The 144,179-nt window shown below is 39.9% G+C and overlaps 1 long non-coding RNA gene across 2 annotated transcripts; it reads left to right on the forward strand.

Annotated features, from left to right (window-relative positions):
• The first annotated feature begins 45,105 nt into the window (after nt 1-45,105).
• Nucleotides 45,106-95,971, forward strand: LOC119852118. 2 transcript variants are annotated; one of them, XR_005291527.2, is made up of 4 exons: nt 45,106-45,228; nt 67,846-67,960; nt 83,434-83,546; nt 95,262-95,971. It is a non-coding gene; the product is annotated as an uncharacterized LOC119852118 (long non-coding RNA). The 2 variants fall into 2 exon arrangements; XR_006279078.1 differs by lacking the exon at nt 45,106-45,228 and adding an exon at nt 60,188-60,288.
• The last annotated feature ends 48,208 nt before the right edge of the window (nt 95,972-144,179 follow it).

The raw sequence follows: 144,179 nt of genomic DNA on the forward strand, positions 1-144,179 counted from the left end.
CATGTTCTCATGTCTCTCACACACCCTTTGCCTGGAATGCCCCCTTGGCACAGGAGCGGCCTCCACCATGTTTACACAAGCAATGAGTTCTCTTATGCATGAGCAACTCTCCACTAACCATTTACAGCTGGCAGTGGGCTATTTTGTGCTGTCTGAGTGGCATGAAGTAGTCAGACCATACCAGAAAATCTGGTTGAAAGAGATCAGAATTTTTAATGACCAAGAACTCTGGCATTAGGCCCATAGTCTGAAAATTTCTTTCCTACACTTTAGGTCCCCTTCTCTTGCAGAGCTATCAGTTCAAACATTAGTGGTGAAACCATCATCCAACTGAAGTGAATGTGAGCTCTACCATAGACTTCAATGGAGTCTGGATTTCACCTTAGGTTTCTAGCATTAGGTGGACCAGCTTTTTCTTTCTGTTGCTGCTGAAATTTCATTGATTCCCAAGCTTGAGTACCTCAGGAAGCATCTGGCAACAAGCATGAATTCTTCTCTCTGAAGTTCTTGACTCTTCATTCTAATTATCTGTTCATGCTCATTTCATTGACTATTTGGAAATAAGGCTGATGTTCCTAAGTCAGAAACACTTTACTGTATGGTTTCAGAGTAGCAGACGTGTTAGTCTGTATTCGCAAAAAGAAAAGGAGTACTTGTGGCACCTTAGAGACTAACAAATTTATTAGAGCATAAGCTTTCGTGAGCTATAGCTCACTTCATCGGATGCTTTACTGTATGGTAAGTTAATACTAAAATATAATATAATTCTTGGTATTACAAATGCATATGACTGGTACTTTCTTCCATGTTAAGTTAAATTACTATAAACTTTAAATAAATCAATAATGGATACTTCACACAGTATGCTTTTTACAATTTTCTGGTGAGCTCTACATGAGTGAATTCTCTCTTGATGCATAAGGATTTATGCACACTTTGTAAAAACACTTGCTTTGATTAAAATAAAATGTTTTAAACAGAAAAGTTCCAGTCATTTAAATGGCTAAGTTGAATGTCACACATAGGCTATGCTGCTTCCTTGGAAAACTCCCAAATGTGGGTTTAGCCGAGAAAGGAACCAGAATATTTGCAGTCCTAGTTGTATCTTGTTTAGCATAGCTATTTAAGTGACTAACTCTTTCCTAAAACAGCTATTTTATTCTTCTTTGGGGTTTGGGTTTGCCATTCCCTTTTGAATACCAAGTGTCAGCCAGAGCAAATTTTTATATTTGACTTTAAAAACTCAGCATTAAATGCAGAAATTCTGTTCTCTACTGCATACATACATGTATCTCCTATTAATGTCAATGAGAGTTGTGCACATATGTGGAGAAGAGAAAAGGCTTTTTAGACTTGAACTGCACAAACATTATTAAATATAGCTGCTTGAACACTCTACAGGAGTAATTAAATTTTAGTACTGCTCTGTTCTCCCTTCAGTGAACCTGCCACTCCCAGCAACATCATGAGAAATGCATCTGGGGGGGATAGTCCCCCTCGGTACCCCCCCTTTCAAGCATTTATGTTGCTATCAATGACGGGGTGAAGTATGCTTCCCTCTTTGATCTCTGAATAAATCAGGCTTTACGCAAGACATGTAAGGGTGGACTGGGGAGGTGGAATCTACCACGTGAAGTGGGATCAGGGTCTGGGTCTACAGTACTCCTCACATTGTTTTGCTTCTCCAGACAATTCATGGACATACAGACATGTATCAGCTATTAAGGACACTACAGTGCTTTCAATGACTGTATGATTCAATATGGAACAGACTCTGCCTGTGGTTCCCGTGTACAGCCTTAATATAGGGCATCAGTGGTGCAGAAAGTCTTTTACTACAGAATTTAACATGGGAAGTATGGGTTTAAGAAAACAAGAACAATTTTGTAACAGGCTTAATCCTGCAAGTGCTCTACAAGCAGAACTCCCACTGACTTCCATGCATGTTCAAAATGCAGAATTCTTCTAGGATTAGGCCTTACATGTTTATATAGGATACATAACTGATCCAACATGTTATCTAGTATAATCTGACACGGATTTAGCTAAATGTGGGGGGGATGTGTTGTTTTACTTTGAATATGATTTCTGAGACTTTTAGTTTTTGTTTTTTGGGAAACATCACAAGTGTCCTTTCAGAAGCTAAACAGGCTCCATAGCTATAATACTAGCCTTCTGTCTTTTCCATTTCCTCAGTGATAAGAGCAGTCCTGATAACCCTCATGCATTTATTAACAAAAACCCTTTTGTAAGCAGTTCAATTTAGTTGATTTGGGTTAGTTCACAGGAATTGAAAAGACAGTGCTATTTGCTTACAAAACATAAATAATTGAAAGCATAATGCAATGTTTTAGCAGCCAAATATGTAACAAAGTCATTATAGACTGCATGAAAAATGCTGCAAGAATACAAATTAAATAACATAAAACTGTGAGGCACAGAACACAATAGCAATAAACAGTTTCTTTACAGATTGTGTATATCTTTCAGCTAGTTTGTTTTCCAGGCTTGATTTCTCAAAGTGGCTTTGCTTTCTAAGGGACTACATTCAAAATTTGGAGACAATATTATTTCAGTCCGCGTGGCATGCAATCATTTAGGGCCTAATTTTCAAACTGTCTATAAGGAAAAATCAAGGAGAGATCCATTTTGGGGTATCTAAATTGGCACCTAGATGCTTAATATGGCTATTTAAATGACTAACCTTAGGCTCCTATGTTTGACAACCGGCCTCAGTCAACAGGTATTTGAAGGCAGATCATCATTACCTATTTAGATTAGATATTTTAGGGGCAAACGCTCATATGTGCTGAGGTCTGCGGAAATGTATCCTTCCTCCTCAAGCTAGGCAGCTATCTGCCACTGCTGCTACTATTCTATAGCTTTAACACACTAACCTGCACTGGAGTATGATGGCAAAAATTGAGGAGTTTGCATAGACTCATGGACTTTAAGGCCAGAAGGCACCATCATGATCATCTAGTTTGATCTCCTACATATTTTAGGCCACAGAACCTTGCCCACCCACTTCTGTAATAGATCCATAACTTCTGGCTGAGTTACTGAAGTCCTCAAATCATGATTTGAAGACTTCAAGTTACAGCAAATCCACCATTTATAATAGTTTAAACCTGCAAGTGACCCATGACCCCTGTGCAGAGGAAGGCAAAATAAATAAAGAAATAAATAAAAACCAGGGACTCTGCCAATCTGACCAGGGGAAAAATTCTTTTCCAATCATAATATGGCAATCAGTTAGACCCTGAGCATGTGGGCAAGTCCCACCAGCCAGACCCCTGGGAAGGAATTCTCTGTAGTAACTCTGAGACCTCCACATCTAGTGTCTCACCACTGCCCATTGGGGATATTTGCTATTAGCATTTGCAGATTGGCTAAATGACATTGTAGGCCGTTTCATCATACCACCCCCTCCATAAATTTATCAAACTCAGTCTTGAAGCCAGTTAAGTCTTTTGCGTCCACTGCTCCCTTTGGAGCAGCTTCAGAGCCTCTGTCCTCACCCCTACTCTGATCTCCAGGACCAAGAGTCTTCACAATACTTGGGGAGTGAGTATAGGGGGTCAGCACAGCTTAAGCTGCACTTAAGTAATTTTAAACCCTGTACTGAAGACGTAAATGGGACTTAAATGTTGACATAGGCTTGTGCTGGCCCTCTGCACAGGAGTGAATTTTGCCCTGGTGTGCACCTCCTATGTGCCTTCCTAAAGCTTACTCTACCTTTCACAGCAAAACTCCACTAGTTCTACTGCTGGAGTCTCACTGCAGCCATGGAGCTAGGGCAGAAATGATCTCTTAATGCAGATACTCTTTCTGATGCCATGCTCTGTACCAAGGACTTCTAGTGAATGACCTCGTGAACATAAGCAGCAAATACAGGAGTTTTGTGAGGGAGTTGTCCAGGTGAAGGAGTGAGTATGTGACTCTTGGGATGAGTTTGTTGTCTGTTTGTTTGTTGCATGATTGGTTATTTGCCTTATGCTTGCTTCCTTGAAGTTTATAGTATGCTCTGTTTGGTATGCTGTGTGCTGAGCTAAGCAGTCTATTAGGCTATGAATCTATGCACACTGCAGGGTCTTATTGGATAAGAAGATGATGTTCTGAGGAGTTATTTACATTTATTAAGAACTGGAGACCTTTTTGAAAAGGGGGAGCCTATATTGGAAAGGTTCCACCTAAACCATAATGGAACCAGATTGCTGGCATGTAAAATTGAAAAAAGGTTGTAAAGGAGTTTTTAAACTAGGGTCTGAGAAAAAGCCAACAGATGTGGAGGAGCGCTTGGTTTGGACAGAGATATCCCTAAGGGAAGGATTTATTAAAGGGGATACTCTAGGTCAGTGGTGGGCAACCCTTGGGCTGCAAGCAGCACATCACCTCCTATCCCAACATTATCCTTCTAAACACTGAGACATGAAGAGTATGCATTAAATAGAGTCCCAGATTCCACTCTTACATAACATACTTTACTAAAAAAATGGAACAAGATGGCTTCATTACTCTCACTCTCCAGTGGACAAGACAATACCAGCTTCTATGCCCATCTACCAGGGGAGGACAAAACATTTAAGAAGCTAATTTGCATTGTTGGTTTCTGAAAGCCAGACTATCCTAGTTAGGTAGCAGTGGAGAAAAATGGGGAACCCTGCATTACTTTTTCCTAAGTCTTTGAGCGCCAAAGAAGCATGAAAAAATAACTTAAGCTTGTTACAAGCCATGGCCTTTTCCTCCCTGAGGCTCTTTCTTGATTCCCAGGGACACCTTGCTCTGTCACTGTAGGAGATATATATCCCAGTGTGAGCATGCTGATGCTGGTCATACCATTTATTTTAAAGAGGATTCATTGGCAGAAAGATCAATTAGTATTGTACATTAATTTTTAAATCACAGTATTACTTCTTGCTATTTGACTTCAGGAGCTGGCTGAGAGTGACAGACACATTAACCTGTTATCAGGTAGAGAGAGACAGAGTCCTATCTTGTTTGGTAAATGAGATGTATGTATTTTAACAGTGGCTGAATAAAAAAGTCAAATAAAATGAGAAATACTCAAAGGTAGGAATCCACACTCATTCATATTCAAGATGTTCAGATGCTGCTGTGATGATGGCAGAATATATACATGTCAGTAAAAAGAAGCAGCATGTGATCTGTATGTGCTGTTATTGCAATGTGTTTGTATTAATTTGCCTCTGTTTTACACTACTTAATATCTATCCCCAACACCGTCAATCCCTAAATAATGATTGGAATTAGGCTTCATCATCCAGCCCCAGAGTATTTGAATATTACTTCATACTGATCTGTTTACTTGCTTATCCTTGTCCCTATTTTATCTACATATAATTCCATGTGTTTATTCAGTATGTCCTGTAATCAGTTAAATTGAAGCTCTCTGAACTATTACATTGACTCATTCTTTGTATTTGAGGACATAAGTAAAGTGAACATTTAGCCCCAAGCAAGAATAAACCCTTATTTCACCCCTTCCCTTACATAGTCTAAGATTCATCCATTCAAAAAATAATAATAATAATCAGACTTTGACATTTCCCACACTATGCTCCAATTCAGCATAGTACTAAAACTAGACATGTACTCTGAATTGGGACCTTAAAGCCTTTAGGCTTAAGTCTTACACTGTTTGAAAATATCACAAACTCTTTATAGCAGCAACTTGTTGTGGTTCTTTGTCTTTATGAAGGGTTCACTCACCACTAGGGGCACCTCCTTCTGGCCACATCTGGGATTAGCTCTGCCCAGGTTTGACATCCTCTTCCTGACATTTTGGCCCCTTTCTCTCGCCAGGACTCAGTGTGATTTTTTTTTTTTTTTTTGTGACTCAGCCCTCCAACCAGGTTACTACAGTCGTCCCCATCTCAGGTACCAAAGTCTCTTCAGACCAGCTGATGTTGCAAATGATTTGGGCTATGGAACAGCTTCCATATGAGGAGCGATTTAAAAAAAATGAGACTTTTCATCTTAGAAAAGAGATGACTAAGGGGATATGATAGTGGTTTAGAAAATCATGAATGGTGTGGAAAAAGTGAATAGGGAAGTGTTATTTTACCCCTTCAAATAACACAAAAACCAGGGGCCACCGAAATAAATTAATAGGCAGGCAGTTTAAGACAAACAAAAGGAAGTACTCTTTACTTATTACTGTTTAATTTATCACCATCCTCTGGTAACAATAGGAACCTAGAAGGGCTTTTCTATTTGAATAAGCCTGTTATTGGTATATGGAAGAAGATATTGAGGAACAATATTTGATCCCTCTGGGGACCTGGGGATTGTCTGTTGGTATAATAAGTAGCTTGGAGTTTTACTAAAACTAAGTAGTTTTTAAGAAACACTTCTGGTCTTTAGCCTGTCTATGGTGGGTGGGGACATGCAGACTCACTACAATGAGTGTTGATAGGTTTTTAGCTGTATAATTTCCATACATGTGAAACTGAAAACAGTTTTAAACTGTCATTTGAAGCTTAAAGGTTTTGCTCATATCATGTTTTAGGAGAAGAGTGACTTTATCTTGGATAATGTACATCTGGATTAGTTAAAGCCTTTTGGAGTGGGCCCAACTATCATTTGTGGCAGAAGTTCAGATCAGTTCATACTTGATCCAGATTGATATGGCAATCTTAATATTTATTTAGTCAAACTTTTGTATGGGGAGAGGAAAAGGATTTTGATTCTGGGTAGCTACAGCACATAGACTACAATGGAGAAGGGAAATCCCTTGAAACTAACCCCAGTCCTTGCCTCATGCATCTATCTCAGAGGTTCCTAAACTTGGTTTGTGGCTTGTTCAGGGTAAGCCCCTGGTGGGCCATGAAACGCTTCGTTTACCTGAACATCCTCAGGTATGGCCGCTTGCAGCTCCCAGTGGCTGTAGTTCACCATTCCCAGCCAATGGGAGCTGCGGGAAGCAATGCAGGTTGGGCCACCACTTCCCGCAGCTCCCATTGGCCAGGAACAGTGAACTGCGGCCACTGGGAGCTGCAAGCCGCCATACCTGTGGATGCACAGGTAAACAAAGCAACTCAAGGCCCCCCAGGAGCTTACCCTGAACAAGCCACAAACCAAGTTTGGGAACCCCTTGTCTATATAATGGTCACGTAGAGTCTGACCTTTTATGAAGTAGGACATGTTTTAATATAATTATCATTAATACTTTCAAGTGAGTTTCCCCTTCATTGAGCTATGTGTATTTGCTTTAGTAAGTAGGTATGTGTGTATATATATATATATTTTTTTTCAGTTGAAATAGACTCTCAATGTTCATGCCCATTCTCGCTATTGCATTTTACCTGTACCTTTGGAAAACAGCCTATTTTAGCTTCTTGGATTGTGTGAGTTGTGGCATGCAGAAATGACAGGCTCCAAGTTTATTGCTGAGTGTCATGAATAACTTGTAACTTATTATGAAGTGTTGAAATGAATCAACACTGCCAACGTTCCAAGGGGGGAAAGTTTTGTGGGTGGTGCTCTTATGGAAGAGAATGCTTTTCTTGACCCTGGTCACTTTTCTGTAAGGCAGCCTGCTCCCTTTGCCCAATGCTTGAACACACCGGGAGCACTAGAAAAGATAATAAGGTCTTCTAAGTGATCCTGTAACTACTGAATTTTGTACCAAGAAATCAAATACTCTTGACAAACTTTTCAGTAGTTGCCATGTGGGGCTAGGGTCACAGTGGAGACTTAGGTGTCAAAATCTAACATTTGGGCACTATTGGCATTCACACCACAGCTGCTGCCAAACCCTGTAGGTGCTTACATTTCCACTGGTAAAGCCCTCTAGGTGCCTAAATTTCTATCAGTGAGCATCTGCAAAGCCACATAAGTCCTGACATCACAGCTGCTTGCTGCTTAACTCACACCTAAGTCCTGGGGAGATTCACAAAGTAGAGGTTTGCCTACCTATTACCCCAGTAAGACCTGAACACAACTAACCTGCACAAAAGGCAGCAAGGAACTGCTTCCCTTTTGCCCACCTGCCCAGTGGTTAGAGCACTCACCTATGTTAAAATACCCACACTGCTTGATTCAGAGCAGACTTGAACCCAGGTTTCCCCCATGAATGACTTAACCTCTGGATTATATATCTGAGTCTCCTCTCAACTTTATGCAAAATATTCATTGGCCCAGCAAGGGGATGTGACTGACTAAACAGTCTACTGGGTAGGGCACTCACTTGGAAGATAAGTCCTGCATTCAAATGTATACTTTGATTTAGGCAAAGGAGGGATTTGAACCTGTTTCTTCCATGTTGTGGGTGAGTGCGCTAACCACTGGAATATTGAGTTTTTCACCTCAGTGTTCAGAGTAGCAGCCGTGTTACTCTGTATTCGCAAAAAGAAAAGGAGTACTTGTGGCACCTTAGAGACTAACAAATTTATTAGAGCATAAGCTTTCGTGAGCTACAGCTCACTTCATCGGATGCATTTGCATGAAATGCATCCGATGAAGTGAGCTGTAGCTCACGAAAGCTTATGCTCTAATAAATTTGTTAGTCTCTAAGGTGCCACAAGTACTCCTTTTCTTTTCACCTCAGTGTGTGTTTGTTAGTTTGTTTTTTGGAGAAAGGACTGTCCTGGTTTAGGTGCCTAACTACATGGGAGGGATCACAGTTCTGGATCCTGAATCCAGAGAGGCACCTAACTCCCCTTGAGGGGCAGGCCCTAAGCCTTATTCCTCTCCTCAGTATTTTCTGGATAGCTTAGGCAGCTCCCTGCTCAGTGTGCTGGCTACTGTGAATACCTCCTTGGGTGACTAATTCTTCTAATACAATGGATGGGGAGCCTGGGTGCCTAACTTAGAGTTGTGAATTCCAAAAGACAGCAGGATACCTCTTGTGTATTTAGCTCTTAGAGTACTATATTTGAAGCCATTAAGTGTTAGCCTCTGGGTAAAATATTGACTATTGGATAATAACTGTGTTAAGACTATTACAGTAAATCCATACTACCCTTCTAAATGTTAATACAAAATGTATGAGAGAGAAATGACTAATTCCACCATCTTCCTTATTAGAAGTTGCTAGTAGGTAACTGAATAAGTAGCTAGTAGGTGGTTTACAAATTGTGGGAATGAACTTTCCCCTCACCTCCCCCCCAATGGTGGGAATGGGAGTAAACTCTCTTGAAATCCATGGTGTAAAACTTGTGCAGTGCATAGCACAATGGGGCCCCGTTGGCCCTTAGGCGCTACTCTAATAAACATGCTTAGTATTAATTGATGCAGATAAATTGGGCTCATAATGGCTGTCATGAAATTTTAGCGAGTAGAAAACTTAGGCTCTGGTCATGAAAGATTAGCCCTTTGTGTGTTGTAATCAATATCATTCAATCATAACACAATGAGGGCTTTTAAAATAATATAGATAGCTTAAATCTAAAAGAAAAAATCAGACAAATAGAAGTGGAGATTTTTTAATATGTCCCAGGATATCTATTAGCTGAACATCACTATTCTACAAAATGACAACTGACGTTTTGCCCCAACTGAGCATGACAGGCATAGTTATGAAATACTATATTAGCAAATGTCAAGTCACAACCAAAGGTAATATTTTAAAAACCATTTGCTATTGCATTTTTCAGATTACTTCCTCTGCTTTTACAATCATTATATGTTTAACCTAATTAATTGCATTATCTACATTTTATATCCCATTATTTTACCAGCAGTGAACTCTGGCCCAGTTTCAGCATGGTCATTTTGTGATGCAGTATATGAACTCTTAATAAATACTACCACTTCTGTTCCATGGCTTGATCTGTAAATATTGTTCTTTAGTGTAAATTGGTGACTCGTGACACTGAATGTTTTTATTCATTGTTTGTGCTGTGAATTCTTCATCTCTCCATCTGGGATGTTCCTCAGTTTTGTGTTGGCCTAAATTTGGTGTAACTGTGAGATCAGAGGTAAGGCACAGAAGGAATTGCATCAGCTATACAGCTAACTTCCAGGTTTCATTACCTTTGTACTACAATGAGGGTGGATGGATATGAAAAGCAGTGCTGGTCTCAATGACTTGAAGGACAGGTCTAGTGTTTCATATAAAATGCACAATCCAAACCTCCTTTATAGGACTAGATGTCATGTACTATACATCACATGTCTTGAGAGCACATAGGGCCATTTTCCTAGGGAGAAATTCACTGCTGTTGAGAGGACAAGCACAAGACCTTTACACTTCATCCTATCCTGAAGGTTTAAGTCTGTCTTAGGGATGCATATCTTTGTGCTAACTCTCTGCACAGGGTGAATTTCAATGCATGCAATTAAGCAGGTGAAAATTGAAGGCTTCTTTCTGTAATGTGAGGTTTAAATGAGGTAACATGCATCTGAACACAGCAACACTATTAGCATACTTTCAGATGTATTTGTGCTGATAGGAAACATGACTGAAGTCCTGAAAAGCTGAATATAATTTTCAGTGATTTTTTCATAAGTGCTATAATTGTTTTGGCCTGAGCTAAACCACACTGGGACTAATAAAATCAGATACATTAGACCAACATTTTTTTTGTGAAAAAGCACAAGACAAGTTGTGATGTCCTAACCACTGTGTTCATTACAGTGGAGCTGACCTTTTTTGCACTGGTATGATGGAGCTGTTTAAGCCTGACTGGCACAGTGAGCCTTTCAGGCATTCTTTTGCTCCACTGCCTGATTTACTGCTAGCAGGAATAACAAGCCCAAGAGAGAATACCTTCAAAATAAAGTGTGTGTGTATGTATGTGTGTGGGGGGTGATGGGAGGAAAGGGGATAAATAAAACAAATGGAGAAATGGAATGTATCTTGTTTACCACTAAGAGCTCTCTTAATTCTTGCATATAAAAGAGAGACAATCTTGTTAATATTACTGTAACATTGTTTTAAATAAAGGTCCACTGCCTTGCACAGTTGGTGCCAAGAGATCTATGGCAATAATGCGATCAATTTAGATAAATTATATTAATCTATTACAGATAAACAGTATCAACTTCTTCTAATCATTTTGGGGGGTCTGATCTGAGATCAGCACCACTCAGGAAGTGCTCCTTAACTTGCAGCATCAGGTATAAAGATTTAGGCCAAAACTTTCCATACATATGTGCCAACAAAGATAAGCAGCCTGAACCTCAGAAAGGTGAAGCATGTTTGATTTTGTGTGTGAGCAGAAAAATCAGACTACTGAATTAGATGCCTAAGTGTAAGCAGCTACATCTGAAAACACTGATGACCTTACTACAGTATTGCTAAACAAAATAGTCAAGACAAAGGGCCCAATTTATCTCTGATGTATGTTGATTTCAGTGGGGTTAAACCACAGATGAATCTGGTTCATTTTTTTAGCAAATTGTTTTAATCAGAGTAAGTTTCCAGATATATAAATCTGCCTTAATTCTTGAAGCAGGAAGCTATAATTGCACAAGGCACATGTGTGCACACACACAATCATTGTTCTGTAGCATGCTGTGATAATTAACATCTAGTGATTAGCATAAAGAAAAGGAGTACTTGTGGCACCTTAGAGACTAACAAATTTATTAGAGCATAAGCTTTCGTGAGCTACAGCTCACTTCATCGGATGCATTTGGTGGAAAAAACAGAGGAGAGATACACGGCTGCTACTCTGAAACCAGTGATTAGCATCACATTCTTGTTGGCAGTGTCCAAATGGAATACATTTCAAGGTGTTGGCACGGAGGGAAAGGCTGGGGAATCTTTTGATAATACATGTTTTTTTGTTTACTCTGTTGCATTCCAAAGGCAAACTATTTGCTTTTCAGAAATATCTTTAGCCAGGGATAGGAGTCACCCTTGGCAGGGATGGCTTAGCGTGATCCAAAGATGGGGCTGACCACTACCAGACACAAGAAAATCCCTCTATCTTTCCTGTTTCAAACAGTGCTAGTTGGTGTAGTTAAGGCTGTGAAAGCATTTACTTTTTTACAGTAAAATGCCTAATTTCAATTCAGCAATACATTTTGCTTCAGTCTGGAAAAAAAATATATTTGGCTAGCTTTAAAAAACCCTACTCTAAGACATGATTTGTCATCACTACTGTTCCTGTTTGCACCAATTTTAATATTACACTTGTGTAAAACTGGATTAACTCCAATGAACCTGGCATGAAACTGGAGCAAATCTCTAATAAAACAGCCTCTAACTCTTTTCTGACATTAATATCAGAACGTATTTAAAAAATTAAATGAAATTTGAAAAAGTGGGTCCACATTCTAAACTAAATTGCTTTAATATTATGGCAGGTGACACCAGGGGGTGCTGTAACCTATAGTCTTCCAACTTCTTTCTTAGCATGCAAGCCATGGTCAGCCTTGGGAAGACATGCTGGAGTATTTTTATGCCAGGTTCTATGTAGAAGCAATGATCTTTGGAGAGGGAGCTGTATGAGCAGCAATATATATATATATTTGCCTTGGTCTCTGATTTGAGTAAGTTTTGGACAAAAAGCAGAGTGGCTGCCTGGGAACCAAGTATTGTTCTTGGTCTTTGTGTGGAATGTTGGTGTAGAGGGCTACGTTACCAGCACTCCCAGCTATCTTCGAGACACCACTGACTTCCTGAGGAAACTACAATCCATTGGTGATCTTCCTAAAAACACCATCCCAGCCACTATGGATGTAGAAGCCCTCTACACCAACATTGCACACAAAGATGGACTACAAGCCGTCAGGAACAGTAACCCCGATAATGTCACGGCTAACCTGATGGCTGAACTTTGTGACTTTGTTCTTGGTCTGAAATTCTTGAAAGATGGGATTGCCTATATGATATTAGATCCCTTCTGTTCCAGGACTATGGGATGTGTGTGTAAGTAAAATAAATTAAAAGTAATCATACCCACTGGGAAGTTAACCCACAATGTCCTGGACAAATGGTACTGCTTGGCCGGAAGGCAACACTGGTGTCAGAATGGCATGCTGGTGTTGGATGAAAGGGCCACTAGTATATATATATATATATTTTAAATCCTAGATATTTGTCAAGTAGTTGCTAGTACTGGACAAACATGCCACCTACATGTTTGGTGGGTGAGGGAGGGAGATGAAGGACTTAGTGATGTTTGGTGTTAGCGAATCTTTTAACTTTCAGAATACAGTTGCTTAAGGCCATAAAATTCAAAATAACCTAATCTGAAAACCTACTGTGCCTCTTCAGGTAAACTTCTTTGGTTCTGACAAGTCACATGAGAGGAGATGGGGAACGATCAGGTTATTAATTTCTAATGTAACATTTCAGAAGCTAAAGGGGGAGGCCAAAAATAGCAGAATTCAAACTTACAGCAACCAAGGTAGATAATTGCACTAGAAGCATCTCTTGGGTCTCTCATGTCTCTTTGGACATGACTCTGATGTCCAAAATACTCCACCAGAGTCTAGCTGGGGGGTCTATTGCAGAGACTGGCATAAAGGGTTGAAAGATTATAGCCGTGGGGAATGGTCCAGTCTGAGAACAGTTTGCTGTTCTCCTTCCCTGTTTCTTCATCCATCAGCAGCCTCTCTTGCCCTAGAGAAGGGGATGCAAACTCTTGCTCTTTATCTAAAATTCTTGGATCTATAACAGAGAAATAGACAATAGGTTAAAATACTTCATAACTATGTTTGAAAGTTCTGGCCTAGGTGACTTCTTCAACGTCACATACTGTCTATTCGTTGTAGAGCAAGGAATAGAACACAGATTTTTATCATACTCAATCCTGTGCTTTAGCTGCAAGGCAATTCTTTCTTATTTGTTTTAAATTGTTTGCACAATTCAGATTTTTTACTTCTGTAGATTATTGAGTTAATAAAGTTCATTAAAATAGACTCAATGAAATACCCGCCTGGTTATGCTTACCTTATCTGGCAGTGTTTTGTAAGAATATTAGAGCTAAATAATCAAATCTAGCTAGAAATCCTCTGCCAATAGCAGGCAGGCACTGGTATATATCTTGCAGTATGCTGTAATGAAGTGGGGAAAGTGACCACCAATAGAAAGTTGATTATTTCATGAAAGTGTCAGGAGAGCAGAGGATAAAAAATCGCAGGTACATAAAGCTGTTGCTATGGTGTTCAATTTTTCTGCCAGTGGGTCTGGATTTAGCACCTTAGACTGAATTACAAAATCATATATTCCTAAGGCTGCTTATCATTTCAACAGTCTAGTAGTAAATGACAGTAGATGCATTATCTGTCCATGATGCCTAAGAGTACATGAGTAAAAATTGGATCCAGAGTTTCTAAAAGACTCACTTTTTTATTGACATGTGTCTCTCCTAACATACACACAAGGTTTATAATGCTGAGATCATGAGTGATATTGGGAGGAAACAAAATTACGTGGCCATAGGAGTGTTCAGGAGACATGTGAGATCATGAAGGAAGAGGGATCTATGCAGTGTTTGCAGGTCTAGTCAAAGGTCAGACTTAATGTTTTTTCTTTTTTCTTTAAATTATAAGTGCTTTTGTAGTTTCATAGACTAAATGAAATATTGGAAGTTAGGGGAGGGGAGTGTGAGAGAACCTTAGAAAACTTCATGCAATGTGAGGCCAGAGAAAGATAATAGACAATAATGGAAGGTCTTACAAGCTAGCAGAAGCATCCATAAACTTAACTTGTGAAGTTAAGAGTTGAGGACCAGCAGAGAGTTCTGGGGCAGTGAGATGGACAGAGGAGACATACCTAATGAGAAACAGAGCAATAAGACCCAGAAGAGAGGACTAAAAGTAGTTTCTTGGAAGACTATCAGAGAGGCTAGGCGTGTCAAAGTTATGGACAACTGGGGTGAAAAGAAAAAGCCAACAGGAATAGTTCCTTGGAAGCGGGTCTGGAAATGCTGAGACATGAAGCCCAGTAAGTGAGGGCATTCTGAAAGGATTCAGAGTGAATAATGGCAATGTAAGCTATAAGAGTTTAAATCTTGTGTGAAAGTTACTGGAATGTGTAGTGTGTATATATAAGGCATACATTGGTTCAGGGAAAGGACAACTCCACGACCAGGTTGATTTCTTCCATTACAAATTGATTCTTTGCTCCTTCAGTTCTGCCATCTTCCTAGCTAAACAATTCTACCTCCAATTTAACTAAATCTCATGTTGGTTGCAGCCACCTTTTCACAACCTCTGATTATTTATCAAATACTCCCATCCTCTCATCTTCCCTGCTCTTCCTTTCTGCATAAGATCTTGTCAATTTTTTCCACGAGAAAATTGACAAACTACAAAATCCCTCAGCTTGCCTTCCTATCCCCTTCTCTGTCCTACAACTCTTTCCTTCTCCCATGTCATAGACACAAGTGTCTGTTCTGGTCTTCTCCCTTATCCCCTCCACTTGCACCAGTGACCCTCATCCCATTATATATTCTGATCTACCTCGCACCCACTCTTTTCCTCTCCCTGTCTTCTGGCTCTTTCCCCTCACAATACAAGCATGTGTTAGTCACTCCTATTTTTTTAAACAACCTTGACCTCACTCACCTCCCCAACTACTGCCCCATCTCCCTTCTCCCTTCATCGCTAAGCTCTTAGAATACACTGTTTACAATTGTTGATTAAAGTTACACTTCCATCATAGAGTTTCTCCAATCTGGCTTCTGCCCCTTGCACTCCATTGAAACCACTCTTGCCAAAGTCTCTAATGACTTCTTCCTAGCCATATGTCAAACAGTACTCCATCTTATAGAATCACAGAAATATTGGGCTTGAAGGGGCCTTGAGAGTTCATTTAGTCCAACTCCTCCATCCCCTCACTGAGGCAGGACCGAATATACCTAGACCCTCCCTGACAGGTGTTTGAAGGTTTTTAAGAACAGGTTGGACAATGACAGTATGCCACAACCTCCCTAGGAAGCCTATTTTGGTACTTATCCACCCTTAGTGTTAGAAAACATTTCCTAATATCTAACCTAAGTCTCCTTTGCTTCAGATTAAGTTGATTGCTTCTTTGTCCTACCTGCAACAGACATGGAAATCAATTGATTACTGTCTTCTTAACAACAACCTAACATAGTTTAAGGCTGTTAATGTGTCCCCTCTCAGTCTTCTTTTCCCAAAGCTAAACATTTCCAGTTTTTTAACCTTTCCTTTTAAGTCAGATCATTTTTTAACTTCTTATCCTTTGTGTTGTTCTCCTCTGGATTCTCTCCAGTTTGTTCACATCTTTCCTGAAGTTTGGTGCCCAGAATTGGACAAAATACTCCAGCTCAAATCTCACCAGTTTTGAATAAACAGGAACAATTGTCTCCCATGTCTTGCATACAACACTCTTCTTAATGCACACTGGAATGATCTGACTCATTTTTTGCAACTACATCACATAGTTAGCTCATATTCAATTTGTGATCCACTATAGCCCCCAGATCCCTTTTTAGCAATACTTCTGCCTGACAGTTATTCCCTATTTTGTAGATGTGCATTTGATTTTTTTCCTTCCTAGGTGGAGTACTTTGCACATATATTTATTTAATTTCATCTTATTGATGTCAGACCAGTTTCCCAATTTGTCAGCTATTTTGAATTCTAATTCTATCCTTCAAGTTTGTGTCATCCACAAATTTCATAAGCATACCCTCCACTCTATTAGCCATGTCATTAATGAAAATATTTAATAGTACCAGACCCAGGACTGACCATGAGGGACCCCACTAGATACATCCTCCCAGTTTGACAGCAAACCATTGATAACTATGTTGAGTAAAGTCTTTCAACCAGTTGTGCACTCACCTTACAGTAATTTCATTTAGACCACATTTTCCTAGTTTGCTTATGAGAATGGCATGTAGGGTGTGTAAAAAGCCTTATTAAAACAATATATAAATATAAATATCCTCCTTGACTTGTCAGCCACCTTCAACACCTTTGAACATGCTCTTCTTTAAATCTGTGACTCTGTCCTCTCCTGGTTTTTCTCCTACATCTCTAATTGCTTCATCAGTGTGGTTCACAGAGAACTCCTTCTAATGCACCCTCCAACTTTGTGTAGGGATTCCCTAGGGATCTGTTCTTTGTCTCTCTCCTCTTCTATCTCTAGAACTTATCTCTGAGTAACCTCATCTTCAAACATGCTAAATTTTGCATCTTTTAATGCTAAATGATATTAAAATACATTGTACCCTGAATATCTGTAAAAACCAGGAGAGCCCCCTGCCCCCAGACAAACTGAACATCAAGGGGGATGAAAGCTGAACTATGGCATATCATTGCCTTTGCCTCAGAGGCAACCTGACCTGCTCTTTTTCATTGTAAAGTACCCACTGTTTACTTTTTAAAAAAACACAAAGCTGGAATTTGTTAGCAGGTTTCAGATTTTTTTCATGAAATCAGGAAAATAAGACAAGGGAAGAGAGTAAATAAAGAGAAAGATGAATATGGAAACATAACTTAAAATAGTAAATTCAAAATGAGATTTAGAAGAGATATACCCACATCCATCATCATATAATCCAATCTCTAACTAATAGAGAATAAGAGGAAACTTTTCATAGGGGCAGATTATCCTGTAGCTGCCCACTGCAGGGCTTCTTGCAGTTACATCTGAAGTATCAGTTGTTGGCCATCATTGGAAACATTATTCTGTGATCCAGTATGGCAATCCCTGTGTTCATATATTGGTATAATCTTATATTTAACAGGCAAGCAATTCTGTTTCAACTCATGGGATATATACTGCATCAAACATGACAGACTGCAGTCTATTAATTTAAACAGATTACATTCATGCTATTATCATAGCAATCAAGAGAATATGGTAAAAACTGTCATGGAAGTTAGGTTGTACAGAAATACCGATAGACATAGAGTAAAATTTTCTAAGTGACATAGGAGCTCAATTGTAATTGAAAGTCAGTGGGATTTGGAGACCTAAATCACTTTTGAAAATGAGATTTAGGCACCTCAACTACTTAGTAAAATTGTCAGAAGTGTCTCATAGTGAACTGCCAACACCACATTATCAAGTAATCCCACTCAGTTAATACCCAAGACATGTAGGGAAAGAATTTGAAAGGAATAGCTACAGGAAACTTCCATTGGACTGAGTGAAGAAAAACAAACAACTTGATAACCATAAGCAAGGTGCCCATCCCAGCTATGCCCATGGATACAGATTCCAGTTCCACTATGATTTAGTTGATGTTGATCCTGCTTTGAGCAGGGGGTTAGACTAGATGACCTCCTGAGGTCTCTTCCAACCCTAGTCTTCTATGATTCTATGATTCTATATTCTCTTATACTGACATGTGAAACTAACATTTGCCTTATCTTCAATGTTGTGATCCAATCCAGAGAATCAAAAGCAATTTTACATGAGAGCTGGTTAAAAAATTTGAAATATTCAGCAAAGAAAGGGACACATTTCCTAAAAAATTTCACATAAATGTTCCTATTTCTCTACCAGCTCTACATTAGGCAATTCTCTTCAGACACACCACTCCACAATGTTTTGTGTGTAGCTGACCTAGTATCTGTCTAAATAGTGGCTGAATAACTAGCTGAAAATCCCATAATAATCCAGATTGAATGGATATTTTAGTCATCTGAGATAATAGGGCATAAACATTTCTAACTTTCCTGGGCTAGAATTGTATTACAACTCAAGTTATTTTCTTACTTAAGTATGCTGCTACTTGTCTAAAAAAGAAAATATCTGACAGTCTGCAGGTCACTGAATGGCAGAGGTACAGTCGATGATGCACTTGCACTGTGATATCGCTTATCTGAGCTTGTGAGCATGGGAATTTCTAGGTATAACTAAAGGTCCATCTTTCCAGTCCACTGGCAATATACATGGGAAACCCAGTGTGAACTCCAAGGACAATCTGTCAGAAGCAGGAATCTTCATCTTGGAAAATATTCATGAAACATAGATTCTGGAGATAATTCCAAATGTTTCTCATTTAATCCATAGAATGCACGCTGCTGTGTTTAGTGTTCATGAAGCAAAGACAACTGGTTTCTGTAGCCATAATGTGGGATATGGCTGTTCCCTCCCCATGATGGGATGCTCCACACACCAGTTGGCTGGGGAATCAGGGTCAAAGTATGTAAACTTCTGAAGCTAATCACAAGTCTTTAGCTTCTTAAAAGCTTTATCCCTTACCTGTATGAATTGACAACATCATGAAGATGATTCAGTATTCTAGCCTAATCCTGGATGAGGAATGGAACATTAGTGGTAAGGGTTAGTTGGAAACTTTTTGACAAATCTTGTTGGGGTTTTTTGGCCAAAAAATGCCAGTTTGTGAAACCAAAAACTATTCAAGAAACAGGCTAAATTTTGATAAGTCTTCCTACTAGAAAAAAAATGTTGAGGAGAAAAAGCTTAGAAATTGATGAAATGTTCCATTTTGCTATTTTTGAACTGGAAGGCTTTTTTTTCCAGTCAAAGCAACTTTTGATTTGAAGTTTTGGTACATTTAGACTAAAAAGTGGGAAATAAAAGAAAAAAGGTCCAAATTGAAATGAAACACATGAAATTATCAAAACAAAACATTCCAATTGACCTGAACTCCATATTTTTTCTTTCAAATTTTCAGTTCATGAAAATGTGAGATTGACCTTTTTGATGTGGTTTAGGACAGGACCATTTTCTCAATATCTCAAACTTTCACAGGAAGGGAAAACTTTTTTCTGCCCATCTCTAATGTTAAATAATTCAGTATTTCAAAAAGAGTACACAAGTGGACTCTCAATTCTGGGCAACCATTCTGGGTCTCGACTTTTGCTGTGGCACTCTAAAGGCTAATAGAATCAATTACATGGCCCAAATAGTCCAGACTGATGGAAGAATTCACATTAGTCTCTATGAATTCATGCAACCTAATTCTCCAAACTCCACTAGGTTTCATCTACATTGCTGACATGTTCCCTTCCTTTCTTGCAGGGTCAATACTCTATTCTGTAAATAGCATTGTGATCCTGGAATCCTGAAAATCATTCAATATCTGATCTGTAGGTTTTTGGAATGAGGCTGGTGTGAGTATGATCCCAGTTGGTGTCTGACTGTTATCTGTATAGAGTTTTGTATGATACAGTAGACCTACCACCAGACTTACTGCAGCCTCTGTACTCAGTTTCACCAGAGTGAGATTCCATACAAGAGTGGACTCATCCACTATTAATGTATAGGCCCCGCCACTGTGAGGATATGCACAGTTATTTCTATTGAGTTGTTCTCTTTTCTTCCTGATCCTGCTCTAAAGAGTGCAAGACTTTTTTCTTGCTATGTCTCATTAATTTTTATTTCTATTTACTTGAGCTGTTTTTTCCTGTTGACATTTTCTTCTGCCTGTAGGTGTTTTCTTAATGTGTCCCTTTCAGCATACTGCTTGCTTATCAAGTCTTTGAACCAGCACATTCTTCCTGAATAACCTGTCTTGCTGCATTCTTAATATCCCTAAATACATGACACTGTGCTTGAAAATGTGTCTGTTATCTTATGCATTTTCATAGATGCATTCAGCATCTGGGACTATGCTGTTTCAATAGGAAATAGTTTTTTTTCTCTCCCACAGCTTTCTGATAAGTGAAACTATGCTTAGCATTAGGGAACATGTCTATTGTCTCATGTAGGCTACAGGGAGACCTGTCATGAAAGATATAATTTAACATAGCATGCAATTTGCAATGTTCAGTGATCCTCTTGAAGACTGTCACAAATAGTGAATCAATTTCCCCCTTTTTGGATTCTTTGATTAATCCTGAATCTCTCAACAATCACTAGCAGCTTCAGAACAAAATATGTATGGTTCCTTGCACAATCATTGTGTAGGTTTTTTGTTCCTGTTCCATCTGACTGAATAATAGGGTGAAAGATTTACTCCTTTTTACTCATACCAGGGTGGGGACAGCTTCTCTAGTAGGACACTTGTAACTACAAAATATTCGGTATAGCATCTTGACTGCTCCATATTCTTCTCACCAAACTGTCTGGTAATACTGCCTTTGGGTGACTTTTTTAAAAAAAATTCTAATTATCTCCACTGAGGAAACAAACACTTGACTACAACCAGCTTCTCCTTTTCTCTTAGATCTATTCAGCTGCATTTAAATGATATTGGAGTTTCTATTTCTTTTAGTATGTAGCTCACTTTTTTCCTTTAACTACCATTCTCTTTCCTCCTCTGTATTAGGATCTGTTTTTCCCCTACAGGGAGCTTCTGTCTCACTTCAGTGTATAGAAGGTTCTGGGAATACAAAGTCCAGTCTTTTCAGGTACTGTACAGATACATTGGCAGGTAGCCAATTGGGTCTAGTATTTCTCTTTGCCTGTTCTTTCTTTGCTCCACAATCTTCCTGTGTTCTTGTTCCTGATAGTGATGTCTCAGTGGAGTTGTTTGTTCTTGGGGTTTTTTTAGTGGTGATAAGGACAATCAAGTAGAGCTGGTAAAAACTGGGATTTTTTTTTAAGTTTTATTTTTAATTTAAAATTATTTTGGTAGGAATAAAATCAACAATCAAACTGACACTTTTTTCAAAGTGAAACTAATTTTTCAGTAAAAAAACATCATTTATAATTTTCTATCCCCCCCTTTTATTACTCCATTTGTTGTAGGAAAAGATATATTTAAAAAGTGAGGCAAAACCCACTTGCAAATTTTTTAATTATTTTTCTACTGGTGGAAAAATAAATGACTTTTTAAAAATAAGCTAGCATTTTGATGAATTTTTTGAAAACTTGTTTCCAATTTTCTTTGTTTAAAATGACAAATTTGAGGGGGGAAAACGCTAAATCTAAATATGTGACTATGCTTATAAAATAAACCCTTATAAAAAGGAGACTATGCTTATAAAATAAACCATATTATTTTATAAGCATAGTCTCTATTATCTAAGTTATTAATGAAAATATAAAATCTATGGATCACACCAAACTGGATCAGGTTTGCTAGCACTTTGGAGGACAGTATTAGAATTGAAAATTACCTTGATAAATTGGAGAATTGGTCTGAAATCAACAAGATTAAATTAAATAAAGACAAGTGCAAAGTACTTCACTTAAATGTACAGATCCACAGAAATGGATAGGGTAGTTGTAGTGGGTCACAAACTGAATGAATTAACAATGTGATTGTTGCAAAAAAGGCAAATGTCAATCTAGGATATATTAAGAGTGTCACATGTAAGACATAGAAGATAAATGTTCCACTGTACCTGGAATTGGTGAGGCCTGATCTGGAATACTGTATTCAGATTGGGGCACCACCCTTTAAGAAATGTGGATAAATTGAAGAGAGTCCAGAGAAAAACAATACAAATTAGAAGAGGTTTAGAAAACACAACCTCTGAGGAAATGTGGAAAAACTTGTGACTGTTTAGTCTAGAGAAGACTATTACGTCCCCCATTCAAAGACATAAAAGTTTCTCATAAAGAGGACAGTGATCAGTTGTTCTCCCTGTTCACCAGGGGGAGGACAAGAAGCTTAATTTGAAGCACAAGAGATTTAGGTTAGTTATTAGGAAATCCTTTCTAACCTTAAGGATAGTTAAGCACTGGAATAGGTTACCAGGGGAGGTTGTGGGATCCCCATGTATGATGCTGCAGACCAAATGCCAGCTCATGCCAAGGCTGCTAGACCTGACTGAACACTGACAAATGCAGAGCTGGAAACCAGTCTGGCTCAGATTGTTAGTATTGTTAAAATAGGTATTAGGTTTATAGAGATTTTCAATGTTTGGGCTTTATGAAATTCTTTCATTGCATTAATCAATTGCAAATTGCTGCATGAATTAATCTCACTTATAAGATCTGTATCCTACATTTTATGGTAATATTTAAGTGTTTGCTTTGTAACTATAAAAGCATTTGCTATGAAACTGAAAACCCCTACAGTCAGGAGAGAAGCATTACCAAGTACAAAATACTAGTTTACCTCAAGAGGTGTTATCTCCTGCTCAACACAAGAAGACCCATAGACACTGGACAAACAATTGTGGAATGTCAGTGGACCAAATACTTTGATTGCTCCCCCCACACCCATGAAGAGGGGACCTACACAAACCTTTGTCCCATCACAGTTAAACCCTTGAGGAATAAAATTCCCTGATTAGCAGGAAATGTATTACTATACTATTGGGATTTGGAGAGGATAATATTTCTAAGCATAAGTAAGGGATCCCCAAGCTTTATTTAGATTAGCTCTAGAGAACATAGAAAGCTTGCATATCACAGCAGTTTCTATTATATTTTGGAACCTAAGACGGCAACTTATTTGTGTGTGTGTTTACTTGCTTTATCCTTATAAACAAGTCTCATGTCTTTTTCCTAGTTAATAAACATTTAGCTTGACTACACGTATTGTCTTCGGTTTGAAATCTGAGGTACAATTGACTTAGAATAGCAGCCGTGTTAGTCTGTATTCGCAAAAAGAAAAGGAGTACCCGTGGCACCTTAGAGACTAACAAATTTATTAGAGCATAAGCTTTCGTGAGCTACAGCTCACTTCATCGGATGTATTTGGTGGAAAAAGCAGAGGAGAGATTTATATACACACACACACACACACACACACAGAACATGAAACAATGGGTTTATCATACACACTGTAAGGAGAGTGATCACTTAAGATAAGCCATCACCAGCAGCAGGGGGGGGGGAAGGAGGAAAACCTTTCATGGTGACAAGCAAGGTAGGCTAATTCCAGCAGTTAACAAGAATATCAGAGGAACAGTGGGGGATGGGGTGGGAGGGAGAAATACCATGGGGAAATAGTTTTACTTTGTGTAATGACTCATCCATTCCCAGTCTCTATTCAAGCCTAAGTTAATTGTATCCAGTTTGCAAATTAATTCCAATTCAGCAGTCTCTCGTTGGAGTCTGTTTTTGAAGCTTTTTTGTTGAAGTATAGCCACTCTTAGGTCTGTGATCGAGTGACCAGAGAGATTGAAGTGTTCTCCAACTGGTTTCTGAATGTTATAATTCTTGACGTCTGATTTGTGTCCATTCATTCTTTTACGTAGAGACTGTCCAGTTTGGCCAATGTACATGGCAGAGGGGCATTGCTGGCACATGATGGCATATATCACATTGATAGATGCGCAGGTGAACGAGCCTCTGATAGTGTGGCTGATGTGATTAGGCCCTATAATGGTATCCCCTGAATAGATATGTGGACAGAGTTGGCAACGGGCTTTGTTGCAAGGATAGGTTCCTGGGTTAGTGGTTCTGTTGTGTGGTGTGTGGTTGCTGGTGAGTATTTGCTTCAGATTGGGGGGCTGTCTGTAAGCAAGGACTGGTCTGTCTCCCAAGATCTGTGAGAGTGATGGGTCGTCCTTCAGGATAGGTTGTAGATCCTTGATGATGCGTTGGAGAGGTTTTAGTTGGGGGCTGAAGGTGATGGCTAGTGGCGTTCTGTTGTTTTCTTTGTTGGGCCTGTCCTGTAGTAGGTGACTTCTGGGTACTCTTCTGGCTCTGTCAATCTGTTTCTTCACTTCAGCAGGTGGGTATTGTAGTTGTAGGAATGCATGATAGAGATCTTGTAGGTGTTTGTCTCTGTCTGAGGGGTTGGAGCAAATGCGGTTATATCGCACAGATACAGACAGACATCATCTTCCTCTACAAATGCAAAGAGATGGACATCATACCGAAAGGACTGAAGGTAAAAAATCCATTACAATCTACATACCACACAGACTATGCTGACAGCTTGTGCCACACACTCTCAAAGAAACTGCGGAACCACCTGATCAACATCCTCTACAGCAAACAGGGAAAGATTAAGAATGAGCTCTCAAAACTGGATACTCTCATAAAGAACCAACCTTCCACACAAACTTCCTCGTGGCTGGACTTTACAAAAACTAGACAAGCCATTTAAAAAACACACTTTGCTTCTCTACAAAAGAAAAAGGACACTAAGCTATCTAAACTACTATATGCCACAAGGGGCCACAACAATGGTTCCTGTAACCCACCCAGCAATATTGTTAATCTATCCAACTATACTCTTAGCCCAGCAGAAGAATCTGTCCTATCTCAGGGCCTCTCCTTTTGCCCCTTCACCCCAACGAACATGATACAGTTCTGTGGTGACCTAGAATCCTATTTTCGACGTCTCAGACTCAAGGAATATTTCCAACACACCTCTGACCAACATATTAACCCACAGAGACCTTCCTGCCAACACTACAAAAAAGAAGGATTCTGGGTGGACTCCTCCTGAAGGTCGAAACAGCAGCCTAGATTTCTACATAGACTGCTTCCGCCGACGTGCACGAGCTGAAATTGTGGAAAAGCAGCATCGCTTACCCCATAACCTCAGCCATGCAGAACACAGTGCCATCCACAGCCTCAGAAACAACTCTGACATCATAATCAAAAAGGCTGACAAAGGAGGTGCTGTCGTCATCATGAATAGGTCGGAGTATGAACAAGAGGCTACTAGGCAGCTCTCCAACACCACTTTCTACAAGCCATTACCCTCTGATCCCACTGAGAGTTACCAAAAGAAACTACAGCATTTGCTCAAGAAACTCCCTGAAAAAGCACAAGAACAAATCCGCACAGACACACCTCTGGAGCCCCGACCTGGGGTATTCTATCTGCTACCCAAGATCCATAAACCTGGAAATCCTGGACGCCCCATCATCTCAGGCATTGCCACCCTGACAGCAGAATTGTCTGGCTATGTAGACTCCCTCCTCAGGCCCTTCGTTACCAGCACTCCCAGCTATCTTCGAGACACCACTGACTTCCTGAGGAAACTACAGTCCATTGGTGATCTTCCTAAAAACACCATCCTAGCCACTATGGATGTAGAAGCCCTCTACACCAACATTCCACACAAAGATGGACTACAAGCCGTCAGGAACAGTATCCCCGATACTGTCACGGCTAACCTGGTGGCTGAACTTTGTGACTTTGTCCTGACCCATAACTATTTCACATTTGGTGACAATGTATACCTTCAAATCAGCGGCACTGCGATGGGTACCCGCATGGCCCCACAGTATGCCAACATTTTTATGGCTGACTTAGAACAACGCTTCCTCAGCTCTCGTCCCCTAATGCCCCTACTCTATTTGCGCTACATTGATGACATCTTCATCATCTGGACCCATGGAAAAGAAGCTCTTGAGGAATTCCACCATGATTTCAACAATTTCCATCCCACCATCAACCTCAGCCTGGACCAGTCCACACAAGAGATCCACTTCCTGGACACTACGGTGCTAATAAGCGATGGTCACATAAACACCATCCTATATCAGAAACCTACTGACCGCTATTCCTACCTACATGCCTCTAGCTTTCATCCAGATCATACCACTCGATCCATTATCTATAGCCAAGCACTACGATATAACCGCATTTGCTCCAACCCCTCAGACAGAGACAAACACCTACAAGATCTCTATCATGCATTCCTACAACTACAATACCCACCTGCTGAAGTGAAGAAACAGATTGACAGAGCCAGAAGAGTACCCAGAAGTCACCTACTACAGGACAGGCTCAACAAAGAAAACAACAGAACGCCACTAGCCATCACCTTCAGCCCCAACTAAAACCTCTCCAACGCATCATCAAGGATCTACAACCTATCCTGAAGGACGACCCATCACTCTCACAGATCCTGGGAGACAGACCAGTCCTTGCTTACAGACAGCCCCCCAATCTGAAGCAAATACTCACCAGCAACCACACACCACACAACAGAACCACTAACCCAGGAACCTATCCTTGCAACAAAGCCCGTTGCCAACTCTGTCCACATATCTATTCAGGGGATACCATCATAGGGCCTAATCACATCAGCCACACTATCAGAGGCTCGTTCACCTGCGCATCTACCAATGTGATATATGCCATCATATGCCAGCAATGCCCCTCTGCCATGTACATTGGCCAAACTGGACAGTCTCTACGTAAAAGAATGAATGGACACAAATCAGACGTCAAGAATTATAACATTCAGAAACCAGTTGGAGAACACTTCAATCTCTCTGGTCACTCGATCACAGACCTAAGAGTGGCTATACTTCAACAAAAAAGCTTCAAAAACAGACTCCAACGAGAGACTGCTGAATTGGAATTAATTTGCAAACTGGATACAATTAACTTAGGCTTGAATAGAGACTGGGAATGGATGAGTCATTACACAAAGTAAAACTATTTCCCCATGGTATTTCTCCCTCCCACCCCACCCCCCCACTGTTCCTCTGATATTCTTGTTAACTGCTGGAATTAGCCTACCTTGCTTGTCACCATGAAAGGTTTTCCTCCTTTCCTCCCCCTGCTGCTGGTGATGGCTTATCTTAAGTGATCACTCTCCTTACAGTGTGTATGATAAACCCATTGTTTCATGTTCTGTGTGTGTGTGTGTGTGTGTGTGTATATAAATCTCTCCTCTGCTTTTTCCACCAAATGCATCCGATGAAGTGAGCTGTAGCTCACGAAAGCTTATGCTCTAATAAATTTGTTAGTCTCTAAGGTGCCACGGGTACTCCTTTTCTTTTTGCGAATTGACTTAGAGTAAGTAACTGGTCCTTTGGGACTGGGAGTAACCAGAATATTGTGATTTTTGGTGAAAGGGACCCTCTATCACAACGGCGAGTTTATCTGTGTGGCAAGGTAGACCGGAGTACCCAAGAGGACTGTCTGTGACTCCATGTTTCAGAGTAGCAGCCGTGTTAGTCTGTATTCGCAAAAAGAAAAGTAGTACTTGTGGCACCTTAGAGACTAACAAATTTATTAGAGCATAAGCTTACGTGAGCTACAGCTCACTTCATCGGATGCATTCCATGGTTAGGCTGCTATGGTGCTTGAGGAGTTCACCCTTGATACTTGGTTGAAGAAATCTAAGTATGCCCTAGGTTGGCACTCATGGTTGTTAGACACTCCAGAAAACTTGACACTGTTATTGGAGGTTTGATAAACACACCTGTCAGGGATGGTCTTAGATATACTTAGTCCTGCATCAGCACAGCAGGATGGACTATATGACTTCAAGGTCCTTTGCAGCCCTCGGTTACTATGATGTTTTAGAACCTTATAACTGGGTGAAAGGCTTAATCATGCAAGGTTCTGAACCCCCTGATCCTAATGTGGAAAAGTACTTAAGTATATGTTTAACCCTCAGCATATGAGTAGTACTGTTCACATGCTTAATTTAGATTTTTTTTAAAGGAAGTATTTAACCATTGTTCCACTTACCATTTCAACCTATAAGTCTAATTGAAAGTCAATGGGATATACATAGAATATCAGGGTTGGAAGGGACCTCAGGAGGTCATTTAGTCTAACCCCCTGCTCAAAGCAGGACCAACTGCCAATTTTTCCCCCAGATTCCCTAAATAGTCCCCTCAAGGATTGAACTCACAACCCTGGGTTTAGCAGCCAATGCTCAAACCACTGAGCTATCCCTCCCCCTCACTTTTGAAAATGAGATTTAACCTCCAAAATCCATTACACATTACAACTCTGACTACAGTTATGTCTAAAAACTGGGCCCAAGAACTTTGCTTGATCGGAGCCAGCATGCTCAGCATCTAGCAGGATTGATCCCTAAATGCTTGAAAGTTATTCCATAATTTCCAAATGAGCTGCAAAAGTATATATTTTGCTTTTGTAATTAGAGATGCTAGAATTGCATATGTCCTAAAACAAAAACTTAACCGTATAAAAGATTCAATACCATGTATTGTAACACTTAAGAGTGAAACTGACTCTGGCACAAGACCTATGCCATACTTAACTCCCTAACTGCTGAATATATACTCCTTATTCTTACCCTCTGCACATGAGTGAATATCATCCTAAAATGTCATTCCTTTAACATGCTTGGATGCTAAATTCCTATGTGCTGTTCTCTATCTAGCTTCTTCTAGAGGCATTGTCTATATTGTATTTGGTTGCCGCACACTTGATAAACTCCCAGGTTCCAATATCTTCTCCAGATACCTTGATTCACATTTTTATATCTTGTCTTTTTAGAATGTATATTCTTCAGGGCAAGGTCTGTTTGTACAGCTCCTAGCCCAACCTAGTTGTGGCACTTCATTCGCTACTACAATATGAATGTCATATATTTATTTTGTTAATTTTACATGCTAACACAGACAGTTACTTAATTAACATTTCTTATGACTAATCTGCCTTCTTCTAAATGAATGAAAAATAAATGCCAAAACAAAAGACAAATGCATTGCTAAATTAAAAAGCACATTCACGCATGGGATTAGAAGAACCAGAATTAAGATTTAAATCTAAGCAGTTTTGTGTAACAACGCTGTCTAACATCATTATTTCTATGATCCACTGAGAACAATATATCATGGGCAGGTCACAGGATCATTGTGACAATTAACTTTTTCATATTAGTCTGAATCTATTTAAATGTATTTTCTTCTGTTTAACATGACAGGCCATGACAGTAACAAGTCTACAACAGAAACACAAAGAAATTTGTTCTGGGAAGACAATGTATAAAAAAACATTGTATAGATTACAATGCTCATTTTCTGAATACATGGCTATTTTATAAAACATTGTGGGCTGATGCTTATTCACTATGGTCAATTTTTGAAGTATTTGCATTCATGAATCAGTGTTTTATATTGTAAAATAAAATAAAAATATGTCAAAGGAGGCAATTTGAATTTGAACATAGGAATTTAAGCCATAGTATCATATCTGAAGTCTTCAGTTCATGTTCATCATTTTTTGATCATCAAGCACAAATTTTCATTTATGTCAACATTATATTTTATCTAAAACACTTTTTAAAAAGTTGATAAATGCATGGTGGCAAAAAGCATGACGAGATTAATAAAGTCCTGAGTTTATTTTTATTTTCAGAAACAGAATTGTTCTCAGTGAATCAGAGAAATAAATGCTGCTATATGACTAAATTCTGCCCTCAGATGTATGCCCTGTTTAAGTTACTGGAAACCTTGGGCATGAATCTAATGGTAAAATTTGACCCTAAATATTTGAGGACCTCCTAATATGCAGGAACCAAACTGCCCGTGTCAGGATCAGGCATCTTCCCCCAAATAGGGAAGATACTATTTTCTTTTTCTCACCCTAACAGAAATAGCTCTCCTTTAAGTGTTCAATGCACACAGATAAAACAAGCATCTAACAAAATACACTGTACTGTAAAGCAAATCCATACTTAAAGGTTTTCCAGTCCTCTCCTTCCCCTTCTAGGCAATGCTAGTAATGCTAAGGCTTTCCCTCTCCTGCCATTTCTACCCACTCTGTGTATGTCTACACTGCAATTAAAAACTCATGTCTGGCGTGTGTCAGCTGACTTGAGCTTGGGCTAAGGGGCTGTTTAGTTGCAGTGTAAACATTCAGGCTTGCACTGGAGCCCTGGCTCTAGGAAGTGTGAGGATCCCATAACTCTGAGTGCAGCGTGAGTCTGAATGTGTACACCACAACTAAACAGCCTCTTAGTTCATGCCCTTCAATCCAGAGTCAACTGGTATGGGCCATCTCTGGATATCTAACTGCAGTGGTAGACTTACGCTCTGTAGCAAAATTAATATTCCTTTAAGTACTGCCTGTGGTGCAATATACCCACTTTATAACTGACGCAGCAAGACATGATGGATAACAGCATACTCAATGTGATGCAGCATGACCCAGCACAACTCAATGAACATGTCATGTTATATTACAAATGGAAAGAAATACCACTTTGGGGTTAAAAGCAGGTACAAGTAGATAATTGCCCATGAAATGTGTGCATTTCCTATCTCCAGTGGATTGATGAGGAAAGAGGCTTTTGAGGCTGCTAGCACATCTCTACTGTTAGACCAAAGTGACAAAACAAGCTTTCAGGGCAAGGGCCTTATTCCAGTGACCTATGTAGCTCTCTAGATTTAGCGTCACTTGAAAGAAAGTGTACAAATGTACAAAATTTTCTCATAGCCTCCAAAGATTGCTCTCTCCAGTTAGGTAATCACTTTTGTTGCCTTCACTTCACTTATACAGCAGATCACTTTCGATCTCAGTGACCTTGACAGTATTACAGCAATTGTTCTTTCACACAAAGGAACTATTTTTCAAATATTTCTCCATTGTATTTATAATAAATAGACTACTCTTCAGCATGCAGCAAACAGCAATTTGTTTTCCACCTTCAGTATTTTTCTTCAACATTCGTTGACTTTACTTATTATGGGCATACTGAGTTAGTGAAGACCCAAACAAAAATAATTAGTTTTTGATTTTGTGACAGACAATTACTACTTAAAACCAATAGCCAGCTATATTTCTTACATTATTTGATACCTATGAAGTATTCCATGCAGTTATACAATACTGGATATCATTTAGCTGTCTAACTTTTTCTCTGCCCCATGGTGGGATTATCATTAGGGAGCTGGCATTTCAATTCCTTTCAAGTGTCAGGCCACATGCTAGATATATTACAGACTAGGAGCTAAGCATTTTGTGTGCTTCAGATGGTACATTTTGAAAGTTTTAGCACTTTTGCTCCCATTAAATAGTCACATCTAATATCAACAGACTGGTAGGACTTGTAGAAGTCAAAGGCTGCAGGTACCATAGTTACAAAATCCTAGTTAGACGAGGTGTACAGTTAATTCCTAGATGAAGCCCCTTGGAAGAGACAATAGATGGGTTCAAAAATAAAACTGCTTTGTACCCAACACCCCCCCCACACACACACACGCACACAAAAAAGCAAATGGTGGGTGTAAAGAACCTCCTGCTGAGGTTTAGTATTGAAAATACCCTTCAAGGCCTGCCCTCTCTTTAAGGGAAATAAAGCCATGAACTGTTATTCTCAGAGACTTGGGCTTGGGTTTGGGTTTTCCTTCAGTAGTCTGCAAAGTGTCAGAGCCATGTTAGTAGGGGTATTGTCACAGCTCACCAAAACAAGGTGTCTTCTGCTCTTTGTTAGTCCTGTAACAGTTAGTTGAAGTTCAACTCAAAAATGGCCAGCTGGGCTTTTAACTCCACAACAAAATAAACAGTTTATTGCAAACTTCTATCAAATGTACAGTAGGGTTGTGAGGCCCTGATGCAGGTTTTGGTACTCTTGGGCACTCCTCCAGCCCCAGTTACATCCAGCATTCCTCTCTAGGATAAGCAGACAAACCTTATCTCAACTGGTGGATCCTGAGTGGGTACTGCCTCCTCATGGACCTTCATGCTGCTGCAGGACCAAAGCTTGTTGGTTCTGCTGATAGCAGAGCCTGAGTTGCTTCTCTAGGCAGTGCCCAGAGGTCTAAACTCCCTCCTTCCCAGGTCCACTTTTCCTGTGGGCAGGTGTGTCAGGGAAGCAACACCTCCAAGAGGGAGCAGAGAAGGACTGGTGTATTTTCACAGGCACATTTTCAGTCTGAAAAAATTATTATCCTACTGGTCTGCTGTGTCAAATCCTTTCAGCGGTTGAATGATGATAGCTCCTGCTTCTGACCTGTGGCTCAGGCATTCCATGCAGTGTCTGCTCAGATACTTGACTCTTTACCAAGCACTGCCACTGTTTTGTAGAAAGTGAATTCAGTAGCAATGTCTGTGATGGCTGCAGCTGCAGTCTCTCGTTGGTAAGCATACTCCAGCTTCTGTTCACACCATTACTGCCAACTTTCCACATTTCTTTTGCACTGCTTTGGGCATATTTAGGAAAAAAATACTTTATGTGAACTCTTTAAGATGCTTCTTTTATGGCCTCTCCTGCGTCTGTTCCATTGTTAGATGTGATACAGGATGGTCTTACTTGATCCGTGCTCTACAGCTAGGTGTATGCATGCTGACACTTATGAAAATTTTAGTTGCATTTTAGAACCCTTAATTTAGGAATTTTTTGTTTTTTAAATATCTTGACCTTGGAGCAAACTGGGGTACTATGCATAAAACTCCTTATTCTGCAAGTTGTGGAGCCCATCCCACAAGAATGTGTTCAGTTCTCATTGAAGTCAATGAGATGATGATGCTTGGAACCTTGAAGGATGGGCTTCTTCAAGTATTCAATCTATTTCTATCCCTTTGATATATTATTACATCTTGAATATCAACTCTGTCTCTCTTGCTTGGGGGCAAATCCTAGTCTTATTGAAGTATAATGGGTATTTTCCTAGGACTAGGATTTGGGTTCTCCTGCTTCCCTCACAAGAGATGCCCTGAATTCAGTACACATCCATAAAGCAGGGAGTGTTTTGTTCTGCTTTTAATACTAATCACTTCTGTCACTATCACCATCATGACAAAGCATTTCTTATATGGCTGTGTGCTATACAGCACATTGATTAAAAATGTAGCAGAGAATGCTCAAAAGGAGCTAGAGAGACAAGCTGGGTGAAGTAATATTTTGTATTGGACCAACCTCTGTTGGTGAGAAAGACATGGTTTCAAGCTTACACAGAATTCTACTTCAGCTCCTGAAGTAAGCTCAAAAGCTTGTCTCTCTCACAGACAGATGTTGGTCCAATAAAATATATTGCCTCACCCACCTTGTCTGTCTAATATCCTGCGTCCGACATGGCTACAACATCATTGCATACAAAAGCAGCTAGACAGTCTCATTTAGGTGAGTTAACTCGGTATTATCTGTACCTTCCTAACTTCACAGTATGGGAACAATGTGGCCAAATCATCAAGAATTCTAATATCATCCTCACTGCTGGTGTCTTCCAGTGACATTCTATACATGGTACATCATTCTCTGATTTACACATGGTACAATCCCATTGAATTCCTTGGATTGCTTCTAATGCAAATGAAGGCACATTTTAGTTAATGCTTTGTTCAGCTATTACTGTCAATCCATTTAGGATACAGTCCACAATGCTGGCACATTCTTTAATTACTCTAAAAACGATTTGGGGATCATATCAAAATCCAGATAAACAAAAGCCTTCTATGTAAGAGCTCATTTAAGACATATAGATTGGATACATATATATTTTATTCATGACTGAAGGTATTTAACTTGAAACTATGAGAAATTTCATTTTCTCATAATCTAACTATAACATTGATATTGGGTCACATTCCCTTGAAATCAATAGGGTTTCACCTGCTTTTGCTAGCAGCGGCTTTAGTCCATCATGTATAATGATACCAGTCAGGATTTTGTTATTTCCTTCTCAGTTAGCCATATTGAAATCCTTTGCCTTTTTAAAGAGCATCATTAGGCAATTTTAAGAACATAACGGCCATATTGGGTCTATCTATCTCAATATCTTGTCTTCTGACAGTTGCCAATGGCAGATACTTCAGAGGGAAAAGAAGAGAAGAGGGAAATTATGGAGTAATGCATCCCCAGTCATGCCCTCCCAGCTTCTGTCAGTCAGACACTTAGGGATACCCAGAGCATGGGTTTGCATCCCTGACCATCTTTCCTAATAGCCATTGATGGACCTGTCCTCCATGAACTTATCTAAATCTTTTTTTTAAAACCCATTATACTTTTGACCTTCAACATCCCCTGGCAATGAATTCCACAAATTGACTATGTTGTGTGACTATGTTGTGTGTTGACTTTGGCTTGTTTTAAACCTGCTATTAATTTCATTGGGAAGGGACTGAGTAACCTTTGTCTATTAATCCCACTTATATTCAGGTTCCTTACCAGCGGGTCCCACTTGACCCAGAACCCCCTTTTGAAGCATAGGCCTCTTATTAGCTGTGGGAAGGGTCTCTCCTCTTGGGATGAAGTTCTCACAGTGAGCTGTGATGCTGCAAACCAGGTACTACCTCATGCTATGTCCCCTCGGCCTCATTGAACACTGACAAATGCACAGCTGGAAACCAGTCTGGCTCACCTGTGGGTTAGCTTTGCTAAAATAGATTTTAAGTTGTTAAGAATGTATTTAGGCTTGATTAAATGCTTATATGGTGCTGCATGTGTTGATCTCACTTGAGATCTTGGTATAAAGTTATATTGAGTGTTTGCATTGCAAACCTCTGTAATTTTGTCACTTGTCAAACAGAAAAGAAGCATTAATTAGTGTAAAAGTTCTGGTCCTACACACAAGGCCCATTGAAACCAAATGAGTCATTATGAAACAAAGGACAAAGACTTTGTTGATTTTTGCGCTCCCCCTCCTCCCCCGCACACACACACCAATGAAGAGGAGACAGAACAGGTCCCAGTCTCTATCAGTTTGAACTCTGGGGGAAGGGAATAAAAATGCCTGATCAGAAGGAACTGTGTCACAATGCTGCTTGGAATTCAAAGAGGGCAATATTTCTAAGCATATAAGCAAGGGATCCCCAAGCTGAGTAGTTTGGGTTAGCCCTAAAGGACATAGAGAGTTTGCATATATAGCAGCTACTACAACTTTTTGGAACCTAAGACTGTAACTCCTGTGTGTGTGTGTGTGTGTGTGTGTGTGTGTGTGTGTGTGTGTGTGTGTGTGTGTGTGTGTGTGTGTGTTTAACTTTTTTATATAACTCATTTATTTTTTCTAGTTAATAATTTTTTAGTTTGTATTATAGGTTTGACTATGGTTGATGGAGGGGCTATGCTGAGAATGCTCAGTCAGGACAAACTGAAAAGCATAGGACAGACGATCTGCATCCTGATGTCTATTCTTCCCAGGATTCTCTGTTCTCTTAGTCCCCACATACTGGGCATAGCTTCTTTTTTATCTTGCCCAGGTGCTTCCCCCCCTAATTAACTGCCTCCCATTATCTCAATTAGTTAACTAATCCCAGGTTAACCTGAGTTGCTTCATTCCATCTTGTGGAGTGTGACTGGCTGGATAGCTTCCACACAGAGGAGGTAGGTGCCAGAGAGGCCTGGCTGAAAGGGAAAGCCGCAACTCTCTGGCCCTGTCAATCATGCATTATGGGAGGAAGTCTTTAAAAGGGGGAAAACTACAGCCTGGGATAATGGCACTGGACTGGTCCAAACGGCTGACTGTGGCAGGGACTCCTGAAACTATGGAAGGAGCTCCCATCCAGGACATCTTCATCCTGACCCTAAGGAGAATACAGCAGATTTCCAGGATAAGATGGACAGACTGAGCCTGACTCAGAGGCCCAAGCCAGAGCAATTTCCCCAGAACCCACTATGTTGGTGGTGGATCACTGGCAGCACTGTAGACTTGCCCACCCTTTTTTGTGGCTACAGGGAGGGATTATCCCCAATATGTTGGGGTTTGTGATTTTTGTCTGGATCCCCCATCTGGAGAGACTTAAGAGGGTCCTAAAACCTTTTTTTTCCCAATGAAAAGTTAATCTCCTGTTGTAAATTTCAATGAATTTTTTTAGGGATTTTCTTGGGAGACATGGATTAAAGCAGTTTACTAGCTGGTATAATTTATACCATTTGTGTAAGTCCTTAAGAGACGATATGCTAATAATGGATCCATGTGGTAGAGTACAGCTCCACTAGGACCAAGCTGGCACTGAAATTGGTTCTGCTGTTTTTATGCAAACAGCTGATTCCCTTATGCCATGGGAATTCTCTCTTGTCAAAATGTGATCAGAATCTGGTCACTTTATGCCATCTAAATGGCTGGGGTAAAAATGAAATTCTGGATTTCATTGAGGGTAAACTATCTCCTCATTCCTTCAAGGTGATAGACCTAGAACAGGGTTGAGGCCGCTGGATTGGTGCAGGGAAGTTAGCTTTGCTACTATTCATTGCTATACTCTACCTATTCTGTAGATAAAGGACTTCCATCTCCAGGACTATCAATCCAACAACTTTAGTGAGCACTACATTTACTTCAAAAAGGTCTGTCATACCACTGATTAAAAACCTCTAGCCATGACAAAAAAGCCAAGACCACATATTAGAATAGATAATCATTCTGATCCTTGCTTCTGTGCCATATGTTTCTTCTTATGACACCATAAAAAGAAAGATGCAGACAAAACCAAGGAGGATTAGAGGCGATACATAATTGAAATAGAGGCACTGCTGTTTTCTCTAGTTATTTTTTTTTCTTCAGTAACACCCCAGCAGAGAAGTAAAGCCCTATCTGCTACTACTAAGTTTCCTTAAGCACTGACCACACATGGATAAATGAGCAAATGTGATTGCAAGACCATCCATGCTGAAATAAAAACTATGCTAGCTTCCAACATGTTTAAATGATTTTTGCTATCACTGTTTCCCTGACAATTTGTAGACAGAATCTTTTCCTTCTCATATTAGAAAATTGTGCTATAGACAGTTGCACTTGTTGTAGGGATGAGGTTTTCCAACAAGAATATCAAACAAAATCCATCTTTCCGCTAGTCAGGGAGAACTGAAAACTAGTTTATCAATTAAAAAACACTTCTTCCAGATTCTGATACACCACTTTTTCTTGTCTTTCTACTGTCTACATCGGCCCATTGAAACTGTAGTCAGATAATTAAATCACGATGGGAATGAATAGCTTTCTCATGTGTGGACAGATTTCCCAATCAATATCTTAGTGTGAAGAGATATTCAGACCTACTATCCATCTGAACAGTTAATTCCAAGAGGAGTTTCTTTTGGAAAAAAATGTTCTTGTTATGTAAACTGGGCTGTTGTAAGCCATTTCGAAGGATGCTTAATTTATGTTTAGAGGTTGTTGCAATTATGTTCTTGCTTGCTTGTGCCAGAAGAAATGACCCTGAGTGCTATGGTCTTGCAAGTAAAATGGCATTTGTAGCGCCTCACATGGACAAGATTGTGATGCTGGTAAACCAGGTGCCAGTTCTTTTCAAGACTGTAGGAGATGTCAGCTGAACACTGATAAATTCATAGCTGGAAACAAGACCAGCTCACCTATATATTAGTAGTGTTCAAGATAGGTGTTAGACTTGGGTGCTTAAGTTCTATAAAATGCTTGTAAGTTGCTGCTTGCATTAATCTTACTTGTAATGTCTGTCTCCCATGCTATAAGGCAATATGAAAGTTTTGTTTTATAATTGGGGAGAAAATTACTGTTCTGAACTGGGAACCTAGGCAGGAAGAGTGGTTCCCCTGCCCGTCAAAGAGGACTATCAAGACTAAATGGACCATTGTAGGACAAACACACATGAAGTTACATGCAGGAGAGTTCATCTCATCAGTTTGAGCTCTGGGGGAACAGCATATAAAGATGCTCATGAGAAGAAATGGTTCTCTCTGTGCAGTTTGAACCCTCTCAAGGGCTTGAGCTAAGAAACAAAAGCAAAGATCCCCAGGGTCAACCTGGGTTAGCCTTAAAAGACATTTCAGTGCTGACAGATTATTAAATTGGTTACCTTTTGAAACCATAGACTGTAACTCATTTGTGTTTATTTTGCCTGCTTTAACCTGTAAATAACTCTCTTATTTTTCTTAGTTAATAAATATTTTGTTAGTTTATGATAGGATAGGCTACCAACATTGTTTTGCTGAGAGATCTAAGATACAAATTGATCTGAGGTAAGTGACTGGACTCTTAGGATTGGGAGCAACCTGAGTCCTTTGTGATCTTTGGTATATGGCAACCAACCATCACTCAGTCCATCTTGACTGGGTGGCAAGATAGTCCCCTTGGGCACTCTAGTCTATCTGTGACTCTATGGTAAAGCTATTACAGTGCTTCAGGAGTTTACATTTGTTACTGGGTTGGTGAAATACAATTTTAGAACATACAATTAGTTTGGGGTGTCTGCCCTGCTTTCTGACAATTATGGTCATTAACCACTCCAGACAGAGTGACTATGACAACTTAAAAAGAAAAGGAGTACTTGTGGCACCTTAGAGACTAACAAATTTATTAGAGCATAAGCTTTCGTGAGCTACAGCTCACTTCATCGGATGCATTTGGTGGAAAAAACAGAGGCTACTGTTTTTTCCACCAAATGCATCCGATGAAGTGAGCTGTAGCTCACGAAAGCTTATGCTCTAATAAATTTGTTAGTCTCTAAGGTGCCACAAGTACTCCTTTTCTTTTTGCGAATACAGACTAACACGGCTGCTACTCTGAAACCTATGACAACTTAATTTACCATACTCTAACCATCTTTAGTGGTGTTTAGTAGTGACTGTGTGGTAAATAATTTTTAATGGCCTAAAGAAAAGGTAAGAGACAGAGTAAATTTCTCCCCACCATTAGATTTAGGTAACTGTAACATGGAGCTTGGAGGAGCCAGGTGGCCTAGTGGATGGCACACCTGACCTTCAGCCTCTTTCTTCCCTTGTTGATGTGCCTCAGTCTTTTAAGTGGTGGGATAGGGGATCCAGGCCTTCCCACTCCACCATGTCCCAGCCCATGGCTTTATGTGAGTCAACCCCTGAACAGGAGACTCTCCCTTCAGGGAGTATAAATCCACTGCCATGGGCTCCTTCCTCCACTGTCCCTTCAGTTTGAGGCATGGCCCCTATAGTCCAATTTGCTGAGGTGGCTTGGGTCACATAGTTACCTCTCATGGACCCTGGGGATGACACACTATCGTGGTTCCAGGCTCCTCCATATGGTGCAGCTGTAAGTTTGGTGAGGCCAAACCCCACAATGTCTCTGTGCTTCAGTCACTCAATTACTGGAGTTTCCTAGATTGTCTCCACAGTCTTTGCTTGGGAGACAGTGCTTACTCCCTGGTGGCTGCCTTCACTGGCAGGCTAGTGACCCTTCCCCTCAAGTAGGGAGACAGCTAGCTCCTGCCTTTTCACCACTCAGCCCTGAGCTGAGCCAGGTTCTGTCATTTTCTCCCCACTCCAGGCCGATAATGGGCTTCAGGGCTAGCTGAGCCCAAACCTCTCTTTGAACCCTAATGAACAATTTCTCTGTTCTAATCTATTCAAATTCTTATTTCCCTTATGTTCAATCCATTAGGACACATGTCATAAATATAAAGAGAAGGGTAACAACCTTCCTGTATACAGTACTATAAAATCCCTCCTAGCCAGAGGCACAAAATCCTTTTACCTGTAAAGAGTTAAGGAGCTCAGGTAACCTGGCTGGCACCTGACCAAAAGGACCAATAAGGGGACAAGATAATTTCAAATTGTCGGGGGGGGGAGAGTGGGGAAGGGAAGACTTTTGTCTGTTTGTTCTGTGTGCTTGCCGGAGAGAGATCAAGAAAGCAAGCAATCCAACTCCATTAGAATTAGTAAGTACTAGCAAGGAAATGTGTTAGTTTACTTTTCTTTTGGCTTGTGATTTTCTCTGTGCTGAGAGGAAGGCATATTCCTGGTTTTCTTTTTGTAACTGTAAAGTTTTTGCCCAGAGGGAAATCCTTTGTGTTTTAAATCTGATTGCCCTGTGAGATTAGCTTCCCTTCTAATTTTACAGAGGTGCTTCTTTTACCTTTTTTCTTTCTAATAAAGTTCTGTTTCTTTTAAGAGCCTGACTGATTTCTTTATTGTCCTAATACCCAGGGGTTTGTGTCTGTGATGACTTTGTAACCAATTGGTTAGGATATTATTCTCCAGGAAAGGGGATGTAAGGGCTTGGGGGGATATTTTGGGGGAATAGGAACTCCAAGTGGTCCTTTCCCTGATTCTTTGTTAAATCACTTGGTGGTGGCAGCATACTCTCCAAGGGCAAAGAGTTTGTGCCTTGGGGAAGTTTTACCCTCAGCTGGTAGAAATAAGCTTCAGGGTCTTTCATGCAGGTCCCCACATCTGTACCCTAGATTTCAGAGTGGGGAAGGAACCCTGAAAACACAGTAGAGGATTTTAGGGCAGTGGCCTTTACCAAGATGTTTTTCCTTACAGAGATTCACTTTTCTTCTTCCCTTAAACTCTTCAGCAAAATGGCTTCTCCTTTCAGTCACATCTAGATTTGTGCACTGCTAGGTCAGAAGAAGCCCTTGTCATTAGAGTTCCCTTATAACTTAGTATTTACACAGTGCAAATATTCTTGCTTTTTTTGTTTCTGACTAAATAATGTTTAAGCACACTCTAACTTGGGTCTGTTGCTACTTAATGTTGGTTTTAAAGTTCTTCTATCTGTCTTCAGTGTATGACAAGTCTGATTTTTTAAAATATTATGTCTATTGTGTCTGTCTTCTCACACCTTGCCCAGTTTTCTTTCTCAACAATGAATGAATGAAAGGAGTTTAAGGATGATTATTCAGCATTGTCAAAACTATCATGAAGAGTTTTAAGATGTGAAATATCATCCATTAGGACAATGCTCTTCCTGGTATTACTGCCCTGCTCATGCCTGTTACTTTCAGAACAAACATATGGTACAGATTGGATAATCAGAATTCATCTGGTAGAATGAGCTGTTGAAATTGAAGGATTTTTAGCACTTAGCTGGAATCGGAGATGTCTCTATTAATGGGTTCAGGAAGACATCTTATATGTCACCAATGTATTTGTCCTGTTCTGAAAGGAGGGCAGAAGAGCCAGTGCATATATTCTTGGATTCTTGTGAAAATGTAACACACTACTTGTACTTCTGTCTTAAGAGTAATTTGTTATGGGTGTAGATTTGGAAGTGCAGCAGATGAACCCCTGGTGGTAGTGATGATCCCAGACCCATGAATACATGTGGAGAGAGTACAATGGAGGATTAATACTGTGCGGAATAGAAATGAGACTCCTTATATATGTGCTATTATAGCCATTTTTTTCTTTAACCTCATGATTTTGTTTGGAATGTTTCATATCTTTTCACTCAGGAGAGATGGATTTGTCAGAGTTCCTATCCAATCATAGCAGCAAAAAAGTGCATCTGAAGAAGTGGAGCTTATGCTCCAATACGTCTGTTAGTCTATAAGGTGCCACAGGACTCTTTGCCATTTTTACAGATCCAGACTAACACGGCTACCCCTCTGATACTATCCAATCATAGAAATCTGTTTGTTTCATATATTTTTCCTGATGACATTGTTGCTGATCTGTAGCAGCATGAGATAACACTGACCCCTGTCATAAATATAAAGGGAAGAGTAAACATCTTTAAAATCCCTCCTGGCCAGAGGAAAAACCCTTTCATCTGTAAAGGGTTAAGAAGCTAGGATAACCTCGCTGGCACCTGACCAAAATGACCAATGAGGAGACAAGATACTTTCAAAGCTGGGGGGGGGAGAAACAAAGGTTCTCTCTGTCTGTGTGATGCTTTTGCCGGGAACAAAAAAGGAATGGAGTCTTAGAACTTACTAAGTAATCTAGCTAGATATGCGTTAGATTCTGTTTTGTTTAAATGGCTGAGAAAATAAGCTGTGCTGAATGAAATGTATATTCCTGTTTTTGTGTCTTTTGGTAACTTAAGGTTTTGTCTAGAGGGATTCTCTATGTTTTGAATCTGATTACCCTGTAAGGTATTTACCATCCTGATTTTACAGAGGTGATTCTTTTACTTTTTCTTCAATTAAAATTATTTTAAGAACCTAATTGTTTTGTCATTGTTCTTAAGATCCAAGGGTTTGGGTCTGTGTTCACCTAAGCAAATTGGTGAGGATTTTTATCAAGCTTTCCCCAGGAAAGGGGAAGTGTAAGGTTTGGGGAGGATTTTGGGGGGAAAGATGTTTCCAACCCGGGCTCTTTCCCTGTTATATATTTGTTAGACGCTTGGTGGTGGCAGCAATAAAGTCCAGGGACAAAAGGTAAAATAGTTTGTATCTTGGGGAAGTTTTAACCTAAGCTGGTAAAAATAAGCTTAGGGGGTTTTCATGCAGGTCCCCACATCTGTACCCTAGAGTTTAGAATGGGGAAGAAACCTTGACAACCCCTCTGATTGGTTTCATTATGCGATTCTTCACTTAGGGCCACATTGTTCACTCTGCCATAATGGGTGGATGAAGATGCATTGCATCCAGGTGAGTGGACACAACATGAGAGTGTTCCCTCTACCACATCATTCTCTTTTTCCCACGGCTTGCAGCAGTCGGTAGGCCAACACTCCAGCAGTGTCTAGGAGGGGTTGGATATTAAGCTGTAAACCAGGATAAAGCAGCTGTGGAAATAGGTGGGATTTGGAGAGGGATAAATGCTGTCCACTGAATTATCTCCACCATAAACTCCTCTCTCCTGAGGAGGATTTCTTGAGGAAGAGTCAGCCAGGAAAACCTCTTCATCAGGAACAGAAGAACAGAAGAAAGCTGATACTGTGTCAGATCAGAGGTCCATCCAGCCCAGTATCCTGTCTTCCAATAGTGGCCAGAAACCATGCTGCATTGGGACATCATCCAATGCCGACAGACTGGCCTCCATGGAGCCTATGAGATTGACTGACTGGTTTTGGAGGATAAACCCACTCTTTTATCTGGGAAGCAAACCATCTCCCCAAGCCCGTAGAAGAATTCATCCTCCACCCATGTGAGGGGAAGTTTGCTTTCTCCTGTACAGCAGTAGCCCATGTAGAAGGCAATGTGGTTCCATACACAACTTCACCCCAGACTTTATTTTATGTTCTGAATTAAGACATTTTTAGCCTTCCAAATAGAGAAGAGCTCAAGGTTTTTCTTCCACAGTTGCCTGTGTCCCTAGCCCTCTCTTTGCAGAAGACATTAGGCTTATTGGGTTTCTTCATTATTTTTAGAACTATTAGAAGTTCACATTGGTTCTTTCAATGTGAGGCAATTCTGGTGACAATGAAGCATTAGTAAACAGTTGTTTATAAATAACGTGTATTTGACCCCCATCTTGACTTGACTATCGTGTGTACTGCAGAGGAGGTCAGAACTTTACTCTATTCTCATCAAAAATTCCATTATCCATCTGACCTGTTGAGTGAGAAAAGGTCCATAGCCTGGATTCAATCCACTTTTGCTTTTTTAAAAAGGGATAACCACTGGATTCTCAGTTCACCCTTGGGTTCTGTAGTAAGAATCTTTCTAGCTCGAGGCTTCCTGATATCTTATACGGAAAGGAAAGGTAGAGAAATTTCAGGCCAATAGGGAGGGCAAAATGGTTTGGACCTCATGTTAATAGTAACAAACTCCATAAAAAACATGGGTTCACAGATAACCCTTCCTGTTTGTGTGGCCCTGAGAAAGTGCAAGGGTATGCAACATTTTCAGAAATCATTACAGAAAGTTGTTTAGACCTCAGGAAAGCTTGTCCCCAATTTGAGGGACTGATTCACCTAAACTTGATTTTAATTCAGAGTCCTTTCAAAATCATGTTTAACCTTATCTATTAGGATTCTTAATCTGGCAAAAAAGTAACAGGAAAATATAACAAACACTGAAAATCTTATGGCCTAAGTTCCAACTGAGTACAGCAATCTTATGACCTGATCATATGAATATAAGTTATGTGAGGGATGTGCAAAGATGTAGTCTTCACAAAAAATGAAGAGTGTTTTTTTTTTGTTTGTTTGTTTGTTTGTTTTGGAGACAAAGGTTTCTTTCCTTTATAAAAAATGCAATTTTTATTTAATAATTTTCCACCAACAGCAACTGACTGATAAAACTCCAGATCAAAACAAGTTATAAACTCTCATTTTGCTGCATGAAAGTCTGTACTCATTGCTGGAAATGTCAAAATTTTCCTCTCTGAAATGTATGAACTCTTGTGGAAATCTGCAAACATCTGTTTTTAAATATGAAGAATACAACTACGTTTTCAAAATAACACAAGTGACACAAACAGACATCCCAATAATCACAAACTCTGAGTAATTATGAGATCAATAAACAAACAGGGAAATCTTAAGGCATTCAAGTGACCTTTCAGAATAAAGAGAGAAGGCTATGCATAATACAAATCTGCAAACAGATTCCCTGCCACATGAATTTTATAATTGTTGCTCTGTTTTCTAAAGCACTTTTCATCAACAGGAGTGATGAGTTCTTGAGTCAGCATGCTAAAGTCTTGTCAGCATTTAAACATTGTGCTTGAAGTATCATAATTAACATAACAGTTTAATTACAGTATTGTATATCATTTAATAAATGTATACATCTTCAGTAGTTCCTACACCTTCAGGGCAGTGCAGAAACCACATGCGTGTAAGGCATAAATGCAGACCATGAAGAGAGAGGATGAGGACCAGCTGAGTCAATTATGATCACTGTAGAAATTTGGCTTTCAGACAGAACTCTGAGTGGAGAAAAGTGACTGCCTCCTCAGAGCCCTGAGGAGAGGATTCAAGGTTACTGAGCTATAGAATTCTGTAAATGGCTAAGCCAAGCACAAGATGTTGTCAGGGAGTTAGGCTGATTTGTGTTTCTCTGGAGAGGACTGGCTTGGAGTCAAGCCATTCTCTTTTGCTTTTCTTGGATTGGAATGCAAAAAGTCACAAGGCAGTTTCTTTTGTTCTCCGCTTGTGTGTCCTAGAAGGGAAAGACACCTTTCAGTATGGCTGTAGAGACACATCGCCCTGCTTGTGACTGGAAAACTAGAATGTAGTCAGAGAAAAGCTGGGGGAGGACTGGCACCTGACACAGAGGTAAGGCACTTTTCCACAGTAGGGCAAATAGTTCTGAGCTGCCAGTAATAATAGTATAGTCAATGAGATGTAGTTATGAGAATATCTAGAACATAAATATGGGTTTGTTGAAGTAAAGTTACTGGACCATACTGTGTCCTTTCTTACACCTTGTGCAGTGCTATGGACTCCAACTGGCTTTCATAGGTGTAAGTCAAAGCAGTGTTTACTACAGTTATTTCACTATGATTACCTGATAATGCTTTATTTAGCGCACATAGTAGAAACTTTAACAGAGATCATTATTCTCTAACTGAGGAGTTCTCTAATTCACTTGGATGGGACCAGGATTTTTCCTCCAAATTTGTAAATGCCCACTTAACAAAGTTATTCTGAAATTTACAAAGCCCTGTCCATGATTTTGTTGCATGGCTTTGATTAAAATCAAGCTACATAGCTCAGATCCTCTGAAACTTTTTGAAAATGCATCCCCTAATGCACATCCATGTGCAGCCCAAGAGCTGCTCACACTTGACATATCAACATATTAACCTTCTCAAGGGTAGTGTCTGAGAGAAAAATGATCACTTTGATCCTTAGCTTGACTTTAAGAATGAGCAACCAAGATTTTGAGATAGTTTGAGAACACTGTGGTTCCTGCAGCTCAGACAAAAAATGCTTTGTAAGCTCAAAGTCAACAGGTCAAAAAGAATGTATATTCTTTTGGGGGTGAGGGGAAAGAAAGTGAAATGTCTATGCAACATTAAAGTTCAGTTAAAATAGGAAAGTCAAGACATTTACAGTAGCATTAGATTGTAAGACAGGCCTTGATCCTACAAAAAAGATCTGCATGTGGATTCTGATCACTTCAACAGAACTCTGCATAGTTAATAGTCCGCCTGGGGCTTTAGATAAAATCTAGTTTTCTTCCTTATCTCTGCCTCTAAATATTTTCACACTATCTGTAAACAATGTATACCTATGGTATGCTGTAAGGATGCAAATAACTTCGCCATCTGATTTGAACAGATATGTAGATCTTTTTTTAATTCCTGCTTTCCGTCTTAAGCATAACTCTGAATGAATGACTGAGGATATTTTAAACATGATTTTGAACACACAGGAAACAAAATATGGCTAAGAAAAAGTAATGTCAGAATCTTAATTATTTTATTTCCTTATGCTTTAGATATTAATCGTGCCACTTTAAACATGAAACACTATTACTATAATGTTAATTAACAAAGTTGTAGTCCAATAAAGCCTAGTACTGGATGGGAAGCAGTTTAGCCTTGCTATAGGATAGGAAACTTAAAGTGCTGTGCACCAGGATGTGCCTGTATGACTTAATGGGGATCAGAAGTGACTTTCATTCAAAGCAGAACTCTTATCCTAGTTCTATTAGCAGCTTAGCAATACCACCATTTGTTTTTAATACAAAGCATAGCGACATTTATTTTAAAGAGAAAATACTAAGACACACTGGCACAGCAGTCAGTGCTCCTGGCAAATATGATGCACTCTTATTAAAATGAATGCATGTTAAATGATGCACTCTTACTAAAATGAATGCATGTTAAATACAACAAACTCAGATTTCCAGATACTAGTGCATGTATTTCTGGAGCTAGTACATTTCCATTATTTAAGTGCAAGCACAGAATGTACAGTATTAATGCTTACTGGCAGGACTCAATGGCTGCAAGGGCTTGATTGCACAGGCTTGTCTGTAACTGGCTGCATTACTTACTTACCGATGATTGGGGTGGATTCCCCAGAAAGATTTGGATGTTTTTTCTATAAGAGGGTCTCTAGTTCAAATAGGCCACAAGATTTCTCTGAGTTAATTCCTGTGTCATATTGGAGGTCAGACTACAGGATCACAACAGTTGCTTCTGGGCTTTAAAGTACAATTCTAAATGCCTTTTTAAAATGAACTTTTGTTCAAACAATGTTAATCAAATTGAAGCATATTGCTGTAGTTGGACCTAGGTTTAACTGAAATATGCAGATAATTGCTAAAAGCTATTTGTGTAAATAAGTGCAGCCTCACTGAGATTACCTTATGCTTCCTAAAACCACTATGTCTAGCTATGTTGACCAAATTACATAAGTGCCTCATCGCAAACAACTTGGTTGAAACAATACATCATCAGAATCTGAGTGAAATACTTTTGCTTTTGTAAACATATAATTATGTGGAAGGGGAAGCACGTTCAGATCCTGAATGGATCTATTTGGATACAAATCACTGTGGGGTCAATCTTACCATCAGAACAATGCAACATCATTTATTTTGCTTCCTCATCTGGCAGCATCTCATTTATTTATTATCTTGCTTCTTGCTTGCTCTCAGCTAATTATACAAGCACCTGTAAGAAGATCTTTAAATCCTTCATGTCATGAAGCAAGCTCTAAACCAAATTTAATTTCAAAGTAGCTATATAATTGATCTGTCTGGCTGACAGCTTCTTTAAGATGTTTGAAAACCTTCACAAATTATCTTGAAGTCAGGTGCTTCTGTGCACCATAATCATTGTACGTTTATGTTTTTAAGGAAGGTTTTCTTTCAGACTGAGCTGGACATACTTCAAAGTCTCCCCACTTAGGCAGTAAGGGTGAACCATTTTTACTTCCAATTGCCAAAAGAACACACAAATTGATTTAAGCACAGGGTCTTCAGCTATATTCTCAGCTATATTCTCTTCTGTTGCCTTTGCACTTGCTTAACTCAGTGTCTTTTGCATAACTCTGAATGGTTAGAATTGAAATCATGATATAGGCCACCAATATCAATGAAATTCTTATGCATAGAGATTAGTCTGGCACCTTTATAACTATCCTGTTAGGATTTGCTGATAATCAACAAATCCTTGGACCCACCACATATGGCCTCCCTTCACTCTCAGTTTAGCTTTCTTCAGCTATTTGATTCATCTTTATGCTATATCTAATGAGGGAACATCATTTAAGGTCACAGTGGTATTTGCCCCACCTCCCTGAAAAGACAAGAGAAGCACATCATGCCACCAAACTATCTCTGACGCTATCTCTACTAAAAATAAAAAGCCTATGACAGCACAAATGGCTTTATTGTACTCATTTTGATACAGAGACTTTGGGTTTATCCTTACTTTGCTGAAAGACACTATTGTTCCAGTAGTGCTAACAAGGCAAGTTAATATAAGTATGTATTTTTACATGCTGAATGAGACTATATACTTCCCCCAAGTAGGTCCCAAGTAAATGTAAGCAGCTCTTATATCAACTATTCTAGATCACAATAGCGGCCAGGTTCAAGTGACACAACAATATTCTATTGGCTAGTCTGGGTACGTTCTAACTAACTAAAGAGGCATAATGGGCTATCTGGTAAGACAGTCCCCAACTTGCTGTGCTCTAGAAAATTAAAAATAAGGGACTAATTTACCAGTTTGGAGCTTATTTCAGCAAGAGGCAGATGCTGAATCAGTTGTAGCTTCTCATAAAATCAGAGGGTGGCAACTCTGATTATCAACTTCCTAAGCAGCATGAAAACTGGATGTAGCACTTTGGTATGTTAGCAGTGCTTCTGTAAAGGAATTGGCCCTGATTCTGAGCTCCAGTTGGTTAGATGATGGGCTGGGAGAAAGAATTGGCTACTCTGCTCATCCAGAGTGCTGATGATTAGAGCAGGCAGGAAATTCCACGCCTGGCTTCATGCTGCCAGCTGGCCTCACACTGGAGGATGGAGATGGCACCCTAAGAGAGGGAACATATGTTCCGGTTGTAAAGAACCAGTAGGACAAACAGCATGAGTTTGGAGATGAAAGGTGGGTGCTGGGAGCAGCCTGGTACATGGAAATTATAAAGTCACACTGTATGCTAGAATCTGTCCCCTCCCCAATGGGAAAAATAATCCCTTAATCTATGACTGAGGCCACAGGATCAGTTTGGATTGGTTGCTAATGCTGAATCTAATGAATTGTTTAATGATAATGCTTAATTCTGTGTTTGGTATTATGACTCTTACAGTGTTTTGGGCATATATTCACACATTTAGCTATTATGGTAATTTCTGCCTTCCCCAAAGTTGAAGAAGGGCTCTGAACTTGCGTTGAGGGGTGGGTATCTGGGACAATCAAGGAAAAAGGAGCCCCACTACACAGGTAACTGACACCAGTAAAACAAGTGTTAGGACACAACCTGTGTGTCTAACACATTTCTCCTTCCATGTACGTTTAAAGGTGTCTGTCCTGTGGAACAAAGGGTTATGTCAAATCTAACTATTAGTAATGTTGATGCCTGTGGTTAGTGATCTTGTATGTGCATTGTCTCCAACTGAACCATTGCTTCCACCAGTGTGTGAAGTTTGGAAGTGTGGCTGCTCCCTGATACTACGAAGTGCAGGGTAGTAAGGAATACTTGGTCCGGCTATAGCCCAAACCAGCTGGGAAAGAATTTTGGTCTGGGCCTTGAGTACAGAAGATCACTTTCTGGCAAACCAACTAATGCCAAAGTGACTTTGCTGATTCCAAAAAAATGAAGTGGGCTAGAAAACTAATTACAATGCTGATTGCATCTGGATTTGAACCAGTGTGGTGTAAAATCTGTGTTTTAAGGTATCACTGACTATTACAGGTTTCAGAGTAGCAGCCGTGTTAGTCTGTATTTGCAAAAAGAAAAGGAGTACTTGTGGCACCTTATAGTACTCCTTTTCTTTTTGCGAATACAGACTAACACGGCTGCTACTCTGAAACCTGTCGTTATGCAAGGCACTGAAATTAGCCGTATAGAGTAAAATTTTAAATTTGTTAATCTCTAAGGTGCCACAAGTACTGACTATTACAAATTCTAGACATAACTTCTTCTGAAAAGTTTCTTTTGTTTGAAATTCCATAAGCAAAGCAAAATCTGTGGTAAGCCACACATTTCAATCCAAATTTTTTTTTCCTTATTAGGTACCTGCAAATGTAAAATAATCATACTATATTTGCTTGGTAGCTTGATTTATGTTAAAACATCCAATAGTCAAGAATTAATCAATGCTTTCTTAATGTTAACCAACCAGCATATGTAAGGAAATGTCCTTTATGTTGAAGTACTTATAATGTAACCTTTATACTGTTAGTGTTTTGCTTTTTTTGGTGTGACATGCAAAATATAATTTATAAGCTTCTACTTTGTTGAAGCATTTACTACTTTTGCAAATTTTAGTTATCAATATAGACTTCTTTCTTAGGTTGTAATCTGAATGCTTGGCATTTATGAACTCACAGAATAAAATACTACAATAACCTTTGGTGTTTTGTCAGATATAATTTGTTGATTTATAGAACATTGTATTAAACTGAAAAATTTCTTCTTGCAATAAGAGTTAGACTTTCTTGAAATTAAATATGCCACTGAGAAATTCCCTTCCTTAAACACTGTAAAATTTAGTTAAGACACTTTTATGGCACAGGAACTGTGAACACTTAAATCAGGATTTATATGTTTAATGTAATTGCCTATTAAAATGAGTACAAAGCAATGCTCAGTGTAAATAACAGAAAATCAGTCAACAGAATTTCTACCATCATTATGTCCTATGCACTTAATATGTACAGGCCATCCTACCAAACAATGACACCCTTATGCCAATCCACATCATTTTGGAAACAATATGTACAGTATTGTGTATTAGGTTTATTAGCATCAACAAATAGCAACCTTTGATTTAGGGTGTTAAATACACAAATCACTAATAACAGGTTGTAGAAGCATAGGACTGGAAGGGACCTTGAGAGGTCATCTAGTCTAGTCCCTTGCACTCATTGCAGGACTAATTATTATCTAGACCATTCCTGACAGGGGTTTGTCTAAACTGCTCTTAAAAATCTTCAATGACAGAGATTCCACAACCTCCCTAGGTTTTTTCCATTTCTTAATTTATTCCATTTCTTAACCACCCTGACATTTAGGAAGTTTTTCCTAATGTCCAACCTAAACTGCTCTTGCTGCAGATTAAGCCCATTGCTTCTTGTCCTATCCACAGAATTTAAAGAGATTTTTTTCTCCTCCTTGCAACAACCTTTTATGTCTTTGAAAACTGTTATGTCTTCTTATCTTTAGACTAAAAAAACTTAATTTTTATAAACTTCCCTCATAGGGCATGTTTTGTAGATCTTTAATCATTTGTGTTGTTCTTCTCTGGGCTTTATCCAATTTATCTATCTCTTTCCTGAAATGTGGCTCCCAGAACTGGACACAGTACTCCAGTCAAGGCCTAATCAGCGTAGAATAGAATGGAAGAATTACTTCTCATGTCTTGCTTACCACACTCCTGCTAATAGAGCCCAGAATGATGTTTGCACTTTTTTTTTTGCAACAGTTTTACATTGTTGAATCATATTTAGTTTGTGGTCCACTAGATCCCTTTTGCCTAGTACTCTTTTCTTGGCAGTCCTTTCCCATTTTGTATGTGTGCAGCTGATTGTTCCTTCCTAAGTGGAGTACTTGCATTTGTCCTCATTGAATTTCATCCTATTTACCTCAGACCATTTCTCCAGTTTTTCCAGATCAGTTTGAATTTTAATTCTATCTCCCAAAGCACTTGCAAACTGTCCCAGATTGCTATAATTCACAGACTTTACAAGTGTACTCTCTATGCCATTATCTAAATCACTGATGAAGAAACTGAAGAGAACTAGACCCAGAACTGAACCCTACATGATCTCACTTGTTATGCCTTCCAGCTTTACTGTGAACTGCTGATAACTACTCTCTGGGAATGGTTTTCCAGCCAGTTATGTTTCCACCTTATAGTAGCTCCATCTAGATTGTATTTCCCTACTTTGTTTATGAGAAGATCACGAGAGACATTATCGGAAGCCTTACTAAAGTAAAGATATACCTCATCTACTGCTTTCCCCCATCCACAAGGCTTGTTACCCTGTTAAAGACAGCTATTAGTTTGGTTTGACATTGACATGATTAGTTCTTGACAAATCAATGCTGACTGTTACTAATCAACTTATCATCTTCTAGGTGTCTGCAAACTGATTGCTTGATTATTTGCTCCATTATCTTTCTGGGAACTGAAGTTAAGCTTACCGGTCTGTAGTTCTCTGGGTTGTCTTTATTCCCATTTTTATAAATTGGTACTATATTTTCCTGCAGTGGTCCCTTGCTCTCAAGTGCTCTTCAAGTGGGGAGGGAGTCCACTCCACTTCACAGCACCAGGCAACAATAGTCGGGATTGGGCCCCTTGGGTGATGGTGGTGGTGGGGCAAGTGACAAGCAGGCTATAGCTCAGACCCTCGTGGCTGGGGAAAAACAACTGTTAACAATCGAGAGCTCTGGCCCCGGGTGGGATTGCGAACTAAGCTTTAACCCTGAGCCTCCCAGCTAGGGTAGACAGAAATCACCAGTCTAAGGCTCTGACCCTCTGTGTGGGGCAGAGCAGGGAGCAGGCTTTAGCCTAACTGTCCCTGGCTAAGGCAGCCAGCAAACACACAGTCTGGGGCTCTGCAGCCAAAACACAGCACAGGTCTTCCAGCCAAGGAGGAGTCAGCTGCCACCTCAGGGGTGGGGTTGGGGGTATGTCGATCTGGACCCACCCTACTTCACCTATTCTCAGCCCAGGGCCCTAACAGTGGCGGAGGGTTCTACCACTGGGTCAGCATGTGTCCCATTGAAACACGCTGATTTGCACTCTCGCAGCAAAACTGGACTAAAGTCTGGTTTCCCTGGGTTAACAGTCCGGGTGCAGGGATCCATTGTCCAAGGGTCCTCTGTCTCCTTCAAGGACTAGGAGTTGGTCTGACAATCTTTTATAACCCTTTTTCCTTATATTCTGACACTGCCAGGACCATACTTGATTAGTTTTGGGCCTCTTGCCCCTAGTTGCAGTTCTAAGAGACCATAATTAGGATTCTGACTGCTAGTATAGTCCTCTTGAATTGATACATTATGCAGTGCTTTTAATACATAAATCCAGCTGCTCCATGGTTACATATACAAAAAAAAACTTTAAAAATCTGCTAATTCATTCTCAAACTGTTATTCTGAATTTATTGTATTTATCACAAGATGCATATTGCTAAATCTTATAACCCTAGATCAAACACTTGGGCTAAGTTATACTAACTGCTAGATTGTGTTAGGCCTCAAGTTTATTCCAAAGCCAATTTAAAATCTTATTTTCCACCTACTTTCATTATATCATTGTTTTTATTATCACTTCCTTATGCATCTAAGTTTTTCCAAACCATTTATAGTTTGATCTTAGGTAGCAACTCCCCAATATCAGGTCGGGGTCAAAGGTCAACAAATAGAACTAGTAAGTCTGAAGAGATTCTTAGGGGTGTTGAGCACCAAGTAATTTAGTTCCCCAAATTACAAAAAATGTATAATCTAAAAAAACGAAGTGGCCGGCCAAATCTTCTCTCTGTTAATGCCACTCCATGGATAAACCTCTCCCACTATTGTAATTCCATGAGGTTCTTTACCGTACCTTTGGCAACACCACAATTAAAGACAGTCAACATACTCACAATTTATTATTTATTAGTATATTATTACTAAAAGGAAAAAAAGAAAACCAAAACAGAACACAAACAAATAGTAAAAATTGTACTTCAGTCACAGTCACCTCTGTATATTTCTCTGTGGAGAACTTCTAACATGACTACACCTTATGATTAAGTCCACTCTAATGGGGACACTTACCTACGTAAGATACAACTACAATATATTAATCCAAATATCAGTAGTGAGTCTTGTTTTATTGTAATCACAAGTAACTAAAATGGTTTATAGAAGGCCTATGGAATTTCTTATAAGGTTTGGAAAATCCTGTTTGGGTTATCAGGGGTAACCCAATTTATAAATGGAGATAGGTAAGTGATCTTAACTAAGTCAAATAAAAATTGAGAGTATTTAAATAGATTACTTAAAAAGCCATTCAAAGAACAGTCTTCAGATAAGAAAATCATTAATCTTACATTCAATCCCACTAACTTTCTCTGTTTATCTTATGTCTTCTTTCTAGAATACAATGTCTAAATTAGGGCTGTAAATTAATTGCAGTTAACTCACATGATTAACTCAAAAATTACTTATGATTAAAAATTAATCACGATTAATCACACTGTTAAACAATAAAATACCAATTGAAGTTTATTAAATATTTTTGAGTTTCTACATTTTCAAATATATTGATTTCTATTACAACATAGAATACAAAGTGTACAGTGCTCACTTTATATTATTATTTTTATTACAAATATTTGTGCTGTAATGATAAAAGATAGTATTTTTCAGTTCACCTCATACACTTTCACGATAAAGAGATTGCACTACAGAACTTGTAACTTACAAATATAGATTTTTTTTTTACATAACTGCACTAAAAACCAGAACAATGTAAAACTTTATAGCCTACAAGACCACTCAGTCCTACTTCTTGTTTAAACCAACTGCTAAGACAAACAAGTTTGTTTACATTTACGGGAGATAATGCTGCCCATTTTCTATTTACAATGTCACCTGAAAGTGAGAACAGGCATTCACCTGGCACTTTTGTAGCCATCGTTGCAAGATATTAATTAATGTGCCAGATATGCTAAACATTAGTATGGCCCTTCATGCTTCAGCTACCATTCCAGAGGACATGCTTCTCTGCTGATGATGCTCATTAAAAAAATAATGTATTAATTAAATTTATGACTGAACTCCTTGGGGGAGAACTGTATGTCTCCTGTTCTGTTTTACCTGCATTCTGCCATATATTTCATGTTATAGCAGTCCCGGATGATGACCCAGACATAGGTGCTGACTCTGTCGATGCTCCAGACCCAGGGAAAAATTAGTGGGTGCTCTGCAACTAAGAGCAGTCAAGCTCCTTGCCCTGTCCCACCCCACCTCAACTCCTCCTCTGCCTCCGCCTTGACCTCCTCCCCTGAGCACACCTCATACCCCCTCCTCCCAACACTTGCTGCCGCCAAACAGCTGTAGCAAACTCTGGGAGGGAGGGAGGAGGAGTGGGAATGTGGCGCGCTCAGGTGAGGAGGTGGGGAAGAGGTGGGGTTGGGGCGGGGATTTGAGGAAGAAGTCGGGATAGGGGTGGGGGGGAGTTGGGGCGGGGCCGGGGGCAGAGGGGAGTTGAGCACCCACCGGCGCCAGTAGAAGTCAGCACCTATGGACCCAGCACATGTTCGTTTTAAGAACATTTTAACAGCAGATTTGACAAAACGCAAAGAAGGTACCAATGTGAGATTTAAAAAAATAGCTACAGCACTCGACCCAAGGCTTAAGAATCTGAAGTGCTGTCCAAAATCTGTGTATGACAAGGTGTGGAACATTCTTTCAGAAGCCTTAAAAGAGCAACACTCAGATGCGGAAACTACAGAACCTGAACCACCAAAAAGAAAATCAAGCTTCTGCTGGTGGCATCTGACTCAGATGATGAAAATGAATATGCGTCTGTCCGCTCTGCTTTGGATTGTTATTGAGCAGAACCCATCATCAGCATGGGCACGTGTCCTCTGGAATGGTGGTTGAAGCATGAAGGGACATAGGAATCTTTAGCGCATCTGGCATGTAAATATCTTGCGACTCTGGCTACAACAGTGCCATGCAAACTCCTGTTCTCACTTTTCGGTGACATTTTAAACAAGAAGCGAGCATCATTATCTCCTGCACATTGTAACCAAACTTGTTTGTTTGAGTTATTGGCTGAAGTAGAACTGAGTGGGCTTGCAGGCTCTAAAGTTCTATGTTGTTTTATTTTTGAATGCAATATTTTTTGTACATAATTCTTCATTTGTATGTTCAACTTTCATGATAAAGAGATTGCACTACAGTACTTGTATTAGGTGAATTGAAAAATACTATTTCTTTTGCTTTTTTACAGGTCAAATATTTGTAATCAAACTGAGCACTGTACACTTTGTATTCTGTGTTGTAATTGAAATCAATATATTTGAAAATGTAGAAAACATCTACAAATATTTAAATAAATGATACTAGATTATTGTTTAACAGCGTGCTTAATCGAGATTAATTTTTTAATTGCTTGACAGCCCTAGTCTAAACCAACTGGTATTTTAACAGCTTCTGTTAGTATCTTTTATATTAAAACAACATTTCAATATCCCATTAAAATAATTTTAACAAAAATTTTAAATCCAGTATTTGGCAGTTCTTTTGCAAACTCCATATCACCAATAGTGTTGAAGTCTTGGTGATGTCAAGTTGCAGAAACAGTGCTTGGGTTAGCAGATTGCTGCTTCTTGATGTTATATTGTGACTTCTTTGTTCTTATTATTAATCTTGTCACCACTGCTGTTTGCTTGCTTGTAGAGGTATCAGCTTGAAGGTGTGATGAGATGAACAGCCTGAGCTGGGAAGGGAAGTGTAGGAAAGAACATAAACAGGTATGCATAAGAATAAGAATACAAGAGTAAGTGTCTGAGCAAATGTGTGAGGGTGCTTCAGTTAAGAGGAATTTGAGGAATAAGGTCGAAGGCACGCGTCTTTCATGGAATTAGCTGGATTCAAATATCAGCTGCTGTCACCATCTCATTGGCTCAACACCATCAGAGGATGGCCTTGCTAGCATCGTCAGCTCGTGAATATGCAGTTTGCTAATGCATATGCAGAAGGATTTTCATTCTTCAATTTTATGCACATTGCTTTTGTCTTGGAGTGGGAAATGTTCAGAACATCTTTAAGAAAGGAGTTTTAACTTTTTCTTTTATTCACTGCAATTTCTGAGCTATCCCTTTTAGTTCCATCAGGGTTTAATAGTAGTTGACATTTTGCTTAAAATGACTCTCAACACCGTAGAAAAAGTCTTTGAGCTCTTAAAATAGCCTTTTGAAACTTAAATGATTCTTTATCTTAAATGGACATCAAAGTATTTATGGTCTATTTACTCTACAATACTTGTGTGACAATCAGGATCCTGCCACCCTTAGGGGAAAACAGAAGGTTTAAACTCCCCAAAATTGAGCAGCTGAATCAATTGACTGCATACTGTATTATCATGCTATAAAAGTATACTGAGTAATATACTTCTGAAAGCTTGTAATGTTCTAAACTTAATGGTTACCCTGGGAGATGTATACAGACTGTGGTTACAAATGTATATATTTGTGTATCTAGAAATCTCTGCTCATAATTTAGTGCTGCAGTATTCAGCTACACCTCACAGTAGGGAAACCGAGGCACAGGTAGATGGTGCTGCAGCCCAGAATCTGCTAGGTGTGGTGACAGCCTAGAACAGGTAAGAAAAGCTCTGGGCCAGGACTCCACTGGGAGTAGGGAGGCCTACTGGGTGAGATGAGACAGTGGAATAGTTAGGCAATGCTGTGGGCCAGAGCGTCGCTATAAGCAGGGGAACTATGCAGGGCTGTTATATGACATGGGTCAGAGCGCCCCTGGAGTGAAAGAGATTCTGGGTGGTAAAACTTTTGACAAATGTATGCTACCTGGTAAAGAGTCAGAAAAGCCCTGAAGGATGTGAAGCAACCTCTGGGGCAAGTGTAGATGTTAAGGAGCCCCTACTGTGAGGTGGAGCTGAAGCTGCACACAAATTATAAGCACCGTTTTCTAGATACACAAATGGATACATTCATAACCACAGTCTGTATATATACCTCATAATGACTTGTAAGCTTAGTACATTACAAGCTTTCATAAAAGATCTTACTTCGTATACTTTTACAGTACAATGAGGCAGTATGTAATCAGTTGGTTTGGCTGTTCATTTTGGGGGTTTAAACCTCTGTTCTCTCCTGATTGTCACACCTTGGAAAAATGGTTCATGTCTTTTTCTGGGTTTGGTAAGCAGTTGCTTAAGCCTTGCCAGATAACTAACTCCCCAATTAATATAAATATTGATACCCAAATGACTACTTATTAGCATGTCATTTGATTCCATATTTGTACATCAAACATCTCTCTCGTATGCATCAAGAGTTAAAAGCGACCGGCAGGTAACGTAAGAAGAGCACTCTAAAACACTTGCAAAAAGAAGTTTATGCCATTTTTAAACTTTTGAGGGAAAACAAAAGCTTTCCTCTTCAAGGAAAAATAAACAGATTAGAAGTAGCAAATATATTTTGAGACATTTTCCAACCATAAATGTTCTCAGTTTAAAGAAATGGATATTCAATACGGATATTCCTAGAAACCTTTTGTGCAGCGTTAAAACTAAAGGCTTTTTTCTTTGCAAAGAGGAAGAGTAAAGAGTTCTGCTCTTCATTTGGGCTCAGTTATGTTACTTAGTTTATTGTTCTGATAACACCGTAAGCACCACTCCTCTCTGGAATAGCCCAAATAAAGAATATTCTTACTCTTTCACATAACCAGGTCTCTTTCTGAAACATAAATATCCTGAGAAGCTTTTCTTGAGTTTAAGATCATATCTATACAAGGCTGGTGTCTTGTACAACAGGGAAGATATCATATTTTCTGAGAAGATACTCGTGGTGGTTTACCCTCTAGCCAATGTTTCAGAGTAGCAGCCGTGTTAGTCTGTATTTGCAAAAAGAAAAGGAGTACTTGTGGCACCTTACAGACTAACAAATTTATTAGAGCATAAGCTTTCGTGAGCTACAGCTCACTTCATCGGATGCATTTGGTGGAAAAAACAGAGGAGAGATTTATATACACACACAGAGAACATGAAACAATGGGTTTATCATACACACTGTAAGGAGAGTGATCACTTAAGATAAGCCATCACCAGCAGCCGGGGGGGGGGGGGAAGGAGGAAAACCTTTCATGGTGACAAGCAAGGTAGGCTAATTCCAGCAGTTAACAAGAATATCAGAGGAACAGTGGGGGGTGGGGTGGGAGGGAGATATACCATGGGGAAATAGTTTTACTTTGTGTAATCCATTCCCAGTCTCTATTCAAGCCTAAGTTAATTGTATCCAGTTTGCAAATTAATTCCAATTCAGCAGTCTCTCGTTGGAGTCTGTTTTTGAAGCTTTTTTGTTGAAGTATAGCCACTCTTAGGTCTGTGATCGAGTGACCAGAGAGATTGAAGTGTTCTCCAACTGGTTTTTGAATGTTATAATTCTTGACGTCTGATTTGTGTCCACCAAATGCATCCGATGAATTGAGCTGTAGCTCACGAAAGCTTATGCTCTAATAAATTTGTTAGTCTCTAAGGTGCCACGGGTACTCCTTTTCTTTTTGCGAATACAGACTAACAGGGCTGCTACTCTGAAACCTGTTATTTCCCCATGGTATTTCTCCCTCCCACCCCACCCCCCACTGTTCCTCTGATATTCTTGTTAACTGCTGGAATTAGCCTACCTTGCTTGTCACCATGAAAGGTTTTCCTCCTTCCCCCCCCCCCCCCCGCTGCTGGTGATGGCTTATCTTAAGTGATCACTCTCCTTACAGTGTGTATGATAAACCCATTGTTTCATGTTCTCTGTGTGTGTATATAAATCTCTCCTCTGTTTTTTCCACCAAATGCATCCGATGAAGTGAGCTGTAGCTCACGAAAGCTTATGCTCTAATAAATTTGTTAGTCTCTAAGGTGCCACAAGTACTCCTTTCCTCTAGCCAATGGTTCTTAAATTTGCAGCAAATCTACAACTTGCAATTAGACTCCCATCAAGCAATCAAGACCAGAACAAATCACACTTAAATACAACATTCAAAACATATTCTAAGAGATACAGAATGTTAAAATTTGATATAAACTTGACTTGCAGAGTGTGTGTAAGCACACTTGGAGGTAATGCATATGGTTTTATGGTAGAGCTAGGTGACATTTTACAGATAAATAGCTTATTAGCTGAAAAATGCCATTTTGGTTTGAATGAAACTCTACATGAATTTGACCCAAATTTACCAATTTTTACATGAATTTACCAAACTATAGTTTTTTTGTGGGGAGGGAGGGGTGGAAGAGAGCCAGATTCATAAGAAGACTTGGTGCTATTCACAAAAGTGGAAGGAAGGGGTGTGTCTTATACCCAATAACCCAGTAGCTAGGCCACTTACCTCTGATGTGGGAGCCCTAGATTAGAATCCCTTTGAAACACAGGTCTCCTAGATGAGTGGCCTAACCACCAGGGTGCTGGCTATTCTGGGGTAGGTTTCTGTCTTGCTTGTTGGTGCGCTACTTCTTTTAAAATACATAAATATTCATTGGGCCAAAGTAAAAAGAGAGTAACTGTCTAGCCTAGTGGTTTGGTCACATGCCTGAAATTTGGGGAAACCCTGGGTTCAAGACCCTCTGCTCTGGAATGGGAATTCAAACTTGGGTCTTCCACATCCAAACTGACTGCCCTAACCAAGTGGGCATATTGAAAGAGCTCCCTTGTCTTGTGAATAGAGCCCTTTTTCATAAATACAAACTTTAAATGCCTGGAAACAAAGGTTTTGTTTAGGATCGAACAAAAGAAATTTGACCCAAAAAACAGTTGTAATTTTTTTCAATTTGCTCTAAACTCTGAAATTTTGGTTTGTTTAGCATTTTGTTGTTGTTGTTGTTGTGTTGTTTTCCAGAGCTGCCAGTGAACAAAACATTTATTCATCCAGCGGTATTTTATCGCTGAAGAGATATAGTCATCTAGCTCTTTTGGTGCTTGTCACTGGTTGACTGAAAGCAGAGAATTTCTAGGAATTTACTTCCTTAGTTTGAAAATTTTGTTTAATTACAGAAGCATGTAAACATATCCTGAAAACATTGTGTCTAAAATAATTGAAATAACTCTTAATTCAGTAAAAAAATGACATAAAATGAGAGTGATATATTATTTATCGGGGTGGGGGGTTATTGGGTTTTTATTGAGGTCAACCTTCACAGTGATATGAGAAAAAAGACAAGAATGACAAAGAATTAAAAAGAAAACTAACAGGTTAAAACACACTTGTGTCTACACTAAAGGGTGTAGAAGGAGGAGAGGAAAGAGGTAGTTCTTCCTCTGGTTAACATTGCCTGACACTTCCTTTTTATAAGACCTTATTTTCAGTTGCATAAAAGTATGCCAAACTTCAAGGAAGGAGAGATATCTTCTTGAATTTTGGGCAGAATTAAACTTGTGGGATGTGGTCTGTGCTGCTCAGTTTTGGTAATTGTGACTTGTCTGTCTCTGGTGAAGTAGAGGGTATATTCTGTTAAATAAAAAGTCCTTACTTTTATGTCTTTATTGTATATTGTATAGAAAACTTACAAAAAAATCTGTAAAAAGAAAAGGAGTACTTGTGGCACCTTAGAGACTAACAAATTTATTAGAGCATAAGCTTTCGTGAGCTACAGCTCACTTCATCGGATGCATGTAGCTCACGAAAGCTTATGCTCTAATAAATTTGTTAGTCTCTAAGGTGCCACAAGTACTCCTTTTCTTTTTGCGAATACAGACTAACACGGCTGCTACTCTGAAAAAAAATCTGTATAATTGTTTGTATTTATATATACACACACTATGTATATACATAAGCATAGTATGTTGACACTTTTCTGTGGCTATAATCTTATAAAACTATTCCACATATTCCTTCCTTTTTACCTTTACTATACAGTGTGAGCAATCCATAAACTCTACTTAGTGTGTTATAGACTCTTCCAGAGGTCTCTGACCAAAAGATGTCCAGAAACATAATTTGGAAGTGAAGTTTTTGTACACATACTAGTAACAATCGAGGCATTGTAAGCATCTGACTTGACTATTACCCATACTGTCACAAGTCCTTTGACTGTTCAAAAAAGTGAGTGGGGCAAGAACTTAAGCTTTGAGTGTGTATTGGGTGTTATTGTTTTTTTGCTTGGTTTTTGCTTTAAGCCAATGTAGTCACTATAGATTTACACCAGCACAAGCACATTTGGTCTTGTTGTACTTACATTTTCTGGCTGAAATATCTTGCCAAGTTTCATTACTGACTTTGCATTTCATTATATGTGACTGATGCATCTTCATTATAATGGATGAGCCATAACAAAACACATAATATAAAATATTTGAAGGGGGAGAATAAAGCACTTAATATTTTTTCCAAAAAATCCATAAGCCTCTTAAAATGTTTGGTTTTCTTGGTTAAAAGCAAAATTTACATTTTTTGTATCAAGAACAATTATAGGAGGCTGTTTCTCTCACCTAAAAGCACTGTTCTCTTAACTAAGAAAGCAAATTTAAGATGTGTGTGTTGGGGCAGGGTAGGAATCAACGGCAAGTCTATTTTTAGGTCTACCATAAAGAAAACACTACAGGCTAAATACGCACAAAAACTAGGGAATTATGAAAATTCAGTGCTATTCTATTCAGTTATAAATACTTTGTGCAGAAGGAAAAATGCTTTTATATGTATATCTTTTCCCTGACACAATATTTCATTAAGATAGAGTTAAGTAATAAATAGGTATCTCTCTAACTTAAGGGGAAAACCTTTATGTTCTAGTTGGCGAAATCCTAATGTCTGAAAACCAGGAAATTCAGTGATGGGTGCAATTAAAAAAATATCAGAGTTAGCATTCTTAAGAGATGTTAAAAAGGAAGGATGAAGCTACAATTGGAGAGAGAAAATGTATATGTTGTCATGTTTTTTCTGAATTTAAAATGGTTCTCTTTAGACTTCCTAAAGCCCTAAGGAAAAGCTCATGGAGCTTAGACTCCAAATATCACGAGACTTGCAATACAATTGCAGAATGGCAACATTGCACCATACAAAGAAGTCCTTAATCCAACAATAACAAACCTTAGAATATAGGTGCCTGAAAAACCTTAATCCAAAAATAACCTGCCTAACAGTGTAGGTGCCTGAAAATCAATCCTATTGGTAAATGGTGAAAAGATCAAGTCATAGGCACAAGAAGAGTGAAGATGGGAGGCTTGTATCACTACAGGGGCAAGGTTAGTGCCTTAACTGGGTATTTCTCCAAAGCCATTTTTCAAATAATTGGGTTTCATTAAAGTTTTAATTATGCATTTCCTAGGTTTCTCATGCTTCTGCAGTTGTCTTATGTGTTTTCTAACTCCTAAATTAGTCAAACTGAAAGTGTAGATGTCATTGTTTCTTTTTTTTTTCTGGGAATAAAAAAACGATTGTTAGGTTGTATTGGGTGGATGTGCCAAAATATTGGACAGATTGATAATGGAATACAGTGTACGCAGTAGTTTGCTGTATTGTTGTAGCCATGTGGGTCCCAGGATATTAGAGAGGCAAGGTGGTTGAAGTAATATCTTTTATTGGACCGACTTCTGTTGGTGAGAAAGATAAACTGTTAATATTACTCTGAGCTCTCTGTCTTAATTTGATTTTTTTCAGTTTCTTTTTTATTACCTTTTTCCTTTCTTCATACTTTTGGAAGGTGCAGTAAATGTTGGGTAAAAAGTAGGGTGGGGGGAGAGAACAAAGGGAGCAAGAAGTGGCCATGAAATAATAAATTGAGATTCAAACTCTGTACATCCATGAGAATAGATCTAAGAAATAATAATCCACAGCTGGGCTATCCAATGGTTTTCTATAATGTCCATTATAGCTGTAGCCAATGCTTCCTGGATAAATTGGATGTGCTTGACATGCTGGACTTCATGAATGTTTCTCTTCACTGTTACAGAAAGATCTGTTTGAACTCTGTCTTTTCCCTACAACAATCATTCTGTTTATAGGGGAAAAGCTTTTCCAAAGGAGATAGCCGATAAAGTGTCAGGCTCTAGACTATTCTACATAGTCGGGAGGGCACATTTTGGGACAAATGATGTTTTGTCTGACAAAAGCACTTTTTAAAAAATATATTTTGCTTTTTCCTAGAACATTTTTTTGGCTTTAAATCACAGTGAATTTAGTTTTGATTCACCAACCAGCTGAGAGAGTATTTACACAGCTTTGGTCATGACCAGTTCCTTGAACTGGGAAGAAAAGTGGGCAGAGAGCCAGTAGAGGGAATGAAGCACAGAAGGTCATGCTTGCGGCATCCTGTTTCCTTGAGGAGATGGCTGCCTCACTTTTAATAAGAGGGCACCTTTTCATTGATTTTTCCCCCCTTTTAGCCTCATACACTGTGAGTTACAATAATCAAGTCTGGAGCTGACAAACGTGTGCATCATTGTATCTAGAGTCTAGTGTAGTAGGAAGGTGACTAGGAACTTTCTAGCAAGTTGAAGGTAGAAGAAGGTATTATTTTTACTTCTGACACTACATCATCTAGGCCTAGTAAAGAATTAAATAGGACCCAAGACATTGCATCTCATAGAGAGGGGGACAGTGTGGTGAGGGGGGAAGAAGGAGATTGTCCCGAATAGTTCTTGGAAGCATTTCCTCAGTCCAGAGACTGTCACCTGGTCTTTCCTGGGTACAGCCTGAGCCAGCTGTTCATCCAGATGCTATTTGCATGTAGGTATCGTGACATCCTTGTGACAGGGTTGGGTGTTATGTCACCCCTGGCAGTGCAGCCTACAGTGATTTTCCTGAGAGGTGTGTCACTTTAGGGAATTGGAGTACTTACTTAGTACCATTCACTGGTTCTTTCTGGAGAATGACTGAAGCTCCCCTGATGTGGCACCTACTCTAGCTATATCATAGAAGCAAGTCAGCAGCACTTTGCAGCTGACTGTCAAAAGCTGCATATATTTATTGCGGTATAGCTCCCAATCAAGACTAATGTCACCCTGTGCTGGGGCTGTACACGACATAGCAAGTCGCATGCCCAAAAGAGTTCAGTCTGAAAAACAGAAGATGTTGAGTTACAAGCAAGGAGATGCAGGCTCTCTCCACTCTCATGGTGATGTTAACTTCTTGTGCCATCGGGGTTTTATGCTGTCCCCAAATCAAAAGCCCAATGGCAAAAATCTTTAAAAAAAACACCCCAATCTAAAAAAAAATCCCAATGGCAAAAAACGTTGACAGATGTGCTGAGACAGAGTGAGAGTTGGACAGGCTTTTTCCATAGTGCTGGCTTTTTGAAGATTGGACAGATGATTGCATCTTTCAGGGAAATAGGTAGTTTCACTTCTCTGAAGGAAGCATTGATAAGTTGTTGCCATTGGGAATGGTTTATTCACTTTTACCTGCTGAAAGGAGCATAGAACTGTTTTGCAAATGGCGGATTGACTTCCAGAGCTGAGGTGGGGCTGAGTTTATCAGTGTAGTGAGGTCAGTGATAAGCAGTCCAGATCAAGTTTCTGGCTTGGCAAGTTCTTGTCTATTTGGCTGCTTTGCTGCAAAGCAGAATGAGAACTCTCTCTGCTTCAGTCAATATTTGGGACTGTGGCTTCGATCATGCTGTCCAACTTGATTAAGTGGCTCACAAAGTGAAAACAGCTCTGCTGGCTGTAATGGTAGAGAAGTTCTTTGTTTCCCTTATTGTGGTGGCTTTAGTCCTACTGGAAGCCTTCATGTTTTTGGCAGATGGATTTGGAATGAGTTTTGCTCAACAGATAGTTTTCTGCCTGTAAGTTTTATAGTGCACCATGGTTATGTTTGTGGTCAGTAGAGGGGTTGGCTTGAGTCCAAATAATCAATGATTGAGATTAAGTTTGTCTTCTAGTTTGTTGTCACCTTATCCCAGAAGATTGGTGGCTTGCCTTCCTAAGAAAATGAAAAGCTAAGGTTTTTTAAGCATCTCTGTTCAGCTTCCCTTATGGGATAGAGTAAAGGCCGTGCTGATCCCTGTCTGGATGAGGTAGTAGTCAGACAAGAAGAGTGGAATGTTAATTGTCACTCTTAAGCTGAAGATTGTATCCAGCTTGTATCTAGTTCAATGGGTCCAGACATAGATAGTGGAAAAATCCATTGCTTCCAGTAAGATCTGATCACCAGTCCTACATGTATTCTGGCCATTGCAGATATGTATGTTGAAGTTGCCAAGAACAATGACTATGGGATATTGCAGAAAAATGTCAATAGGTCCATTAATTCCTCAAATAAGTCCACTGGGCTCCATCTGGAAAACTTGTATGTCTCTTGCACACATCACAGAACGTATGGAGATATCTGAAGCTTTGATTCTTAAGTGGATTGTCCTCTGTCTGAGGTTGGAAGTAAACAGGCCTGCCAGTGGCCCATCTAGTTCAGTATCCTGCTTCTGAAAGTAGATGCTACCAGTTGCGGTAGGGAAGAAATCTTGAAGTAAGTGGTTATGGGATAATCTGCCCCAGGGAAGCTTGTCTCCAGACACCCAATAGCTAGAAGTTGGCTTATGACACAAAACTTGAGAGCTTATATCCCTTCCAAGTGATGTACAATCACTTTGGTGCTCCATTAGGTTCCCTGAACTAAAATTGTGCAATAGAAATAGATATAACTTTTTAGAAAAAGGGATTGAATCCATGACCTGATGACCCTTAAACTTTATGTATATGGTGGACTAGGAGTGGAGATGGTAAGAATTCAGATCTTGATCCAAATTTTACATTTGACACCTACTGTGTCTCTAATGAACTGGAGAAAACCATGGATCCACACATACCTTTCCACTCTTGAAAATTTTGAAATCTAGAACCTAAATTTGGCTCATGGGCTTATCTCTAAATCAGGGATCGGCAACCTTTGGCATTTGGCCCTCCAGGGTAAGCCCCCTGGCGGGCCAGGCTGGTTTGTTTACCAGCTGCATCTGCAGGTTTGGCTGATTGCAGCTCCCATTGGCTGCAGTTCGTTGGCCAATGGGAGCTGAGGGAAGTGGCGGCCAGCACATCCCTCAGTCCATGCCGCATCCCAGCCTCCATTGGCCTGGCACAGTGAACCGTGGCCAGTGGGACCTGTGATCAGCTGAAACTGCAGACGCGGCAGGTAAACAAACCGGCCTCGTCCGCCAGGGGGCTTACCCTGACAGGCTGCGTGCCAAAGGTTGCCAATCCCTGCTCTAAATGATCAATGTCTTTTTCAGTCTTTTTTTTCCTACTGTACTATTTTTCATCTAGTAAACACAACTATCAACTATATCCCAAAATCTGGTCTCCTTTCCTTGAATGCATATTCCATGCCTGCCACCTGAAACTTCTGGAATTCTTCCCTTCCCAACACTTCCCCTAAACAAACTTATGATGTGAGTTTTCCCCGTAGAATAATGTTTAAGAGCCTTACAATTCAATATTCACAAACCTCTCAACTCATGCCTTTTATAGGATGGCTCAGTGGCATCCTGCTGACTTGTGCATAAAGCATATTAGTAGCATTAAATCAAGGCATCACTACTCACTTAAGCTGTCTGAACTGGGACTTGTTTTTACTTTTACAGAACAAAGTGTAGGTCATAGCATATGAGCTAGCAGATGTGATAGTGAAATATTTGCCTATGGGAGCCAGGGCCAATCATTCCTCACCAACATTAAAGCACTAAAGATGTTGGAGTGTGTTGCCTTTTACAGCCAATTTTTATCAATTTATGAGCCCGTAAATTACTGTACAAACTAATGGATTAAAGCATTAGTGATGGGTACAGTGCATGATGCCTTGGCTGTCTCTGGAGATCTGCTGCCATGGTTGTATATTTCACTGGGAGATGGCTGAAGCAATGTATTGTTTACCATGGAATTCCAATGGACATGCCACTAAGATATTAAAGAGATAAGTGACATAAATACCACAGAAACAGAGAGATACAGCTATTTAATCAATGTTTCATTCTTTGAAATTTGAAAACAAAAGGAGGGGAAGATTTGAGGCTTTTACTGCAGTGAAAAATCCTAACACTTGACTGACTTCTTACAGAGCATGAAGACACCGTGTAGCAAGAAGATCACATTCTTCTCCTGATGTCTGGATCCATACAGCTGTCCAAGCATGGATTCTCTCTCTGTACTTGGCACCAAATTAATCTAAGCAGGTAAGCAATCTGAGGTCCTTCCTTTTGGGTAACCAGCAGGTTGTCCCCTTTATAGTTACCTTTTCTCTGAGGGCTCCAACTGTAGGCTTTGTTCTTCTAGACTGCTAGGTAAATGAACTAGCTTGTTGCATTGCTGATAACAGCTTGTTCCTTGAACAAAATTTTACAAATTAGAGTCCCAGGACATTCTTGTTCAGATGAATGCAAACTGTCTCTCTTTCCTGTTTATATAGACTCTTATCTCCTTGTTGTGTGCCCCCTATTGGCCACCTTGAATTGTAGCCCTAAACAGTCACAATTAACTCCACAGAGCTGAGAGGCCGCACTCATGTAACAAGCTACCTTCACCCTGCTGAAGCCCCTCTGCGTATCCTAATTTAGCTCTTCCTGACCCTATGTCATGCTGTTGCTGGACCACTGGGACATGTTGGCTGGAAAAAAAATATGGCCCTGGAATAAAATAAGTTTCTTCATTGCTACTGACAGTTCCAGGTAGAGGGCAACACTGAGGGGGTAGAGGAAGAGACCTCATGGTAGAGGGCCTAGGGAAGTGGCATTTCCTACCATCTGAGTTCAGAAGAAGCTTGATCTCAATGCCTTTGTTGGTGAGGGGCAGCATAATCATGCTCATAAAAGACCCTGTAAGGCATTCCTGGAAGATGGCCACTGAAGAGACCTTGCCAGCATTTTTCACAGCTATGATAAGGGAAGTGAAGAATGTAGGCCACATTTTTGAGTAAAATTTGATGAGAATCTTTATGTAACCATTACCTGGATATTACAGTGACAGGTGCATCAGGTAGAGAGAATTCAGATTTACTATAAGTGTATATTAAATAGCAGTGGAAATGACTGAAAGGTTTTTAAATGAAAAATAGCCATCGGTTGTAACTAGAATCCTTACACTATAGATGAAGCAAGAAAGTTCAGTCTGCAATTCACAGGTGAATGTCGAAGACGGAGAGAGGTTGCTGGCAAACTTGAAATGGTGTCCGCAGAGAAAAAAAGTCTCTTCCTTTTGAAACAACTTGTTGACAAGTGGTGGTCAGGAGTGACCGTCACAAGTACTTTCAATTTGTACCAAGTGCATGTTTTTCGGTCTGCTCTCAATGGTAGCTAATTAAAGCATGATAGTTATGCATATTATGAACAGTGAGACAGTGGTTCGTTCAAGACTGGTGTGTTTTGTGGGCTCTATCTTGCACGGAGCTGACCACCACAGCCCCAATCTAATCAGACAGTGCAAGTGGTCTTATTGATTTTAATGAGACTGCTCTGCTTTTCATGCGGCTGGATTACTGGATTGGAGCCAGAGTGTTCTGCACATTGCAGAACTGAGTCTTCTAAACTTTGGGAACAGATGGGAATTGACTGATGAGATACTGATGTTTGGTTTTGATTTAAAATAACTCAGTATTAAAATGTTTATTAATATGTTTAAGCGAATGCTTAAATTAAAACAAGACAGAAAATGCGTATGTCTACAAAAACTTGCCAGACAGCCAAGAAAGAACTCTGACCCTCACTTCATTCCCGTTTAGGCTTTTATATATTTAGTAACAAGACCATAATTGCTTTTGCTTCTTATATCACTTAAAAGTGATATTTTATAAGCAGGCCTGCACATTCACTAAAAGCAACATTACCATACCATCCCCCGGCCCAAACTTTTGTAGTATGTGAGACTCTGAAACCAAAGAAATTTGTCCCCTAACTCTTTTACTTTTAAAGAATTTAAAGATATTATACATATGTTCATCAACCAAAATATGGAGTTAGGTTTCACCATATAACTGATATTGCAGTATTTGGTGATGCAGACAAATTTTATTTCCATTTCTTGTCACTTGAACTTTTAATGTGATTACCATTATTGACAGCTATATGGAACTGTTGCTTTGATAATTCTGTATGTGTCATATTTGCTATATATACTGACTTAACATTTGAATTTTTCACAAAAAAACCCCACAAAAAAGTCTGAATCAAGTCATGACAACCTTGCTTTAGGGCATTTCCTGGAGGCTAATGATCATCTGGGAGCACTCAATAGTTTGGAGCCATTAACTCATTAATTTCCAGGAAATGATCTTTGTCCTATACTAAGGTAGTTGGGTATTATAAACTGGAAATGAAGAAAAACATAAATATAGTTTGAATCAGTAAATATACACAGGACATTTCTAGAGAATACTAGTATCCTGGATACTCGCTAAATAGTTTTAATCATCCATTAATTTTATCACTTAATGGCTTCTGCCCTTCTGATGGCTTCCACAGCAACTGATTTTCTAAGAAAGGTTGCCATGTTTTCCCTGCTTATATTTGTCTTTTTCTGAGACTGACACCTGAAGGTTTTTAGTATGTAAGGCAGGAATGTGTGTACACGAGCTTCTGCTCAGATTATATTTTATTATATCACAATACCAACACAAGGTTATTATCACTATCTGGAGTAGTTCATGACCATGAGTGCCAACCTGAGGGCAGATTGCCAAAAATGGGTGGTAAGTTCGATACATTTCACCAACCCAGTAACAAGTGTGAATTCCTGAAGCACCATAACAATCTTACCAGAGAGCCACAGACAGTCCCCTTGAGCACTCCAGTCTATTTTATCACCCAGGCAAGTTGGACTCACTGATAGTTGGTTGCCATATACCAAAGATCACAAAAGATTCAGGTTGCTTCCAGTCACAAGAGACCAGTCACTTACCCCTGATCACTTTTTGTACCTTTGACCACAAACCAAAGATGATGCTTGTAGCCAATCCTGTAGTAAACTAACTAAGGATTATATTAACTTGGAAAAATAAATGAGTTATGTACAGGTTAAAACAAGCAACATATATACACAAATGAGTTACAGTCTGTGGTGCAAAAAGGTGATAGATTTAGTAACCTGTGAGCACTGAATGTCTTTTAGGGCTAACCCAGGTTGACCCTGGGGATCTCTGCTTTTGTTTCCAAGCTCCAGCCCTGAGAGAGTCCAAACAGCAAAGAGAGAACATTTTCTTTTGTCTATGTTTTATACCTTTCTTCCAGCTTTCAAGCTCATGGGACAGGCTTTCTTGCATGTAGCACCTTCATGGGTGTGAAAGGGCCATTAACCCAGTCTTTGCATCATGATGTTCCACAATGGCCCATTTAGTTTAGATAGTCCTTGATGGGCAGCGGAATCATTCCCCCCTGGTTTCAGAATTTAGAAGCAGACATTTTTTAAACAATTATAAAGCAAAATCTTATAGCATGGGAGACAGACATTACAAATAAGATTAATGCATGTAATGACTTATAAGCATTTTAGAGTCTAAACACTGAACATATCCGTATCTTGAGCAATGCTAACATACAGGTGAAGTAGTTTGGTTTCCAGCTATGAATCTATCAGTGCTCAGCGGATGCCAACAGCCTTGGCAAGTGCTGCCACCTGGCCTATAAATGTCATAATCACCTCAATTGCCGAATTCAGTGTCCTGATGCTCACACCCATGTTCCCTCTTTGCCAATTGGTAATAAAATGCTTGGGCCTTGCAAGCTGGCATGCTAGTACAGGAGAGACCAGTGATGGAGTGTTTGCATATATTCTAAGCATAGCTTTTTGCATACACGTGACCTGGAACAGAGGACATTGCAGACAACACACATGCTGTCATCCACATGTGCCAGAAAACTCACTCCATATACCGGTGCCTGTTTCTTGGGAAGCTGATCTGTCCCAATTATCATCAAGGCAAATCCTAAAGGAGGTATGTGACCTCTTTGTAAATCCAGAGTCACTCAGATCTGTCTCTGGCAAGCTGGTAGCGTGATTGCCAGTGATGGACAAATTGAATATAAATCTTGTTGTGCCACCAGAGATTTTCACACCTACATGATCACCAATTGTGCAGTGTATTCCTTGGTGTACACACTTTGAAATTTGTTGATCTTCCATTCTTATAATAGGTGCATATCAAAAAAGCTGCTGAAATCAAACCAATGCTGATGGTGGTGGTTACTGGATTCAGCTTTGAATATCCTCATTTCTGACTTTATCCTGCCACTGTGTATGTAGTAATTGACAGACAGTGAGAATCAGGAACATCAATCCGGTGTTCTTCAGCCTTCCTCAGTGCCCACATTTCACTTCTGTACAAAGAGTTGGTATAACTGTTGTTCTATAGATCTTTAGCTTTGTAGCAAGCTTGATACCACAATGTCCCCACAGAGCCTGCTGAAGGGCCCAGAATATGGCAACAGCTGCTTATATAAGAACAGATCTCTGAATTGCCTATGGCCATTGAAGCATTCGAGACTGAAGTCTCACTCCCTCTGTCATTTCATGAGTGGATTTCAAGTCATCAGTGCAGACTGCTGCAGCTCAGCTCTGGGGCCTAAGCTCTTTAAACATCATCCAAGGATCAATGGGGAGACGCTCATGGCAGTTGGAGCTGAGAAAAAAAAACGCTACAACTTGGAGTCTTTAAAGACACATTTGTCAAGAGCAATCCCTCTTCCATTTGAAAAGGGGCAGAAAATGCCAGTAGAACTACCACTTTTGAATCAAGAGGAGATCCCAACCACAGTCCATAAGCTGCTACCAAATAGCAGTTTTCTCCCTGTTTTACTTTTTCTGTCTGCCACAGCTTCTCTATTGACATAACAAAACAAACAATGTAAACAATATACTTGTTTCTTTGAGAAATAAAAACTTTCTTTCAAATTGAGAGAACTCATAAGACTGTATTACAGTTCTATCTGCTGACTTCTGCCATAACAGCTGTGCTGTAATGTGTCTTGGTTGTGCTATGAATGTGTCAGATTCTATTTTAGACCTTACACTGGTGGAAATAAGTAACTTGACCACAGCTTTGCCTAATCCAGCTATATCTGATGTCCTCTCTGCTTCCCCTATGCAATAGTGTTAAGTGTCCTTGCTTTTTCAATATCCAGTGACCAATACTAACCCTCACCCAAACTGTTCTTTAAATAAGGAAATTCATACATCACTTAACATACATTTGGTCCAGTGCAACTATCCAGCTGATATGTAGGTGCATTACCTAGCAAAATGGGGGCCTCACCAAACTGAGGCCTTTAGGCACTACTGCAATAGAAATGGTAATTGCAGCTGGCTGTCAATGAAAAAAAAAAATAAAATCACCAACAAATGCACCACTAACAGTTCCTTCAGGTCAGTACTTCTCCATACAGACATCAGACTACCCAAACACACACTAACAGCTCATCACCATAATAAATGCCTTTTTAATGTTTCCAGTGTACAACCAGCCATGCTCAGGCTGCAGATAATTTTAGATTGGACTCTTGACAATGTACAATGTCTATTGGTATAGCTAATTTGAATGTTAAGGTTTAGATTAATATATTAAAGCTGAGGTTGAATGGAGCATGTGCGTTAAAAGTAAAAATGGAGTTTGTAACAGAAGAGTCTGTTTACTTATATTGTATTCGGGTACCTGAATGTTAATGATGTACCTGGGCAATTTTAATTTACAAAAACACATAAGGGGAAGATACATGAGAATACTGCAACCCATTTCTAGAATGAACATCAGCACACTGCAAGGGGAGTTGGGGATTCCTTGACCAAGGCCCACACAGGAAAAAGTGCTGTGAGATTGTTGTCTACAGCATGCTAAGATGAACTCTGCTTTTAAGGCCTCTGATGAACGATCCTCACTCTGAACTGTGCACTGTCTACAGCACCATGGAAAGATGAAAGGCTGTGAAGACCGTGCAAGGATTTGAAGAGGGGTTTCTAGGAGTTCTCTAAACCAATAAACCATACAAGAAAGTTCTCCAACAAAACTTGCTTATGCTAATTAATAATATGAGTTGGCTGTGAGGTGAGGTGTTGTATACTAAATTATAAGGCTTGTGTACAATAAATAATCCCATTCATATTTTTGAGGTGACTTCTTGTTGTCATATGACTAAAATTGCTGTTACTCATTGGGCATTGCAATACTGACAGCAATATGAAAATATATAACTGTAGGGGGAAGGTCTGGTGAGCAGCTGGCTTAATGTTCAGCTTGTGGCCTTGCAGGTTTTGCCCGTCTAGTCATCCCAGAGTGAACTTCAGCTCCAGCCTCAATCACCTGCTTGTGCTCTGATTGTTCCTCAAGGGGGCTGTCATAAATATAAAGGGAAGAGTAAACACCTTTAAAATCCCTCCTGGCCAGAGGAAAAACCCTTGCACCTGTAAAGGGTTAAGAGGCTACGATAACCTCGCTGGCACCTGACCACAATGACCAATGAGGAGACAAGATACTTTCAAAGCTGGAGGGGTGAGAAACAAAGGGTCTGCGTCTGTCTGGGTGATGCTTTTGCCGGGGACAGAACAGGAATGGAGTCTTATAACTTAGTAAGTAATCTAGCTAGATATGTGTTAGATTATGATTTCTTTAAATGGCTGAGAAAATAAGCTGTGTGACTAGAATAGATATTCCTGTTTTGGTGTCTTTTTTGTAACGTAAGGTTTTTCCAAGAGGGATTCTTTATGTTTTGAATCTAATTACCCTGTAAGGTATTTACCATCCTGATTTTACAGAGGTGATTCTTTTTACCTTTTCTTCCATTAAAATTCTTCTTTTAGGAAAACTGAATGTTTTTCATTGTTCTTAAGATCCAAGGGTTTGGGTCTGTGGTCACCAATGCAAATTGGTGAGCTTTTTTTACCAAACCTTCTCCAGGAAGGGAGGTGCAAGGTTTTGGGGAGGATTTTGGGGGAAAAGACGTTTCCAAAAGACGTTTTTTCTTTCTCAAAAAATAAACCCGGACGTTTGGTGGTGGCAGTGGAAGTCCAAGGGCAAAAGGTAAAATAGTTTGTACCTTGGGGAAGTTTTAACCTAAGCTGGTAAAAGTAAGCTTAGGAGGTTTTCATGCAGGTCCCCACATCTGTATCCTAGAGTTCAGAGTGGGGAAGGAACCTTGACAGAGGCAAAATAGGGGGACCTCCACCCACCCACACTACCAATCCTGACCCTAGTGGTCTCTCCATGTCCAGCCCAGTTTCTGAGCTACCCAAAATTGTTATATCCAGGTCAATTCTTACCAGTCTGAAGCTCCTCAATTTGGGACAGGGTGACAGATTTAGCAGACTTTTCAAGTGTCCAGTTAATTTAGTCAATACTGACTTTCATGGATTTTGCCACCCGATGGCCAGAAGCAGTAGCTCTAAGCAACACCAGGGCTAAAAGTGTGTGCCAGGCACTAGCAGACATTTTTGCCAGGGTAGGTTGGCCCTCTGACATCCTCACAGATGCAGGAACTAATTTCCTGGCAGGAATTATGGAAAGCCTTTGGGAAGCTCATAGGGTAAATCACTTGGTTGCCACTCCTTACCACCATCAAACAAATGGCATGGTGGAGAAGTTTAATGGAATATCGGGGGCCATAATACATAAATTCATAAATGAGCACTCCAGTGATTGGGACCTAGTGTTGCAGCAGTTGCTCTTTGCCTACAGAGCTGTACTACATCCTAGTTTAGGGTTTTCACCATTTGAACTTGTATATGGCCACGAGGTTAAGGGGCCGTTACAGTTGGTGAAGCAGCAATGGGAGGGATTTACACCTTCTCCAGGAACTAACATTCTGGACTTTGTAATCAACCTACAAAACACCCTCCAAATCTTTTTAGCCCTTGCTAAAGAAAACCTAAAGGATGCTCTAAAGGAGCAAAAAGCCTGGTATGATAAACATGCCAGAGAGCGTTCCTTCAAAGTAGGGGACCAGGTCATGGTCTTAAAGGCGCTTCAGGCCCATAAAATGGAAGCATCATGGGAAGGGCCATTCACGGTCCAGGAGTGCCTGGGAGCTGTTAATTATCTCATAGCATTCCCCACCTCCAACCGAAAGCCTAAGGTATACCATATTAATTCTATAAAGCCCTTTTATTCCAGAGAATTAAAGGTTTGTCAGTTTACAGCCCAGGGAGGAGATGATGCTGAGTGGCCTGAAGGTGTCTACTATGAAGGGAAAAGTGGTGGTGGCGTGGAAGAGGTGAACCTCTCCATGACCCTTGGGCGTATGCAGCAACAGCAGATCCAGGAGCTGTGCACTAGCTACGCGCCGACGTTCTCAGCCACCCCAGAACTGACTGAACGAGCATACCACTCCATTGACACAGGTAATGCTCACCCAATTAAGGTCCAACCTTACCGGGTGTCTCCTCAAGCTAAAACCGCTATAGAACGGGAGATCCAGGATATGCTACAGATGGGTGTAATCCGCCCCTCTGGCAGTGCCTGGGCATCTCCAGTGGTTCTAGTTCCCAAACCAGATGCAAGATACATTTTTGTGTGGACTACCGTAAGCTAAATGCTGTAACTCGCCCAGACAACTATCCAATGCCACGCACAGATGAACTATTAGAGAAACTGGGACAGGCCCAGTTCATCTCTACCTTGGACTTAACCAAGGGGTACTGGCAGGTACCATTAGATGAATCCGCCAAGGAAAGGTCAGCCTTCACCACCCATGTCGGGCTGTATGAATTTAATGTACCCCCTTTCGGGCTGCGGAATGCACCCGCCACCTTCCAAAGACTTGTAGATGGTCTCCTAGCGGGATTAGGAGAATATGCAGTCACCTACCTTGATGATGTGGCCATATTTTCGGATTCCTGGGCAGAACACCTGGAACATCTACAAAAAGTCTTTGAGCGCATAAGGGAGGCAGGACTAACTATTAAGGCTAAGAAGTGTCAAATAGGCCTAAACAGAGTGACTTACCTTGGACACCAGGTGGGTCAAGGAACTATTAACCCCCTACAGGCCAAAGTGGATGCTATCCAAAAGTGGCAGGTTCAATCCTTCTTAGGCTTGGCCGGTTATTACAGACGATTTGTACCACAATACAGCCAAATCACCGCCCACTGACAGACCTAACCGAAAAGAAACAGCCAAATGCCGTTCAATGGACCGAAGTGTGTTGGAAGGTCTTTAATCAGCTTAAAGCGACATTCATGTCTGACCATGTACTAAGGGAACCAGACTTTGACAAACCGTTCCTAGTAACCACAGATGCATCCGAGTGTGGTGTGGGAGCAGTTTTAATGCAGGAAGGACCGGATCAAGAATTCCACCCTGTGGTGTTTCTCAGCAAAAAACTGTCTGAGAGGGAAAGCAACTGATCAGTCAGTGAAAAAGAATGTTACGCTATTGTCCACGCTCTGGAAAAGCTACGCCCATATGTTTGGGGACGGTGTTTCCAGCTGCAAACTGACCATGCTGCGCTACAGTGGCTTCATACTGCCACGGGAAATAACAAAAAACTTATTCGGTGGAGTTTAGCTTTCCAAGATTTTGATTTCGACATCCAACACATCTCAGGAGCTTCTAACAAAATGGCTGATGCACTCTGCTGTGAAAGTTTCCCAGAATCAACTAGTTAAAATTGTCCTTGAGATGTGGAAAATATTGTTAGTCTTTATATACTTGGTAGTATATTTAGAGGTGCATGTGTCTTATTAACTCTGTTTTTTTCCTAGAGCTCCAGGAAGAAATCCCAGCCAGTGTTTCACCTTAGCTGTGATTTGGGGGGCGTGTCATAAATATAAAGGGAAGGTAAATACCATACTGAGGCCACCAAAAAATTTGTCCTGAGAACCACTGATATAAGCCACAGTATTGATATGACAAGGCACAGTGTGAAATATCATGCAATTCAAAATTAGGCTAGTCAAAGTATTAGCTCAATATGTGCAACTTGACTTTAATGCCATGACAAAGATAATGCCGTCATTTTGGTGGTGAAAGACAGTGAAGCATATTCTGTACAGTGCCAGAGGTAACTGTTTTAAGCAGGTCAGAATGGACTGTAATATCTAATAACTGAGATTTCTCAACTGTTAGATTTGCTGCTACCTCCTTGTTGTGTGCCACGTTCAAGAACTTGATGAGACAACCATTTTCCAGAAAGGAAAGAAAATAAAATCTAGCTGTAGTATAGACAGAGACTTTAAGCTGGCATCACTACTACATAATCTGATTTAGTATGCCAAATGAGCCCCCAGGAGGGGTAGAAATCTTGGTGGGGTACAAGACTTTTCTACTAGCACTTTGAGCTGTGGGGACCTAATCATTTATGGTCTTAAATGTTGTGCACTCTAATAGAAAACTCATTCATTATTAAGGAGTAGCCATGTTAGTCTGTATCCACAAAAACAACAAGGAGTCCGGTGGCACCTTAAAGACTAACAGATTTATTTGAGCATAAGCTTTCGTGGGTAAAAACTCCACTTCTTCAGATGCATGGAGTTAAAATTACAGATGCAGACATAAATATACTGGCACATGAAGAGAAGGGAGTTACCTCAAAAGTGGAGAACCAGTGTTGACAGGGTCAATTTGATCAGGGTGAATGTAGTCTACTCCCAATAATAGATGAGGAGGTGTCAATTCCAGAAGAGGCAAAGTTGCTTCTGTAATAAGCCAGCCACTCCCAGTCCCTATTCAAGCCCAAATTAACTCAGTTGGGAGTGGACTACATCCACCATGATCGAATTTAAGTATCTTCACAAGGTCCAGAAGCAAAGCAAGGTTCAGTTAGTGGGTCAACTTTGTTATATGTAACCTATTTAAGAGGCCATGGATTTATATCTCCTAGCCCTGCAGAGCTACAGATAGGAGCTTTGTTTAAATTGTAAAATTTCAGTATAGATAAGGTAAAGGGTGGGAGAAAGGAAGTATATTTCATTTTACAGATGGGCAGCTGAGTCATATATGTGTTATGACACGCCTGCAGTTATGCATGAATGAATCAGAATGATATGATATGAATCAGAACCAAAAGATGAACACAGATCTCTGGAATCCCAATCCAGTGCCTTATCCACAGGACCAATCTTCCTGCTAGTTGTAAAATAGCTTCTGTAATGGATGTGGCATGTGCAGAGTACATGATGGTATAGAATATGGGCTTTATTGATGCTCATTTTGCAACAGCTACCAAATTTGTTTGTGGCCTCTGGAATAATGCCACCATCTTAAGCTTGCACCAGAAATGTATGCATACCCTCTATACTATGTATTTTCACTATATAGATAGGTAAACAAGACTGCCTCCTGGAACACTTAGTGAAATGGTTGTCACCAGACCACTAGCTAACAGATAACACTAATACCCCTCACAGTTTGCTGCAGAAATCCCTCTGGGGAAGTGGGCCCCATACTGGCACACTTCCTGTACAACTATCACAGGCTTGGAATTAATCCTCCTCACACCAGATCTTACAAGATCTGTCACACAGGTATTGGCAGTCAGATGTCTGATCCTACAGAGAGTTTTCAGTTCAGGCTAAATTATTTACCATAAGATTTATATCCCAAAAGGATGATATTGAAACTTTGATACTACAACAGAAATAAGCCAATTGGTGCTACAGGAATCTTATTTGGTCTTCATCGGTTTAGTAGGGTGTTGGCTCAGTGCACTGAACTCCCAGGGAAAATGGAATCCAGTGCAGTGGGTAGGTCTTAAAAACAAAAATATATATTGATCCCTTGCTTTAAGGACCCATTACACTTCCATTACACTGTAAAGTGGTGCAAAGAGGTCTCAGTGTAATTGAGAATCAAGTCTTCTGTATTTGACAAGAATTCCCAGAAGAGCAAATGTGATCATCAGCAAATCCTTCTGGTTCTCTTGCATGTGGTCAACAGGGAAGTCCAAGAAGATAATTAGATTGACTCAAACTGACTGTAGGAAAAAACAGCAGAGTAGGGAATTAGATGGTACTGTTATCCATGGTCCTTTGTTAACTTTTGCCCTCATATATGGAGTAATAGGAAAGGGGAAAGATGTCATGGGAGAATAATCACTATAGTAAGAATGTATTTTTCCTGCAGGAACAGGTGATAAATCAAATGTACTATAAATTGTGACATTCCTTGAGGGCAAAACCACCTCCTTTCTGTATGTCATATGTCTCTGAATATGGTACTCCTTGAAGTTCTGAGGCCAATGTGAATGTTGTTATATGCCAACACTGGTGTAACAAATGACCATTATCACCCTCCAAAGTTAATCAGTGTCAAGGTTCCTTCCCCACTCTGAATGCTAGGGTACAGATGTGGGGACCTGCATGAAAACCCCCTAAGCTTATTTTTACCAGCTTAGGTTAAAACTTCCCCAAGGTACAAACTATTTTATCCTTTGCCCTTGGACTTCCGCTGCCAACACCAAACATCTAACACCGGTTACTGGGAAAGAGTTTGTTTGGAAACGTCTTTCCCCCCAAAATCCTTCCAAATCTAACCCCCCTTTTTCTGGGGAAGGTTTGATAAAAATCCTCACCAATTTGCATAGGTGAACACAGACCCAAACCCTTGGATCTCAGGAACAATGAAAAAAGCATTCAGTTTCTTAAAAAGAAGAATTTTAATGGAAGAAAAGATAAAAAGAATCACCTCTGTAAAATCAGGATGGTAAATACCTTACAGGGTAATTAGATTCAAAACATAGAGAATCCCTCTAGGAAAAACCTTAAGTTACAAAAAGACACAAAAGAAGGAATATCCATTCCATTCAGCACAGCTTATTTTCTTAGCCATTTAAAGAAATCATAATATAATGCATATCTAGCTAGATTACTTACTAAGTTCTAAGACTCCATTCCTGTTCTGTCCTCGGCAAAAAACATCACCCAGACAGACCCAGACCCTTTGTTTCTCCCCCCTCCAGCTTTGAAAGTATCTTGTCTCCTCATTGGTCATTGTGGTCAGGTTCCAGAGAGGTTATCCTAGCTTCTTAACCCTTTACAGTTGCAAGGGTTTTTCCTCTGGCCAGGAGGGATTTTAAAGGTGTTTACATTTCCCTTTATATTTATGACTCAGATTTTGGATTCAGGCATGAGGTCAAATAAAAACCTTTAGTGTCCTATGTTTCATGCTGTGCTACGGCAATGAAGCCATCCAGTTGACTGTCAGAACAAGCTTTTCCTGTTATATGTTCTGAATGAAAATATGTATGAGAGACAGCTACAGCAGACTGATAGAGCATACAAATCAATAGGAACAGACTGCAACAATCAAGCAGTGTGAATGGTGATAAATTACTGTAAACAATGAAAAATGCCATTGTTTTAAGTAAGAATTCTTACTTATACCTGGAATTCATACATTTAAAATGTTCATGTATTGATAGTACCCCGGGATACTGATTTGTAATTCAAGTAAAAAAATAAATCTTATATGCAAATCAGTTCTTTGAATTGCAGATGCTTATGTCCCCTTATCAGAGATAATGAGACCTCATGCTGATAATAGTTAACTGTGCCAAAAATAAATATGAATGTAACTGCAGTGGGATTCCATTGTGATCTATCATTGAAACTGAGGTATTTTAATTGTTCATTGATTAGATTCCATTAGTTTGTAAGGGCTCAAAAGAAGCAGTTTAGTGGAGTTGATATAGATATTGTTCACTTGGCAAGCTTTATTCATTAAGTAAATTAGAAGCTGAATTGACTTTTGATGACACATAATTGGTTTATCTAAATGACTCACTGAAAAATGAAAGTAAAACTAATGGTAAGTGTTCTGGAACAATCTAACATTATACAAGATCATTAGATTTCAGCAATCACTTTTTTTCAGGACAATTTCAAAATTTGCCATTTGTTTCTTGAATATTTCTTGATTATTTTTTAAATATTTCTGTACTTAAAATATGCCAGCTGTGAATACACTAAATAGATGACTTTTGCTACTGATTCTACCCTAAAGAAGAGACCATAGTCAATTGCACTCAGTGCTCAAACTGGAGATGGAGGAAGTAAACCTAGGCCCTCAATCTGAGTGTCAGATCACTCTGAAGAGACAATTCTCCACTTGCACCTCGAATGACCAACTGCCCCCTGCCACCCCGCATCTTCATCTCACTACTCCTACTGCTACCACCAATTTGGAATGACAGCACAGCAAAATGTAAGAAAATATTAGATTAGACTTATACTTCATAAGGACTATTCTTGCTGATCTTTCTTTCCTTTCCATTTTTGTGTGTCTGACTTTCTCTACAAGAAAAGTAATATTTTAAAAATAATAATAAACTGTTACCCATTGATTTCTCCATTCTTAAGGTCCTAGTTTCTTAGTCTTTAGTTTACAGATGAGGAAATTGTGGCAGAGAATTGTAAATTCCTTAGATCAGAGTGAGCCAGTGGCAGACCTAGAAACAGAATCCAGCTCTCTTGAATGACTGTTCTGTGGCTTGTGTTTCTATCCCTTATGTGTCTCCTCCTTGTGTGCCACTCCTATATACAAATGCAATAGCTGAAATCATCCAAGGTGTTCTCTCACAGTTCCTAGATTTGTGTAGTTGGAGACTGGAGAAAGGCATTTTCAGTGAACAGCTCTCAGTTATGGAATTGATTCCTGCTATTGGTTTGAACGAACGTGAATTTCTTGACCACCTGGGGACATTTCTTGACCACATATTTTTGTCAATCTAGTTGGGAACAACCCAGCCAAACTCATTAGTGGAGGGTGGAGGCATGTTTATTGTTGTGTATCTCACTGAGTTTGTACAAAACCGTATTATCATCAGGGTATCTTTACAGTGTCTGAGAAGTAAAGGACTGAGTATGGGGCTAGGAATTAGGTTTTCCTACTGATTCTGCCACCAAGTCACTCAGTGAGCTCAGACAAATCACTTAACTTCCCCGTGGCTGAGTGCCACCACTGTAAAATGGATATAATGTTTATTCACCTTCAGAGTACTTGGATAACTACCAGTGTTAAGCACTGTGTAGTGTCATCAGGGCCTTTGTATTTATAATGTGATAGTAAACAATAGTACCACTACTCCATTACCTGCCACTATATTAACAATGACGGATAAGCCCTTTATTTGGGATGTTCCTGCTAAAAATCTCTTCAATGGGACTCAGTGCAGCAGCAAGAGCCCCACTGGTGTAGAAGCCTGCAGAATCAGGAACTTAAGTTGTCGTTGTTAGGCTGACGCTTGAGTTGACTGCAGTGGTTCCCATCTTTTTTTAGTAGAGCTGGTTGAAATTTTTGTGTCAAAAGTAAGTTAAATGAAAAAATGACTCTTGCATTAAACAATTTTTTGCAGAAAAAATCATTTTTGATTAAATATTTTTTCCATCTTAAAAAAAAAGTTCCTAGTTAAGGAAAAGAAACATTTATTTTTCCCCAAAACTTTCCACCAAAAGACTTGCCAGTCTTCAAACATCGCTATTCCTTTCATCTTATAATTTCCTTTAGGGCTTTCTTAGACTGTATATAGACTCTGATCTGCGATTATGTTCTGCAGCTAAATTCTTTGGCAGCAGGGTAAGATTATGTAAGTTCTCTGGCCTGTGTATGCTTTTTGATACCTATTGGGGTTTTTTGGTGGGATGTTTTGTAGGCAGTTTTCCTTGCACTTTGTTGGCTAAATTGTTAACTATAGTTCTAACTTTATTTTCTCTCTCTCTCTCTCCATTTCTTTCATAGAAATAAGGTGATTGGATAAAGCTTACATGAGAAAGCAAGAATATGGAAGGGAGAAGAGATGTGAGGTGATTGAGGAGGGGAATGGAGAGGTGGAAGAGGGCACCTTGGAGAAGGTGAGTGTAATAAAGTCCTTGGTGGGTTATGTGGGCTAGTGATTAATGCACCTAATTCTCCCCCTGCCCCACCTCCTTGGTGGGTCAGTCTTCAGTCCTGGACCTCCTTTACTCAGAGGAGCAGTAAGGAATACAGATGGTTCAAGTTCCTCCTTTAATGGGGGCAGTGATAGGGGAACCTGGATCTGCCCACTCCTTTGGGCTCTGACCCAGGGCCCTGGAAGGGTCAACAGTATCTGGCCCCCAAAAGTGCCCTTGGAGTTCTCCTCCATGAGTTACTTCCTTCTTCTTTTCTCTCCCTGCTTTCACTCCCAGATAAGGTAAAGAGACTAGAAAAGGGAACCAAACCATCAGCCCCAACTGGTAGCAGCATATAGTCTCAGCAGGAGTCTTCAGGATAGGACTATCCTCCTCCCCAGCCTCCTTTCTTTTGAGCTGGGTTTCTCCCTTTTCAACTCCTTCTCCAGGGGGAGCATGCTCTGCAGGGGTGGAGGAGTGCAGCTTCCTGGCCCAGTACTGGCCTTCCGGGCCAGTGTGGTGATTGTATACTCCATCATGGTGGGGATCAGCGGGACAAAAACAAATGGCATGGTTAAGCTGGAAAGATCAGTTAATAGCAATATAGGTGGATAAGTTAAAAGAAAATCATGGGCTACTTAAATAACATTCCCGTAAATCATTTGTTTTACTATGTGAATCCTCAGCCAATTTGTTAGTCTCTAAGGTGCCACAAGTACTCCTTTTCTTTTTGCGAATACAGACTAACACGGCTGCTACTCTGAAACCTGTCATTATGCAAGGCACTGAATTTAGCCGTAAAATTTGTTAGTCTCTAAGGTGCCACAAGTACTCCTTTTCTTTTTGCGAATACAGACTAACACGGCTGCTACTCTGAAACCTGTCAGCCAATTGGGTCACTGTTTGTTTTTAAACAAAAAAAGTAACACCACACAAGTACTTTTTGTAAGTTTTGTATATTAATTTGGGGGCTTCAGTGGATGCAGACAGTAGAGTTCTCTCGATAGCATCAAAATTTTATTCACCTTCCCCCAAAGGAAATGTTAATGATTTTGTTAATTCAAAGTGTCTTGAAATCTCTTAACTTCCAAGGGCCAGTAACTACCCGTACTCATCCAGAATAGCACCATACTCCCCAAGTAGTATGCTCTCATTGGCTCCTGAAAACTGTTTTAAAACTGATGTTTAGGGGATTACTATGCTGCAAATACCTGCATTCATATGTAAACAAGGATAACATATTCTATCCATGACAAAATTACTTGCCCTAGTTATACAGCCTGAGTAACTGAATCAGGGACCAAAACCAAAATGTTGCACTTAGGTCACCTATCACAGACCATGAATTAGGAATGGTCAAAGAGAAAGCTGAAGAAAATGGTAAATTGATCTCAATCCATAGACTGAAATATCTTTGCAAAGAAAGGTTTGGCCAGCTGTAAATAAAGTGAGGGGAAAAAACCTTGTAAAATAGCCCAATTGGTACCTCTCGGGAATTAACCCTCACGCGCTCAGTTTGCATTTTATTTATTTCTACTATCTGTGATTTTTTCTCTCTTTTGCTTTAGGCCTTAGTTCAAAAAAGCACTTAAATAAGTGCCTGCAGTTAACTGTAACCTTAAATGCTTTGCTGAATAAAGGACTTAGTCTTTCCAAATCACATACCCAACAGAAGTTATGAATTATAGCCTAAGGGTGACTATTTTAAGCACCCAAGGTTATAAGCAGGGTATTACAATATAAATACATATCAAGGTCTCCAAATTAAAACTCCAAAGCCTAGCTCAAAGCCCTGATCTTTTTTAATCAGCAGCCCAAGAGCTCTCTATTCCCTCCTGTGCTCCAGTTAGCTAAATGATATTGCTTAGATAAACACTATACCTATTCTGATTAGCTTCATGTTTATTCATAGAGTCAAAGAGTTTAGAGGTGGGGAAGAAACCTCCCAGGTCATCTAGTGCAACTCTTTGCCAATGCAGGATTGTTCCCAGTAGGATACTGCTAGGTGTTTTGAATGCTCCAGCTTCAAATGATTCAAAAGTGGGGCTTCTGCCACTTCTTGTAGGTTGCAGTGGCGTTCCCGAGGAAAACTTTTACCCAGATTAATAGACTTTAATCTTTAAAAAAAATGTGATGATACAGTTTGCATTTTTCTTTGCTCAATTTCTTTCTATTATACACAGACTAGCTAAAGCAATGGCCAAATTTCCTTATTAGGATATTTTTAGACTAGAGCTGGAGGTGTAATTTCCAGTTTGAGTTAACGTAACCATTCTCAATCTCATTGAGCTAACCTGACACATATGGAAATGTTGCTCTGATGGTGTGAGCCTGCCCAGGATTGTAGGCATATACTTGGGGCACTCGCTCTGCCTTGGCTACACTTTGATTTTTAGCCTGCCAGTTCGATCCGAGCTAGGCCTGGTCTACACTAGAAAATTAGGTCAGTGTAACTATGTTGCTCAGGGGTGTGAAAAATCCACACCTTTGAGGAACAAGTTAAGCCAACCTAAATGCCTTTGTAGACAGCACTGGGTTGATAGAAGAAGAGGGGGACTACCTTTGCCAATGGAAGAACTCCTCCCATTGGAGTAGGTAGTGTCTACACCAAAGTGCTGGGTGACCTATAGAAAACACCTGAAAAATCTGGAATGCTAGCAATAGCACTTTCTTTGGAAGATCCTCAGCATAAAGTGGGAAGATTGTTGCACTAATGTCAGTGTTGAGGCCTGATTATCCAGCACCAGCTGAGGTGGAGCAAGAACTGTGTGTGCATGCCTGATCTACGCTTACCAAAAAAACTGCTGTACACCCAACTCACCAAAGGAGAAAGGAAATGGGGAGGCCAAAAGAGATGTTTTAAAGACACCCTCAAGATAAACATCAAAAGATGTGGCATTGACACCTCACACTCAGAGACAGCAGCCCAGAATAGGGAAAACTGGTGAAGACTTGTCTGAGAGGAAACATCCAATTTTGAGGAAAATCTCCTTGCCCTGTTTGCAGCAATGCCAGGAAAAAAAAGGAAAGACAAGTGTCACGCAGTAATCAAGGCCCAATATAATGTCCCAAAGATATTGCAGGAAGTTGCTCTGTCTGCCATAGTAGCATCATTACTGATCATATTTTATGTAATCAATTACAGGAGCTATGTAAATGAAGTCTTGATTGAGCATCTGAAAGGATCAAAATATTGGCAGAGTAAATATATCTATTCGGAGAAACTTTTCATTTTACATTTTATCAGTTCAACAGATCTTTAATGGAGCTGACTTTTCTGATCTGTATATTTATCAGTATCGTGTACTGAATATATATAATACCATTGAGTGCATAAATATGAATGTGAAGATAAAAGAGAGAAGCTGAACATTGATCTTAAAGAGGGAAAACAAACAAAAAACAAAAACAAACCTTTGTTTTATTTTACCTGCATTTTGATGAATTGAGGGAGGCCAAGTCGATGTAACCCTGACAGTTGCCTGGTCATGACTTTTTTTCCCCTTCATTGTGTACAGAATTGCAAATCATGGTGTTCAGGTTATGTAGAAGGCCAAAGTAGATTATCATAATGACCTCTTTGAGCCTTAAAATCTTGAGTCCTCTACTGTGAAATGTATAGATGGACCCTTAACTATTGGGAATCCACAGGAATCTGCCCAGCTGTTTCCCAGTGCAGGATCAGAGTCTAACAAAGGCATATCCCTTTTCAGTTAAAGAGAACTACAAAGTCCATGGTGTGTCTCTTTTATCTCACCTCTTTCAATAAAAAATATCTTGAAGCTTGTCATTTTTAGCACAAGCAATTGTTCTGTAATGAGTTTTATTATATAAAGAAACAATGCAAATATTTGTCCACAGCAATATATAATTCATACATATTTTGAATAATGTGACTAGTGACGGGATGAAGGTTTTTGTTTGTTTGTTTTTAAATGTAATGAACCAGAAGTATACATAACTGTTATGAATGAAAACTGGTCACTCTGCATACACCCACATCTTAAAGGTGGGAAGGTTAATATTTCACTTAGTATAGAAATGTAGAAAAATGTTTCTTTTCTTGAGGATATATTTCTTTTTTTTAAAAAAAAAGATGTTTGCATGAAAAACAGGATCTCAGGCATCTTTGTTGATGGTTCATCTGCTCCAGTTGGTTATTCTTAATCATGAACTTCTATTAGTTCCTCTTGTTTTTTGTATGGCCACACACTTGCAGGTTAATTTTAATGTAGGGGGTTGTTTCATTGTACATTACAATTTTGTACAACTTATGATTAGTTCCATATCTTGGAATTTAATTTAGTGAAATATTTAAGCAGATGCTTAAAGTTAAGCTTGTGGATAAGTGTTTTGCTGAACTCCAGTGCTAGAAAAGATAGACAGGAATTTGGAAACAAGCTGTATGCAATGACAGATCAGGAAAAGGTTGGGTTTTTTATTTGTTTGTTTGTTTTAAGATAGTCCTCATGCTCTCTCCAAAGTGGGGCTTTGTTAGTACCTTTCAACATGTGTGGATTAACAATCTGGGTGTTTCATGCTGTCCCGATAGAAGTCAACAACAAAACTCCCATTGATTTTAATTGTTCATGACAGGATCCTTCCTTGTTGTGTGGGGATTCTGAACTGGTTAAGACTGATACCCTTCACATGCTTCTTGATATATTTGATTTGGGAATTAACACATTCCAAAGCATCCATACTCTGTGCACTCAAGACTGCCTACTTGTGTGTCAGATTGGTTTCCTTGTATCCTGATATACTGGTTCCACTCCATGCTGTTTGCTTGTATGTAGCCTAATCAAATAGAGGCACATATATCAATGTTGAACTCTAAAGAATGATAGATCACAGCAATGCCCCAGCTGAGAAATTAGCACAAAGTGACAGCAGACAGAATCAACAAGCAATATCATGGTTTGTATTGTACAGTCCTTATTCAGGTTGATGGACATTTACACAAGTAGTCATGAGAGCCAGTGAGCAATATAAATAAAGGTTGCACAGGCTAGCACTAATAGGAGGAAACTAGAATTAAATCATTCTCAAAAGTCAAGGACTTTCATTTGAGGAAAGATGAGCTTTAAAGATACTCTCCCAAAAATACAATAATAGTTGTAAAAAGAAAAGGAGTACTTGTGGCACCTTAGAGACTAACAAATTTATTAGAGCATAAGCTTTCATGAGCTACAGCTCACTTCATCGGATGCATTTGGTGGAAAAAACAGAGGAGAGATTTATATATACACACACACAGAGAACATGAAACAATGGGTTTATCATACACACTGTAAGGAGAGTGATCACTTAAGATAAGCCATCACCAGCAGCGGGGGGGGGGGGGGGGGGAAAGGAGGAAAAATTTCATGGTGACAAGCAAGGTAGGCTAATTCCAGCAGTTAACAAGAATATCAGAGGAACAGTGGGGGGTGGGGTGGGAGGGAGAAATACCATGGGGAAATAGTTTTACTTTGTGTAATGACTCATCCATTCCCAGTCTCTATTCAAGCCTAAGTTAATTGTATCCAGTTTGCAAATTAATTCCAATTCAGCAGTCTCTCGTTGGAGTCTGTTTTTGAAGCTTTTTTGTTGAAGTATAGCCACTCTTAGGTCTGTAATCGAGTGACCGGAGAGATTGAAGTGTTCTCCAACTGGTTTTGGAATGTTATAATTCTTGACGTCTGATTTGTGTCCATTCATTCTTTTACGTAGAGACTGTCAAGTTTGGCCAATGTACATGGCAAAGGGGCATTGCTGGCACATGATGGCATATATCACATTGGTAGATGCACAGGTGAACGAGCCTCTGATAGTGTGGCTGATGTGATTAGGCCCTATGATGGTATCCCCTGAATAGATATGTGGACAGAGTTGGCAACAGGCTTTGTTGCAAGGATAGGTTCCTGGGTTAGTGGTTCTGTTGTGTGGTGTGTGGTTGCTGGTGAGTATTTGCTTCAGATTGGGGGGCTGTCTGTAAGCAAGGACTGGTCTGTCTCCCAAGATCTGTGAGAGTGATGGGTCGTCCTTCAGGATAGGTTGTAGATCCTTGATGATGCGTTGGAGAGGTTTTAGTTGGGGGCTGAAGGTGATGGCTAGTGGCGTTCTGTTGTTTTCTTTGTTGGGCCTGTCCTGTAGTAGGTGACTTCTGGGTACTCTTCTGTCTCTGTCAATCTGTTTCTTCACTTCAGCAGGTGGGTATTGTAGTTGTAGGAATGCATGATAGAGATCTTGTAGGTGTTTGTCTCTGTCTGAGGGGTTGGAGCAAATGTGGTTATATCGTAGCACTTGGCTGTAGACAATGGATCGAGTGGTATGATCTGGATGAAAGCTAGAGGCATGTAGGTAGGAATAGCGGTCAGTAGGTTTCCGATATAGGGTGGTGTTTATGTGATCATCGCTTATGAGCACCGTAGTGTCCAGGAAGTGAATCTCTTGTGTGGACTCGTCCAGGCTGAGGTTGATGGTGGGATGGAAATTGTTGAAATCATGGTGGAATTCCTCAAGAGCTTCTTTTCCATGGGTCCAGATGATGAAGATGTCATCAATGTAGCGCAAGTAGCGTAGGGGCATTAGGGGACGAGAGCTGAGGAAGCGTTGTTCTAAGTCAGCCATAAAAATGTTGGCATACTGTGGGGCCATGCGGGTACCCATCGCAGTGCCGCTGATTTGAAGGTATACATTGTCACCAAATGTGAAATAGTTATGGGTCAGGACAAAGTCACAAAGTTCAGCCACCAGGTTAGCCGTGACAGTATCGGGGATACTGTTCCTGACGGCTTGTAGTCCATCTTTGTGTGGAATGTTGGTGTAGAGGGCTTCTACATCCATAGTGGCTAGGATGGTGTTTTTAGGAAGATCACCAATGGATTGTAGTTTCCTCAGGAAGTCAGTGTTGTCTCGAAGATAGCTGGGAGTGCTGGTAACGAAGGGCCTGAGGAGGGATTCTACATAGCCAGACAATCCTGCTGTCAGGGTGCCAATGCCTGAGATGATGGGGCGTCCAGGATTTCCAGGTTTATGGATCTTGGGTAGCAGATAGAATACCCCAGGTCGGGGTTCTTGGGGTGTGTCTGTGCGGATTTGTTCTTGTGCTTTTTCAGGGAGTTTCTTGAGCAAATGCTGTAGTTTCTTTTGGTAACTCTCAGTGGGATCAGAGGGTAATGGCTTGTAGAAAGTGGTGTTGGAGAGCTGCCTAGTAGCCTCTTGTTCATACTCCGACCTATTCATGATGACGACAGCACCTCCTTTGTCACCTTTTTTGATTATGATGTCAGAGTTGTTTCTGAGGCTGTGGATGGCACTGTGTTCTGCATGGCTGAGGTTATGGGGTAAGCGATGCTGCTTTCCCACAATTTCAGCTCGTGCACGTCGGCGGAAGCACTCTATGTAATCCAGGCTGCTGTTTCGACCTTCACGAGGAGTCCACCCAGAATCCTTCTTTTTGTAGTGTTGGCAGGAAGGTCTCTGTGGGTTAATATGTTGGTCAGAGGTGTGTTGGAAATATTCCTTGAGTCTGAGACATCGAAAATAGGATTCTAGGTCACCACAGAACTGTATCATGTTCGTGGGGGTGGAGGGGCAAAAGGAGAGGCCCCGAGATAGGACAGATTCTTCTGCTGGGCTAAGAGTATAGTTGGATAGATTAACAATATTGCTGGGTGGGTTACGGGAACCATTGTTGTGGCCCCTTGTGGCATATAGTAGTTTAGATAGCTTAGTGTCCTTTTTCTTTTGTAGAGAAGCAAAATGTGTTTTGTAAATGGTTTGTCTAGTTTTTGTAAAGTCCAGCCACGAGGAAGTTTGTGTGGAAGGTTGGTTCTTTATGAGAGTATCCAGTTTTGAGAGCTCATTCTTAATCTTTCCCTGTTTGAATAGAGACTGGGAATGGATGAGTCATTACACAAAGTAAAACTATTTCCCCATGGTATTTCTCCCTCCCACCCCACCCCCCACTGTTCCTCTGATATTCTTGTTAACTGCTGGAATTAGCCTACCTTGCTTGTCACCATGAAAGGTTTTCCTCCTTCCCCCCCCTGCTGCTGGTGATGGCTTATCTTAAGTGATCACTCTCCTTAAAGTGTGTATGATAAACCCATTGTTTCATTTTCTCTGTGTGTGTGTGTATATAAATCTCTCCTCTGTTTTTTCCACCAAATGCATCCGATGAAGTGAGCTGTAGCTCACGAAAGCTTATGCTCTAATAAATTTGTTAGTCTCTAAGGTGCCACAAGTACTCCTTTTCTTTTTGCGAATACAGACTAACACGGCTGCTACTCTGAAACCTGTAATAATAGTTGTAAATACAATAAATGCAATGGAATGCATTACCAAGAGAAAAACACAGTTCCTATAACAGAGAAGGAAAAGAGAAATTGTATGTAATTGTAAATAAGAGTCAGACAACAAGAAAAAGAAAACTCAGTGATATTTTTCCCTAAAAGATAAGGGAAATTAACTAGCAATACATCCCTATAGACTGACAGAGCTGTGTAAAGCTTTCAAATTAAAAAAAAATGTCCTTTTAAAGGAATTGTAACTTCAAGAAAATAAAAGTGAAAGCAAATGAATAAGATATCTAGTCAGCATGAAAGGAAATAGAAAGACAACCAGTTCATCCAAATCTTGGCTAATATGAGAAAATGTTTTGTGAGAATGAGGTATCTGATGATTAAATAGGGCAGGAAGAATACTGAAAATAAGGATTCCAACTAATTGGAGAGGGAGTGCATTAGCTTCAGTTTCCAAAGGGAAAAAAGTGAGTCTCATGCTGTTGGGCATTTCATTATCTGAACAGTGTATGACAATGTTGAAAATACTGTAAACCAACGATGTAGATTAGAGAAAAAATGAATACACCGCTGCGCTATAAAAAGTTCCTTTTTTATTTTTTCAGTCGTGAGAGTTCCCAGACCTCATCTGCATAGTCTGACAGCTAACTGAAGGGAGAGATATGAGATGAATACAAATAATATCTCCTTCCCTAACATAGCACAGATATCAAAAATACTTTTGGTCCAAAGTGAAGAAAAGGTTGAATGCTTTAAGGCTGGTACTTTGGAGGGTATCAGCACTTTACCTGCTGTCAGTTTTTATTGTAGTAATTCAGAAATTAGGATATGTGCTGCAAAGAGATGATATAAAGAAAAATACTGCATGTGAAAGATGATCTCGTTGCATAGAATCAAATGTGCATTTGGTGTAATACTCCTTTTTCCCAGAGTGCATGTCTCTTAGGGGATTATCAGACTTTGGGGCAGAAAATTAACTATGAAAGACCATTCATTAGAATGCCTAGTTTTTGAGGTACCACATCAAAAAAAGCAGTCATTTTCTGCAAACTAAAAATTCCCTTAAAGAAAAATGAATGGCATCATTTACCAGTAGATAAACTGCTATAGTTAACACATCTTGTCCCATGGTGATATCAGTGGAGATTAGTATTGTGACCATTTGCTAGACTTGCAAGAACATCTGATTAGTTAGTGTTCAATATGTGTCACCATTAAAACAGATTTGTTTTGGTTTCTAATGACCAGCAGCCAATATATTGTTGTCCCTGAAGCATAATAGAGATGGGTCTGAACCACACTACTGCATTCTGTTGAACTCTGGATCCAATCCAAATTCTGGTTCAGGCCAATCTATAAGATTCATCCAAACTGTAACAACAGATCAAACCATCTCAGAGTTGGGGACATTCACGTACAAGCTCTAAAGCAGGATTCTCATCTCAGTTACATCAATTTTATGTCAGTGTAACTCTGCTTATTGCAGTGGAGCTGCTCCTAATTTATGTCTGTGTATGTGGGAGGGAAGTGAATGGCTTGCTGATTTTTATGTACTCCATTTGTCCTTTGCAGCTGCATACTTTCCCTTGATCCTAAATATTTTTTTATTTCTTTATTGAAAGCATTTAGTAAGATACAAGTGGCAACTTTTGCTGAAACCTCTCTGTGCATTGGCTTGCCCATCTGCATAAGGGAGATAATGATATTCATCTGTTTCATTGGGGTGTTATGATGTCTAACTGATTTTGTAAAGTAATATATAAGTGGAAAGTATTATTAAGTCCAGGCAGTTGCAGGATCACAATCCTCAAAATGATCAGCAAGCATTATTGATCATCCATTGCTTCGGAAACACTCACAGCTTTAAATCTACCAATAATCTCATATCAATTTCTTTAGTACCTGTGGTGATGTTAATTCATACTAACAGATATTCTGGAGTTAAACTTCAGCTTTGGCAGGCCCACCAACAACAATTCCGGGTCCCAGGACAGAGCAGTCAATGGACCCCAAGGCCGCATGGACACAGTCCGCCTGACATTTGGGTGGTGCTGCACCTGTGCTGGCTGGTGCCCAGTGAGCTGATGCCATGTGTGCTGCTGGTGCCCAGCAAGCTGCCAGCTGCACTGCTGGGTGCACTTTTCCGGCATGGCCAGGGTTTCCACATGCCCTCCTGGCTGCCTTTGCCACTGCCAGTACCATCCTGTGCACACCTAGGAGCCCTGCCCTGTGGTCCGCCTGTCCGATTTAAAAGGGCCTGGGGCACCCAGCTGCTGCCTCTACTACAACGGCAGCGGCCGAGGCCCCTGGGCCCTTTTAAATCACCGGGGCCCTGGGCAATTGCCCCCTTTGCCCCTCTCCCCATCGCTGGGCCTGAGCTTTGGGAGCAAAGTAAAACTACCCTTTTTCACGTTCTGACCAACACATATTCCAAACAAAGGTAAAGGCTTCCCATTTCTCCTTTGAAAGCACAGTGAAATCACTGTGCTTGCATACCCTTAGTCTTATGGAGCCACCAGGTCATCCCACAGCAACACATGGACCTAGCAATGAACCAGTGTTTGAATTGTTGGTAGGGTGCTAGAGTAAACATCAGTATAATGGCCCCTAATTTGCCCTATCATTTTCACGCATTGATTTTGTTCCTTGAAGAGCTGTAACTAGGGTTGCCAACTTTCAAATTTCTCAAAGCTGGATACTACAGCTATGATCAAAATGTTCTGCACCAAATACTTACCTGCATATACACTATCAAACAGCCAGAACAGGCTTGCTAGCAGCAACGGAGATACTAACGAATGGGATGAATGTGGAGCCTGGGGGAGAAGGGAAGCTGGCTTTGACTTGCCATTGTTAGCAAACACTTCAGAGCAAACAAATTCACAGGTACTAAAGAAATTGATATGAGATTATTGGTAGATTTAAAGCTGTGAGTTTTCCGAAGCAATGGATGCTCAATAATGCTTGCTGATCATTTGAGGATTGTGATCCTGCAACTGCCTGGACTTAATAATACTTTCCACTTATATATTACTTTACAAAATCAGTTAGACATCATAACACCCCAATAAAAGAGATGAATATCATTGTATCCCTTATGCAGACGGGCAAGCCAATGCACAGAGAAGATTCAGCAATTTTTACTGAGGTCAGAAAGAATGTCAGTAAAGAGGATGAGAAGCTGGAACTCCTTGGTTCTATTCTCAGCACTGGCAAAGACATAATCACTAAGTTTTATACCCATGTAATTCAACTGTTACTGTGATTTTTCTCAGGCATAGAGGGGAAGAGGGTCTAACCTTCTTCCTCATTCAAACAAAGTTCTCTTTCAAATGTCTACATTTCCTCACAATGAATTTAAAACCAGACAATAAAATGTGTTAGCTAATTCTTTTATTTTTTTTTTCAGAGCACCTGATCATCCTTGTGAAAGCATTAATTCCACTCTTACTTTTCTCTTTTCCTTGGAACAGTTCTTGGATGGACAGATGAAAAGATAGCGTATCTCTGCTGATGCTTACTTGGGTTGTTTTAATCTTTTTCATAATAAAGATGAGTTACAATGAGCAGTCTTCAGTATCTGCTGTTCCTGAAACTACTCCTGGAATAATTTGTCTTCTGAGGCTTGTGACTAACTGCTTCAACATGACAACAATCACAAGTGTGTATTTCCATTTTACAGTTTTATACGGGAACTAAATCTGTTCTGTGTAAACGAAGCAAAATAAAATCCATTTTTATGATCCTTGTAAAACTTTGAAGAGAAAAAAAATGAAAAAAACCAACAACAGTAAAGTTGGCTTACAGCCAGATTACTTTAGTATGGAAGCATGCATAATATCTTAAATGCAAAATCTGCCAATTAGAACAGCGCAGAAAGGTTCAAAAGTCAAAGGCTTGAGCTGCTTCTTAACATTGGTACATTCTCTCTAATTTTAAGTAATCCCATTATTGTAATACAGTGCCCCCCACCTCTCCTCCACACCACAAACACCTAGACCACCATCCTGAATCCAAGTTGATTCAAAATCCAGACGTCATTCTTTATGCTTGTTTTGTTTGTCTGAAAAAAACCCTTGTCTGATAATGTCAAAACTTGCATGGCAGCTTAGAATTTGAATGGAAAAAGGATTTTAAAGTAGCAGGTTTAAAACAAATAAAAGGAAATTCTTCTTCACTCAGCGCACAGTCAACCTGTGGAACTCCTTGCCTGAGGAGGTTGTGAAGGCTAGGACTATAACAGGGTTTAAAAGAGAACTGGATAAATTCATGGAGGTTAAGTCCATTAATGGCTGTTAGACAGGATGGGTAAGGAATGGTGTCCCTAGCTTCTGTTTGTTAGAGGGTGGAGATGGATGGCGGGAGAGAGATTACTTGATCATTACCTGTTAGGATCAATTCCTCTGGGGCACCTGGCATTGGCCACTGTCAGTAGACAGGGTACTGGGCTGGATGGACCTTTGGTCTGACCCAGTATGGCCATTCTTATGTTCTTATATTCTTAAGACTATTCTTCTTTTGCTGACATCAGGGAAATTTGAGTTAAGGAAAGACATTCCAAGTAGTAGCAATGACAGAGTGCCATTAGAATAAGATCTGAAGGGAGCTATTCACAGCTCATCACTGCTTCCGCTACCTTCTCCAAAATAATGAAATGAAAGAGAATAAACTGTTATGAGTAATACCTAGGGCATAGCTAATATTCCCAGATTATTTGTGAGTTGAGATAACTTTACTTACAGGAAAGAGTGAAGTAATGTGTAATTATATATTCTATCAATTGCCTTAACCAACCCCCTTCCCCCAAAATTTACAAGATGTTCACAGCCATAGCTGAACTTTGTGGCTTTGTTCTATCTGAAATAGATAAGGCAGACAGAAACATAAATGGGTTCCTTTATATTTATATTCTAAGTCTCTACCTTTCTGTTTTCAAACATTCAGAACTCTGTGAAACTTTCATCTTTGGAGCTGATATTTTTCTTGCTGGGATTGACCTAACTGGGATTTTTATTTATTTTATTTGTCAAAATGTCAGCAAATTCCTTCCAGCCATCTTTGAATTAGGGAAGAAGAGGGAAAAATGCATCTTTTTTCCTATGTAGGTATGTAAGTATGTATTCATTATTTGCATTACCAAAGCACCACTGAGCCCTATCACTGAAAAATATTCCAACCATCTTTCATCAACATCGCCAGCAAAGTGAGCTCTAAAAGTGAGACACCCCCCACCAAAATTGAGACTGGTTTAAATCGTGGGAGAAAGATTAACATAAGAGGTACATCCAAATTGAGGTATGTTTTTGGGGAGAGGGAGAATCCTTAACTCCATTCTGACTGATGGGAGGGATACTCTCCCTAAAACCTTGCCCTGCTCCCCCCAACCATTTTCCAGAGTTCCTTCACCTTGGACGTTGACCCTGACTGGAGCAGAGTGAAAAACTGGAACTTCTGACTTAGAGGAGATTATGATATGTCAGCATTTGTTTTTGTCCCAACTCAGGGCAAAATGTCAAAATATCATTTTTTTAATGGAAATTTCTGAAATGAGGTTTTTCAGAAATGTCAGAATGATCTTTTCTCCAGTCAGTTCAACTTTAAACTGCGTCTACGTAAGAGGCTGTGGTGCCTCAATGGAGTTTTAGTTTGGGTGTCTCATGCTTCCATTCTCCCCTACAGACTGGGCCCCGGTTGGCCTACTTATCCCACAATGCACTCATGTGGCTGCCATAATGCATCTCGTGGGTCTGGCTTCGTTCAGACTGTGAGCAAGTTTGTGGTAAAGTAGATTGAAGCAGGAGGGGTAGCTATTGCTACAGCAGTAGAGGAGAGGGTTTTGCAGGGGAGTACTGCTCCTCTAAGCCAGGAAGAGGAGGGGGAGATCTCCCCTGCTTTTGAATCTTGAAAACCTGGAGAGGTTTTTTTTTGGGGGGGGGTGTCAAGTGGGACAGCAATTAGATATGAAAACAACATGAAAGCATAATGGGGGGGGGGAATCATGGCAGCAGCACCTTAGCTCTGATGCTGCCTAAGTTAGCAGCAGCTAGCTCACTCCAGCCTCAGAGAAGGTTGTCCATTTGAACCGCAGAAACTGGTCTTAGCACTTTGGGTTAGACCTATGCAACAACAGGTTTCTGCCATCTTTAATGATTTCACTTCTCACTGATTCTCACAATTTCACTTTTTTCACTACCATGTCCAGGACATTCAAAACATTTTTGTTGATCTGATAGTTTTCTTAGGGCTTATTCCTGTCACTGTATATGGTTGTTATCAGTATAATGTTGGAAACGTAGATACAATTAGGAACTAAAAATACAAATATAGCACCTTTGGAGAATAACTGGACCTGAGAACAAAGCTGGTCACTGGACATACACAGAGTAACATACCCACAACTTCATCTAATCAAAACCCAGCTACTTTCCCAGAGTAGTAAACAATCTGACATTTCAAATGCATATTTACAGCTCCTTCAACCTGAGCAAACAGACTTGTTTTTCTGTTTAAAGTCTTCATGTAGCAACTACATTATTATCCCCAGTGTATATACTGCTGCATTATCAAAAAGGGCTTATTTAAGATTTAGCTTGATTTGACAGAAATTACCCTTTGTTCATTTTCTGTTTTTATGCAAAAAACACATGCAATGAGAGATGGAGGTCTGAATCTTAAAAATGGGGAAAAGATGTCAGCTTTAGTGGAGCTTAACAAGGAAGCTAGGAGTGAGATTGACATGGAGCCTGTTTCATTGGATTTCCTGAGTTCTATATGACTGTTTGATTTTGGATTTACTCACAAAAATGACATTACAAAAATTAAGATCACAAAGTCAAATATTCAAAGTTAGGATGCATTATGATATAATAGGACTGTTGATTAATTGCAGTTAACTCACACAATTAACTCAAAAAATAATCACAATTAAAAATATTAATTGCGATTAATCACAGTTTTAATCACACTGTTAAACAATAGAATGCAAATTGAAATGTATTAAATATTTTGGATGTTTTTCTACATTTTCATGTGTATTGATTTCAATTACAACACAAAATGCAAAGTGTATATAATTATTTTTATTACAAATATTTGCACTGTAAAAATTATAAACAAAATAAATAGTATTTTTAGTTCACCTCATACAAGTACCGCAGTGCAATCTCTTTGTCACAAAAGTGCAAATTACAAATGTAGATTTGTTTTTGTTACATAACTGTACTAAAAAATAAAACAATGTAAAATTTTATAGCCTACAAGTCCACTCAGTCCTACTTCTTTTTCAGCCAATCACTAAGACAAACAAGTTTGTTTACATTCACATGAGATAATGCTGCCCTCTTCTTTTTTACATCACCAGAAAGCAAGAACCAGCATTTGCATGGCACTTTTGGGGCCAACATTGCAAGGTATTTATGTGCCAGATTTACGTGCTAAACATTCTTATCCCCTTCCTGGTTCAGCCACCATTTCAGAGGACATGCTCCTATACTGCTGATGATTTCTGCTCGATTACAATCCAAAGGAGTGCAGTTCTGAATGTAACTTTTCAATAAATAATCACAATTGAAATAATATTTTAAATATATTTATAGACTCAGCTGGTCAGAATGATACGTGTTTTAATTGCATAGGAATAGAAGGCTGACTGTGCCATAATCAATGCAGGACAATACCATAACAAAACCCGTTAGAGGGTACAGTAAACACTTGTCTACATGGGGAAGGTAGTTCCTAGCAAGCTGGGGTGTGAATTTAACTGACACTTTCAAGTATATTAAGCTAAACCACCTGAGGCAACTTTTAGTGTGCAGATAGTGTTTCCACAGGAAGTTACAGGTTTCAGAGTAGTAGCCGTGTTAGTCTGTATTCGCAAAAAGAAAAGGAGTACTTGTGGCACCTTAGAGACTAACAAATTTATTAGAGCATAAGCTTTCGTGAGCTACAGCTCACTTCATCGGATGCATTTGGTGGAAAAAACAGAGGAGAGATTTATATACACACACACAGAGAACATGAAACAATGGGTTTATCATACACACTGTAAGGAGAGTGATCACTTAAGATAAGCCATCACCAACAGCAGGGGGGGGAAGGAGGAAAACCTTTCATGGTGACAAGCAGGTAGGCTAATTCCAGCAGTTAACAAGAATATCAGAGGAACAGTGGGGGGTGGGGTGGGAGGGAGAAATACCATGGGGAAATAGTTTTACTTTGTGTAATGACTCATCCATTCCCAGTCTCTATTCAAGCCTAAGTTAATTGTATCCAGTTTGCAAATTAATTCCAATTCAGCAGTCTCTCGTTGGAGTCTGTTTTGAAGCTTTTTTGTTGAAGTATAGCCACTCTTAGGTCTGTGATCGAGTGACCAGAGAGATTGAAGTGTTCTCCAACTGGTTTTTGAATGTTATAATTCTTGATGTCTGATTTGTGTCCATTCATTCTTTTACGTAGAGACTGTCCAGTTTGGCCAATGTACATGGCAGAGGGGCATTGCTGGCACATGATGGCATATATCACATTGGTAGATGCGCAGGTGAACGAGCCTCTGATAGTGTGGCTGATGTGATTAGGCCCTATGATGGTATCCCCTGAATAGATATGTGGACAGAGTTGGCAACGGGCTTTGTTGCAAGGATAGGTTCCTGGGTTAGTGGTTCTGTTGTGTGGTGTGTGGTTGCTGGTGAGTATTTGCTTCAGATTGGGAGGCTGTCTGTAAGCAAGGACTGGTCTGTCTCCCAAGATCTGAGAGAGCGATGGCTCGTCCTTCAGGATAGGTTGTAGATCCTTGATGATGCGTTGGAGGGGTTTTAGTTGGGGGCTGAAGGTGATGGCTAGTGGCGTTCTGTTGTTTTCTTTGTTGGGCCTGTCCTGTAGTAGGTGACTTCTGGGTACTCTTCTGGCTCTGTCAATCTGTTTCTTCACTTCAGCAGGTGGGTACTGTAGTTGTAGGAATGCATGATAGAGATCTTGTAGGTGTTTGTCTCTGTCTGAGGGGTTGGAGCAAATGCGGTTATATCGTAGCGCTTGGCTGTAGACAATGGATCGAGTGGTATGATCTGGATGAAAGCTAGAGGCATGTAGGTAGGAATAGCGGTCAGTAGGTTTCCGATATAGGGTGGTGTTTATGTGACCATCGCTTATTAGCACCGTAGTGTCCAGGAAGTGGATCTCTTGTGTGGACTGGTCCAGGCTGAGGTTGATGGTGGGATGGAAATTGTTGAAATCATGGTGGAATTCCTCAAGAGCTTCTTTTCCATGGGTCCAGATGATGAAGATGTCATCAATGTAGCGCAAGTAGAGTAGGGGCATTAGGGAACGAGAGCTGAGGAAGCGTTGTTCTAAGTCAGCCATAAAAATGTTGGCATACTGTGGGGCCATGCGGGTACCCATCGCAGTGCCGCTGATTTGAAGGTATACATTGTCACCAAATGTGAAATAGTTATGGGTCAGGACAAAGTCACAAAGTTCTGCCACCAGGTTTGCCGTGACAGTATCGGGGATACTGTTCCTCACGGCTTGTAGTCCATCTTTGTGTGGAATGTTGGTGTAGAGGGCTTCTACATCCATAGTGGCTAGGATGGTGTTTTTAGGAAGATCACCAATGGACTGTAGTTTCCTCAGGAAATCGGTGGTGTCTCGAAGATAGCTGGGAGTGCTGGTAACGAAGGGCCTGAGGAGGGAGTCTACATAGCCAGACAATCCTGCTGTCAGGGTGCCAATGCCTGAGATGATGGGGCGTCCAGGATTTCCAGGTTTATGGATCTTGGGTAGCAGATAGAATACCCCAGGTCCTGGCTCCAGGGGTGTGTCTGTGCGGATTTGTTCTTGTGCTTTTTCAGGGAGTTTCTTGAGCAAATGCTGTAGTTTCTTTTGGTAACTCTCAGTGGGATCAGAGGGTAATGGCTTGTAGAAAGTGGTGTTGGAGAGCTGCCTAGTAGCCTCTTGTTCATACTCCGACCTATTCATGATGACGACAGCACCTCCTTTGTCAGCCTTTTTGATTATGATGTCAGAGTTGTTTCTGAGGCTGTGGATGGCACTGTGTTCTGCATGGCTGAGGTTATGGGGTAAGCGATGCTGCTTTTCCACAATTTCAGCTCGTGCACGTCGGCGGAAGCAGTCTATGTAGAAATCCAGGCTGCTGTTTCGACCTTCAGGAGGAGTCCACCCAGAATCCTTCTTTTTGTAGTGTTGGCAGGAAGGTCTCTGTGGGTTAATATGTTGGTCAGAGGTGTGTTGGAAATATTCCTTGAGTCTGAGACGTCGAAAATAGGATTCTAGGTCACCACAGAACTGTATCATGTTCGTGGGGGTGGAGGGGCAAAAGGAGAGGCCCCGAGATAGGACAGATTCTTCCGCTGGGCTAAGAGTATAGTTGGATAGATTAACAATATTGCTGGGTGGGTTACGGGAACCATTGTTGTGGCCCCTTGTGGCATATAGTAGTTTAGATAGCTTAGTGTCCTTTTTCTTTTGTAGAGAATCAAAGTGTGTTTTGTAAATGGCTTGTCTAGTTTTTGTAAAGTCCAGCCACGAGGAAGTTTGTGTGGAAGGTTGGTTCTTTATGAGAGTATCCAGTTTTGAGAGCTCATTCTTAATCTTTCCCTGTTTGCTGTAGAGGATGTTGATCAGGTGGTTCCGCAGTTTCCTTGAGAGTGTGTGGCACAAGCTGTCAGCATAGTCTGTGTGGTATGTAGATTGTAATGGATTTTTTACCTTCAGTCCTTTCGGTATGATGTCCATCTGTTTGCATTTGGAGAGGAAGATGATGTCTGTCTGTATCTGTGCGAGTTTTTTCATGAAGTTGACAGATTTCCACTCTATACGGCTAAATTCAGTGCCTTGCATAATCACAGGTTTCAGAGTAGTAGCCGTGTTAGTCTGTATTCGCAAAAAGAAAAGGAGTTCTTGTGGCACCTTAGAGACTAACAAATTTATTAGAGCATAAGCTTTCGTGAGCTACAGCTCACTTCATCGGATGCATTTGGTGGAAAAAACAGAGGAGAGATTTATATACACACACACAGAGAACATGAAACAATGGGTTTATCATACACACTGTAAGGAGAGTGATCACTTAAGATAAGCCATCACCAACAGCAGGGGGGGGAAGGAGGAAAACCTTTCATGGTGACAAGCAGGTAGGCTAATTCCAGCAGTTAACAAGAATATCAGAGGAACAGTGGGGGGTGGGGTGGGAGGGAGAAATACCATGGGGAAATAGTTTACACAAAGTCATCTTTACAGACATCATCTTCCTCTCCAAATGCAAACAGATGGACATCATACCGAAAGGACTGAAGGTAAAAAATCCATTACAATCTACATACCACACAGACTATGCTGACAGCTTGTGCCACACACTCTCAAGGAAACTGCGGAACCACCTGATCAACATCCTCTACAGCAAACAGGGAAAGATTAAGAATGAGCTCTCAAAACTGGATACTCTCATAAAGAACCAACCTTCCACACAAACTTCCTCGTGGCTGGACTTTACAAAAACTAGACAAGCCATTTACAAAACACACTTTGATTCTCTACAAAAGAAAAAGGACACTAAGCTATCTAAACTACTATATGCCACAAGGGGCCACAACAATGGTTCCCGTAACCCACCCAGCAATATTGTTAATCTATCCAACTATACTCTTAGCCCAGCGGAAGAATCTGTCCTATCTCGGGGCCTCTCCTTTTGCCCCTCCACCCCCACGAACATGATACAGTTCTGTGGTGACCTAGAATCCTATTTTCGACGTCTCAGACTCAAGGAATATTTCCAACACACCTCTGACCAACATATTAACCCACAGAGACCTTCCTGCCAACACTACAAAAAGAAGGATTCTGGGTGGACTCCTCCTGAAGGTCGAAACAGCAGCCTGGATTTCTACATAGACTGCTTCCGCCGACGTGCACGAGCTGAAATTGTGGAAAAGCAGCATCGCTTACCCCATAACCTCAGCCATGCAGAACACAGTGCCATCCACAGCCTCAGAAACAACTCTGACATCATAATCAAAAAGGCTGACAAAGGAGGTGCTGTCGTCATCATGAATAGGTCGGAGTATGAACAAGAGGCTACTAGGCAGCTCTCCAACACCACTTTCTACAAGCCATTACCCTCTGATCCCACTGAGAGTTACCAAAAGAAACTACAGCATTTGCTCAAGAAACTCCCTGAAAAAGCACAAGAACAAATCCGCACAGACACACCCCTGGAGCCAGGACCTGGGGTATTCTATCTGCTACCCAAGATCCATAAACCTGGAAATCCTGGACGCCCCATCATCTCAGGCATTGGCACCCTGACAGCAGGATTGTCTGGCTATGTAGACTCCCTCCTCAGGCCCTTCGTTACCAGCACTCCCAGCTATCTTCGAGACACCACCGATTTCCTGAGGAAACTACAGTCCATTGGTGATCTTCCTAAAAACACCATCCTAGCCACTATGGATGTAGAAGCCCTCTACACCAACATTCCACACAAAGATGGACTACAAGCCGTGAGGAACAGTATCCCCGATACTGTCACGGCAAACCTGGTGGCAGAACTTTGTGACTTTGTCCTGACCCATAACTATTTCACATTTGGTGACAATGTATACCTTCAAATCAGCGGCACTGCGATGGGTACCCGCATGGCCCCACAGTATGCCAACATTTTTATGGCTGACTTAGAACAACGCTTCCTCAGCTCTCGTTCCCTAATGCCCCTACTCTACTTGCGCTACATTGATGACATCTTCATCATCTGGACCCATGGAAAAGAAGCTCTTGAGGAATTCCACCATGATTTCAACAATTTCCATCCCACCATCAACCTCAGCCTGGACCAGTCCACACAAGAGATCCACTTCCTGGACACTACGGTGCTAATAAGCGATGGTCACATAAACACCACCCTATATCGGAAACCTACTGACCGCTATTCCTACCTACATGCCTCTAGCTTTCATCCAGATCATACCACTCGATCCATTGTCTACAGCCAAGCGCTACGATATAACCGCATTTGCTCCAACCCCTCAGACAGAGACAAACACCTACAAGATCTCTATCATGCATTCCTACAACTACAGTACCCACCTGCTGAAGTGAAGAAACAGATTGACAGAGCCAGAAGAGTACCCAGAAGTCACCTACTACAGGACAGGCCCAACAAAGAAAACAACAGAACGCCACTAGCCATCACCTTCAGCCCCCAACTAAAACCCCTCCAACGCATCATCAAGGATCTACAACCTATCCTGAAGGACGAGCCATCGCTCTCTCAGATCTTGGGAGACAGACCAGTCCTTGCTTACAGACAGCCTCCCAATCTGAAGCAAATACTCACCAGCAACCACACACCACACAACAGAACCACTAACCCAGGAACCTATCCTTGCAACAAAGCCCGTTGCCAACTCTGTCCACATATCTATTCAGGGGATACCATCATAGGGCCTAATCACATCAGCCACACTATCAGAGGCTCGTTCACCTGCGCATCTACCAATGTGATATATGCCATCATGTGCCAGCAATGCCCCTCTGCCATGTACATTGGCCAAACTGGACAGTCTCTACGTAAAAGAATGAATGGACACAAATCAGACATCAAGAATTATAACATTCAAAAACCAGTTGGAGAACACTTCAATCTCTCTGGTCACTCGATCACAGACCTAAGAGTGGCTATACTTCAACAAAAAAGCTTCAAAAACAGACTCCAACGAGAGACTGCTGAATTGGAATTAATTTGCAAACTGGATACAATTAACTTAGGCTTGAATAGAGACTGGGAATGGATGAGTCATTACACAAAGTAAAACTATTTCCCCATGGTATTTCTCCCTCCCACCCCACCCCCCACTGTTCCTCTGATATTCTTGTTAACTGCTGGAATTAGCCTACCTGCTTGTCACCATGAAAGGTTTTCCTCCTTCCCCCCCCTGCTGTTGGTGATGGCTTATCTTAAGTGATCACTCTCCTTACAGTGTGTATGATAAACCCATTGTTTCATGTTCTCTGTGTGTGTGTATATAAATCTCTCCTCTGTTTTTTCCACCAAATGCATCCGATGAAGTGAGCTGTAGCTCACGAAAGCTTATGCTCTAATAAATTTGTTAGTCTCTAAGGTGCCACAAGTACTCCTTTTCTTTTCACAGGAAGTTAGTGTGGCATAGTGAATGTGCTTTAAATTCATGCTCTATCTTACTGTGTGACACTTTCTTATGGAAATGTCTGGCTGCTAGGATGAAGAGTGACTAATTCCAGTTTTGAACTTAGGTACATTGTTTATGATTTTTTTTTATTTATTAGCCTGTGGAAAAGTCCTATAGAACTTAGGAGAGGTTATTCCAGTATCATTCTGTAGAACTTGAATGGGGGGTTATAGAAACTGCACTAAAACCTATATAATTTTACAGAGAATGTATCCCTTTTCTGTTTTTGAACCATCATAGAATTCTATACTGGGTTTTAATTTTGATTACAGTCTCTAAGAGGGGTTAAAAATAGAATGGTTATAATTTTCTATTACATACTGTAGGACATTTCCATAGGTGTAATATGTTGCAGAACCTTGATCTCAGGTTTAAATACAAACCGTCTATATTTTTAAAACATTTCTGTTTCCTTCATTCTGGAGAAATTCTCCCATCTCTCTGCCTCCTCATTACTGTTTTTGTATTAGATGCAGCATGCAAAATACAGTAGAAATGAGGTGGTCAGATAGTGATGGCAGCCAATATAGGAACCTGGATATGAGAAACTTCTCTATCTTCTCAGGTTTTATGGCATCACATTTCCCCAAGACCTACATTTTGGGAAATCACGTACATCTGTTAAAGTTACTTCTTGAATGTGATCATTCCACTGTCTACCAACAAACTGTAATCTGTTTGGCACTCTGGTTTGCCCAAATAGATTGAAAGTTTCCTCCCTAAGGGCCAGATTTTGTTCACATTAAGTCAGTGGTAAAATACAAACAGATTTTAATATCCTTCCCTTCCTCCCCCACCCCCTGCAAGCTGGGTTCAGAAGGTTGGTCAGACCAACAAAGGAATGACTGCTGGGAGGTGCTAGGGAGGGGAGAGAGATTATGCACATAGAATCATAGAAATGTAGGGCTGCAAGAGACCTCAAGAAGTCATCAAGTCCAACCTCCTGTCCTGAGGCAGGACCAAGTAAATGTAGACCATCCCTGACAGCTGTTTGTCTAACCTGTTTTGAAAAACCTCCATTGGTCATGATTCCACAACCTCCCTTTGAAACTTATTCCAGAGCTTAACGCCCCTTTATAGTTAGAAAGTTTTTCCTAACATCTAACCTAAATCCCCCTTACTGCAGATTAAGCAGATTGCTTCTTTTCCTACCTTCAGTGGATATGGACAACAAATGATCACCATCCTCATTGTAACAGCCCTTAACATATTTAAAGACTATTATCAGGTTCTCCCTCAGACTTCTTTTCTCAAGACTAAAAATGCCCAGTTTTTTTTTTAACCTTTTGTTATAGGTCAGGTTTTTTTAAACCTTTTAATTTGTTTTGCTCTCCTGCCAATTAAATCTATCCTTGTGTTCATCTTTCATTCACCTGTGTGTGTTCATCTTTCATTCACTTCAATGGAAGTAGAGCTGAGTCATAAGGCAATCCATTTCTAATATTCAGAGCAGTGAGAGAGCTATTACTGATCTCATCATAGCTGTCTGTCATGCTACCTCAATAGTCACAGAATTACCATTATCAAAAACATCAGTTTGCAAAACACTTTGGGATAGCCTCATAAGGAATAATCTGATCCTGAAATTTAACTTCATAAAGCAAAACCATCTTTCAGATGACACAGGAAACTGAGATCCTTAGCATTTATGTTTATTGAAGAGCCCACAGCAGTTTTCATGAGCATAAGGTTGTAACAGGGTATCCTGATTTGGCCAAAGTCCAACTATATTATTTATTGTCTACCAGGGCTATTGAACTCATTGGAGTTATACCAATTTGCACTACCTGAAAACATGGCCAAGTATTCTTCATTTCCTTTTCTAAACTGTTGTGTAGTGTTTCTGTGTCAAGCTAAACAGATGTCATATTCTATCCCAGAGGTGGCTGCATTTCAATGGTGAGTGGCATGATTCTACTTTTTCTCTGTCTCAAAAGAGTGTTTTAGAAGCTTAACTAATGTGCAGTAGGTGACAGGCTTAAGGATCTTCAGAAGTGAGGGAACTATATATGTTTAAAGTAATATAGTTAATCAAAATGGGTAATATAGGCAGATATAAAAATAGCATATCTTTGTAAAACTCAGAATGTACAGACAAAAGCCAATCAAACCCTTATGTATTTGTTCCTTACTTTATTATATTATTTTAACAAATTTGTTAACTTATTCCTAAACTTTACTTTGATATCTCAGTGATCAGTGAGTTTTGATTTTGAGGATAAATTGCAAAATGGTGATGTCATTCTGATTGATAGCTTGTAAATTTTCCTTTTAATGTTTCCCAATTTTAAATATCAATATTTTTATTTCTAAAACTTTGCATTGTTATGAAGAATATTGTACTGTTTAGCGTAATGATATGTTCCTGCTTTCAAAATTGCTTTTCCTATGATAAAATCATTAGATTTGCAAGTCCTTAGAATTTATAATGCTGCTTTGTGTATAGCAACACATTCTACTTGATTCAGAAAGGAATAAAAAGAAGGTTTTTCTCCTTTAGTATGTAAAGTGTGCTGTTTTCTTAGTCCGAATTTATCATCTGTCTAAAAGCCAGACAGAGTACATATTAGGGTACTGATTCAGAAAGATACTTAAGCATGAGTCTTACTTAATGGTATTTTTCAATTCACTGGCAGATCCAAAACAATCACTTTGGGTTGAAGGAAACATTCGTTTTGATTACAAGCTTTTAAAAAATGTTTTTGCACTTTAAAAGAAATTGAAGGAAATTCTAAAACTGTCCTTTTGAATGGAACAATGGAAATGTTTTCTTTCTTAATTTTTGGATTTTCTTTTTTTCTTTTTGCTGAAACAATGCAGCAAAAAACACAATTTCATGAAATGTTTTGATGTAACCAAATCTGCATTTTTTTTGCAAAACAAACAAACAAAAAAAGGTTTGAAAAATTTCACTCACTTCTAATATTAGGACCTGATTCAGCAAGATACTTAAGCATGATCTTTACTTAATGGGACTACTCAAGTATCTTGCTGAATCAGTGTCCTAGATCTGCAAATCCTTCCCAAGGCAGCAGTGGAAGCAATCTGAGACTATGTCTATGCTAAATACCTTACAGCAGCACAGCTGTACAAATGCAGCTGCATCACTGTAAGATCTCTCATGTAGCTGCTCTATGCCAAAGGGAGAGCGTTCTCCTGTAGACATAATTAAACTACACCCAAGGAGCAGCAGTATCTCTCTTGGCGGGAGAAGCTCTACTGCTGACATATTGCTGAGCACGCTACCACTTATGCCAGTGAAACTTATGTTGCATGGGGGGGGGTGTTTTCACACCCATGAGTGACATAAATTTTGCCAATGTAAGTGGTAATGTAGACCTGGTCTGAGTCTTCTGCTGGCTTCACTGGCTCAGAAGTTGATTGCTTTATTCAAAGTGCAGCCTAAGTAGGCAGTACAGTTAAAGGAAGATTTTCAAAGATACAAATGTCAGTCATTAAACTTCCATTTTAAATCAATGAGAGAGACAAGATGGGAGGTAATATCTTTTATTGGTCTGACTTCTGTTGGTGGAAGAAGTAAGATTTTAAGCTTCACAGATTTATTCCTCAGCTCTTGGAAATGTAACCAAAGTGTCACAGGTAAATACAAGGTGAGACAGATTGTTAAACATAAGGGGTTAACACACAATGCAAGAAACCACTTAAAATGAAAAAAGAAAAGGAGTACTTGTGGCACCTTAGAAACTAACACATTTATTTGAGCATAAGCTTTCGTGAGCTACAGCTCATTTCATCATGAAAGCTTATGCTCAAATAAATTTGTTAGTCTCTAAGGTGCCACAAGTCCTCCTTTCCTTTTTGCGAATACAGACTAAGAGGGCTGCTACTCTGAAACCTGACACTTAAAATGAAGTGGGCAATTAACACCTCTGCAATCACAGGACAAAGTTGGTTTAATAGGTTACAAATTGTTGAAATGGGCCATAAAACCAGGGTGTCTCTTGAGACCATAGTTTTTGGTAGCTAGCAGAGTTATGAATTTAAGTTCCCATGCTCATCTTGAGAAGGTGTTGTGCAGGTTTCCTTTGGGGATGAAGTGTGAGAGGTCACATTTGGAGTGATCACTTTGTGAAAAGTGTTTGCCCATGAGTGATATGGTGCTTTCATCCATTTTTCATTCAAGAGTGTAGTGATTGTCTGTCCTCACCCACATAGTAGTGTTGTTGGGGGCATTTGATGCACTGCATAAGGTACACCACCTGTTATGATAGGCGTGTATAGGACTTATGGATTTTGAAAGGTATGTTGTGTGGAATATTGATCATCATAGCAGTGGAAATATGTCTGGAAGTTTTACATCTGTTGTTCTGGCAGGATCAGATGCCACTTTGTTGGTCTGCAGGCAGCTTGCTTCTGAAGGTGAATTTGGGAGGTTATTTGAAGCCCAGAAGAGAGGATTCTGGCTGCATTTTCTGACTAGTTCTAATGTATTCCTTTCCACTTTGCTACACTCTCTTTCTCTCTCTATAAATACACATAGATAAATTTATATACACGTTCATACTAATTTTACTTTCCAAACATTATGAAAGGCAAAAGAAGGATGTCTTATGTTCCTAGCTATTAGCAATGATTTAAATAATATTTTTAGGCCTAATTCTAGGGAAGAGGGAAAATGAAAAAAAAAAGTTTCTTTATATAAAACCTTGTAATGACAATGAAGTCTATTGACATTAACAAGAATGGTTAGGTTTATTTTTCCTCATGAATGACATGTTTTGAATCAAAAATGTCCTGCATTTCACTGGTAAACTGTGGGAGCGGACAAGTATGACTTAGTTTGCCATCAGTTCAATGACTTTAATAATAGTGTAGAGACTTTAATGTGACTGCACTGAACTGTATAGACTCTAATAGCAGCTTTCAGAAATATTGATGGTTTGGAATTGAGTTTGAGCTGTCAGTCAGGACTGTGAGTTCTTGTAAACAAGTTTAGCAGATGTCCATGTAAGCATTTCATTCATGTAATCCACTCTGAAGAAGTACTTGCTCCTAGAAGGCTCCTGAAGACTAAAAAAGTAAAAAAAACACTTAAATGCATATACTTTGTGTGTATATGCTTTCATGTAGTACTTGCATATGAAAGACAAGTAGAGCTGATGAACACATTTAAAGTGGAAAGAATACACAGCCTTAGACTTCAAGAAATATTGTAGTGCAGAGTGCAAGATATAAGTTGTGAAACTTGTGGTGTCTCTCGACTCCTCCACATGCACTTGACTGGAAACACTGTTGTATTAATTTGGGTGGAATATATGGGCTAAAGGTGCTAACATAACTCAGTCACTATTCAACATTAAACCAGGTTCAGGATTTGGTATACAGGGACTTCATCCTGCTTGGTACCATGGTAAACTCACCATGAAAATCCTTTTTTTTTTTTTAATTAGAGACACAGAAAAGAAGGGACAACAGTTAAAGCCTTTGCAATGTAAAATATTAAGTACGGCTTTCATTTTAACAACAGTCCTTGTTCTCTTTCCCTTTAACTGGAGAGAGTTTTAGGAGAAAAACCCTTCTTTCACAGTCTTTTAGATGGTATCAAAGATGTTGATAACTGTCCTTTTGGGTAAAAGAGAAGAAGTTAGTTGAGATGGGTTGGAGCTGTTGTTTTGTTGCTGCTGTTAAAGTCCAATCCTGTTTTATCCCAGGCCGTGCTTGGGATTTAGCTGTAGCTGGTAGGGGTGACAATGTTATCTGGGTCCCTCTCTCTGGCCCAGGCTGGTCAGGACATCTCTTAGGATTAGGATGATGAAAGCCTGAGACCCCAGGAGATGGTGGTTGTGGCAGCCATGATGGTGACGCTTAATTCAGTAGCCTCCGTCTGTTTTTTTCTATTTTCTTCCAAAGTCTCTTTCCTTAAGGTCCCACAAAGGGAATGATAGGAGGAATATTATTTTCCCCACCAATTAGGTCTAATATTTGACACACCAGTTTGGGTTCATTAACTTCCAGCTCAATATCTTCTGTTTTTTCCCACCTGTTTATAACATTCATTATTGAAAACAATATTTCATGATTAATTTACAAGTAGGCAAAAGTTATATAAACCAATTGTTAAACTGACACTGGCACTGTTTGTCCAACTTGCTCTTAAATATCCCCAATGATGGAGATTCCACAAACTCCTTATGCAATTTATTCCAGTGCTTAACCACTCTGACAGTTAGGAAGTTTTTCCTAATGTCCAACCTAAACCGCCCTTGCTGCAATTTAAGCCCATTGCTTCTTTTCCTATCCTCAGAGGTTAAAAAGAACAAATTTTCTCCCTCCTCCTTGTAACAACCTTTTATGCACTTGAAAATTGTTATCATGTCCCCTCTCAGTCTTCTCTTCTCCAGACTAAATAAAACCAATTTTTTCAATCTTCCGTCATAGGTCATGGTTTCTAGACCTTTAATCATTTTTGTTGCTCTTCTCCGGACTTTCTCCAATTGTCCACATCTTTCCTGAAATGTGTCACCCAGAACTGGACACAATACTCCAGCTGAGGCCTAATCAGCACGGAGTAGAGAGGAAGAATTACTTCTTGTGTCTTGCTTACAACACTCCTGCTAATACATCCCAGAATTATGTTTCCTTTTTTCCAACAGTGTTAAACTGTTCACTAATAAAGGAAAATTGATAAAAACTTTTGAAAACATATGTATATACTGGTAACTGTTAAAATTATTTTACAAAATTGGGAGAATACTTCTCAACTATATATTGATCACTGGACATAGTCCAATCTTTGGATGTATGAATAGTTTGTGGATATAAATCAGCCATGACTTCAGTCTGTGGTTCAATGGAGGGAAATTGATTTATACTTGCTGAGGTTCTGGCCTTCTGAATTAATAAGGCAGGTCTTCCCCTGCATTAGGACAGCTTGCAGTACCCCATTCATACATAGCTGTCCTAAATCTGTTTTATTGGACCCCTGGAGGATCTTCCTTTTGTAGAGAGAATCATTAGTTGCCAAAGATTCCCAGGCAGATGGACAGGTGCAGGGGAACAAGGGAGAAGACAAGTTGGGCAATAGGGAAAGATGTCCACAGGAGAAGGGACTCAAGTATTCAAGCATGATGAATAGGGAAGTAGGCAGCTAGCTAACACACACAGGAAAATGGGAGGGAAGACAGCATGTTCAGAGGAGTAGGGGGAAAAGGGACAGGATGGCCAACCAGTATGTGGAGAGGAGTAGGTGAGAAGGTGAGGTGGTGGGGGAAGAGTGCAGAAAAGCACATGCAAAGGGGGAGGAGGACCAGACAGCAGATTCTATGATACCCATGTATGGGAGTGAAGAAGAAAGCTCAAATGGCAGATAAACCTGTAGAGGAGAGCAGCATGTGTAAAAGAGGAACAGAAAGGACTGGAGTCAAAGAGAAAGAAGAGTGAAAAATTAACACAAAAAGTGTTTTTTGTTTGTGGGTTTTTGTTGTTGTTGTTTTTGTTTTTTGCTTTTAAAGCACTAAAAGGTGCAAACACTCTGCTAAAACTACTTTTCCTTGCAAGTAATTGCTGTAGCTGCCACGAGGATGCTATGGGTATCATGTTTAGGGGAGTAAATGGTCTAACATGATTTTGCTATTAAGATGTCGTCCACAGTATGATAAAATTTTAAAAAACCCTTTTTTTAAAAAAAGCACATCCAATATTCAATATTTTGAGTAATATTAAGTAAGCTAACATTTTTTAACTTTATTAAGATAATTTGTGAGAATAGATCATAGGAAAAAATTTAAAAAAAATAAACAATTCTACATAAGAAACGTAATCAGACAAGGAATCACAAAAAAATATAACACAACTCTGCATGTGTTTTTCTCTAAGAAATTCCTCTTGAGATAAAACAGTAATAAATTAGTGTGCAGACACATATCTGCCTCCAAAAGGGTGGAAAATGTACTGTTAACTGTATAGTAGACAAGCATTATACAAAGCCTGATATGATGTCCATTGAAATATATTTTTGTAGCAGTGTTTTTCTCCTATTTACCTTCCATGGGATTCTGATCAGTCCCCAGACTACTCAACTAGACAGTGTTTACTCAGTAAAATAAAGCAGAGCCTGGGAGTTTCCCTGTACTATTGGAAATACAATGATATCTCAGATTCCACTGCAAATAAATATTACATTTTTAATGGTGGCCCCTTTATAATCATTTGCCACCAGTTGTTTATGAATAGTGACAAGGGAAATAATAGAGGCATGACATGTAATATTTCTTAAAATAGCATTAGAATCTTGTACCAGGTGCCAGGCCTGGTAACATCACTGAATAGTCCTGGATAGGCTACCCTTTCCAGTTTTAACTCTCAGTGGCATCCAGCTAAAACTTCATGGAAAATTATATAGCCAAGTTGCACATTTCCTTAACTGCCAGTGTGCAAATTGCAGTAATCATATGTCTTCAGATAACTTTAAGGACCTTGTAAAGCCTACCCAATGAATTAGCTCACTTAAAAAAAATACATTAGCTGGTCATGCTCTAAAGCGCAGGGAGAACTTAGTTATAGTCAACAGGGAATTTAATAGTACAAAATATTAGGACATCAAAGATGAAAAGCTGAGATTAGAAAATCAGGGAAAAAAATGGATGGGTCACTCTTTCAACTCATTTCAAGTAAAGAACTGTCATGTGGCATATTCTGATGAAGCATTAGCAGCAGTGGCAAACACACATATTGAACCTGATTTTTTTCCCACTTTAGTGGTATTAACTTTATAGATTTCACTGGAGATACTTCTGGATTACTCTGTAGTGAGATCAGAATCAGGCCTAAAATTGTGTATATCACAAGAGATGGAGGTTGATCACTCCCATCAGTGGAGCATCCTCTCAAAAGAGCTCAGCTGTATCTATTGCTAATTGGACAGAGCAAAAGTGAATGAAGACAATAAATACTAGAGAAAATCAGAGTGAGCCTAGGGAAGGCACCACAGAAGGACAAGATAGCTTGGGGTGTAAATAAAAAATGTAACTTACTCCAATTAATTCCTTGGATCTTTCAGTCAAAATACATGAGTCAATTATTGTCCTCGTCCCATAGAAGAAAAGATTGGGGATCTGATTCTGCTGTCTCACAGTGTAAATTGGGAATAACTTCATAAAAGTCAGTGGAATTGCACTGGTGTGAGCATCATCAAACCTAAATAGTCTGACATTACACTGACACAGGATAATCTCCCTTTTGCTGATGTTAACTTTAACATACAAGTCCTTATCAATATATTGCACAAGGTTTTTTTCCAGGTCTTTTAATTTTCCTAACAAATGCAGTCAATGATGGTCTGGCCTATGATGCCAGTTGCATCTCACCTTGTGTAGTAAATTTCTTTTGTCTCCTTAAACCTGACTTTGAACATCTGTGCCCATGTCCCTTTTATGTGTAATGAGTACAGGCCTGTGAGTCTCTTATTTCACCCACCAAGTCCCCCATCTCTCTTTGGCACAGGCTGGTGGCTGTCTCACACATAGGAATGTAGAAATGCCACCTTGACAACGAGAGGCAGCTGCCATTCTTTACCAAAACTCAGTCCCTCCCAAGAACATTGAACACAATATCACCATTAGTGTTAGGGCAGCATTTCCCACAGTGGGTGGTGGGGAGGAAAGTGGCAGTTTTGACATCTCCAGCAGTAAGAATGCCTCTTGGAGAAAAAATTGCTTCATCATCACCATCTTCCCCTGTGGAAGGAGAGCGAACCCCGCGTGCAGTGTCATGGCACTACTGGAAGGAAGCAGGCGGTATTAGGGAGTAGCCCACCCAACAGTGGCAGGACACAGAGAGTAGGAGCAGCAGGACTGTTGGAAAGGGATTCATCATTCCCCCAGCCACAACAAACACTTCCACTTCAGGAGCACCAACAGCAAACCAGCATGAAAAGTTGGGTGATTGAGGTGAGTTGCACTGCTAAAGGGGTGCCGTGGGAAGTGGAGTCAGGGTGTAGGAATGGTACTTGCAGCATTCTGTGACCCTGTCAGTTCACACTGAAACAAAGAATTGTGCTTCTACTGTTTCATTCCAGATTGTGGTGAGTTGGCAGAGAGCGCTGTTAACATGCTCATGCTTCAGAGAGTGTACTTTCCTGGGAAGCTCTCTAATTACAGTTGTTGTGCTTGGAGCAAGGGTACTGTAATTAAGTGTCTGGAGGTGAAGTAGAAAAGCAAAGGTTTAGAATAATGAGATTGAGAGATTAAGTGAAATTCACATACTAGGGAGAGACTTTTACAAATAATTCCATCCCATAAAGCACTCCAGAGAAATCTAGTGACAACACACTCAGCCACTGAAATGCCAGGTTCCATCCCCAGAACAAACTCTTGCTGGCTGATCTTACCCTAAGGGCCTGACACTGTTTCTAACTGCTTCTCAAAGTTCCCTCTTCCAAGTTAACCCTTTCATGGGTATCACATTTATTTTGACACTGGATAAGGCAGCAGGGAAACCGAGTGTGGCTTTAAATAACTTGCAGGGTTGAAGCTTTTTATGGGGAAGAGAGCACCTGAAAAGAATACTTTTGATTCATCTGGAATCCCTCATGGGACTCTAGGCAGCATTATTGGATAGGCAGTTTTAAAATTCCAAAAGGTGTGGAATGCAATCCCCTTTATGCCAGGTACAGATGGCTGGTACATGGTGTAGGGGAAAGGGCCATGACCCAAGTCTAACCATGTCCTTCCCCAGCCACTTTAGGTCTGCTGGCACCACTAGTGGCAATGGACTAGTGGCACACAGCTGCCCCCTTCAAAAAACTGTTAGGTAGGGCAATCTCCTTGTGCTTGGTTGTTCCCTTGGGTACCTTCACCTGGCCAGGTACTATCTGACTCGGAGAAGAGATCACTCATTTCATGCCTAGATCTGGTCAAAAAATGGAACAACAATTATTTGTGAAGAATTTATTTAGGAAAAAATAACACTTGTTGAGTAAATGAATGTTTTGACCAACTATAGTCTTCACCGTCAAACTGACTTTTTGCTTGTGTTCTACAACTTGCAGAGCCCAGACGTGTCAGACCCCTTGCAATGGTTTCTTGTTTATCCTTCTCCCTTTCACACTGTATTTGCATCTCTCTTCTAATTTGTGTACACACAAGTAGTTTATGAGAGCGGCCAGGGAAAGGACTTCTTTGAAGTGCTAACGAAACAAGAATGAATGAAAATTGCAGTGGCAAGACTGTATGCTGGCTTTTCATTTTGCTGTGATGTAGAGAAATGAACTTTCCATTGAGGGTGGCTGTAATGCTGCAGGTAATGTCAGAGCAACATAGATGTAGATAACAAATTAATATCAATATCCATTAAAATAGAAAGTTCCTATTTTTTTCCATTTATATGGATGTATCTTTCACTACCCTCCATTTTCGTAAGGCACAATAAAGCAGAGTGGATTACTCTCACACACAAAAAGCACACTTTAAGTGCTATTGCTTTTTTGTTGTTGTTGTTGTTGTGTACTCACACCACACTCTCCCAGAGTAGTCAGATAATTAAAATTAAAGAGATTTTCCCAAGAAAAATAGGCACTTAAAATGCTTTTTTGTTATGCAGTACGTCCCCTAACTAGTCTTCTTTTTCTCCTTCTCTCTGATGCTTAAACAGAAGAAAAAGTGATCCTTGATAGTGCTATTTTGGGGCTAAATTCCTTTTTTTTTCTCATTTTCCATCACCATCTCCAATGCATAAGTCATAAAGTGAGGAAGGAAATCTCATTACAACAATATAAGAATACAGAAATCTGGTTTCAGCAGTGTTCACATTATTTTTATTGGTTTCAGAGTAGCAGCCGTGTTAGTCTGTATTCGCAAAAAGAAAAGGAGTACTTGTGGCACCTTAGAGACTAACAAATTTATTAGAGCATAAGCTTTCGTGAGCTACAGCTCACTTCATCGGATGCATTTGGTGGAAAAAACAGAGGGGAGATTGATATACACACACAGAGAACATGAAACAATGGGTTTATCATACACGCTGTAAGGAGAGTGATCACTTAAGATAAGCCATCACCAGCAGCGGGGGGGAGGGGAAGAGGAAAACCTTTCATAGTGACAAGCAAGGTAGGCTAATTCCAGCAGTTAACAAGAATATCTGAGGAACAGTGGGGGGTGGGGTGGGGGGGAGAAATACCATGGGGAAATAGTTTTACTTTGTGTAATGACTCATCCATTCCCAGTCTCTATTCAAGCCTAAATTAATTTTATCCAGCTTGCAAATTAATTCCAATTCAGCAGTCTCTCCTTGGAGTCTGTTTTTGAAGCTTTTTTGTTGAAGGATAGCTACTCTTAGGTCTGTAATCGAGTGACCAGAGAGATTGAGGTGTTCTCCAACTGGTTTTGGAATGTTATAATTCTTGACGTCTGATTTGTGTCCATTCATTCTTTTACGTAGAGACTGTCAAGTTTGGCCAATGTACATGGCAGAGGGGCATTGCTGGCACATGATGGCATATATCACATTGGTAGATGCACAGGTGAATGAGCCTCTGATAGTGTGGCTGATGTGATTAGGCCCTATGATGGTATCCCCGAATAGATATGTGGACAGAGTTGGCAACGGGCTTTGTTGCAAGGATAGGTTCCTGGGTTAGTGGTTCTGTTGTGTGGTGTGTGGTTGCTGGTGAGTATTTGCATCAGATTGGGGGGCTGTCTGTAAGCAAGGACTTACAAGATCTGTCTCCCAAGATCCGTGAGAGTGATGGGTCGTCCTTCAGGATAGGTTGTAGATCCTTGATGATGCGTTGGAGAGGTTTTAGTTGGGGGCTGAAGGTGATGGCTAGTGGCGTTCTGTTCTTTTCTTTGTTGGGCCTGTCCTGTAGTAGGTGATTCTGGGTACTCTTCTGGCTCTGTCAATCTCTTTCTTCACTTTAGTAGGTGGGTATTGTAGTTGTAGGAATGCATGATAGCGATCTTGTAGGTGTTTGTCTCTGTCTGAGGGGTTGGAGCAAATGCGGTTATATCGTAGAGCTTGGCTGTAGACAATGGATCGAGTGGTATGATCTGGATGAAAGCTAGAGGCATGTAGGTAGGAATAGCGGTCAGTAGGTTTCCGATACAGGGTGGTGTTTATGTGACCATCGTTTATTAGCACCGTAGTGTCCAGGAAGTAGATCTCTTGTGTGGACTGGTCCAGGCTGAGGTTGATGGTGGGATGGAAATTGTTGAAATCATGGTGGAATTCCTCAAGGGCTTCTTTTCCATGGGTCCAGATGATGAAGATGTCATCAATGTAGAGCAAGGAGAGTAGGGGCATTAGGGGACGAGAGCTGAGGAAGCATGGTTCTAAGTCAGCCATAAAAATGTTGGCATACTGTGGGGCCATGCGGGTACCCATCGCAGTCACCATGAAAGGTTTTCCTCCTTTCCCCCCCCTGCTGCTGGTGATGGCTTATCTTAAGTGATCACTCTCCTTACAGCGTGTATGATAAACCCATTGTTTCATGTTCTCTGTGTGTGTATATAAATCTCCCCTCTGTTTTTTCCACCAAATGCATCCGATGAAGTGAGCTGTAGCTCACAAAAGCTTATGCTCTAATAAATTTTTTAGTCTTTAAGGTGCCACAAGTACTCCTTTTCTTTTTGCGATTATTTTTATTGTAATTCTTTTTTAATTTCAATGAATTGTGTACTCTGTGGGTCAAAATCTGTAGGGTGAGAAATGATTCTCCTTGTAGGAAATGTGCTCACTACTTTGCAGGACCAGTGAAAGGTACTGCATTGACATTCCTGGAGACATCCCTTTGTCTATAAAACAGAAATGGCAAGTTGGTGACAATGGAAAAAATGTCACTATATGAGCTTCAGTTCTGACTTGGGCGGGACCACCTGTAGTCCTAAGAGGGTGGTTATGTTTCCATGTCTACTCAATTCTTGGCCTGTCTACAGAGTCAGCCAATTGTCACAGTTCTTACACCCCAGGGCCCAATCCGGTCAAATACAGAGAACTTTCAGCTTCCAGTGAAATCACCTAGCACCACACAGGATATATCTCGGGCTCACTAATCTCTTCACCATGGTCACCAACTCATTTCCCATAAACCACAAAAGATCGATCAAGGGGTATCAGTTTTCACTCTTTGAATTCAGCCCCAGTAGGAAAACTGTTAATGTAGAATTTTGAAACTTCATATCATGTTAGCTATCTCCTTGAGCCATCCAGTCCGCTGAGCTTTTTTGCATTTTAACTTATATATTATAGTACATATGTAAAGCTGTGTGAATAATCCACAATGAATAATTTATTGGATGAATTTATCTCTTTCTGTTCTCTGGAATATCTCCAAGCAGATTACAATTTCCTTAAAGTTGTTATTCAATGCCTCTTCAAATGAATAGTTCCCTATAAGTATATGCTGTTCCAGCTGTGGTGTTTAGTTTTGATTGGCTGGGGGAGTTGTATTATATTGCTTCTGTTTCCTGAGTGAGGAAAGAACAACTTTTGGTACAAAGTATTGTGTGTGTGTGTGTGTGTGTGTGTGTGTGTGTGTGTGTGTGTGTGTGTTTGACATTCTGTACCTTGGGGGAGTGTCATGTAATCCCCATGTTCCTCATTTATATGTAAATGTGATCTTGCATATAAAGAAGAATGTGTGAGGTATCAGGGGAAAGGTTATGATCTGCTGAAAGTCATTTTTCTATCCATATATGTATATCGTTAATGAATATGAAGTTATGAGAATTGTGTTGTATGGTTGTCACTAAAACATGCTGTAAATTGGGGAATCAGCCAGATATTAGCTTCCCAGAGACAACAGCAAAGAAAGTAACCAACGCCCAGGTGGGGTGTCAAACAATCTATCAATAGCCATTGTGCAGCAAGGGAGCTACAATTCAATGACTCACCTGCATAAGGCCACACCAGAGGAATTGCTCAACCTTGCCTGGGGACTCAGCAATGCCCATCAGACATGCCTGGACTTGTATTCTCCAAGCCCATGGGACCGAAGGTATAAAACAGAACACAGCAGGACCATGCTTTGCCTTTCTCCTGCCCCTACGTATGCTGCAAGCAACAAGGACACAGAGAAGACTTAAGCCTCCAACAGAGGAGACTGGCCCAGGTTTCAAGAGTGACATCTGTATACTATGAACTTCAATATTCAGTGGGGTGAGAAAAACTCCTTAATCTAGATGTTGCCCAGTCTAATAGGGTTGAGAATTAAGACAGCATGGTTGTATTTTCTTTTCTTTTGGTAACTAACTCTGACTTTTTGCCTATCACTTATAACCACTTAAAATCTATCTTTTTAGTCAGTAAATTTGTTTAACTGATTATCTTTACCAGTAAGTTTGCCTGAAGTGTGTGGAAAATCTTCTCAGGGTTGCAAAGGCTGGTGTATATTCACTTTCTATTGCTAAAGTGGTGAACCAATTAATAAATTTGCAGTGCTCATCTTGAGCATGCAAGACAGTATATTCCTGAGGTACAGTGCTGGGAACTGTGGGGATTCAGCTGGTGCCTTTCTCTGTGTGATTCATGAGTGGCTCTGGGAGCATTCATGCAATCCAGCTGCATGTGGGGCTCCACATGCAGTTGTGATGAATGATAACAGCACCTGGAGGGGTTTGCTGCTTGTCACTAGTAAGGCATTGTGAGACAGCCCAGGCTGGAGAGAGTTACGGGTGGCACAGCTGTCCCACACTCCCAGGCTGCACCCAGGGGAACCCGTCACAGCTATTGAACCAAACTGTAAACCTGTAAATGATGGACCACACCCCTAGTTCCAGCACCCATGCCAGGCCCATCAGCGATAGTCCAGTAATCATTACCAACCACTAATTTCCATGACTATCAAGTATTTTTAGGCAGTTCTATAACTTGCTTTCCTGACCATACACACTTAGTGTTATAAATTATTTTAGGAAAGGTAAATCTACTTGGCATATTGGTGATAGCACTCTTGGCAAGGGGGTGGGAATGCGGGAAAGAAATGTATTTCAAATTTCCCACACTGGGGAGAGATAAGTGGGTACAGTGGGTACAGCTGAAAGTCCCAGGCTTCACCCAGGGGTCTCATCACAGTGTGAATGTAAGAATTTGATGCACCAATTGCAAAAATTGAATATGTGTCTCATGAAATTCAATTTTTGTCAATATTCAGACCTATAAATATTAATTTCACGAATGTTCACAGAAAGCAAGCACACAAAAGGCACAAACATGGCCAAAGAATAGATAGGTCAAAAAATTTCAAACAATTATTTTGGAAAAAAAGTTAGCTTTTTTATTTAAATTTTAAATTTTTACAAAATTTTATTTATTTTTTATTTTTACAATTTCCAGCCAGCTCTGAATTAAAGCTAGTTTATTCAAACTGCCAACAAATATTCACAGAATCTTGTGGGCATCATTCTCCTTGATGTACTCATTAGTTTTTTATTTTTGTTTTTCCCCCGGATCACTCTTCATTCTGATCTTACATTCTTGAAAATATGTTTTAACACAACCCTCTGAGAAAATAGTTTGATGGGTTTGTTCACCAGCATTCAAATACTAGTAGTCAGATTCTGATTTTAGTTGTTCTGGGTCAAGCCAGAGTAACTCCAGTGTGTTGTGTGCATAACAGTAGAATCTGACCTTTATAAATGAAGAACCCTTGTGGTAAATATTGTAGTCTTATCTTTTTGTCCAGCTTTAGTGAATAGGTTTTTTTTAAGAGAATTGTACACTGACCGCTTGTATACATATTTTGAATTTTCTGAGAACTGCATGTTATAGAATTATAGAATATCAGGGTAGGAAGGGACCTCAGGAGGTCATGTAGTCCAATCCCTTCTCAAAACAGGATCAATCCCCAACTAAATCATCCCAGCCATGGCTTTGTCAAGCCTCACCTTAAAAACCTCAAAGAAAGGAGATTCCAACACCTCCCTAGGTAACCCATTCCAGTACATCACCACCCTCCTAGTAAAAGGTTTTTTCCTAATATCCAATCTAAACCTCCCCCACTGCAACTTGCGATCATTACTCCTTGTTCTGCCAGCTGCTACCACTGAGAACGTTCTACATCCATCCTCTTTGGAACCCCTTTTCAGGTAGTTGAAAGCAGCTATCAAATCCCCCCTCATTCTTCTCTTCTGCAGATTAAATAATTCCCAGTTCCCTCAGCCTCTCCTCATAAATCATGTTTCAGAGTAGCAGCCGTGTTAGTCTGTATTCGCAAAAAGAAAAGGAGTACTTGTGGCACCTTAGAGACTAACAAATTTATTAGAGCATAAGCTTTCGTGAGCTACAGCTGATGAAGTGACCTTTTCTTTTTGCTCATAAATCATGTGTTCCAGCCCGCTAATAATTTTTGTTGCCCTCCGCTGGACTCTTTCCATTTTTTCAATATCCTTCTTGTAGTGTGGGGCCCAGTACTCCGATGAGGCCTTGCCAATGCTGAATAGAGGGGAATGATCACCCTCAATCTCCTGGCAATGCTCCTACTTATACAGCCCAAAATGCCATTAGCTTTCTTGGCAACAAGGGCACACTGTTGACTCATATCGAACTTCTCAACACCTGTAACCCCTAGGTCCTTTTCTGTAGAATTGCTACCTAGCCACTTGGTCCCTAATCTGTAGCAGTGCATGAGATTCTTCCATCTTGAGTGCAGGACTCTGCACTTGTCCTTGTTGAACCTCATCTGATTTCTTTTGGCCCAATCCTCTAATTTGTCTAGGTCCCTCTGTATACTATCCCTACCCTGCAGTGTATCTACCACTCCTCACAGTTTAGTGTCATCTGCAAACTTCCATAGGTGCAATCCATGCCATCCTCCAGATCATTAATGAAGATATTGAACAAAACCGGCCCCAGGACGGACCCTTGGGGCACTCCGCTTGATACCGGATGCCAGCTAGACAGTGAGCCATTGATCACTATCCATTGAGCCCGACGATCTAGCCAGCTTTCTATCCACCTTATTGTCCATTCATCCAGCCCATACTTCTTTAACTTGCTGGAAAGAATACTGTGGGAGACCATATCAAAAGCTTTGCTAAAGTCAAGGAATAACACGTCCACTGCTTTCCTCTCATCCACAGAGCCAGTTATTTCATCATAGAAGGCAATTAGGTTAATTGGTGAATCCATGCAGACTGTTCCTGATCACTTTCCTCTCCTCAAAGTGCTTCAAAATTGATTCCTTGAGGACCTGCTCCATGACTTTTCCAGGGACTGAGATGAGGCTGACTTGCCTATAGTTCCCTGGATCCTCCTTCTTCTCTTTTCTAAAGATGGGCACTACATTAGCCTTTTTCCAGTCATCCAGGACCTCCCCCGATTGCCATGAGTTTTCAAAGATAATGGCCAATGGCTCTGCAATCACATCCACCAACTCCTTTAGCACCCTTGGATGCAGTGCATCCAGCCCCATGAACCTGTACTTGTCCAGCTTTTCCAAATAGTCCTAAACCACTTCTTTCTCAACAGAGGGCTGGTCACCTCCTCCCCATGCTGTGCTGCCCAGTGCAGTAGTCTGGGAGCTGACCTTGTTTGTGAAGAGTGCATTAGCTTTTTCTGCATCCTCTGTCACTAGGTTGCCTCCCCTATTCAGTAAGGGGGCCACACTTTCCTTGATCTTCTTCTTGTTGCCAACATACCTGTAGAAACCCTTCTTGTTACTCTTAACATCCCTTGCTAGCTGCGACTCCAAGTGTGATTTGGCCTTCCTTATTTCACTCCTGCATGCCTGAGCATTATTTTTTTACTCCTCCCTGGTCATTTCTCCAATCTTCCACTTCTTGTAAGCTTCTTTTTTGTGTTTAAGATCAGCAAGAATTTCACTGTTAAGCCAAGCTGATCACCTGCCGTATTTACTATTCTATCTACACATCAGGATACTTTGTTCCTGCAACCTCAATAAGAAGTCTTTAAAATACAGCCAGCTCTCCTGGACTCCTTTCCCCCTCGTGTTATTCTCCCGGGGATCCTGCCCCTCAGTTCCCTGAGAGAGTCAAAATCTGCTTTTCTGAAGTCCAGGGTCCGTATTCTGGTGCTCTCCTTTGTTCCTTGTGTCAGGATCCTGAACTCGACCATCTCATGGTCACTGCCTTCCAGGTTCCCATCCACTTTTGCTTCCCCTACTAATTCTTCCCTGTTTGTGAGCAAAAGGTCTAGAAGAGCTCTTCCCCTAGTTGGTTCCTCCTGCACACACCCCTGAGCGCAGCAAGTTTCAGCGCTGTAAAGTGCCAGTGTAGACAGTGCACCAGCGCTGGGAACCACAATCCCAGTTCTGGTAGCTATTCCCCTCGTGGAAGTGGTTTTTTTAAAGAGCTGGGAGAGAGCTCTCCCACCACTATGCCATGACTACACAGCCACGTTAAAGTGCTGCTGTGGCAGCACTGTAACATTGCTAGTGAAGACAAGCCCCCTTGTTGTTTGACTTGCAGGACCATAAAAACATCATTTTTAAAAATGGTTTGAAGGAAGATGGAGGAGATTGGTATTTTAGGGCTTAATCCTGTGCACTTTTCCACAGGTGAATTGTCCATAATTATCTGAGTGGTCCTGATGAATAAAATGGGATTATGTTCATGAGTGAGAAATGAATAATGGGTACAGGATCTGAACGCTATACTGTAATTTCAGAGAACAAACATTACTAGGACCAAAATTCTCTTCTCAGATGTATGATAAATTCTGACAGAGATTCTGCTATATTTACATGTGTGGAACTCCCATTGATGTCAATGAGAGATCCATGAATATGTCATCAGCACAGCAGAATAGCAGAGTAGACAGTGCAATATTCTCCTCATATCCACACAGCACCTGTCATAAATATAAAGGGAAAGGTAACCACCTTTCTGCATACAGTGCTATAAAATCGCTCCTGGCCAGAGGCAAAACCTTTTCAACTGTAAAGGGTTAAGAAGCTAAGGTAACACCGCTGGCACCTGACCCAAAATGGCCAATGAGGGGACAAGATTCTTTCAAATGTGGATGGGGGGGAAACAAAGGGTTTGGTCTGTCTGTGCGGTGCTTTTGCTGGGAACAGATCAGGAATGCAGTCTTACAACTTCCGTAAAGTTAGTAAGTAATCTAGCTAGAAAATGTGTTAGATTTTCTTTTGTTTAATGGCTTGTAAAATAAGCTGTGCTGGAGGGAATGTATATTCATGTTTTTGTGTCTTTTTGTAACTTTAGGTTTTGCCTAGAGGGGTTCTCTATGTTTTGAATCTGATTACTCTGCAAAGTATTTGCCATCCTGTACCACCATACAGAGGTGATTCTTTTATCTCTTCTTTAATTAAAATTCTTCTTTTAAGAATCTGATTGATTTTTCATTGTTCTTATGATGCAAGGGTTTGGGTCTGTGTTCACCTGTACGAATTGGTGAGGATTATTATCAAGCCTTCACCAGGAAAGGGGTTGTAGGGTTTGGGGGCAGGGGATATTTTCGGGGAAGACATCTCCAGATGGTCTCTTTCCCTGGTCTTTGTTTAAAACGCTTGGTGGTGGCAGCATAGGGGTCAAGGATAAGGCAAAGTTTGTACCTTGGGGAAGTTTTTAACCTAAGCTGGTAAAAATAAGCTTAGGGGGGTCTTTTATGCAGGTCCCCACATCTGTACCCTAGAGTTCAGAGTGGGGAAGGAACCTTGACAGCACCTAAGAAATTAAAAGCAAAGGAGGATCATAAGGGAAAATATGACAGTGATTCTAAGATTACTCTGCTTCTGTTTCATCCCTAGAAAATTCTTGTATTTGAATGTAAGAGACAGGAAAAGGACAGTGTAGGAGTATCCTGAGGTGGCACAGCGGTATTATGGCAGTTTCTGTGTATTACAATAAATAGCTTCCTAATAGGGGTCATTATAGCATAATTATGGATGGAGTCATGTGTAGGACATTGAAGAACTCTCCTGTCAGGAAGTGCTAGTGTGGGCAGTAAACATAGGGGAAAGAATAAAGTCTGAACGCTGTCTTGGTTCACTTCTTTTTTATGCACTCACATAGAACTCTGTCCTTTTGAGCAAAACAGTTTGATGGTGTCTGGATGATGAATAGTGCCTCTTGTGCATTCAGGGGAATAGAGATGAGGATAGGCTCTGTTATGTGACAAACAGACAACCTCAGTACTGAAGGCTGATCTGTAGTCGCTGTCAGGCCCTAATGTGAAATGGAGATGACCAATGAGACACAAAGGACCAGCTCCTCAGTTGATATAAATTGACATAGCTCTATTCACTACAGAGGAACCATGCTTATATTTATTAGCTGAGATGTGGCCCAAAACATAGACCTGAGATGTGGGTGCAGAATGGATAATTAGAGCATTAATAGGCCCCTGGGAGGATTCAGCCCTCTATTTTTAATGACCTTTTCTAAAGTGAATGTACTGCTCATGAAACTTGCTGAAGCGAGAGCAAAGGAGACTAACTTCTGTCTGCAGAATACATATAGTACAAGTAGAGGCAGACTGTTTTACAAATATGTTCTAAAGAAGCATTTCATGTTTCCCACATAACTACTGGCTCTTCTGCAAAGGCTGTGAGCAAGAGCTCTAATTATGCTGCATTGAACTGATGGTTCTATACACCAGAAGTTATCCCTGAACCATAAAATTCTATTTCAGAGTTCTTTAACGGATTTTGTATTAATCGAGAACAACCTATCTAGTATGAAAAATTAGGGGAGTGGCGGGTTGGGAGAAACATCCTTGGGAAACTACAGTTTCTACATTCAAGAGATAATATGGGAAAGGTAGCCAGCATGCTAATTCCTCCTTCATCTGTATATGCTAGAATGCCTATGAAGAAAGAAGGCATTCATTTAGAGGTAAGGTTCACTGAAAAGATCCAATTCCCATGAAGCAGGTAACTGTACTGAGATAAATTTATTTTCATTTGATTTTACAAATGTCAATTGTAGAAATTCAGGGCTGGATCCCTCAGTTTGCTTCTGTGGGGCTTGGTGCAGAACTGGTGATGGGAGAGGGGACAAAGGTGGCATTTAGGATTTCCAATCCTGATGCCAGCAAGAGCCAGTCTGGCCCATGGTGCAGTTCAGGGCAGCCTCGGGACAATGCTAAATTGTATCTTACTGCCTGTGATCTCAAGGAGTCATTCCAGCAGCCAGGGATCGCTAAAGAGTAGTGGCAGAGTAATCTCTGGCTAGACTTTCTTTCCCTTGTCTACATATTCTAAGCAGTGGCAGTAAAAGGGAATGGCATAGAGCTGAAAAATCTATCCCAGCCTAGAGTTTCCCCAGATGTTGACAGAATCCATAGGTAGCTGACTGAAGTGACTCTACAGGCATTTTGTACAGTTAAAATTGTGCATTCTGTAAAATTATGTATAAGGTAGATAAATATGTCAGTCATTTTCTCATGGAAGAATCTGAGTACAGAAGAAGAACAGTTTTCAGTATTTTAGGCTAGTATAACTTCCGAATCCTCTGCAAGCATAGCACATGGTAGGTTTTAAAAAAAAAAGTAATGGAGATTGAAAATTCCCTGAACTCCTGCTCTCCCCCTTCTCTCTGGAGTCCTTCTTCTCAAAAGTCTCCCCTAGGTTTCATTTTCTGCTTTGCCATTATTGCAGGGACTGTGTATACAAATGCATGTGTCGTGGATGAATTTTACATTGCTGCAGCAATTATACCATATTGCAGAGCAATTATGCTAATGGGTCTATTAATTTTGTATGCAAATAGTTGAAATGAGTGCATAGAAATGCAACATCTACTTAAACCATACAGTCAAAAAAATTGAAATGGGGATCTATCATGGTTCTGCATTTTTTTACTATGAAAATGGTTCAATTTCTCCTCTATTTCTTTAACTCTATTTCACTTGCATATCTCCAATTCTGTGTGTGTGTGTGTGTGTGAGAGAGAGAGAGAGAGAATCTCTCTGCAAGATGGAAAGGATATGATGAATCACAAAGAAATAATAATTGATTCCAAAAAATAATATGTTCATGGGGTTTTATGCAACTTCCACACACAATCTGAAAAAAGCCCAATGTTTATTAAAAATATACAACTGAAAGAAGTATCTGACAGATACCCAGTAAAAGCAAGTTACTAGATATGAAAAACCCTGGAAGAAACATTTTAACTACTTTAGAAATGTCTTCCAAAAAGGATGCACATCAGAATCTATAAAATCCCATTGTTAATAAATGTTACAGACAAAAAGCAAGGCAAAAATAATTGCATTTTAAAAATATAACACTTGAAACATGTGAAAATGAAAATTTATAAACAGTGAGTAAATGCTTATTGGAGAAATGCTAATAATGTGGACACAATACAATAAAGAGGATTTCTTCATCTGAATTTCACTATTCCAAAAAATTGATAATTTCAATGCTATAATCAAAAATATACAAAATAGCTCAAATTGTCTTCAGTGTTAGAAATGCATCATGGAGTTAATCCTGGGAGAGCTTATTTGTATATTCTAAAATGTCCAGAATGTACCTGTTATTGTGGCTCTAGTTCACCTAGCCGACTGTAACAAGCTAAAATGTAGGACACAGAAAATCTTATATACAGAAGGGTAATGCCAACAAAACACTTGAAGGATAGTTCTGCTCTCACTTGCATCAGTTTTATACTAGTATAGCTTGATTGGTCCTAACCCATGGGTTCAAATTCACCATTGCAGTCTTACCCTGGTCTAATGCCAATGGAATGTGTGGAGTTACACTGACTTAAAACTGGGATAATGCAGTGGTGATTCAGAACCAAGAAGTGCACATTGTAACTCTGGCAGAGAGGTACAAAGTAGGGCTGTCTGGAAAATTAAAAGTCCGTTTCATGAAAAATTTAGGTTTAGAAATTTGTTTATGTTCTAATGCAGAACACAACTGAGACCTTTCAAAATGTTTCAAGAAAGACTGACCCTAGAATCACCCAATGGTGAGAATAATTGGCATATGGGACCAGGTTCAAGTCCCTGCTTTGCCTTGCTCAGAGCAAGGACTTGAATGTGGATCTCACACATATCAGGTTTGACTGGAAATTCCACCCCAGAAGTAAGAAATCTTCCTGGTGAACTTTTAGTCAAAACAAATATGTTTCTGTGAAAAAAACTGGTTTTGACAAAAAGGCATTTTTCAACAGAAAAAAAGTTTAATTGCTTTGTTATTTTGTACCAGCTATAGCAAAAAGATGGCTTTATCCATCTTTTGCGCTGTACTAATCTCAGGCCATATGTATAGTAGTACAGCATCTTGGTGTAAGCTAGAGCAGGTTGAAGCCTGCTTTATCCTGCACTAGTGCAATTGTCCCCAACATGATATTACAGCTGCCAGGGATTTTTCTGTGGACTGTGGGGAAATCTCAGCCACATCTCCTTTTCCCTGCACATTACACTGAACACAGAGGAAGAAGGAGGGTGCTGTGGCATAGAATCCTCTAATTTGTTTCTATGCCATCAGAGGATTCCCTTGCTAAATCGGCTTTTGGGCAGCTTTGCACAGGTATTATAGCATAAAGGGACTGGGATGTAGTCCAGGGCCATTAACATCAATGGAGTTACTCCTGATCTAGAGAGCTATGAGAGGAGAATGAGTCCCCTTGTCACTTTGGGGGAAGGAAGTAAAATGTTAACAATCCTTCTCAGCTTATAGGCATATGTTCAGTAAATTTCATGGGGAAACACGAGCCTTAGGAGCTAATTAACTGGAACCATAGGTTAACACTGCTGGAAAAAAAATGTATTTCTAATTACCTAGAGACTTTTCTTAAACACATGTAGCTGACCTTTTGTGGCAAGCCTGTTTTTAATCTTACAGTACAATTTTGACACTTTTCTAAAGGTGATTGGCGAAAGAACCTAGGAAATGACTTGTGAACAAATAACAAAGAATTTAACTCAGAAAGACATAAGTTTGAAAGTGTTTATTAGTGGAATTTAGCTGCTGACCCCCCAAAATGTACATTCCTTTGTCAAAAACTGCCAAAAAACAAACAACAGCAAAACATCAACCACACCAACAAACCAACACCTAAGTGGTAGAAAATCTACAAATAAAATAATTAAGAGATCCAATCAAGGGACTAATTGGAATATAATAATCACTCTCACCCCAACCAAATAACTCGACTAATTACTAATTAAATTTGGCCTTTATTTTGCTGTTTAATGGCAATAAGTTGTTTAGATATATATGGTTTCTTTTTACATATTGTTTACTCAGAACTCTAAAGGGAACATAGTCCTGGTGTATGTTTGGTTCGAGACATGGGGTAAAAAATAACAGATTTTTCATTTCACTGGCAATTTAAAAAAAACGTTCCTAGTCAAATGAAATATTTCTGTTTAGACAAAATCAAAATCTTTCCTTTGATTTCTATCATTTAAAAATGTTTTTGATTTTTTCTAAAATAAATTAAAGGAAATTTTAGAATAAAAAGTCCTTGCAAACTGAAAAATTGAAAGGTTTCCTTTTTGAAAATGGCAAAACAAAACATTTTGGTTTTCCTGAATTCTTTAGGATTTTTTTTCTCAAAACAGTTTGGTGAAACCGACATAAATTTGCAAAATGTTTTAGAATTGCTGAATTGTCTTTATTTTATTTTATTTTGCTGAAAAAAAAAAAGTTTCAGCCAAAAACTCTTGCCCAACCCTAACTCTGAATAATACCATACTCTGCAAATAGTTCCATTATAATCAACGGGAGTACAGCTTATCAGAATTTTGGCCAATGGAATTGGCAGTGCAGTGTATTTTTTTATAAATAGATTTTGATTAATTCGTTAGAGGTTATGTTGCTTATATGTTGCTGTACGATTATGTAAGAGTATGCAGAGCTTGCAAGTTTGCGATGTTGTATACCAAGTAACATGCACATACTGAGTAGCATTGCACTATTTATACATGTCATAGTATATTGGGAATAGATTTCCAGAATAGAAAGCAGGAATTTTAATGTTCTAATAATGCATATTTTGGACCTTTTTGTATATTTATTGCAAATTGGAGGGGCAAACTTAAGTTTGAGTGAGCAGAGTAAATCGTGTGGGATAGAAGTAAGTGATAAAGGATTGTATGGCAGTGGGAAACTGGATGGATTGCTTATTTGTACATTTTAAGGCTTTCTAACATTTGGTTTATTTTGAAGATGTAGATTTATTGTGACATGCAAGTTGTGTGTGTGTGTGTGTGTATGTGTTGGCTGGATTCCACCAAAATACACTTTCAATTCTAACGTCCGAAAATACAATTTTATTTGTCATTTTAAATCCTCCCCAAAGTTTAAACTATGTTTCCATATATTGGGACAGAAGCTCAGCAGATGTAAATCAGCATAGCTCAATTGATGCACTAATCTATGCAGTTGAGGATCTGGACTAAGATTAGCTGGATGAGGGTCCAGGTGTGAAAGTTTTTATACTACGCTATACTCCCCTCCTGTAGACTTTATCAAATCAGTAGAAAAGGTATTCATAGGTGCTGGAACTAGGGCTATGGGGGATGCTGTCGTACCCTCTGGCTTGAAGTGGATTCCATCATATACAGGGTTTACAGTTTGGTTCAGTGGCTCTCAGCACCCACACTATTAAAATTGTTCCAGCACCTTGGAAGGTATTTTCAGTCTTTCTCCACTAAACACTGATCAAATGGAATGACACACCTTCTAGGAGCTTATTATAGGCTTTATGTTACCTTGGGACTTCCCCTATGCAAGAGGTTTTCCAGCAGTGTTGTTAGGGCAACTTTCCATGCCCCTTTGTGCTATAGGAATGGGATTTTGCCTCAGCTTGCCCTGGTGTTTAGGAAACCATGGGGTAGATTTGCAGCCATTCTTTACATAAGTTAGTAAAACTTTAGTTCAAAGTAGAATAGAAAATCTGGGTAATAGCAAATGTAATAACTTGACAGACTGGAATCCGAATGGTGACACCGATATACAGATTTTATTCAAAATTATATATAAGTACTGTAAGTAATGAAACCTCCCACAGTGCATTAAAGGTATTAAGATATGAGTCTGTATTGTTTACTCAACACTTGAATTTTGCCCCTTTTCTTTTGTATTTCATGCTCTAGGACCAAAATAGACTATTACAGGGCAATAGTAATCAAGGTTAGTGAAAACAACATTTATAGAGAGGAATGATCAGAACTAAGAACCAGAATCTCCTACATTTTAATCCTAAATCTGACACGGACTCCCCCCTCTCCCCTTTAGATAAATAACTTATTTGCCTCAGTTTCAGCCATCTACCAATTGAGGAATATAAGACTTAGCAGCCTCACTAGGTTGTTGTCAAGAATAATTGGTTAATGCTTGAGAAATGCTTTGAAGATTAAAAGTGCTATGTAAGTACTAAGTAGTATTTTTATTCTACTGGAGTCACATTAATGTCAAAGAATGTCAGCTTCAAAGGCTCTGCTATCACAGCCACAGTTATGACCGGATAGATGAAGTTATTTCAATGTATCTCCATGTCTTGAAACTGTCATCAGCGAACCTGATTCTCTCTTTCATTCAATCCATCCAAAAACAAATAACTCTTGGGTGATCACATTAAATGCACTGTCACCTGTATAACATAAAAGTGATCATTGATAGGAGAGTCACAACACTGATGAATTACCAAAATCTCCCAGACAGGGTCAGCATTAAATGGGACTCAGGACATATATACTGCAGTGAAAGCCACAAATAATTCCTGAACAAAGAGTTTATGAAAGCTCATTTGGACAAAGAGCAGGATGTCAGAGAAGCAATTGTAATGGTGTGTGAAGAAGATGTGAATACCTGGAAAGCAGATGAAGGGAAAAGTGGCAGAAAGAGGGAATAAGAGAAAGATTTGAGCTGGGTCCAGATCCAGATTTTGGAAAATAACTCACCTCTCCACCAAAAAGTTTAGGGCTGGTAAGATCTGGGTTTTTTATTTGAACCACTATAGAGATATGGACAATGGAGAGATTTGGATCTAGGTCTGTCTGCAGATTTGAAACCATAAATTTCAATTGTAAGTTCAAGGGACATCCCTCATTTTAGTCCCAAAGCTACTTTTCTTCCATACAATTCTAGTATCCCCTCAATTTTATTGTTTGAAATCTAAAACTAAAGGGTCATGAAACTGAGGCTCATAGAAATAGTTATGTATGTTAAAGAAAGACATTCTGTGGCATGTTAACCTCTCGAATGAATAATTTGTTGTGCCTTTCATCTTGGGTCTCTGTTGCACAATTCTTCCCAGACTTGATCACTGCAGGTTGAGAAGTGTGTCTGAAATCCTGCCTCCCTGCTCCTTAAACATATCAAAGTTCAAAGTCATTGGCTCTGGGGTTTGTACTTCCATATTTATTGGGAAATGGAAGAGAGGAATGGGGAAGAGAGAAAATGCAACCATATACTTTCATAAATGAAACAACATATTTGAATTTATTCCAATTTCCAAGCATATGGCTTCCACTATTTTGTATGAGAAACTATTCAATATCTTACCTTATTGTTATGAAAATGTTTATTATTTTCTTAATATCTAGCATGTTCTGTGTTTCACCGATTATAAGAGACTGACTCTAAGATCTTGTCTCTACTACCCGCTGGATCGGTGAGCAGTGATTGATCCAGCGGGGGTCGATCCAGCTGAGCGCTCTCCCATCGACTCTGGTACTCCACCAGAATGAGGAGCGCAAGCAGAGTCAATGGGAGAGTGTAAGCTGTCGACTTACTGCAGTGAAGACACAGCAGTAAGTAGATCTAAGTACGTCAACTTCAGCTACGCTATTCACGTAGCTGAAGTTGCGTATCTTAGATCAACCGCGTGGTAGTGTAGACAAGCCCTAAGGGACTAGTCACTTCATCCTGAGAAATGCTGAACACTTCCTATCGATGTCAGTGTGATTCAATTCAAGGGTGCCCAGCACCTCCTGCAATTAGTAATCAGTACAGGGTACAATCCTGGGATGTCTCCATCCCAGGGAATACATGTGTTCAATGTCTGCTTATATAGGTCCTCCAGAGCAAGATTGCTCATTTTGCCACACTATGCACTACTGTATGCAGGAAAATAAAGTTCTTACCTGGGACATTTAGGAGAGTAATCGTCATAAGAATTAAAGGGCCAACTGTGTGTGGTGTATAAGAGATAGGAACAAATGAGAGCAGAAGAGAGTTCTCACAAGCAGGCATACTAGGTTACATTTTCAAATACATTCTCAGCTCTCTGACAGAACTGATGCTGAAAAGGTAATGTGAAGTGAGTAGTCTAGGAACCATGCATATCTATATAGAACAGATATAAGGTTTGATTCTCCACTGCTGTGCAGTTTACTTTGCTCATGTGTAATGAATAAACAATGTTTCCAAATCAAACTTCTCTTTTCACTTCTATCAATGGTAACCTTTCATACCTACTTTGCAGATGTGTAAATGATAACAGGAAAAGGAGTTGTAAAGAAGTGGAGAGTCAAGACAATTATCTATTGAATGGAACAAGTACAGCTTGGATAATAGTCTCGCAGTTTAGGGCAATGGCACCTTTCCGGATGGAGAGCAGAGTTTCTCTTCCTTCTGATCATGGTATTTCCAGGCTGCACAATTCTCTGCCATCACTATGTTATCCCCAGAAAAAAACAGGCTGCCCAAGCACACTTACTTGCATTCTCTTGAGAGCCGAATAACTGAGTGATTGTCAATACTTATAAATTACCACATAGCTCTTTCTATTCAAGCCTATTTTATCCTTAAGGTAAAAACACTACAGAGAAAGCATACTAAAACAATAAAAGAACCTCAATGAATGATAATAAGCTTGTCAGAGCTCACTCCAATCCAAAGATGGGCTCTGGCAGGAACAGTCCTTCAACACCCCATTCATGGTGTTTCCTTTGTAGTCACATGATCATCACAGCTTCAGCACAGAACAAGTATCCAGTCTTATGGGCCCTTAATTGGCCAAACCCTCCAACTGTAAACTAAGGACTGGGTCTCCTGCACAGAGGTCCTGTCTATCCATTAGAACAAGAAGAAGTCCCTGAGCCAATTTAAAACCAGCCTCTTTATCCAAAAATCCTTTCTTTGTCTGTTAGTCCCTGGAGACTCAGTTTTAACTAGTATATCCATAGCTCTCCAAGGGGTGGCTTCAAAGTGGTGATAACAGAGGAAGTACATTAACTTCCTACTACTGCTAGAGAAGTTACATACAATACAACATACACAATTACGTTTTTAATACAATATACCCCAAAGGTTTTAACCCTATTTCATAAGATTTAACTTTATTCAATAAAGTTTATCTTAATTCCATAAAGTTTGTTCAGTATATTACAGGCTATAGTCAGTCTGTTGCATATAGTACCTGTATGATCCATTAGTCAATGGATATGTGGAATGCATGGAATGTTTCAGAGCAAGAAAAAACATTCCCTAAGTCTTTGCTAAATTTAAATCCTACCTCTTTGTGCTGTTTCATCCCTACATCGTGAGTCTGAATAGCTAGCCTTATATAAGGATTTAAAAGTAGTTAAAAGAACACTATCATAGAAACGCTAAACATAAGGCCTAGAAATCTAAATTCAGCTTCTCAGACCTCTCCTGTGACACTGGTAAAAATATGTATAATGGCCTCCTCTGTACTCACTAGTTTGTCTTGTGAGAACTACCACCTTTGATATCAAATAGTCAAGTCTCTGAATGGTCCATGGTCAAGTGTGTATCCAGCTACTGATATTTCTAGTGACTGAATCCCCTACTGTCACAGTAAGTAAGCTCATCTCCTGGACGGAGGAGGAATAATCGGCCTCCTCTCCCTCTTTCAGAATTTGGGTCCCATCTAAGAGTGTCTCTCCTCCGATTCCATCTGTGTCCCTCCCATCATGAGAGTCTCTCAGCTGCATGCACAGGTAGCCAGTTCTGGGAAAGAGCTGCTCTGTAGTGTCCTATGTATGTGGTCACTACCTTTGTTCTCTAATCAACAACTCTGATGTCAAGAGATGGCACTTCAGCTCTGAGGAGTGTGAGCTGCTTGATCACAGCTACACATATACGACACTTGATTCAAGACAAATAGTTGTACCTTCTGCACTCTGCAGTATACTGTGCGGGGGCCGCCCAGCAGGCCATCAATTATGGGCAGTTTAGCTGTCCCTCCCCCCACTGCCTTGTGCTGCTCCTGCCCTCTGCTTTGGAGCTGCTCCTGGGAGCCTCCTGCTTGCTGTGCTGGTGTGTGTGTGGGGGGGGGGCAGGTGCTGATGTCAGCGTGTACCCTCCCCTGGCTCCTGCCCCGGATCTCCAGAGAGCAGGGGAGGGGACAGGACAGGGGTCAGGACGGAGGGAGCTTGCTGGCAGCAGCTGTTGTCTGAACTTGCTGATCTACTTAAAAAGCCAGTGTATTTAGAGTGGGGTCAGCATACTTGTGATAAATGAAGGGGGGAGAGGGGGAGCTCCCTTTTATTGACACCCAGCCAGCCAGTTAGCTATAAAGTCCCTCTTAGTGGCTGTTCTCTGCTTGCTTTACCTGTAAAGGGTTAACAAAGTTCCTCAGGTAAAGGGAAAGGGATGGGCACCTGACCAAAAAGCCAATGGAAAGGCTAAAACTTTTTTAAATGGGAAAGAAGCTTTCCCTTTGTCTATTATTCTCCAGAGAAGGAGAGATGGAGCAGCAATGCTATAAGCAGGAATGCTGTGTAAGGCTTGAACCAGGAATAAAAATTCATCTTCCATACCTAGAAGAAATTATTGGACAGGGCATGTTTAAATAGACACAATTAGGTTTTTGGTTGTTTTTTTTTATTTTGGGTTGTGGCTCTCCTCTATGCTGATCCCAGAGGCTTTTGTTTTGCTTGTAACCTTCAAGCTGACCCTCAAGAAAGCTATCTTGATGCTTAATTTTTGTAATTGTTTCTTTTAAGATCTAGCAGAAAGCCTAAATTCTAAATGTATTTCCTTTCTCACAAGGCACTCAAGATTGCAGGGTAGGGGTGACCACTGTGATTGGACTGTACCCTGGTATGTAATGGGTATTTTCTAATAAAAAATTGTTAGTCTCTAAGGTGCCACAAGTACTCCTTTTCTTTTTGCGAATACAGACTAACACAGCTGCTACTCTGAAAGCTTCCCCCTTGTTTTCTTCGAGGACTTTATCTGTGTCATTGTTTTACCATTTGTGCGTGGTTCCTTTAACAACCCCTTATGATCAAACGCATTTAGGCAGCAAAATATCACATAGGTAACCTGAAGGACATGTGATATAATTCCCTTATTCTCCAAACATGCTTTCTAAGCTAGATATTTAAGTATTTCTGAGGTGAAGACAAAATATATCATTAGAATAATGACTTTCCACATCTAATTAGCTAGTAAAGTATTTCTTAATTAACATCAGAATTGTAGTATATTTGATAATAGCAATTAGTAGGTAGTATTGCTTATTTTTAGAGTGGCTATAACACTTGTTATTCAGGTACTAAAATAAGACAGGCGGCTTAATTAACAGTTGCTGTAAGGGAATTTTTTGAACTCAAGCTACTACAAAGAGAGTTAATTAGAACAGTTAGTCTGTTCAGAACTCTCTCTGTAATTTTACTTTGAAAGCCTTGTTACACACCAAGTAAACACATAATTCTAAGTGTTTGTTTCTGCATTTCAAATAGAATATCTTACTATACTGATCAAATAGCCATAAGCTATTTTTTTAAATATTTCAGCTTTTTAAGATCATAATATCCAAAAGGCACATACTGTGCTACCATCTGTTTATTTTTCTTACCATACAAAATTAGACTAAACTTTTAAAATAATACTTTTTTGCTTAAAATAATATTTGGCAACACTTGGAGCGTGCCTGTGTATGTGTGGTAAATATTGATTTAATTTAGACTTGCAAAAATGTTGTTTGTAAATTTATTCTATAACAGTGTTTTATCATTAAGAGCAAAGCTTGTAAACTTTAAAAAGTCTGTTTCTTGCTTTTTATTTCAGACACTTACAATATTTTTATTGTTTTCAAATTCATGTAAGGGTATTTAGCAGAAAGAGATACATATTCATAAGGGGGAAACAATTTAACTAATGTCAAACAAAGAATAAAATATTTAACATCATAATAGCAAGAAGGCAGCTGAGTATTCTTTAAGTGTGTGTGTGTGCATACCCTGCCCTCCTTCCCCCGCCCTACACAGAATACTCAATGGTCTTGTATAAAGGTTTTATCAATATGACCACTAGTTCTCCACAGACCACAGTTGGAGTAACCAGTACGTTAATTCTTTTCTACAGCTGCTTTTAACATTCCCAACCTCTCAGGAGCTTCAGAGCTGCCAAGTACGTATTTTAAAATGAACCTCCAATTTTTCCCTCTTTTTTCCTCCAAAAGTGGAAATTCTCCCTCAAAGTAACCTGATGCTGACCTTAACAAGCGACAGAGTTTTGTGAAGTACAGGACAATAGTAGTGCTCTGTCACTGGGGAGTTGGGGAATCCAATTTTAACCCCTTTTAATTGATATTGTTTCTAGCATAGTAATTAGAGGGATACTTGTCCTCAACAGTGATGCTCTGACTAATTGAAAACTTGGTTTGGATTTAGGTTATTTTCCTTTCTTGTACTCTGAGGCATATACTGTAGCTGGTGGGGCAGTTGGCTTCACATGCAAAGAGGTGCAAAACCTCTTAATTTTTGCAATAAATTTATTTTAAAATATATCATAAAGAAAATCCATGATGATAATGTGTGATACAAACATTGTATTGAAATACTTTGTGATAACTTTCCTAATACATTCATGGCTTCATCACAGATTAGTTTAGATTGGAAATATTACCAATGTTAATGAAATACCACCCTCAGACTATAGTGTATTGTGGAAAGACAAACATTACTTAAGTATCATTACAATGACTTTAATCTTTTAAGTAAATTTCCTAAGTGGTATATTGTTTCAAAGCCACTTGATGACTTTCGCAACAAAATTAATGGTAGAGCTATGATGTATTACATTTATCAGCTAATCAGTATGGATTGACCAAGGGCACATCAAGTTCAGATTTTAAAGACAGAAAGGTCAAACCCTCTGTCCCAAATGGTAATCTAAAGAGGGTTTCTCAAAAGCACTGGCCTAACTCTGCTTTTAAAATTCAAAATGGGTTATAAGCTAGTAATAGGGACACATTCTCTGCATTCTCAGTTGTGCTATCCAAGGCCATTTCTCATGCGTGTATGTTTGTTTTACAGTTTCAGTTTTCACTACATATATCTGTAAACTAAAACAAGATGACTAGGTTTTGCAAAGTAGTTTATTCTGTAGCCTTGAAACCTCCCTTCTTTTGTTTAACCACAGGCAAGCAGGATAAGTTCCTTTAGTGAAAAGGAAACCAGGTATCTTCGCAGACTCCTCTCTTCTATCGGGGTAGATCCTCATCCTGCCTAACATGAGTGGGCTGCGGCAGCCAATTATAGGGGAGGTCAGGGATTTTAGAAAGTGAGGGCGGAGAGGATGCCCATTCCTCCGAGACTCCCTCCTCAACCAAGCAACTCTTCCCCATATCTTATCTTATCACAGGTGAGAGTTCTGTTACTTCACTCTTGGTCCTCGCCTTTGCTACAAGCTACAAAGCTATATGTTCCTTACCATAAACTATAAGCCGACCCCTACAGTGGCAGTGTGGCTCCTACTGAAGCCATGCTCTCAGGGTGAAGGAGCCATAAGAGCAGTAACTGTCCCTGAAGAGCTGCTCCTATCTTGGCTTAGGGGTCTCTTCCTTTGGATGTTTGGCACTGTGTGGCTGAGAGTGGGCATAGCCTCCAAAATCCACAGCCCCCAAGCCCATCTAATTAAAAGAGGATGTGAAGAACCTTAAGGAGTTTTCCTTCCTCCAGGCCTCTCCCATCAGATTTTCTATGGGACGCTGTATTCTAGCTCTTTAATAGATAGGTCCTCAAGAATTATGACCTTCATGCTGAGATTTTCAAAGTCATGTGAAATAATGAGGAAATGGGCATCCAAATTTCCTAGGCAACTTTGAAAACATTCAGTGTCCAGCTCCCCTGATTACTGATCAAACAGTACTGATTTGCCTGCTGCTTGATCAGTTCTCTTTCCAAATTCCCTAATCAGTTTTACATGTTTACATCCAATGATTAAGTTTCTAGCAAAATGTTTTTTAAGTTAATTTCTTTGTTTAGTTTGTTCACTTTCTTTTAAAGTGAGACTGCAACATATGGTAACTGGGAGAGAAATTACTTATGCTCAGCATGATCTTTCCTCCCAGGCCCAGGTAGTTTGAAACTATAAAACTACTGAGTGTTCCCTTTAATTTTTATTCCTATAGAAAATGATCATGTTTATAGAATCATAGAAATGTCAGACTGGAACAGGCCTCTGTACTGTGGCAGAACTAAGTATTATCTAGACCATCCCTGACCAGTGATTGTCTAACTTGTTCTTAAAAACCTCTAGTGACAAGGATTGCACAACCTCCCTAGGTAATTTGTTCCTGTGCTTAACTACCCTGACAGTTTTTTTCCCCCTAATACTTAACCTAAGTGTCCTTGCTGCAATTTAAGTCCATTACTTCTTGTCCTGTCCTCAGTGGTTAAGGAGAACAACTTATAATCCTTCTCCTTGTAACAACCTTTTATGCATTTTTATGAGTGTTATAAAGTCCACACTCCATCTTCTCTTTTCCTTAAATAACACCAATATTTTTTTCCGTATTTCCTTGTAGATTTTCTAAATTTTTAATATTTTTTGTTGCTCTCCTCTGGATTTTCTCCACTTTGTCCACATCTTTTCCTCCAGTTGTGGCCTTACCGGTGCTGAGGACAGTGGAAGAATTACTTCTCATGTTTTGCTTACAACACTCCTGCTTATGCATCCCAGAATGATTGCTTGTTTTTGCAACCCTATTAAATTGTTGACTTATTTTGTTTGTGATCCACTATAGCCCCCAGATCCTTTTCTGCAATGCTTCTTCCTAGGCAGTCATTTCCCATTTTGTATTTGAGCAATTGATCATTCCTTCCCTAGTGTTGTACTTTGCATTTGTCCTTACTGAATGTCATCCTGTTTATTTCAGACCATGTCTCCAGTTTTTCAAGACATTTTTAATTTTTATCTTGCCCTCTAGAGAGCTTGCAATCCCTCCCAGCTTGGTATCATCCGCAATCTTTATTAGTGTATTCTCTATGCTATTATCCAAGTCATTTACGAAGATATTGAATAGAACCAGACCAAGGACCCACACTACAAGAAGAATGTGGAAAAATTGGAAAAAGGCCAGTGGAGGGCAACAAAAATTATTAGGGGGGCTGGAGCACATGACTTATGAGGAGAGGCTGAGGGAACTGGGATTATTTAGTCTGCAGAAGAGAAGAATGAGGGAGGATTTGATAACTGTTTTCAACTATCTGAAAGGGGGTTCCAAAGAGGATGGATGTAGACTGTTCTCAGTGGTAGCAGCTGACAGAACAAGGAGTAATGGTCTCAAGTTGCAGTGGGAGGGGGAGTGCGGGGGTAGGTTGGATATTAAGAAAAACTTTTCCACTATGTGGTGAAGCACTTGGAATGGATTACCTAGGGAGGTGGTGGAATCTCCTTCCTTAGAGGTTTTTAAGGTCAGGTTTGACAAAGCCCTGGCTGGGATGATTTAGTTGGGGATTGGTCCTGCTTTGAGCAGGGAGTTGGAGTAGATGACCTCCTGAGGTCCCTTCCAACCCTGATATGCTATCCTATGCTATGCTATGCTAAAGACAGATGCCTGTGGGATTTTATTTTATATACCTTTCCAGCTCAACTGTGAACCATTGATAAGTACTCTCTCTCTGGATACAGTTGTCCAACTGGTTGTGCATCACCTTAGTTCACCTAGGCTATCTTTTTCTCATTTTTTTATGATAAGTTTGTTTCTGGAGACACTTCCCTCTCTCTTTGGGTAAATAGGTCCCAATGGAGTAGAGTTTGAGGAACAGGGTGTTATTTCAGAGTACAGGTAGATCAACAGAAGGAAACAAAGGAACACATATTCACTTCTGACTTTGTATTACAGGCACTCCTGGCTGCACCCACATTCCTCCACTTTTCTTCCTCCGTAAATTCTACCACTAGGCAAATGATCTCCTAATTCTTGCATTGGTTTTCTTAGGTCCTGCTTCTATAAGCAAGAAGCCTCCAATAGGTGATCTGAAAGAAATATCACTTTGAGATCCCAAATTGTTAGAGAAAATATTTGTAATTAAGTCTACACCAATAAAGGGCCTAAGCCTGTAGCCATACTCAAGAAAAACTCCTATTACCTTCACTGGCATTTAGCTTGATTAAGGACTGCAGGATTGGCCCTATAGGCCCTATAGGCTTTTCAAAATAGTTGCTGAAAGTAGAGTTGACTTTCTACCAAGTACAGGTCCAAACTCTTTGCTGGATAAACTTAATAGGTCCATGCATGAGCACAAGGAACTCCTCGTCCAAGGAGTAGGCAGTTCATCGAAACCACTTGACTTTCCACCAATGTAAACCGAGTACAGCAGCTGTTACGCTCATTGCAGTTTGTGAATTTGGCAGTAACAGAGGGTAGCACAGCAAGGCTGTGGTTACATGAAACTTGGAACTCCACCCATGGTCATGAATCATATGAAAGGCACCTGTTAACCAAATATAGTAATGATTGCTCATATGATAGGCACATATAATATCATATGACAGCTTTGTTGATTGCCAAATAGCTAATTAATATAAGTTGCATGCTTTTGTAGCTTGTCAGAGTTATCTGCCAGAGAGGTTACCCAACTGTGACTCTGTCCAATCAGCAGAGCTCAGTGTTTTGTAACCTCGTTTCTCAATCAAAAACTGTTTATTACTTGCCAAGACTCCAGAGTCAGTTGTCTCAGACCGGATGGGTAGCAGGTGGGAACCCATGGGGAGTACTATTGCTTAGGAAGGTGAGGCTGTGCTGTGATCCCAGCAGGGAGCACTGAGCTAATGGACCTGCTAGAGCAGGCTTCCGTGGTGATTATATCAAAGGGTGGAAGCCATTCTATAATATCTCAGCAAACAGAGCAAAATCTTCTCACTTTTCCACAGTTAAGCAAAACATAACCTGCTATGTTGCATATTTTTCTTTTTAGGGGTTGTCTGATGTTTTCATTGATAATTCCTTCATCATCCTCTAGGCACAATAACTTCAGCTCTTTAAACCATCTGTTAAATTAACATACATTTT

This window comes from Dermochelys coriacea, chromosome 2 (assembly GCF_009764565.3).
Source record: "Dermochelys coriacea isolate rDerCor1 chromosome 2, rDerCor1.pri.v4, whole genome shotgun sequence".
In the NCBI taxonomy this organism is placed as follows: Eukaryota; Metazoa; Chordata; order Testudines; family Dermochelyidae; genus Dermochelys; species Dermochelys coriacea.